The sequence below is a fragment of the Anthonomus grandis genome, chromosome 1, assembly GCF_022605725.1.
Source record: "Anthonomus grandis grandis chromosome 1, icAntGran1.3, whole genome shotgun sequence".
Classification (NCBI taxonomy): domain Eukaryota; kingdom Metazoa; phylum Arthropoda; class Insecta; order Coleoptera; family Curculionidae; genus Anthonomus; species Anthonomus grandis.
This window is the reverse complement of record NC_065546.1, coordinates 28,367,977-28,512,155: the sequence shown is the minus strand read 5'-3', so window position 1 is coordinate 28,512,155 and position 144,179 is coordinate 28,367,977. Positions and strand designations below refer to the sequence as shown.

The window sequence follows — 144,179 nt, the reverse complement described above, 5'->3', positions numbered from 1 at the left end:
TTTAGTGCCCAACCAAACAAACAAAATATGTAACTCTTATATAGATGAATTTTAGCACATTAACTTCTTTTGACGAGGTCTACAAGATGTTAAAATAAATTACCCAATTTTGAATACACCTTGTATATACAGTGATATTTTTCAAACTACTGCTATTTCTAGGTCGGTCCGTGTACTTGTGGGGCCACCCTCGTATATGTAAAAAAAAGATTACTATCATCAAATACAAATTACCTTTAGACTAATGAAAACTTAATAATTGGCAGAACACTTCTTAAAAGAAACTGATAAATTTATGAAGTCACGTTACACATGCCACCACAACACATGCTGTTTTTTTATCCCCCTTTTCTTTTGTGACCAGTTAGAACATGATTTTCTTTGGTTAAAAATAAATCATTTGTCATAAATCATTATCTAACTGAATCACAAATTAGTCTCCCTTTCCCCACCCTTTATTAGTAGCCTCTTGCATACACTCAAAAAATAACTTAGATAAACTTAGTGAGCATTGGGTAGTTGGTAATTTTATTTTGTCGGTTGGCGCGGACTTGTCACCTTACTACCTCCTCACTACCTCACTACTTCACCTTGACGCAATCGCAACCAGAATGCGGTAAGAACACCCACTTCTTATGCATCTCAGCCAGTCTTTTTATTCTAATCATTTATATTTTGCTTAAATGTGTCATGCTCATGCTTGTGCACGTCTTATGCATGATATCGTTTCTACGACCACCACATCTCATGATAATCACAAAACATTCCACGCTTCATAAAAACGCTTTCATTTTTTTTTTGTTTTAAATATGACGATGGGTGTTATGTTGAATAAAATGCAAAATTAAAAAGTTACGATTGTACGAGTCTTTTTAATTATGCACCATGATCAAAATTTCATACAAAGCTATTTTTTTTCTTGAATTGGCTTTTTTATTTTAATTCTTCAATCTGGGTTTTGCGTTTATAAAGAAGATCTTTTAAAGAATGGCATATTAAAAGGAATATGGTTTATTAAAGGATCTTCTTTGAATGATATCGATATACATAACTCAATAAATACTGAATGTTTTCTAGGCAGAAGTATAATCGTAAAGAAGGGAGATGGATCTCAAGTGAAAGAGAGCACGGATAGTTCCACAACGATAGAAGATGACGATATCAAAGGTAAGCGAGTTGTAGCGATTGCACATTTTTGTTTAGATTTAGCTTCTAAATCAATATAGTAACCCTTTTAGAAATTTACGATAAAATAATTTGCTGTATACAGGGTGTTTCAAATTCGACCCTCAACATGGAGATATCTATAAAAGATACGAAGATAATTAAATTGGGCAAAGTTGAGAATTTTTGAGCTTAACAATATATAATTTTAAAAAATTACAAATTCTCAATGGTTCCGAAAGTATTCGAAAAAATACGAAATTTTGAATAATTAATTTTTTTTTCTCAGTTTTATTGTCCGATATTAAAATAATTTGCACATTTGCGTTGCCACTTTTTTTATGCTATATGATGATGGTCTTTTTAGATTTTTAATACGGCGTTTCGTCTTTTCCCAACCATCATCAACTTTGTTTTTTCTTATAGGCGCTATATTCAGTTTTTGCTGGATATTTTCTATTTTTAAAAACCTGAATTTTTGAAAAAAACTAAATTTGTCGCAGTAGGCTGTGCTTAAACTGGCAGGACAATATTTAAACTGTCAATATATGCACGCTAGACAGAAATTTTAGCAATGCAATACCGTAGTAGTGCAGACACATTACTTCAGAGTTACACCCTTATTATTTGAAGTAATTTTCAATTTAATTTAAAAAATTACGTTAAATGAATGGAAGACAGAAAATAACGCAAAAAAAAAAATTTTGTATATTATTTCAGACATTTGAAGGACATTTTTTCAGACATTTCCAGAAAACAGTATTTTCTGTAAAATATAAAAAAAAAATTATTGAAATCCCTGGAAGACGTAAAAATTTCCTTCAAGCGTCTGAAATAATATAAAAAAATTAATTCAGTTTTCTAGAAAACTCACAGAATTAAGTTATGAGTCTGGAAGTCATAAAAAATTACTCCAAGCATTTGGAAAATAAAAAAACTGCCCGGAATAAAACAAAAAATTTACTTTGAAGTAAAAGGTACAAGCAAAAGGTAGAAGTAAAAGGTTTTGCTCTAATTCGTATTCATAATCTCTACCTCTTCCTTGCAAGCAAATGCTTCGGGAAAATAAAGTCAAAGGTACAGAGATTAGCGATTTCGACAAGACATGACTTGCAGAGTGCAGTCAACGCGTATGTGTAACTGATGGGGTTGATCTTATTTGTTTCATAATCAAAAGCAGTTCGCACGTCAAATTGATGTAAAGAAGATCCATCTAACTTATTTGTGCAGCTATTTTAAAGTGAATAAAATATTTAAAATGTCTGACATCGATAGTGAACAGGAAGTTACCGAAGATGCCCCTAACGAGATGATGTTTATCGCTGAAAAAGTCCAAGCATTTCCGGAGATTCTCGAGAAATCTCAAGTTCCAGCGATGAAAAAAAAAAAACTGCTGCATTAACTAATATCGTTAAGGAATACGTTACTTTATTTGGCAAGGAGATGGATATTAAAGCTTTTATGGAAAAAGTGAACAATATGAAAACGCGACTGAAAAATAAAACTGACAAAAATAAAACAGGAAACAAGCCCATTCGTCTTTTGTCCTGGGAGAAAGTTATGTTAAATGCTATGGATGCGGACATAAATCCTGTACTAAGTCGGGTACCAGGTGAGAAATAGATTCAGGTCTTTATTATTACCTTGTAGGTACTTATCATGCATGTATATTTTTATTAGGGGCTCTTGCAATTGGCGTGGCAAGTCAACCTTCTTTACTTACTTCAAAGATAATGAGTTACTTATTATATTGGGTATTACGTCACTTATACCAAAAATCAATTTAGAAATTTTTATCTCACACGCTCAACAATTAAAAAGAAGAAGAAAATAGACTTATTGTTGAGCGTGTGAGATAAAAATTTCTAAATTGATTTTTGCTATAAGTGACGTAATACCCAATATAATAAGTAACTCATTATGAATTCGTCACAACAATACAGATTTTATTCAAAGATAATGTCTATGGTGGAAAACGATGCTCATCAGATGATTATGCCTCAAGTAGTAGCTAACAAAAAGCGATCCTACACATCGGTTGAAGAGGTTGCTGCAAAAAAAATCCTCCGAAGCCTACCTTTGCTTCGGGCAAACAAGAGTCTGACGAGACGAGGCAGTTAACGACAACCCAGCTTCAATGATTAGTTTTAGTTGAACAACTGAAAGTTGCTCGTCTCCAACAACAATATTACTCTGCCAAGCTAAAAAATTTAAACGAGGCATCAAACGAAAAAGCCCCGCAAGAGTATGTTGTTGTTGGAGATAATATTTACCAAAACTTGTAAAAATAGACGTATATGTAATATGTATTATTTATAACAAAAAAAATAATTAAACGTTTTTTTCCAGTTCAAACGTGTAAGTTTATTTTTAGTTTAAGTAAATACATATTTGTACGTTTGAAGTAAACGACATATACATAGCATTACATGAAAGTTTTAATCCTAATTATACAGCTATATTGTTATTGGTAATAAGACGAGCTAATTCCTCTCGCCGCCTTTGTCCTTGTGCGCGAATAGCATCTACATTTTCATTCTCTATAAATGGCAAGTCCTGTTCTTCTTCTTCGTCATTTTCTTGAAAATCTTCATCTCTTAATTGCTTATTGTTCAAGCTATATTGTGCAACACAGCACACGCAATTATAACTTTTGGAATACTGGTCAGTTTTAATCTGCATCCATACTTCAGGATAGGAAATCGCCGCTTTACTTGCCCAAATGTATGCTCAATCACAACTCGCTCTGATGTAAGCAGCCTGTTAAAGACTCTCTGATATTCCTCGTGGGGGTCGGTGTAAGGAGTCATAAGACATGACATTATACCATGCCCACTGTCTCCTAGAAGAATAGTGTTTATTGTCTTTTTCATGATTTCACACACTGCCGAATTTTTCCATATACGAGCATCATGGACTGATCCAGGCCAACTTGCATCTATGCTAGTTATAACAGAATTCTGGTCGCATGTACAGGTTTACATTAATACTGGCAAAACCTTTTCGATTTACATATTCGTCTCCAAATTGGGCTGGTTTTCCATCAAGACGAATATGAGTGCAGTCGATAACTCCAATAGCTGTGGGAAAACGGAACCTGGTCAACCATTTCTCTTTGGCCTGCATAATTTGATTTTCTGTATTTGGGAACCTGATAAATTTGCCGGCTTTCTTGTACAATTCGCTCTAGCATGTCATGAAATATTCTGGACACTGTGGGTTGCGAACATCCCAATTCTTCAGCTATTCCGCTCTGAAATCCAGGGTTCGCACAATACCGCAGAAATATTTTCATTTTCTGCACAGGTGACTGGGCTGCTCCACGAGATTCGAAATCCATGCCAAGAAAGTAATTTGCCAACCACACCACATTTTTTTCCTCAAATCTAAACAACGTCTTGAAATCTGACTCACGAGGTGTACGTCTTGGTTTGTAGTATTTTCTTGTACGTAAATGCACCACATTAGCCATAACGAACACAATACTCCGACTAATCGACCAAAGATCACTTAAACAAGCCCTTACAAATAGATTTTATTAAATGAAATGCACAAATTTTAAGATGCAGGCTCTAAGATGCCGGGACAACTAATGATAAAATGAGAAAAGTTGCTGTAACCTAGATTCCTTTTTTTAGAAGCAAATCCTTTAGTTTTTAAGCAAATGCTTCTTTTTATAAATAAGAAAAAGTTAACACCTTTTACTTTGCAGAAGCGAGACCTTTTCCTTCACTTTTTTTTATGCATATGCTTTGAAGGAATTGCTTTATTTTTTGAAAGCAAAAGGTAAAACTTTTTTTTATAAATATGGACTAATAAGTCAACAGTCTCAGATTAAATTTGTGAATTGATTATAAAAATTGACTTTGTGTCCCTCCAATCTCTGAATGTTTATTATTGAGGAAAATGTTCCAAAAAGTATGGAAACACAATAGCGTTAAATTAAATAAAAATATTAATTGCAATATTATACATATATTGGAAATACTTGCTTAAAAAGACATGGAAAAATTACCTCAAAATCTTGGAATAAAACAAAATTTAATTACAAATGTCTTGAATAATATACAAATACTCAAAAGTTGTTAAAAGTTACTTCAAAAATTTCAAAAATTCTGAAATTAAAAATTGAAAGCCAAAGCCTATTTTAAAATATTAAAATTAAAAGAAAAGTGATTTAAAATACCTGGAAGACGTAGAAAATGATTCCAAAGTCCTGGAATAAAACTAGATTTATAATATAAAAATACCAAAATGAATCTGGAAAATTTTGAAAATTATTTTAGAAATTTCAAAAATTCTGAAATTAAAAACAAAAATTTATCCTAAAATATTCAAGCTAAAAGAAAAATTATTTGAAATAGTTGGAAGACATAATAATTGACCCAAAGTCATGGAATATCATAAACATATACTCAAAAAATTTAGAAAATGTTAAAACTTTCAAAAATTTTGAAATTAAAAAATTGATAACAAGAAATTATTTTAAAACATTAAAATTAAAAGATAAATTATTTAAAATACTTGAAAGACGTAGAAAATTACCCTAAGGTCTAGAAATAAAATTATATTTTATTTCAAATGCCTGGAATATTGTAAGGATGTTGGAAAAATCTGAAAAATACCAAAAAATTTTGTTTAAATTTCAAAATGTCTGGAATTAAAAATTGGAAACAAAAACTTCCTACAACAATAAAATTAAAAGAAAAATAATTTAAAATACTTGAAACACATGGAAAATGACCCTAAAGTCCAAGAATTAAACAAAATTTTGTTCCAAATGCCTGTAATAATATAAGAAATGAATTGAAGAAAATTTAAAAATTTATTTCAAAAATTTAAAAATTCTGACTTCAAAAATTGAAAAGAAAAACTTATTTTAAAACATTAAAATTAAAAGATACATTTTTCGAAATAATAATTTTCCCGAAATTGTCGGGGATTATTTTGGCTCCAAATACGTTTATTATTGCTGTTAAAAATGCCACAGTTTGTAAATGTATTTTCATCGGACCATATTACATTTTTAATCATATCTTTTCTTCATTCGTAAAATCGCTTAAATTATTAATAAAATTACTGTCAGTTTGTCCTAGCATACTAACAAAACATACAAATATTTAAAACATGTGATATTTATGACAGTTTATATATTGTCTCATCCGTTTATCACAGCCAACTGTGGCAAATTAATTTTTTTTGCAAAAATTCGGATTGTTACACAAAATAAATATAACTTGTGATCCATCGTTAAAAAGGTAATTTTTAAAAATGTAAAAATTCTATATAGGGCCCATAGGAAAAAACAGAGCTTAGGTTGACAAAAGACAAAACGTATTAAAAATCTGAAAACACTATAATGTAGCACGAAAAAAGTGGCAATACAAAAGTGCAAATTACTTTAAATGTTATATTAGAAATTAACTTAGAAAAAAATAAAATCGATTTTTTAAAATTTGGGATTTATTCGAATATATTCGGAACCATTCGGAATTTTTCAATTTGTTAAACGGCATATTGTTAAGCTCAAAAATTCTCAACTTTGCCGCAATTTAACCATCTTTGTATCTTTTATATTTTATAGATTCCGAGATCTTCATGTTAAAGGTCGAATTTGAAATACCCTGTATACAATGTATTTTCACCTGTGTATCCCAAGGTGTCTGCACTGAAAATCACATTAACAGTCTGTTCATATATCCTCATTTTTTTCTTCTGTCGAAATTCTTTCTTTTTTTAGTGCCTTGTATATCTAGAACTATCATTCACTCCACATACCACTGGTTTATTTAAAAATTGTCAAAGGGTTTAATTCAAATTTAAAATATTTAAATAAATAGAAAAAAACTATTTTAATTTGAATTAAACGGTGAAAGAATTGATGAATTGTGTCTAGTTATTGCACTATATGGTTGCTTTTCCTATATATATGCACATAGCAAAAGCTGGCAAAATCATAGGCAAATTAGCGACTTTATATCATATTATAAAATAATAGCAAGAATTAATACAGACTGTTTTATTTGGAATTTTGCAGCTTTTGCTAGTATCTCTTTTATCATCCAGCATATCATCCCTAATTTAATTTTACTTTCCAAACATCGTCTTTCGCACCGTGTTTTTTATACGTTTACCACATGCATGGATTTGGTCATGTTTTCAAAATTTTATACTGATATCGGTATTGCTAATAATTTACTATATGGAAAATATAATCAATTTTTATGCACATGGTAATGTAAATGATAGTGTTTAATTTAGTCGAAAATGTTTGATTTGGTCAATAAGTTGATTTCTTTGTGTTCTGGACGACGTCGTTCAGAAGACAAGAAGGGCGGAGTCGACCGTAGTTCAACAGTAATTGCGAAAGAACCCGAAGGTAATTTCCCAAATTATTCAATACTTGTTGTTTACCATTCATCGTTCCATCCATACCTTTCATTGTTTATACAGAGTGTTCTCAAATATCATGTCAATGTTAGGAGGAACACTGTGTATTTGCTACTATAATGTTTTTATTATTTATGAAAGAATCAAAATTAAAAGTTTTACGCATTGGGGCGCAACGTTATAAAAGAGCCTTATTATTATTATTTTAAGTTATGTCTTTTAGCATAACTCTTTAGGTAAATTAACATTCTAATAATTAATTAACGTAATTGGCGTGCTTTTGCGACGTAAACTCCCAGCGAATTTCATTTAACTACACATAATCGATCCCTACACGCTTCCGCAATTCTCATAAATAAAATAAATAAATTATTGTTGCGACCCGATGCGTGATTCAATTATTTTATGTGAGGCGTCATTTTTAGGGCCGATTGTTGCATAAGCTCGCTATTTTATATTTTTTTAAATTACCAAATCAGCGCGCCCATTCATTTGCGACACGAAAAATGTTTAACGAGTTTATTTTCTTATTGCCAGCTTTACTAATTGCTTAATTTTTATATGCAGCGCTAATTTTTTGTTTTTTTGTATTTTTTTATCTCTTAATGATTTTTATGGTGTTTAACTTTGGCCTTTAAAATTGCATATTAATCTCAGAATTAAAAGCTGTTCAAACTAACCTTTGCAATATAGTTTTGGAGTTGTTGTGTACAAAAAACAATTAATTTAAGGTTATTTTGAACACTTTATATAAAAATGTACCGTGCGGTTTTTTAATCGCTTTTCTGCTAGTTTTTCAAATATTGGTAAACTGTTATATACAGGGTGTCCCAAAAATCAACGATAAACCGAAAACGAGCTAAAGACCAGTTGCTCAGGGATTAAAAAAAAAATTAAAAATCTATTTCGAGTAGTTTTAAAATTTTGGGCATTCATAGAAAACCGAAAAAAATTGATAACCCCTGTTGACCTTTTTAGTACTGTGGTTACAAAGTTTTGAATTTCTTAATATTTTTTTAAAGTAACTCTGAATGATCCTTCGATAAATTACAAAACTAAATTCAAACACAACTGTTTAATTTTTTTAAAGAAATTATCAGATTTTTGCTTAACTTGCATTAAAAATTGTGTCTTTTGACCATCATTTCCCAACTTTAACTAACTATCCTGGAAAAGAGAATTACTTCACTGTTTGGCAAGTAATTTCAAAAGTTGGCGTATCTAATCTAGATTTCAAAATGCTAAGATACTTGCTAGATTATTGGCTCAATAGGGGTATTTTTTTAGTACGTAGTAAAACGTACTCTAAGCTAAGTTAATAATTGTACAGTCAAAATAAATTATATAAAATTTTATAGATAATTTTTATAAAATTAATAAATAATTTAATTTTACTTTAGTGGCAACTAATGTTCAAATTTTCTGCCTCCATTCCTGATACGACGTTTTCAATTGGTTTAGTGTACTCTTTTTCTTAATTTTAATTAAATTAAGAAATATTAAAAAATTGTTAAGAAATTTCCAAATTTGTAACCACAGTACTAAAAAGATCAACAGAAGGTGTCATTTTTTTCGTTTTTTTTTAAGTCCCTGAGCACCTGGTCTTTTACCCGTTTTCGGCTTATGTTGCTTTTTGGGACACCCTCTATAATAATGTTAACCTATACATCCTGTAGATATAAAATTACAAGTATTGAACTTTTATTTTATTTTCTCAGAAATGATATTAAATAGAGAAGGTAAATATATATGTATGTACGTAAAATTCAATGGTATTAGGATATTGTTTTGCATGTTAATTGCATTCGTTATGATGTTTATGTAATTAAAATGTAGGCTATAGTTTATTGTTTTACATAATATTCTTGCACTTGCGTAGTTTTTTGCTCTACAAAGTTATAATAATAATAATAATAGTTTTAATTATTCAATATTCAGCAATTATATACATAAAAGATTTAATATTCGCAGTGCGGTACCAAATAAATGTATACTTAAATTTAGTACAAAATAGTAGAAATAGACCAGTATACTGGTCAGTGGTAAGTAGCAAAAATTTATATTTAGTTGTAAACATTTAAACAGAATTATTATATCAAAAGGAAACAAAAAAGAAAAAGATTCGGCGCTAATAGATTAAATGTTTCTTTTTATAAATCCCAAGATTTTAATGACTTATTACGGCAGTGAGTAATAGGATCTACAAATAATATTTTGGAGTCGAATATATTAGCAAGATCACGCATATTATTCACTAATTTTATGAATAAAAAAGGGGATTTTATACACTTGTAACATACATTTTTTTTACTACCGAAGAAAACATAAAAACAAATTAAAAATAACAATTTTTTTCTTTTTAAATTATAAATTAAATGTCAAATTACATTTGAAATTGATTTGATTTCATTGCAGTCACAACATTTTGCTTGGCTTCAACATTTTGAAACGGAATGCTTTAATTTGCCGGGTTATAAGATTATTTAGACAAAATAGAGAAAGGCGGAGAGCTTGGGTTTTAAATTGAAAATTTCATAAATTTAACTTGAGTTTTAATACTTGTGAAGTAGTAGGAATAACTTTTATGATTATTTATACTGATCAATGTATTTCATAATATTGCCTACAGCAATATTTGTGGATAGATTTGAAGATCTTCTTAGTTCAACTATAGATGTAGTATGATTATATAATTATAACAGGTGCCCTAAATATTGATTTTTAAAACAACACATATACTCAGATAGACTAAAACTTATTTTAACTCATTTCAATCTTTCTCAACGAAGAACAGAAGCTTCAAGAATTAATATCATTACAGAAGTTTTCAGTCTTTAAGTGATTAAGTAATACGCAATGACAACTTATTGTCCATAAAGTCTTCTATAAAAGTTATGAGGAATATTACGAGGTATTTGTATTTTAAAACTAATCGATCCTAGCTATCATAAAATCAAAGAAAATGGTGAAAAACCATGAAACATAAATATCAAATTATCAAGGGTCCTATGGAAAAATTATTTTTTTTTATCCTTCTATCATGTACTACTTTTAAGTACCTTTAAGAAAGGTTATTAACGATTTGACTGTAAAATAAACGGAAAACCTATTTCTTTGCATTTTTCGATTTTGAAGCAAATCCGGGCTCAAAATAAGCATTTTTTGAAAATATGCTCGGATTTCAAAATTAATTTTTTCTGGTCAAAAACCATTCAAAAACTAATAAAAAAGCTCTACGACAAAATTTTCCACGATTTATACGAGTGCCATAATATAAAGGAAAAAATTAGGTCCCATGCATAAGAGTCTATATAGGGATAAGACAATCGGGTTTTTACGTGGATTTTTTAAATTTTTCTGTTTTATTTCGAAAGGCAATTATAATAAAATATGAAAAGAATTAACAGGAGGAGAATAAGGAATAATAGAAACCATCCACGAATTGAATCGAAGCTATAATAGAAGTCGAGATATTAGTAAAAATGTGAAAAAAAATAAAAGAAAACTCGTTTTTTCCCACTGTACCATTTTTTTTCTTAAAATGATAATCGACAAATTATAATGTAAGCCCCAAGTTGGCAATTTCCAGTAAAAAAAAACCCAAGAAATTTTTTTTTTGTCGAAAATCTAAAGGGTTAAAAAATGGTTTTTATTTTCTTCTAAATTTTTCAAAATCTATATTAATGCTACAATATTATGAAAGAAGATAAAAAGATAAGTTTCCTTTAAAGCCTATGTATTCGAACCGATGATTTTTTAATTTTTTTTTGAAAGGCAAATTTAAAAAATAATTTAACTAATTAAGATAAAAGGAATAGGGTAATACAAAATATTATCTATAAATACAGTGTGACCCATTTGTTTTCGGGTCACCCTGATAAAAAGTTTATTTTTAGTGCGATTTTGCTCGGGTTTTTTTTAAATGTTAGGTCCAGAAAAACTGCATCATTATAACAAAAAAAATTCTGCCATGCAAATTTCAAGGCCTACTAATGTCAGTTTTTAAGGGCCAAATTTTAAGAAACCATGCTAGGCATTTTTTTAGCAAAAAATTGTGCACACTACTGAATTCGGAATCCCCCAAAACGGCCTTATACCAAATTTTATCAAAAAATATTAAGTAATAACAATTTTATAACAAAAAATAAAAAGGGAAATTATGCATTTATTTACATTTAAAAATGTGTAGATAGCCATGAAAAAAACAAATTGAACAAAGATAGTACAAGCAAATAACAATTCCAAACTAAATACAAATAAAAACAAACAATAAACTAACAAAAATAAATACAAACAAAATAAAAACAACAAACAAAAAAATTAAAAATTCACTCATCACATTAAATCCACCATTGTTTTTTATGCATTTTATATTCCTTTTGCCTACATTTAAAATAACTTTACGGACTTGCTCTGAGTAGTTTCTGAACAAACCTGGATTATTCTTACTTGTAGATCTTCTAAATTTTGAGGTCTTGATTTGTACAATTTTTCTTTAAGCCCCAGAGAAAAAAATCACTCTCACGAGATGTGTTATCTCGGTGGCCACTCAACGAAAGGACTGTTTCGTCCTATCCAACAGTTTTCAAAATGTTGATTTAACCAGTCTCTTATTAAACGAGCATTATGGACAGGACAACGATCTAATTGAAGCTTCATTCTCAAGAAAATTAAAAAATTCAATTGTATTCAAATTACCATTAAAGAAAAAAGGGCCAATAATTTTGTCGCTTAGTATTCCACACCAAACGTTAATTTTTTGCGAATACTGTCTCCTTGCATTTATTATAAATTCTGGATTCTGCACGGACCAGTGGCGGCAATTTTGACTAGAGACTACGCCATTTGTGGTAAAAGTGGCTTCATCGCTAAAAAGGATTTCATCTAGAAAGTTTCTATTGTTTAAATATTCTCCCTGAAGCCAATAGCAAAACTCTAATCTTCTTGCCTGGTCACCATCCTCTAAGGTGTGCAAAAATTTTGGCTTAAATGCTTTTATGTTATTTTTTTGCAAACATCTTCTTATACTTTCTCTGGGGATGTTAAGGACCAAACTAGCCGTTCTGACACTACTTCGAGGAATGCCGTTAAAATATTCCAAAATGTAATTTTCATTTCTTCTGAGCCCACGCCGTCCATTATGTCTATTTTTAAGTAGATTTTTCGAAACAGATCCTGTTTCATTGAAAGTTTTATTAACACGTTGCACAGTACTTAGACTTACTGGTCTATCAGGATGCCTAATATTAAATTCTCTGGCAGCTTCTCTCATCGAACGCGTGTTACCACCAACAAGACGAACAATTTAAATTTTTTCTCTTAAATTTAAATTTTCCATGATTACTAATACTATCTAAACACGTTCTATTACCACTTTTGACAGTTAGATGATACAATAGAGTTCGATATTTCAATAATTTTTATCCTCTATTTCAGAAGTGTATAGAGCAATAAACTGGGGAATTCCGTTCTGTTTGGCTACATTTCGTGGTAGTTCATAGGCGCAGGTACTTATAATATTTATGAATTTAATTTTCACGGATTAAATGCCTTTATTTTGAAAGAGATTAAATACTAAATAAATACTTTTAATCCTTTTGTATAGGTACCTATCTTTTAACGCTTTGTAACATGCAAAAATGGGGTCAGGTAATATATACAGACTATAAATACTTTTAAATCATATTTTAAACGTTAGTAGTCATTGCTACGCTGTAGTGTAATCACAATATTATTATCCCAATATTTAAAAAATGGAGGTATTCAGTCCAACGAAAAGATGTACTAAAAATTCTCCACTATCGCTGAGTGAAAAAGTTATTATTTTAAATGTACATGATTGCATAAAACACGATTACCCTAGTTTTACTGTGCAAGAAATTGTTGAAAAATGTTCTCGAATGAGTGGAATTGGAAAGTCCACCATTTTCAAATTGTTGCGGGAAAGAAAAGTAGCAGGTCAAGTGGAATCTCCCAAGCAAAAGCCAGGACGACCTACAAAAGTCCTTGATGAAAATACTAAATGTATAATTCGAAGAAAAGTTCACTCTTTTTATTTTAAAAAGGAAATACCCACCCTAGACAAAATTTTAATGGAGCTTGGCCGAGATGACAGTATTCCGTTGATAAGTAGAAAACTTTTATGGAAAACTTTAAAAAATATGGATTTTGCCTGGGAAAAGCAGAACCGCAAAGCACTTTTACTGGAGAGCGACGAAATTGTTTGTTGGAGACGACAATACTTGAGAAGTATCAAGCAGTACCGCAGGGAGCAAAAGAAAGTTTTTTATCTTGATGAGACGTGGATTAACGAAGTTTATATAGTCCAAAAAATGTGGCAAGACAAAAATATAACCAGTGCTCGCCAAGCTTTCATAGAAGGCCTGTCTACGGGTATTAAAGTACCTTCGGGAAAAGGAAAAAGACTTATAATCACACATATTGGAAGCGAAGAGGGATTTTTAAAAGAAGGTCTGCTAACCTTTGAGTCGACTCGCACAGGAGATTACCATGAAGACATGAACTCAGACGTTTTCGAGGACTATTTTGGTGAAATGATAAAATTTTTTCCGGCTAATTCGGTGGTGGTTATGGATAACGCAAGCTATCATTCACGGCGAATAGAGAAGACGCCAACTTCAAGTTAGAGAAAGCAAGAAATTATCGATTGGCTGACTGCAAAAGGTATTGCGTTTGAAGCAAATTTGATAAAAAAAGAACTGCTGGCAATAGCAAACTTACACAAAATTCGTTTCATGAAATACGCCGTGGTAGATATAGCCGAAAAATATAATATAACTGTACTGCGCTTACCGCCATATCATTGCGAACTAAATGAAACTGATATGGGCGCAGGTAAAAGGATTTGTAGCAAGACAAAACACGACTTTTAAAATGAAAGATGTTAAGCTACTGTTTGATCAAGCCATTACGGAAGCGACACCAGAGAATTGGCGAAAAGCAGTCCAACATGTAATTAAGCAAGAGGACAAAATGTGGGATCTTGACAACCTCATCGATCAGACAGTCGATCCTTTAATTATAATGTCAAGAGGTGATGACAGTTCGTCAGATGACGAAGAAGACTACAATCTATTATAATTTAAAATTGTTATACACTGTTCAAAAAGTGCCAGATCCAAAAGTGACATTTTCAACTGTTTTACTCTACATATTATGTTCAATAAATTTGTGAAAAAAATATATTATCCATTTAAACAAAAGTAACTTTCTAAAATAAAATAGCATTTAAGTACATTAATTATAAGGTAAAAAACAAGTCCCAGTTACACGCCTTTGGCGAACCGTTTTCAATGTTTATCAGTGGGTAACAATGGGCAAAACTCATAAATTGACCCAAAACCGGGTGGCACTACCTGCAATCAACGAAAAGAAAGAATTTTACATTGAAACTAATACCCAACTCAGGTAGTGGCATAAAATATTGGTGGATCACCAGGTACCACTTTTGCATACCTAATGAGGTTTTATTGCTCTACACACATAGTTATAGAGACAATTTAGAGGTAAAGCGCATTTCTTTTTTTTATCATAAAATTGTTATTATTTAATATTTTTTGGTGAAATTTGGTATAAGGCCGTTTTTGGGGATGCCGAATCCAGTGGTGTGCACAATTTTTTGCTAAAAAAATGCCTAGCATGGTTTCTTAAAATTTGGCCCTTAAAAACTGACATTAGTAGGCCTTGGAATTTGCATGGCAGAATTTTTTTTGTTATAATGATGCAGTTTTTCTGGACGTAACATTTAAAAAAAAACCTGAGCAAAATCGCACCAGAAATAAACTTTTTATCAGGGTGACCCGAAAACAAATGGGTCACACTGTATATACATATCATCTAATAGCAAATTTCAATCGAATAGGAAATTTTGAGTCACGTGACCCTAGAACTTAATATTTTAAAATTTTGTAAAAAATCAACAAATGCACCCTAAATAAACCCCAAATTCCAAATTTGAACCCAATCGGATCAATAGCAAAAAAGTTATGAAAGTCACGTGACTTTAAAATTCTATATGTTAAATTTCTGTATTTTATTACTTGTATCCTAAATAAATCCCAAATACTAAATTTCAACCCAAGCGAATCAACAGCAAAAAAATTATGAAGGTCACGTGACTTTAAAATATAATTTGTTAAATATCTGTTAAAATGTAATAATTGTATCCTAAATAAAGCCCAAATAGCAAATTTCAACCCAATCGGACTCATAGCAAAAAAGTTACAATAGTCACGTGACCCAAAACTCAAATGTCACATATCTGTCAGAAATAGTAATTTCATCCTAAATAAAGCCCAAATACCAAATTTGAACCCAATCGGACTCATAGCAAAAAAGTACCAATAGTCACGTGACCTGGAAGTCAAATGTCAAATATCTGTCAAAAATTAATAATTGCATCCTAAATAAACCCCAAATACCAAGTTTTAAGCGAATCAGACCAATAGTTAAAAAGTTAAGGTAGTCACGTGACCTTAAAACATAGTCATGTTAAATATCTGTCAAAATGTATTAATCTTATCCTAAATAAACTCTAGGTACCAAATTTCAACCAAATCGCACCAAAACCAAAAGAGTTATGAGACTCGGCTAACCTAAAAAATGAATAAATTCGAAAAATTATTATTTATATCCCAAAACCAATGTTTAAGAATTGTTAACATTTATTAATAATAAACTAAATAGCATAAAACTCACCTAATATCTTAATTCATATTTTAAATTAAGTAGATCATTACGACTGACCCGCGTATATATTCGAATATTTTTAATAAAATAATAGAGCAAATTTCACTTTGACTCACCCCGGTATAAACACACTGACATTTCAAAAAAAAACGGAATTTTTCGAAGATGTCAAAAATGTCAAAATGTTTGCCGAATTTTCCTGGCCGCAATACACAATTTCCCCAAGTGATATGCACATATTCGGAAAGCCCATTCATTTTCTGATTCGGTGCTTCCTTTCCCTGATCGTTTCCGATTCATTTTCATTGATAATTTTACAAAAAACCCAACCAAGTCCCGGCCACCTGTCACGACTAAAAAATGTTCCCACACCAGGCGTCAAAGTATTGTTCCCACTAGCCATTTCTTTAGAGTTTAGGTTGACACCTCCAATTACCTGAAAAAATGCAAAAAAATTGACTTTCTTTATAAAATCGCATTTTTCGGGTACTTGTACTATCGCTGGAACCCTGAAATGTAGTAGTATGTGTTGTAAAACAAAATTTTGGATCTTTTAGATGTTGCTTGATCTTTTCACCATGTACAGGGACGCTGCAAATGAATTAAACGCGAAAATTCGAATTGCTCAGAACCTATTAAGTTGAAAGATTGTAATTTTACACAAATAATAGGGTTATTAAAGTATTTAATACCTGAGAATATAAATAGTCCAGGTGCCACCACCAAAAAGTTATTTAATAAGTGATTTTTGGGTCGGACCTTCATGGGTAAAGTTCATTATTGCTCGCCCTGTATGGTTTACAAAAATTTCGGTTATATGGCATATGAAAGATAAAGAATGAAGTTATTTTTTGAAAAAAAATTTTTTTTCCCAAAATAAGTATCGTTTGGCAGAAAATTCCAAAAAACTGAAAATGCCAGAACTCGTATAATACATTTTTTACAAAAAAAAGCTCCAAGTATGTGAAATCTCTCATAAAATTAAGTCTTTTCGCCGAAACACTTTTTTTATAATTTTTTTTAGCCTCTGGAGAAGTTTGAATTTTTTTTAGTCACTTTTGTTCACTTATAATAACTCACCCTGTATACCGATCTGGCCCAAAAAGTATACAGCTCTTAAGCTTCTAATAGCCCTTAGGTCCTAAAAATTTCAAGTCGTTTAAAAGCTTTTTATTTGAGTTCTCGCACCTGGAAGGAATTTGACCCGTTTTTTTATGAATTTTTGACTTTGAGATAGTACCGCTCCGTTTGGTGGTACCGGAAAAAAAAATTGTTTACGGATCCATCATTTTCAATGTATTAAGAGGCCCTATGCCAAATTTCATCGTTTCGCTAGCCATACAGCCAAAGATATGAATTTTTATTTCTCAAAAAACACGAAAATTAGGGTCGGACGTGGCGTGCATAATATAGTCGCAGACGCTCCTATATAATAAAACCTTAAGATTTAATATTTATTTAGGGATATTTAGGTTTTTTTGAAAAAGTACATTATTTTAATAATTGTTTAACTTTAAATCCAAATAATTATAACTGCTCTATATGACCACCACCACTATTAATACAATTTATATAATCTTGTTCAGTCTTTTGTATCGTATTTATTATTAATTGTCTATGATTTTGGTAAATATAATTTATAATAGAAATATTTGTTTCCTAGTAAATGTCAAACATTAACAATGCAATTCCCTACCAAGATCTTCAATATTTAATTTTTTTAAAGTTTGGAGCCCGATATTTGAAAACTAATTAAAAGTTATAAAATCATATATATTTGAAATCGGAAAATTTATTTTTTTTTAACTATGAAGTCATATATAGAGCATTCTAAAAGGAAAAACTAACGATGTGTCAAAATTTGACATTTCTAAAAGAGAAAAAAAAATTTAACATCGGATTCAAAAATTTAAAGTAAAACTCCAAAAGTTTTGTATAAAATTTTTTTCTTCTACTTTCACCTAACCTCTGTAGAAGGGAGCCAATATATGGAGAAAGACCTTGTACAAAATGAAATGATGAGTTCAATGGGCTTTCATTAATTCATTATAGTATTTTCCCAATGCTTTCCCATTTTTTTAAGCAGTGGGTTTAAAAATTGTTATGCATTTTCACCAAAATGAAGAAACACCTTTCGACGAATAATGTAAATGTCTGATGTACCTATAAAAATGAGTCCAATGGCTTTTCAAAAAATCTATCTATTGGTAAACTAACTATACTTTTCAAAACATCTTTTGGAAGGCCAATGATGGTCCATTGGATAAAGATAATTTATTATTATGAATTATTATCATTTGGCTTATACAAAATTATAATCCACAGGATGTCCATAATCAATCCATGGACATTTCAACCTAGCTTGGACCAATGTAGGACATTGGAGGATGTGTGCTATTCGGGCAGTTGGTACTTATTATTGCCAATTAATACATTGGTATCCGCACTCAGGACCTTCGTTGGTTGGACATGTATATTTTATACGTACGCAACAAACATTTTCTATGAAGTTCTGTAAAATTTATTCTAAAATAAATAATTACGACACTGCTGACTATTTAAGACAATATTTTTTTCGGCTTAAAATTATTTCTCGGATATCGCAGATACATTTATTATTCTTTGTCTTTGTTTCGAAAACGTGCTAAAAATAAAGATAGATTTTTATCGTCTTGGATTTCGTTACTCCGGATTTATATTGAAATTTACGTGTCTACCCTTTCTTTTTCTTTTTTTTTTTCGTTAAGATGGTCACCTTATATTGAAACGAAGAAAACATTTAAATTTATACCCAAATTTTAAATTTATACTGCCAGTAACAATGTTTTTTCAAAAATAAACACAAAAGTGGATATATGAATAAGTAAGTTCTAATTATAGCGTTTACTTACAAGCCTCATCGATCCGCGGTCGATTTAATTTTGGACCAGTGACAGACCTGAGTTAGTTTTAACTAAGACCCGCGTCCTGTTAACCAAACATTGTTAAACCGATCGGTAAAGCTGACCATATACGTGGAAAAAAATTATAAAAGCACTTAAAAGCACGAAGAAAAGTCCAAAAACTGAATTCGTGAACTTGAATCCATCCAATTATGCCATGTTTTCCGAATGAGAAACGATGGATATTTTTAGAACGGTTGTATAGTTGCCGGACTTGACTGGTCAGTAGTTAAAAATGATCATGTGTTGTTTAAAAAAATTGATTGTAATATAAAATTTTCCAGAACTTATAACGATATGAAAAAAGGAAAGACGGCTTTACCCGAAGAATTAAATTTCGAAATTAAAGAAGGCGAAAATGTGTATCTCTTTATATACTGTGCTACTCTTGTTGCTGTGTTTATTTGTTTTGGAAAAATCGTGTCAATTTTATACCGGGGAATAAAAAACGAAGGTGAGATATTCATTCTTTCAAATAAAATGTGCTCTTAAACATATAATCTTGTAGTGTACGACCGAAACTCCGAAAGTGTTAAATATAGTTCAGTAAATCGTAACTATATGTAAGTTAACGGATAACTGGCCGTTCCTTGATCTATTTGTTGTTCGCATGTTCCTAAGCCGAGCAGTTCGATACCATTTCTAATTAGTTCGTTAAGATCGCTCAATGATTTGATTATCGCGAAACGTGCGATTTAATTTTGTGCTGTCTTGAATGGATTCCTATTGTATAAAAGTCTTATAAGTGTTTTCATTTTCTCTTATCATTTTTCTGATGAAATAAAGAGATACACAAACGTGTTCAAAATTGGGTGTTTCGGGAGTACCATGTCCGCCTTGGCAGCGATCTTAGGCACCTCCAAGAGGCGAGAGGGTATGATGTTGTTAATTAAATTTCTAAACCGTTAATAATTATAATTCAGTCTAAAAAGTCAATATCCTTCCTTGTTCTAGAGTTTGCAAAGAACCAACCGTTCCAAGACTTCTCGATCTCCCTTGTTTTAGAACTTCCGGGATTTTGATTAGAAACAGACTTCAAAGAAGTTTTCTTTATACAAAAAGTTTGCCAACCCCTATAATAGAAATTGAATTTTCACAATGGCATAGGTCTGAATACTGTTGTTTGTCGGATGCTTTCACTTAATTAATTTTGGCTTCTTACTATTGAATATCAATATCTGAATTGATATTGTTCGCGAAAGAAGACAAGCCGTCGATTTATATATACTGATTTCCCTAGTACGTAAAATCAAGGGCACAACAGCTAACCTTCAACTTTGACAACGCGCTTTATCAATTTATATCTGATATGGTAGAAAAAAAACCTTTTAGCAAAATTGAATAAAAGGCGTATCTATATATAATTTTCTCTTTTCCTATTCGTTTATCAAAGCCAAAGGTGTCGTAATAATAAATTGAATTATAAAATAAGATTGTGTATTTGCCTGATGATTGACCAATTAACGATACAACGATTTTTCGATTTTTTTCGTGTGTTTTCTATAACATTAGAATGAAGAAATACTTGGATGAACCACTGTTTAACAAAAAAAAAACAAAACTTTTGTTGTATCTCTCTAATTTCATTTCATTTCATAATTCTATTTCATTATACAGTATTGTGATCTCATGGTTGCCATTTAAGTTGTGGTTTGGTCAATCTTCCTCCATATTTATTCCTGTCTGTGACATTCCTGATGTCTTCTTAAAACGGAGCACCGGTGAATTCTCTTAACTTTGTCGATTCATCGTCTTCGAAGTCGTTTCCTCTCCAGATTTCTATGCACAATCAGTTTTTCCAGAGTGTCGTTTTTTCTTTCTAGTGACGTGTCCAAAATATTTTACTTAAAATTTTTATTTTTTTATAGAGAAATTTCATTTTAAAATGATCTTTCTAATGAAGCACTTTTTTTTTCTAAAAATCGTTGGCTCTAAAATTGCTCAAGCACCAATTGCGGCATCGATAATAATTCATTTTTGTGTCACATAATAAAAGCATATTTCAAGTAAATTAAAAAAAAATAAAAATTGGCCCAACATATTTTCTGCTATACCGAGACGATCATTAATCACCTCCTGACCCGACGGACGCTTTGCCAAAAATGCGGTGACCGATAAATAATTGAATATTATGCGTCAGACCAATATTATTTTATTAATATTTTTATTTAACATGGAATAATCCCAAGCAATACATCATATATTATTATCGTCAAATATATGTTTATCCAACGATTTTTTAGTAAATTTTTGGTCTTGGTACATTTATCAACTGTATAAGGTCGAGATATATTTATTAAATCGAAGAATATACGTATATCATATACGATTCTGTTTACAAAAGGAAGAAAATTTCAGCATTTGAAAACATATCTACTTTTTAAACTTGGTTACTATACCTCAAATATTTGATGAAATTCTTCTGAAAAATCAGTGTTTTTCGTCTATATTATCCAAATCTAATATAATAACGCTATTTTTATACTACATATTTACATATGAAATTATATAAAATTTAAACAAGTAATGTTATTTAATTAAATATTGAATATATGTTTTCCGCATAAACATTATTTTTCATCAACAAGACCCTTAGCCCACCCAAAACATTTACCCAGCAAGAAATTATTTGAGAAATCACCGTTTTTCGACCATAATATCCAATCTAATAGCAATGTTTTTGTATTAACTATTTATTAATATACATATATATAATTATATCAATAATAAATAAGCAAGCAATCTGTGTTATTAAATTAGATATTAACAACGAAACCACGTTATCCATGCGTATTATTTGGGAAAAAAATTATTTTTAAAAACAATTTCTTAGTGGCAAGTAGTGTGGAGTGGGTAGAGGAGTAAGGGTTAATGAAAAACATTTTTTTGCAAAAAATAATTGCCTGAGAAAAAAATGCTTTTTCAGAAAACTATATGTGATACAAAAATCTATAGTTTTTGTATCTATACTTTTCTCATATAACTTTAAGGATTTCGAGTAAAGCTTAAAAAAAAACCCATTTTATTGCTCGACAGCAAGGCGTTTCGCTATGAAAATTGCAATAGGTGCGCCATTTTTTATCGCCAATAAATGGAAATTCAGTTTTTGATTTTGAAAGTTTTGGAAAAATTTATTTTTTTTTTGGTTCTAGACAACTTTTAATTATCTAGGTTCAAAAATACAGTTTTTAAATTAAAACTATTGGTATAGTTATCAACCGTATATGGTCAAGGTATATCTAGTAAATTGTAAAAGATACTTATATCATATACGATTCACTACACCTCAAATATGTGATAAAACGACGATATCACATATAAGCCACTTTGTAGGATACGATATACTTTTCATACTCGTATATATCTTATAGGGTAATAATGGAATATCACGCACAAAAAAAGGTTTAGAAAAAAAAAGAAAATGCATTAACGTACATAAAACAATAATTATTACAAATAGGATATACAAATAAAAAAATATTTTATTTTACATACATCATCTACATTATACATTTTCTAAAATAAAATTTATTTTTGAAAATGCAGTGGTGTACCTTTTTTTAATTAAATGATATTTACGATAAATTCCTTATGGACGTCATTGGTAAAAATTATTATTTTTTCTTTGTACGCTGAAAAATGCTCCCTGGTCCATAAAACATATCTGCAAATTAAAAAAATATATATCTACATTGGTACTAAAGTTATTTTAAAAAAATCTCACTCCATTAAACGCATTTTATAAACGTCTTAAATAGTATACAATATACCATACTTAAATATTTAACTTTTATGAAATAATAATTGTATATTATTAACATGTAATCAACATTCTTGTTAAAAACATAATATTAAATTCCTCAACCTATAGTCTGGCAAGTGGATCTGAAACAGCGGCAGGAATGTGGGCCAAAATATTCGACGTTGCCACGTTTAACCTCAAAACGTAATTGTGCGGGACTTACTTTCTAATAATATGCAATATAAGATTTTTTACAATCACAAGATATAGAGGGTAAAATGTTAAGAATTATAATCTAAATAGTTATTCCATTTTGGCTTTAATACGCAATTGTTTTACCATTAAATATGGTACTTAAGTACTTAAATGTTTGTCCAAAAAATGGATCATGTTTAGTAAATCTGGCAACATTACGTTCCACCTCTACATTCCTACTTCTACTCCTCTACTTCTTGTATAATAGGGGTCAGCCATTATGAACCTGAACGCTTTGGAATTGGTTTCCCTCGCCGCACGTGTTTTTGATATGAATTATTTCGACAGTTCATTGGACAGCGTCACCTGTTTACAATGCTTGCTGCCGTTTTAAAACATTGATTACTATTGAAGGGTTGACAGTGGCGTAGGTTTTATCGTTGATTTTTGGATTCCGTTTATTTTATATGTTATTTATTATTTTGTTTTATTTGTGGCTATTAATTAAAAAAACTGATATTAGTGTTGTGTATACCTATAAGTAGGTAGTGTAATTTTTGTAGGTTTGGAGTTTCACTGTTTTATTACTTACATGAAATACCTAATATTTAATTTTTTAGTTTGTTTTATTATTGTCTACATATATACGAATAATAACATTTATTATAATGAATAAATTCACTGAGGGTAAGGTCCTTCATAGACAAACGAGGGAAGTGATAGCAAACGTTTACAGGTTAGTTATAATAATTTATTTTAAAAAAAAGTGAAATACTTTGTGCCTCTTAAAAAAAACAGTAGTTTATATTATATTTTATTGCTTTTTGTATACCAACTATGCATTCAAAATGTTGTTATTAGGATTTGCGATGAAGAAGCTGCAAATAATTCGATGAAATTGCCTCTTAAGCGTAAGCTTGATCACGTTTCCCTTTATACCGGAGTCTCCGTATCATCTGTGAGAAAAATTCACAAGGAAGGTGAAGAAAGGCGACAAAATAACCCTGATGAAATGTTAGCCGGTCCAGGGAAAAAACGGCCACGGAAAACTGTCGTCGAAAAAGATGACAGTTTTCATTTTCAAATAGTTAGGCATTGTATCATCAGATTTTACCTGGAATATAAAGTGGTTCCGACAACTAGAAAGTTGTTAAGAAAATTAAAAGAAGATTCAAATTTTTCTTATTCCAGGGAAACGCTTCGGCTTTTATTAAAGTCAAATGGCTTTTTTTTGGCGTAAGTTTCAAAATAAGAGGAAAATCTTAATGGAGAGGCCCAATATTCTTTCCTGGAGATACAAATATCTTCACGAAATACGAAAATATCGTGAAGAAGGCCGAAACATTATTTACTTGGACGAAACTTGGGTGGATAACGATTTGACGTTCAAGAAATGTTGTCAGAGCGGTACGGTTACTGGTGTTTTAAAAAATATTAGTTCAACGGGTAAGCATACAATACAAAACAGTGTGTATAAGTTACAGTCATATATTTTTTCACGGGCAAGGACCCGTTAAATTTGAAAAATATATATATTTTAAATGATATTTTAGGTCGGCTAATAATTGTTCATGCAGGTTCCGACAAGGGTTTTGTGGACAATGCCTGTTTAATATTTAAAGCCGGATTGGCCACAGGTGATTACCATGGCCAAATGAATAGGGAAAATTTTACTAGATGGCTCACGGAAAAACTTCTCCCAAATATACCTGCCAATTCGGTAATAGTGTTAGACAATGCTCCTTATCATTCGGTGCAGGAGGATAAAACCCCAACAAAATCCTCTTTAAAAAGAGATATAATCGCCTGGTTAACTAAGAAAGGTAGCTATAACAACCTAATTAAGCCTTTTGAACTGATAAATTTTAAATTTTAAATATATAAATGTACCTACATAATATGTACATACACGGTGAGCTAATGAAAACTTTCCACCTCAGTTTCATCAGATATTTTCTTTTAAAAAAGATTTAAAAAGATATTTTCTTTAAAAAAAAAAGATTGGCAAAAAATATTTTTTTTAAGAAAATGTTTGCAAAAAATGGGGTGGAATAAGGTTTATCCTGTATATTATTATGTATTACATATACTATATGTTATAGGTATAAGTCACGATGCAAGTGCCATTCAAATATTTTCGATTTGGTTTTACGCCACAAACCACCTGGTGACCAAAAAAATTATATAGTAGATCGGATTATAAGGTCCCATGGGTATACTTCATTAAGAAGACCGCCTTATTTATGCGAGTTAAACCCAATTGAATTAGCTTGGGCAAGACTCAAATTTTTAATAAGAAGTCGGAATACTACTGGCAATTTTAACATTACAACCTTAAAGGAGGTTACTGAGGATGCTATATCCTCGATTTCCGAAAATGATTGGCAGAAATTTTGCCAGCCCGTCAGAACTGTGGAGGATAAATTCTGGGAAACTGACCAAATCATGGAAGAAATCGAGCCCCTTGTCATCACAATAGGAAATGAGGACAGTGACACTAATGGCAGTAGTAGTGAAGACGATAGTGAATACGAGGCTGATGGTAAAGAAAACGAGCTCGCTTATTTCACCAGTGAAAATAAAAATATGTTTAAGTGAAGTGTGCGAGACTGAAAAAAAAACATTAACATAAATAACAGTAAACGAAAAATTAGGTAATTTATTTACCTTATGTTTTTCTCAAATTACCTTACTTTTTCGGAAATACCAAAAAGAGTGAAAATTTTTCATAAAAAAACATAAAAATTCCCGTTCCTAGTTTAACCGAACTTTTATCATTGCCAAAACGCTTATGCTGTTCGTTTTTTATAATCTATACCAGGTGGCTCATTTTAGTCGACGTTTGACTTTTGTTTTGTATGACCTTCAAAATACACGTACTATTGCAGTGACGTGGCTCTCTGTGACCTTAGCAACTTTTTTTTAAACTTTGTTTTTAAATTCGGCTTAGCAACTGAGATATTTGCGTGCGACCCTGTATACAGGGTGTTCCACAATCAACGTCACAGGCTATAACTTTTTTATTTTTAAGTATATTTTTTTTTAAATATATTTTTAATAGCTATAGGATCACTACCCAAAATTACTTAAAAAAACTACCCCCGACAAATTCATTTTTGGGGGATGTATTTGTTGGGGGTAGTTTTTTTAAGTAATTTTGGGTATGGAGGTTTGGTTAATGGGATTAATTTTTTTTTTAATTTTTATAGTTAAAAATAAAAAAGTTATAGCCTGTGACGTTGATTGTGGGATACCCTGTATACCAAAAAAAAAAAGAACTTATTTCTAAAACCATAAAACATACAAATGAATAATTAATTAGGAAAATTTATTTTAATAAATTTTAAAATTATTTTCTTTAAATCGAATTTAAATAGTTTCACATAATACCATTTTATGAATGAAGTCGGCCATGTTGTCTCCACTACTGCATTCCCCTTACCTCAGGCCGAAGTGTTTCAGATCCGTCTGCCACACTGTATATAATGCGGACTTTTCATTTGATATTCATAGTTGAAGTTCAACAAAAAATGTACATTCGTATAAACCAAAAATAAACGTTTATTAACTTACGTGTGTTGCTTGGGATAAGACTTTATATAATAATTTAGAATCTTATAGTACCTAGGCAGCTAATTTACATTTTCAATTAATCAAAAAATTACTGGAAAAAGCATTCTCCTATAAGTTAATTTTGATTGTAAAAAAAGTCAATACCTTGTAACATCAGCTCCGGTTACTCAGTTTTCTTCAAAATTTTTTATCAGAATTTTTTCCAAATAAAAAATTCTAAACAATTAATTTCTCAAACTCGCAGAACTACTAGATCTAGTTCAGCTGGTAATCAACAGGTACCAAGAAGAAATAGCAAAAAGTAAATGGACGTTAACCCATTAGTGTATGAAGTTATTTTTTTCAAAGGGATTTTTTTATTTAAATGGGGTATTTAGACTTCAACTAAAAAAAATTTGTTTTCAAAATCAACTGTATTTAAAAAACTAACATTTTGGAGTATATCCGTTATAACGGATACTATGCATTATGACATTATTTGAAACAACACAAATAAATTTTGCTTTGAATTTAGAAAATCTTTACTATTTTCATTAATTTAGCTACCAATAAAGTATGTTAATCATTTTATTAACTTACTTTATTTGTAGCTGAATATTCTGTAAGAAATAGTTATCGAAGAATAATTTGTAGTCAGTAGCTAAACATCTGCTAACTTTATAAGTGAAAGGACAATGTCTTCTCCAGTGCCAAATGTTTTTGGAATTGGAGGAAACTTTGTTGGATTTTCCAACATTTACCGGGTGTTTACTAAACATGCGACAAAAATTTAGGGAATTAATTCTTGGATTATTCTAAGGATATTTTGTCCTTTTATGATTTTTGATAGGACTCTTTGTTTCGAAAATCTGGGGCGAAAAAGAATATCAAGCATCCAATTTTGAGGGTTTTAAAATTATTAACATAACGCAAATAAAAGTACAGCGTACTACACTGGACCTATCAAGTAATAAAAAAATCTAATAATTCCGTTTGTATCTTCTAAAAACATTCCGATTAACGTAGCCGAAAAAGAGTTTAGTTCTTGAGTTTATCAATCAGTGTCAAAATTTTAGAAAAATTTAGACGCGTATTTTCTGTGTTCGATACTTAAAGTCTTCTTAGTGAAGTCGTATATCATGAATTGCTATACGAACGCAGAGATGGCTGGCAAGCATTACATTTATGGACTTGCTGATGGAAATTCATTAGAAGCTAGTCGGTTGTACCTTGAACGATTTCCTGATCGTAGTGTGCCTAGTAGAAGAACCTTCTAAAGTAAACATCAACCACTTCGTGAAACGGGAGCATTGACGCGAAGTGAGGACCAGGAAGGTCAATGACTAAGAACGGTACCTACTGCCCAGAAGAAGAAAATGTGCTGGCCATGGTGAAAGAAAATGCAGGTACCTCTTCTCGAAAAATTGCAAATACTTGTAACCAACGGGACAATTTGGAAAATTTTTAGAGAATATTTATTGTACTAATATTACGCCTTCAGGCACTTCTTCCTGCAGATTTTCTTCCGCACTTTGCATTCTGTCAATGGAAGCCCGTTTTTCAAGAGATGCAATAAGGAATTTTCACAATAACCATGTTTTCAACATCAGTTTTCGTTAAACGTTTCGGTGGAAATTATGGATGACTTCCTAATTGGATCAGTATTGCTACCAAGAAGGCTTACCAGCGAGGTATACCGCAACTTTTTGGAACAAACGCTACCTCAGTTTCTGGAGTATGTACTATTGGCCTCAAGAAATGCAATATGATTTATGCACGATGGTGCACCAGTGCATTTTAGCATTTTAGCTTGACAGTTTTTAACAATAACACATGGAGATAACTGGATTGGGCGAGGTGGACCTCACATATGGCCTGCCGGATCCTCAGACTAAAACCCCCTGGATTATTTCCTATGAGGACACTTAAAGTCATTAGTTTATAGATTTGAGAAATCGGATAACTGCTGGATGTAACGGATTCAGAAATTATTCTGGTGTTTTTGAAAGAGCTTGGGAGTCGATGAGGAGAAGAGTGGGCGGTAGTCAAAGAAACATTACATGTAATTTTTGGTAATAAATAGTTGTTATTGTCAAAATTCTTTTTCGTCCCATATCTTCGAAACAAAGCGTCCTATCAAAAACCATAAAAGAACAAAATATGCTTAAAATACTCAATTTTTTAATGCTATATTGACTGTATAAGACTAAGTTAAAATTCTAATATTAATACTAATTAGTGTATCAAAAAGATGAATTTCTTTAGTGTCAGTACCGTGTTTATTTATACATTTTTATTGTTTTTATTATAATAGCCTGTATCTTAAACGTAAATAACATTTATTTTATTTTTATTTTCATTTTCATTTTTTAAATACCTTCAGTTTCAATAATTACAACTTAAAAGAAAGACTTTGTACTAAAACTCAATTATTTAACCACTACTACTATTAATTAAGTACTAAACATAATTATTATCCTTTTCTTTACAACAATTAATACAACACCATTCTCTCTTTCTTACTTTGATTTCTTGTTTTTGTTTTCTTCGTTGACTAACCAGGCGCCGGGACGCCGCCGCAGAGTCCCAAAGTAACGCCCACCACCGTCGGGTCGCCGTCGAGCAGCGTTGCCACCACCGCTCCGATGAATTTGGGGCAGGCGCTGTTGCAAAGTGTTCAAGGTCAGGGTCGAGTTCGCGTGGATTTTTGTTCAGTTTTTTTTTAATTCCTTATCACCACTAACAGTTTGAGTGTGCCGTAACTTTTTTCACGTTTTCATGTTTCATAATCTGTGGACTAAAAGGGCGTTTTCCTTTTCTCCCCTAACATTCAGGTCCTCTTTCAAAACGTCCACGTGTGGAGACTGAAGATTTTGTAACTGTTTGTAAGTGGGCGTGAGTGTTTTTTTTTAATTATTTTTAAACTAACACTACTTTGAACTTTTTTTTGGCTTTTTAACACTGTCTTTTGATATGGCGCGACCTGGTGTACGTCTTTATTCATAGCCCATTTGGAGTATATAAATGTTTACAATAAAATAAAATCTTAAACAAATAAGAAAAAATTATTTAAGGTTAAGAAAATATATACATATAAATAAATTATCATTAGACTATTTATTATATAGGTTAAACAAAGAGAGTGCAAGAAAACACTAAAAAATAAAAATGTTCAGACATAAAAATCATATCGCATTTCTTTTTAACTGCCTCAAAAATCTTTTAAAGTTAACGTTTAAAAAGTCAAGAATTTCGGTATAAAAATAAAAAATAAAAAATAAAAATGCTATGTAGAGAATAAAATTAGCTTTAATTCAAGCTATCACTCCTATACCCCCTATTCCCATTTCAAACATGTTGACATGGGGGCTCTGGGGGTGAGGGAATCACGTCAGAGAAACGAAATTTATGTCAATGAATGTTCCCTTCAATCTTAAGTTTTACATTTTTGGCTATTTTTGATTAAACAATTTATTGAAAGAAAGAAGATTTTCAGGGTGGACTGTTTTGTCTCGGACACCCTGTATAAAAGTAGAAATACTTGGAAAATCATATGGAAAATTATAAACCAAAGCTTACTGGGTGCCCTGGAAACAGTTATTGTGTCAATGTGTTTATAAAAATTAGATTCCAGGATCACTTCCAGATCCCATACTGATTAAACCTGAGACAAAGATGATCGCTTCAAAGTATAATCAAAAAAGATCTTATTTTGTTTCTTAATAAAGCATATTGAGAGTTCAAAATTCTTCATCTAATTTCTATAAATAAATTTTTTTACAAAAATAAATAAAAAAATTATTACAAATTCCTAATACCCACAACCAAACTTATATGGAATCACTCTATATTTAAATGATGAGACAGTTTTACTATAATTTAGATTAAAACTCTTTATTTCCGTTTTAATTTTCTCCCGGAGATTTCAAGATATCGAGAGTAAAAATAAAGAGTTTTGGTTAGTGGTAAGAAATTGGCACGCTAGCGGATAAGGCAAAGCCAAAGGCTATATTTGGTATGAACAAGCATCGTTACGACACTTTTTTTTGCATATTTCTACAATAATTTTCAATTTTGCGGTCAGTATAGTAAATTGTTTTACTTCAGTAAGTTTATTTGTCGTAAAGGCAAGTAGTGTGTGTGACCCAAGGAGCAGTTTCCGAAACCTAAAAAAGATATTTAGAATTAAGAACCCCTCTAAGAATAGGCCTAAGGATGACAACCGAACAACAGAACTGTTTTGTATGCCAAATTGCTAAGAGAAATCCTAATGTTTCGCATTTGGAGCTAAAACGTCAATTTTTCACAGCTACCGGTGTAAGTGTTTCGGTTGAAATCATATGAAAAAAGTTTTGCGCATGAGGTCTATATAGCACAAGATAGTTACAGGTTCCTGAGCTATCCAGGCAAAATAGAATGGACCGGTTAAATTGGTGTCTTCAGCATCAAAATAGAACTAGTGAAAATTGGAAAAATGTCCTTTTTTCAGATGAGATCAGATTTGACCTAAGGTCAGATGATCATCGAATTCAGGTTCTTAGAGTTCCAGAGAGACGAGCTAGACTCTCTCTCAATGTTTTAGGGAGGAATAACGATGGGAACAAGAATACCATTGATACGACTTCAGCAGACGTTGACTGGCCAGAGGTATGTGGATTTGGTTTTGGAACGAATAGCCAGGCTTTCGAGTAGCATCTCTCCTGGAGATTTTTATGCAAGATCATGCACCTCCCCATACCAGCAGAGTCGCCCGAGATCATCTTGATAGGGAAGGAATTAACATTTTAAATTGGCCTGCGTGTTCACCGGACTTTAATCCCATTGAAAATTTATGGGATCATGTCAAAAGACGAGTAAGAGCTAGTCTGGATAATCCTTGAAACACCCAACAACTTATTCAAGTTTTCTTGAAAGAATGGGAAAATTTACCTCAGGAAAATGTTGATAATTTAATTAGAAGCATACCAGTACGTATTGAAGCATGCGAGCTAAAGGAGGCAACACGGACCACTAACATTTATTACCTTTTTTCTTTTTGACATTTTCTATTATTTTGAATTTTTTTTTTCGTCAAACCCAAAAATATATTTTATTTGTTTTTTAAATTGGCTTTGGCTTGTTTATGTCCTATTTGTGGTTTTTTTTTGTCATTAAAAAAATAGTTTGTAAGCAACGAAAGTCATTTTTATTAATAGCTTTTTTAACAATTAAAATTATTATAAAATTTATATGATTCCGTATAAGTTTAGTTGGGTGTAATAGAAAAAATTACAAAAAAAGCGAATTTCTGTAAAAGTATTTTTTTCTGAAAATGTCTAATTTAATAAGAAATAATGCAATTTAAATAATCAGTATTACCACCTAGCATCAATGGCCGCACCAACTCGACGATGAGATATGCTACTTCTTTTTAGGGAACATTTGCCTATTCCTCTAAAACCGTCTGTATAAGTTATTCTGGTTTTATCAGGATTACTTTTTTAATAATAATAATAATAAATATTTTTTATTTGCATAGAAGAAACAAAAAAAATACAAGTTTACAAAATCTAGCAATAAATTTACGCAAATAAAAGGCCTACAAATTCAGAATTCTGCCATGGCAGATTCTGGTCTTTAACATTGTGGCCCCACACTTCATTAAAAAAAATGGGAATTTCAGTAACGCTCATTAACAGTAACGCTTAACTAATAACTGATTAAATACAGCTTTTTCTTTAATCATATGCCTAATAAACCTACATATAAGAGTTCTAAATTCTAAATTTGACAGTTTAACATCAAGCAAAACAATACACATTGCAAATACCCAAAAAACAGATTAAATTTTTTGTTAAATAACAAAAAATAGAAAAATTATTGCAGACAATAAATAAATAAATAAAATGATCCCAATACCAAAAATTGTAATAATTTACTCAAGAAAACAACCATTCAAAAAGTTAAAAAAGAAGAACTTAAATTATATACCCTGCTGATTCATTAGATGTACAATCATCCTATTACGAAAAGTATTACAAGAAATTGATAATTGGTCTGGATCCAAATTTAAAGAATTTATTTGATAAGCAAAATTGTAAGAAAATGTTCGTTTAAATAACTGTGTTTTATGTCTCGGAATGAGAATAGTATTTCTTCTTAAATTTAAATGGTGTACATCATTTCTAAAAGTTATTTTTTGATAGAGATAGGGCGGACTACGATATATTAAAATTTTATAAAAAAATGTTAAAGAATGAGCAATTCTTCGATTATGCATATTAAGCCATCCAAGTTCGTGAAGTTTATGGGAAATGCGGTTTCTCCTGCGAATGCCAAATATTAGTCGCATGCAAGAGTTTTGGAGCTTTTGCAGTCTACCCCTATCCTCATAATCAAGACATCAGCCATACACTATATCACAGTAATTACATTGTGAAAGGACCAATGAATCACATAAAAGCTTCTTAATATCTTTACTTAAATAGTGTCTATGCAAATAAATTAATTTCAAAGCAAGATATGCCTTTTTAAGAATATTAGACACGTGATGTTTAAAACGAATATTATTATCTACTATAAGGCCCAAACTCTTACATTTGTCAACAACTGGAATTCTTTCGTCCCCGAATTTAATGTTTATACCATTTAAAATATTATTTACATTAGATCGATTACCTATGAATATGATAGGTGACTTCGAAGGATTTAATTTTAATAAATGCTTCGAAGAAACATCACAAATAGCTTGTAAATCCTGATTAATTTTAAACTCAGCCATTTTAAAATCTCCTGGTAAAAATGAATAATATAACTGCGTGTCGTCTGCGTAAAAATGATGGGCACAATGCTTTAATTGAAGATAAAATCTAGACGTGTAAATGATAAAAAACAAGGGTCCTAAAATACTACCCTGAGGCACACCACTTTCAACTTCCAAAGGATCAGATATTTCGTTATCTATTTTAACACGTTGAATCCGATTTATTTAAATAAGAGGCAATTAAATTAATAGCAGCATCAGAAAAACCGATATAATGAAACAAAGACTTTAAAATTGAGTGGCTAACGAAATCAAAAGCTTTAGTATAATCCAACAACACCAGAGCAGAAATCTAACCATCATCCCTAGCCCGAATTACGTCATCAATAACGTCCGCCATAGCCGAAGTACAACTATAATTTGTTCTAAATCCAGATTGCCTAGGTGGTAAAATATCATTATTATTAAGAAAACTACGAATTTGAGAGTCTAGAATGCGTTCGAGAATTTTTGAAAACGTTGGTAAAATACTGATAGACCTAAATTGACTAAAATCTGTTGGATTATGCACTTTCGGCAATGGCAACACAAAGGCTTCTTTCCAGCATTTGGGAAAGTACTTTTTATTAATACACTCATTAACAATATGTAAAATGAAGGGTATAATAAAAGGACAGCATAGTTGAATTAACGTAATATTAAGATTATCCACCCCGAATGCTTTAGACTTAATACGTAATATAATTGCAGAAATAGTATTATAATCAGTGGGATGAAAAGAAAACTTATTTAAGGTTGGTAATGCATTCTGATCATAAAAATTAATTAACTCATCATAATTATAAATATTTGTCACTCTTGTACTATCTATAAAATATGAATTAAAATTGTTGGTATTTACAAAAGATTTAGGAATTTGCTTCTGCTTTGATGGCAATATTTTTCTTAGTTCACGCCACTTGTCGTTGTATGTACTTTAACAAGCTATAATCTTTCTTTCAATCCTATTACATAAGTGCTCTATATAGGATTAAGATCCGTTGAGCAAGAAGGCCACTCCAAAACTAAAACATATTTACCTTTTAAGAAACATTTTACAATTCTGCTAGTAGGTGGAGGTGCTGAGTTGGGTCTCCAGAGTCTGACTACAGGTTGCAAAATTAAATTATTTAACATACCCTTTAAGGTTTGTTGAATAGGAATTAAAAATATTTTTTGATCAATTTTGGATCAATCTTAGAATAGGTTTGGCAGCACGGATTCCAGCTTATGTCCCTCTATCTCTTAAATGCGAATTTGCCAGTTTTCGGGTTACATGTCTATGATCTGGGTTCATCCGAAAATAAGAACTTTATTGCGTTTTCATGCTCCAAGCCCCAATTTAAACTGTCAGTTTTATTTTGCCTTCAAACTTCTTCTTCAAAAATCTTAATTTGTTCTGATACTTTGGATAGAAAGCCTAATACCTGTACCTTGCAAAAGTTACATGTGAAGCTCTGGATGAGATGTTGTAGAACTTCTTTTTACTAATTAAGCTACAAAGCGATTCTGCTCTACTTTAGTGACTCTTCCACAACTTCTCCTTCATCCATTCTTTAGTGTTGCCAATGTAAAAAACCCTGAATAGGTTTTGAAATAACCTCGTGTGTAACCTCCACAGATTCTGCCATTTGCCTTTGCGCCATTTTATATTAATAATATATTATTAACAAATTCCATATACGAGTAAGTTTGATTGTGTGAATATTATGGTACCAGTAAAACCTCATTATTTCTGAATTCTTAATCCTGATTGCTGTATAAAACATACTGTAATTAAAAATAAATACCATTGGGAATACAATCCAATTAATTTTATTTAATTTAACATAGAAAATAACTTTCGTTATTAAATTGAAGTAGATATATGAAATCAAATATCACATACTCAGAAAAATGATATTTTTCGCGTAAAAAGTTTACAAAACTTCAACTAAATGCTTCGCTGTTATTGTCACAATTAACTTCAGCGAACTTTCAATTAAGTAAAAAAGTTTGCAGGTATCACGCTTTCCAGGCATATAGAAGTTTCCGGGAAAAATCTGATATATTATCCAACCCTTTTTAGGGCAACTATATATAAAAGAATTAGTGTTTCTAATTTAATATTAATTAGGCACACGTTAGGGGTGCTCGTAGGGGTAATTAAGTAATTAATCCTATTTACTCATCATAGTTAGATTTTGTAATTTCCTGTCCGTTTTTAGTTATTATGAACATTTAGTGAAAAATTAATTACTAGACTATATACTTAAATAAATAAATGTATAATCTTTGTATGTACCTAATGACCATCCACATAACAGCTAATTTTTAAACTTGCTAAATATTTACATGTTCTTAGTATGCTCGCCAAAATGCTTTTCTATCCAGATTTTAGCAGGTAGGATTTTGAAAAGCTAACAGGGGATTTAATCTAGTTCTCCCGAGGAAAACCTGCATTCAAGCTTTTAAAAACTTGTTAATATTTAATTTAAGCTTTATGATTGTGATTTAGTTTTAAGTAATTTTAAAGATCTGCCTAAATATCCCACTTCTGAATGATGAAACTCGCTCCGATCGATTCTCTACAATAAAAAGGACATTTTTGCAGAAACAGACACTATTGCATTAATTGTAATAGATGCCATGGCATGTTATTAATTAGTATTTTTTCAAATATTTTATGCATGACGCCTCGCATGTTTGTCGCTATTATTGTTTTTTTAATGCATGACAGGTGTGGACGCGGTTCATAAGGATATCGAGAAATGGATCGAGTCTACTATGAAAAGGGACGCGTTTCCTTTAAAGGACTCTGCAGGTGGGTAGATATTCCGATTCAAGACCTTTTTTTTCATAAATTAACTTATAAAAAATTTCCTTTTTTAATTAAAAATTAAGAAATCTATAAGCTATGTAAGTACGCATGATAATAATTTGATTATTTTGAAAATAATTGCATGCAACCTTAGAAGATACCGTAGCGTACAAACGGTTGGATTCCGAACCAGAAGGTAAATGTTTACATCTACTGTTAATTTTTTTTTGTTTTGTTGAGTAATAAAAAGGAACAATTAGTAAAACAGGTAATAAAGGTTTTCCTTTTCCCTCATTAGTCCATCAATTAATAATTAAATTGTCAGATTGTTGTTAATAAAAGTTATGCTTGTTTCAGACTTTAACAAGACATTACGGAAGAAAATGCCCTTTCTTAGAGGCAATAAAAAATCAAATAATTAAGTTCCGTAAGATGCTTGGCGTGTATGTATGTTTGCATATGAGTGTATACTAACATTTTAGACATGTTTTTTTGATTGTCTGGATCTTGATGTGTGTGTGTGTGTTTTTCTAATATGAAAATTACGCTATTTATGGCGATGGCAAATATAATGAACAATTTGGTATTTCAAAACAAAAGCCCTCTAAATATGAGATTTAATTTGGGATAAACGATGATATAACGCTTATTATTGAAGATAATTAAAATAATTTTGAGCTGCTAACTTTAAGCAACAATCTGACAATCTACATCATGTAGTCGCATGCCAAAAGCCGAAAAATCGAAATACAATACAAACTAACTTCTCGCTTTATATTGCATCTAGAAATACGGATTGTGTGCCCTGACAAGCCTTATTCTCAACTATCAGCAAATTCTCAAACGTCAGGTGAGATGAATAAATTGTATAACGTATCCACATAACACAGTCGTATAATAATATAGAATGGTTCATGTATTACTAAAAATAAACTATTGTATCATCTGTAAGCTAATAAACTTTGTGATCTACCTTAAAAGTGCTCCAAGTATTTTCATTTTTGAAATTTTGCGAAAATCTTCAAAAATTGAAAAAAAGGGAGATCATTTTTAAACCACACGGGGTGTTTCATCAAAAATAACGGTAAATAATTTTACAGTAGATTCCTTAAAGAAAAATTAAGGTAAATTTTGGGTCCGAAAGTCGAAGACAACCAAGATACAGGGTGATAAACTTGGTATAATAATAACTTTGAGTGTAATTTTGCGGAAGTTTAGCGACACATTTTTAACATAATTTTATTCTTCGTTTTTAACAAAATTTTGAATATGGTTTTTTAGATGTCCTAGAGGACGCCACCAGCAACATTATAATTTTTTTTTAATTTCGTACCTTTTTTAGATGTGTCATAATTTAATTTTGCATCTGAAATTTGAATTGTGCAAACAATTTTGCTTAGAAAAAGTATACTTCAAAAATCGGGTTTAACCCGTAATACAATCAACCCTTTTCGAGATATTTACATTTAAAGTTTTCAATGCACTTAAAAAAAATTACATTCATAAACTATTTAAATTGCTTTATTACACTTAAAATGAATAATAAAATACAAAAGAAAAGTAACATATAATAAATGTTCCACTTCACGTGTCTCAATAAATTTTAAAATTCTTTTACTGAATGCTTTTGCTTTAGGGCAATAGGAAAACTAAAACAGAGAGTGACAAAAAGACATAAGGGATCACGAAAAGGAGTGATTAACGAATTTTATTAAAACTTCTAGTTTTGGTGGAAAAATACACCATCTACACTAAGCATAAGCAACCTGTGTGATATATCATCATCAAGAAATGCATGCATGCCTCTCTATATGTAATGATCGATTCCCCAACCTGTATACAGCAAAACTTTAGATTTCCCTTTCAGTTAATTCAAATCGATATCTTTCAACTATTCATCTTGTCAGGCACCTCAAAGTATACTCAGAATCTACTCAATAAATATTTTATATTAAAATAATGCAAATAAAATTTTATCTTGAGTGCATTCAAAGTAAGAATCGTAACGACATTTTTGAAGTTAATCTTTTTTATTCGAAATTGTTTGAGCAATGCATATTTTAAATAAAAAATTAAATTATGCCAGACCCAAAAAGTAGCTATAATAGAAACCATATTCTAAATTTTGTTGAAAATGAAAGAATACATGCTAAATTCATGGCCAACTTAAAAAAAAAATTACATTCAGCTTATCACCCTGTGTCTTTGTTGCCTTTGAACTAGAAAAGCTTCATTTAACCCCATTTTTTCTTTTTGAAAGGAATCTGCTGTTAAATTATTTACCATTATATACGGGACGCCCTGTATATTTAGAAGTATCATATTTGTCTGTAGCTTCTGTCAAAATTAGTACGATATCTTCACTTTTCCTATAGCATTAGTTCCTCTATAGCTTCTTAGTGAACTTGTAGGCTCCTCAAGTCGACTGCGTGACACAGTGCAAGGTTTGATGTTTTTTTCAACTGAAACTTTTCTCCACTCTTAATAAAAACGCGTATGGCTTAAATATTTTTTGAGTACACTATATTTGCGTTGCCCAACTAAAATAGTAAAAATCAGCGCTCTGATTTTTTCAGACTTGCATGCAGATCTATTAGTTTTTTTTTTAAATAAAAGGAAATTTGTATTATTTCACGTATAAACCAGTGGTACTATTTATTTGTAGTGATTCCTTTTATAGTTGTTGTGTTTGTTGCTATGATGCCCGTTCTGCGTTTTAAAGATGAATAATTAAATTTCTTTTTTTTTCTCAGCTCGACGTCAAGAAATTATCAAAATTACCGAGCAGCTGATAGAGGCCATCAATACTGGTGATTTTGAAGGTTACACGTAAGTCATGAATAAAATTTGTAATATTGTGATTTTTTTGCAAACATTTTTATTTTTTAGAATGTGAAAAAAAACAACACGGAAAAGTTGAAAAAAAAACTGTTTTAATATCTAATGGTATCAACAGCAATTTCCAATGCCTATTGTATTGTACCTCATTATTGAGAAGCATATATTATTATAATATATGCCTTTCTGCTGAATGAATTCCCTGGCTCAGAGGCGAGCGTTATACTTTGTATAGATCTACTTTTCTTGACTTTAAAAACCCATTTAAAACTAATAGTTTCGTGGTCAAGTAGGATAGATCCCAAATCTTGTTCTCGTCTAAGGCAGCTAATGCCTCTTCCATAGCTTTTTCCCGTACTTTGCCATCTTCCCCTTTCAAAGCTCCAAAAGAAGATAAAACATCAGTCTTAACAAAGTTCAACTCATATTCTTGACACCTTATTGGCATTTTAACATTTCTTTGTGGTTTAAAATTAATAGCAGATTCTTGATCTGTCCTCTCATTTAACTGCTTTTCCTCTTCCACTTAGACTTTATCTTTAACCAAATCTTTAACTTCCTGTTCATCCACATCTGGAAACTGTGTTATCTCTTCATTTATTTACATCTAAGTTAATTCTTACTTTTTTCAACTTTTCTTATTTGCTCATTAAACAGAAAATTTCTAAAGATTATAATTTTTTTACTTTCTGGTTCAAACATCTGGTAGTTCTGGTCATAAACTACAAAAATTAGCTTTTGATTCTTATCCTCTAGCTTAGTCTTTTTTTGATCAAGTATATGCGCAAAGGCTTTACGTCCAAAAATCCTTAAATTATCAAAAGTAGGTTTTTGGCCACACCATAACTCATATAATAATTATAATAATAAGAAGCTTATTAGTTACCAAAAAAAATATATTATAATACAATTATACAAATCAAAGTATAGATAAATAGTCAGGAAACTAAAAGGCCTTTTGATCAGATTTCCAGGAATCTTCTACAAATGAGGACTCCAGTTATAAGAAATATGTTCATGTCTTTATTCCAAATACAAGTCTCAAACATGAATTCTCAAGTTTTTTAATCCTAAATATGTCAGAACCGTCTAGGCAAGGTCCGTAGTGATGTCCCAAAAATTGAGCGGCGAAAGTACTAAGGCATTGCAAAGCCTTGTTTTAATAATTGGATTTAGAAATTAGAATGTGAAAATAATTGTTTTTAATGCAAAGTAACCAGTTCTTAGTTTAAGTGTAACATGTTCCCTAAGCCTAGGCTCTCTATAATAAGTCCCAAATTTTAGCACGAAAATTAAAGTATCAAAGTCAAGTAAAAGGAGTTCATTCTGGGTCAGATAATATAGCGCGAGTCATTACTATTCGTACAAGTAAAGGTGAAGCCAAGTGTATGTACTACAGATCCAGAAAACTAAGAGCTTTTGCAGAATATATCATAATTCAACGTGGGAGAGAATGGACCAATAGTGAATGTAGCAACGTGGTTGACCCATAACAAGTAGCAACGCAGTCACGTACGACACACATTGTAGAGACAGTATATGTAGTAAAGTGTTTTGATAGAAGATGCATCATGTTTTTTATTCTGTAATTAAATATTAAGCTTAAAGTAAATATTGGAATATTTGGAAAGACTCTGATTTAATTGAGACCAACCGATACACAATTCACGCATACCAATACAGTCCATACCAAAACACTGTTCTATGGCATTGAATCATGGTTGTTAAAAGGAGGCATGAGAAATAGACTGGAGGCGTTTCATCTCTGGTGCTACAGGCGAATCCTGATGATTCCTTGGACAGAGAGAATTACGAAAGATGAAGTATACATATCATAAAAGTAAGGAAAACAGCATATTTAGGCCACTTACTCAGTTACGAAAAGTACGAGTTGCTCCAACCAATAATTGAGGGTAAGTTTGAAAGAAGAAGAAGTTTGAGAAAAAAGCGTCTGTCCTAGATGCGAAATATCAGAAACTGCACAGGCCTGAACTTCGAGCAATTCCTTAGAAAGGCACAACATTTGTCAATGTGATCATCAACCTTCATTGAAGAAGGCAAGAAAAGAAGAGAATGTAAACGTTGTCTGGTTTACCGTGGTGCGCATCAGTGTTTCTTCCAATAGCTTACTGTAAATCAAATGTGTAAAAAGGCAACAAAGTAAATATTGGAAGCATTAACAAGTTTGATTAAGTCAACTATAGTCAGTGGAAGTTTCCATAAAATGTACTTTGAAGGCCACGGGCAAAAACTATTGTGACTAGACTGTGACACATCTGTAAAACCAGAGGCGGGTGCATCCTTAATCGCAACATGAAGCAAGAAGGATGCTCAAGCTATCTGTGCCATAATTACTGCATCGGATCTTAGCCAAATTACATTAAGTGAGAGCTGTTAGTCAGCTCAAGAAATTTTAATTAATAAATAAGGCTCAATTTACCAACAGCAGAGTGAGACTAACAAAATGATTGTAGGCATCGCAAAGCCTTGTTTTTATAATTGGATTTAGAAATTAAAATGCGAAAATAATTGTTTTTAATGCAAAGTAACCAGTTCTTAGTTTAAGTGTAACATGTTTTTTGAACCTAGGCTATCTATAATAAGTCCCAAATTTTAGCACGAAAATTACCTTTACAAAACAGTTTTGCTGTTGATTTAGCAGAATTCATTTTTAAAAGAAGTTTTTACGTACAATCTATCTAAATCCGCATTAATACACTGATAGGCCACAACTACATCAGATTTTTTAAATGAAAAATAAAGTTCAGTGTCATTCGCATAACAATGGTGTTTGCAGTGTACATTCTTTTTGTCAGTTGCGAGGTGTAAATAGTATAAGATAGTGACCGCAAAATGCTACCCTGGAGCACTCCAGAGGTAACAGTAACAGCTTTAAAAAAATCCATAAGGATCAATACAGTGGCTTGATTATTATCAAGGACGCTAAATATATCATCTGTGACTTGCCCTTGCACAACCATAACCCTTTCTGAAACCGGGCTGATATTCAGGGATTAATATCTTATATTTTAACAATTCGAGGATCTGGTTCTTCATTATTTTGATTAACAAAACTTTAGAGAGAATAGATATAGAATACAATAGAATTACATTTGCTTCTTTCCATTAACTACGAAAATAATTATTTTTCATCCAAATATTTATGACATGAATTAAATTATTAGAAATAGCATGGCAGACTAGCAAAATAAGAGTTATATTTAAATTATCAGTTCCAAATGCCTTACTTTTTATAGTTTTAAAAATATCCATTATTATGACTTGTGTTAGGAGCTTGAATGCAAATTCATTTAATGAAAGTTTATGTTGAAAATGCTCTATAGATTGATGATCAGGATTATTGTTGTTTTTATTTATATTTGTAAAAAAATACCAAGTTTATTTACGTTTTGATGTGGAAAAGTTGAATATTTTGTTTTTCATAGATATTAAAAAATATTTTTATTTTCAACAGTATTCAAGTCATTTTGGTCACGGGTATTCCTAATTTATTACTAAACTTATTTAATGCTTTATTTATTTTAACTTTTCATTTGCCTAATATTACGGGTTATCCATAGACTATATGGTTTATTTTTACTAATTAATTAATAGCTAATAACCTCGAGCAATGATTGATTAAGAAAACTATTTTTGATGTCGATGCCTATAACTGTCATGTTGTTGTACATTAGATGCCAAGCGATTAATGCTATATCTGACTGAAATCGCTGTTCGTTAACTGCTTGTAAATTCTTATAAGTAATATCAAAAAATTATGGTTTAGGATTTTTAAAAATCACTCAGATAGATTAACATATGGTCAGATATTTCAACATCTCTAACGCCACACTCTCAATTAAGTCCATGTTTGAAAACAATAAATCAATTAATGACATTGAAATATTTGAGATTCTAGTAAGCTCAGTTATAAACTGCTGCAATCCATAAACATCACTGATTAAATAAAAGGGTGACTTTGAATTTAAATCTAAAAATGTTAAAATCCCCTAATAATAAGATTGAGTAAAAATAGAAATCACTCAATATGCTATCAAGGCGGGAGTCAATATTCTATCAATATAGAGTAGGATTTGGAGTTTGCTTTTTTTGTGTCCCATTTTTAATATAGATGGCTGTATTAACCGCTTCTGCCCTCCGATAGCAAGATGCCCTATGGTACTGCGGTTTGCATTTTAACCCCCTCATTCTTCAAATATTGCTTAAACTGAAAGTTAATGGAGAATAAACAATTAGTATTGTGTATGATTCTATGTAAGATTCTTTCACCAGGATCCATCTTGACATGATCCCATAGTTTAAATGGTTGCCTATATTGTTTCCCATAGCAACATGCCTCACAGAAAAGATCTCCTCATCAGTTAAAGAGACACCTGACATTAGCCCTTTCGAAACCATTTCAGACAAGGAAGATACATTTATATGTCCAAGATGTTCATGCCACATCCTTAAAATTTCAGAAGAAACAATGTTTACATGTTACACCACCTTTATTTTTTGGACAAAACACCTTTAAAAAATAAATTTATTTTTAAGCCAGGCACATACAATAAACCTCATTAATGGTTGAATTAAACCAATTCTCCTTAATAAGTTTCTTAATCTTTACTATGCCACGCCGCTTAACGGTTAATGGAGTTTCAGTTCCCAAAAGAACGGTAGAGTTAAAATCTTCAGAAAACATGTAAAGTTTGTTCTCTCTATAATACATATGTGTTGATGCCATACTGTCCACTATCCATGAGTCTGCGTCAAAATGATATTCCATGCAGTTTCATTTTTAGATACTCTACAACCATGGTCATTTTTACTACAGTTTTTATTATTTCTAGTATTAGGGTATTGCTTATATCTCTGTACTGTGTCTTATATATACAGTTTCGCGCAAACCAAGACAGGATTTCTGCCATTTCTTGATTTGACAATTTAAAGGCAGCAAGAGTATTTTCAGAATCCTCCCATATTGAACCTAATATCGCCTCATCATCAATTAATCTTGCTGTGAGGTTCTCTAGTATCTGTTGGCAAGATTCTTCATTTTACCAATGTGTTGAGCGACACTATACTTACAGTCCATTTTATATTGAGAAAAAGGCTCATGTACATTAATCTTGTTAGTCACATTCTGCTGTTGGTAAATTGAGCCTAATTTATTAATTAAAATTTCTTGAGCTCACTAAGAGCTCTCACTTAATGTAATTTGGCTAAGATCCGATGCAGCAATTATGGCACACATAGCTTGAGCATCCTTCTTGCTTCATGTTGCGATTACAGGTGCACCCGCCTCTGGTTTTACAGATGTTTCACTGTCTAGTCACATTAGTTTTTGCCCGTGGCCTTCAGAGTACATTTTATGGAAACTTCCACTGACTATAGTTGACTTAATCAAACTTATTAATGCTTTCAATATTTACTTTGTTACTTTTTTACACATTTGATTTACAGTAAGCTATTGGAAGAAACTGTGATGCGCACCACGGTAAACCAGACAACGTTTACATTCTCTTCTTCTTTTCTTGCCTTCTTCAATGAAGGTTGATGATCGCATTGACAAATTTCCAGTTTCTGATTTTTCGCATCTAGGACCGACGCTTTTTTCTCAAACTTCTACTTCTTCTTCTTTTAAACTTACCCTCAATTATTGGTTGGGGCAACTCGTACTTTTCATAACTGAGTAAGTGGCCTAAATATGCTGTTTTCCTTACTTTTATGATATGTATATTTCATCTTTCGTAATAATTCTCTCTGACCAAGGAATATTCAGGATTCTCCTATAGCACCAGAGATCGTCTCCAGTCTATTTCTCAGGCCCCCTTTTAACAACCATGATTCAATGCCATAGAATAGTGTTTTGGTATGGATTGTATTGGTATGCGTGAATTGTGTATCGGTTGGTCTCAATTAAATCAGAGTCGTTCCAAATATTCCAATATTCACATTAAGCTTAATATTTAATTACAGAATAAAAAACATGATGCATCTTCTATCAAAACACTTTACTACATATACTGTCTCTACAATGTGTGTCGTACGTGACTGCGTTGCCACTTGTTATGGGTCAACCACGTTGCTACATTCACTATTGGTCCATTCTCCCCCACGTTGAACTGGTATATTCCGCAAAAGCTCTGCTTAGTTTTCTGGATCTGTAGTACATACACTTGGCTTCACTTTTACTTGTACGAATAGTAATGACTCGCACTATATTATCTGACCCAGAATGAACTCCTTTTACTTGACCTAGTAAGCACTTGTGGGATGGAAGATCCTCTTTTAGAAGTACCAGACCATCCAAATTAATATTCGTTGAAGGCTGTCCCCATTTGTTTGAATCAGCTGAAACCGTGAGAAACTACCGATTTTTGACCTCAAAATATGGATCAAGAACTGCAATGATTCGCCTCCCAATTAAAAAGTGAGCTGCGGTTAATAGTTCAAATTCAGAAGGAGGATAAGGGATATAACGGACGAGACTTAGGAGTTCCTTCTATTTGAACTAATATAGTTTAAAAATTCTTCTTAAGTAAAAATGGTGTTTTGAATAACCCTTTTTAAATTATACTTAACCAGTTTAATATTGGATTCCCAAAGTCCATTAAATGCTGGTGGAAATGTTTGTGGAGGAATAAAGTGCTACTCCATGCGATAATCTTGGATAATTCTTTGTTTTTCCCTACAATATTTGACCCATTGTCTGAATATAAATGTGAAAGTTTACTACGTCTTGTAACAAACCTTCTAATTGTAGCAAGGAAGCCATATGTATTTGAATCTTTTAGAAGTTAGAGGTGCACAGCTTTAGTACTAAAACAAACATATGCCCCTGTATTGTTTTAGCACTTCGACCTTTACGATAATTTAAGTCCGCACCTGCAATATCAAATGTCACTCAAATACTTGCAAAATCTCCCATAATAATATGAATAACAATCTTTGCTAGCTTTGGTATTTCAAATTTATTTAAAAATATTGTTTCTTGTAGCTACTCTTCCTCATTACTTAAAAAGAATTATTCCATTTAACTAATTCCATAGGACCTAAACCACGTATTGCAATTCTATTGGTATTTACAGAGTTCCAAGCTTAACTTGGTAAACTTTCTTATTTCGGATACTTTATTGCGTACAAACACACACAAACACAGAGGCACCAAATCGATCAAGGGGTATATGTAGCCAATGTAAGATTATCTGGGCTTCACACCATAGAAAGTAACTTAGCTATAGATTTTAATGGTGCTACCTTTGTTCTTAAACATAGCAAATAAACATTTAGCTTTTCTTGATTGTCTAAGCTACGGAGATAAATAACAGCACTATATGCTTACTGCGAAGAATTACTGAATCCATGACGTATTTCAATACTCGAATTCGGTTGTACGTTTTTCCCGTTCGTTAGGTGTGAATTAAAAGAATAGAAAATGTCAATTAATTTATTTGCACACTTACACTACTAAATACGATCACTATATCTACTATTTAAATCTCGCGCCAATATTTTGAACTTTACTAAACTGACAACTGACAACTATCGACCAGCCGTAAGGTCCTTACATACTCGGCAGAACGTTATTTTGAAAGATTCTCGCTGACCTTCGAAATGTCGTGCACTATGCCACTTGTATCATTCCGGAATGACGGTGAATCAGCTGGTTTCTCGGTCTTTACAATATTATGGAATTTTTGATGTTTCCACATAATTTTGTGATTCTCAAGAACATTTTTAGATTATTCTAATTCAATTATTATAGTGTTAGATAAAAAAGAAACAAACTCACTACAGTATATTTTCAAAGTTATATTTTCAATTAAATCACTAAATTACTTAAAACTAAATAATATTAATTTACTTATCGAAGTACGGTAAATTTGATTTTGTGATTTGAACACAGACGGTGTTTAATACGAGTGTGTCGAGGTATCATTCCCTAGTGGGGTGATCTTCGTACAACCGCTTGCGGTCTGCATTTTTAAGGTATGCGCAGGTTCTTTTTTTCCTTTTTTTTCATTTTAAACAAAAGGAATTCTTATCTGAAATAAGTAAACCGAGCATCGAATATTAGAATTTATTGAAAATAAAACAAATTATATATCGGTTTCTAACACCGCCAATTCTGACACAGGCTTCGCTCTCGAAGCCCACTTTTGTGGATCTGCTTACGAAACATTGCCTTCAGTAAATGTGATAGCGTCCTCACCGATGATGTAAATAGAAAAGAAGAAAAGAAAATGTAAATACAATAGAACCCCATTTTTAACCTTTAGTCGTCATACACATACATAAACATTGCAAAGCTTCCATGCTTTCAACACTTACACATTGACAACAGTGCAAAGCTTCCATGATTTCAATACTTATACATTGACAACAGTACAAAGCCTCCATGCTTTCAACACCTATACATTACCAACAGTGCAAAGCTTCCATGCTTTCAACACTTATACATTGACAACAGTGCAAAGCGTCCAGGCTTTCAACACTTAAACATTAATTTAATTCATTCTAATAATACTACAAACTGTTATTCAAATCAACATTTACATTTTACATTTTCAACATTTACATACTTACAACATTTATATTTCTAACACGTGACATAAATGTTACATTTTACAGAGTATTTTACCAACCTTGTATCCATGTTGATCTGTTCATTATCTTTTTCTTCATCGTTGTCTAGAATATCCAGCAAATCAGTCATATTCATGGAGAGGGACCAATCAGTCGGTCATATCTTAACTGCTCCTTAGCAGCTTTAGTAATAGTGGTCTTTTCAACGCGCTTTAGCTCATAGCGGCCCTCAGCAGTAGAACCCATTACTTCAAATGGGCCTTGAAATTCATACTTTAGTTTTCCTTGATGCATTTTATCGTCTCTGTGCATTAATACAAATTCTCCCTTGGCAAACTCAATATTATTACGACGCTTTTGGTTAGCACTGATCAAAGCATTTTTAGATTGATTAAGTTGGTCGTTTATTCTTTTACGATCCAAGTCCATACTTCTGATGGGTTGAATGTCTTTATTTAGGTTTTTAAGCAAACTTTGAATCAAAGGGGTTGAGCCATCTATCCCAATCAAAGCTCTTAAGGGTGACGTTTGATTAGATTTTTGTAGAGTTGAGTTTAAAACAAGTTGTATCTTCCAAAGTCCTTCAGACCAATCTGATTTAACACTTGTTGCCACGTGTATGAGATTCATAAATGTGCGCATATAGCGTTCCACTTGTCCATTAGAACGATGCACATCTGGTGTTGTGTAATGATAACCTATTCCAAGACTATCTAAGTATTGAGGAAGGCTTAGATTTTTAAAGTTGGTATAATGATAATATGATAATCTGTTGCGGCGTTCCAAATAAAGAAATACAATTCTGAATCGCAAGTCTGGTCTCATCAGCTTTCAACGTTTTTAAGGGTTGTAGCAAGCAATATTTCGAAAAGGCATCTAATAAAACAAGAATATGTTTGTGTCCTTCGGAGGTCTTTTTTAATGGTCCAAGACACAGGCAAAACTTGCATTGATGCAGTAGGTTTGTCTACATTTTTTATTAATCCTTGGAGAGTCTCAGATCTGGGTTTATTTACAGCACAAATTAATCAGTGTTTAATGTACTTTCTAACAAATGAACGTAGTTTTGGGAACCAAAAATGTTTTCTAATGGATTCAATAGTTTTGTTCATTCCGATGTGGCATTGTTCATCATGGAAAATACGTAAGACGCTAAGTCTACTTTGCCTCGGAACAAATGGTTTCATACATGTTCCATCAGGAGTCGTAACAGCATAATGAAGCACACCATCTTTAAGTAAATATCTTGTTAGATCCAGTCGGCCCTCCTTCGAGTCTTCAATTCATTGTCGAATCTCAGCATCACCCCTTTGTTCTACATATATCCAGTTTTCTTTAGCAGTCAAGCGGCGCACTATTACCGGATTTTTGGCTATTTGGAACATCTGAAATACGAAAAATACGGGAAATTTTTTTGCGAACTACACGTGTCCCTAATAGGTCTGAAGTCGTTGATATTTCTGGATCATTGTATAAGTTACGTCCGATAATAACGTCATAATCAAGAATGTAGTCTGGTACTACGTGAAACAGCATTTAGAGCAGATTAGTGACAACATCCGATATCTGTACAATCGCATTAAATTCTTGGTTAACAGTAATGCTTCCAGCAAGTATTCCTTTTAATACCTTTTTGTAAGAACTTTGGTAAATGACGCTCAGCTATAAGAGATACATCAGCTCCTGAATCAATAATTCCAAGGTAATCTTGTTCATCAATCCTAAACTTTTGTAGCATTACGTCTTTGTCAGAATTACGATAATTTACTTTTTTGCGCTTTTTAATATTTTGTCGCGTAAAACAGTTATCTATTTTGTGGTCAGTTTTAGCACAAAATGAGCAGGTAAGCCCTTTCGTGTCTTACCTACTTCCAGCAGGTGTAGTAATTTGATTACTTGGAACAGATAAGGAACAATGTCGTTATACGTGTCCTATTTTCCACAACCCTTAATTCTGTTAGATGACCTTCCAAAATCTTTTTGAAAAGATTAACGAGAATTTTCACGAAAGCGTTTCCTTGATGGCTCCCCAGAGGCGGTTAAACTATTTGAGGTCAAAGGTTTCTCTGCTTGTGAAGGTTTAGTTATAGTGCTCAAAAAAGTCAACAATTCCGATATTTTTCGGAAGTTTAAATTAGTCGCTGTAGTTTGAACATCTCGCTCTTTTAGTCCGTGTTTAATTAATTCTACGAGGTCAGCTTCCTCCCAATTAGCTCTTAAATTCCTTAACATACCCGCCTTTTAGAAAACGTAAGCATCGTATGTATTACAGGAGTTTGAGTTAAGCTCTGCGGCTTCTAAAAGTAAACGACCCAAATTTCTTCTAGGAGGGAAGCTTCAACAAAATCGCGCTGAAACGCTTCCAAACTTTTTATTTCTGGTGACCACATTTCAAACCATGTTTTTGAGACTCCCATTAAAAATCGACCCACCCTAACCAAAGTCTGCTGGTGAGTCCATTCAAATTCGTTTTTAATTTCTGATATTTCAGACAACTATTTTCTTGCGTCAGTAGTTTCGGGCTTAAAAAGTGGTAAATCAATTTGTTCCGGTGCTGTTTTTGTAGATTTTATGGCCTTTACCAATTGAAATAGTAATTCCTCCATTCTCATAGGTTTTCTTAAGAGATAAAACAAAAAAACAATAAAATAAAATAAAAATAAAAATTAAAAATCTAATCTATCGCTACTAACGTTTAATTTTTTTTAGTCGAAAAAGTTTAAGAAAAAAACACAATAAGCACCAACAATGTTATCAAACAAAATAAATTCTTCAGGATTGAATTCCAGAAACAAGATCGTAATTTTTGATAACAAGGATAATCACATTATGTCTATTTTTGAGAAATATCTGTCGAATACAGATATTAAAGAATTCATTTTCCATAAACTGCTAGTTATCTTAAATATTTTAATATTAACAACATTAGGTGATATTTATAATTTTAAGCCTAATTCTTCTTGTTTGAGTTTACAACAAAACACGTCGTAGAAAATGCCAGAAAAATTTAAAAAAACAAAATACTGCGTTTTAGTACTTACGTTCTCTTCAGTCAACGGGAAAAAAGTGGGTAGAAAGTACAAATCCCACTTCTGATGAGTTTCTGAAAGAAACACACTACAGTATATTTTCTATTAAGGTAAATCACTAAATTACTTAAAACTAAATAATATTATATAAAACTAAATAATTTACTTATCGAAGTACGGTAAATTTAATAAACACAGACGGCATTTAATACGAGTGTGTCGAGGTTTCATTCCCTAGTGGGGTGATCTTCCTACAACCGCTTGCGGTCTGCATTTTTAAGGGTATACGCAGGGTATACGCTTTTTTTCCTTTTTTTTCATTTTAAACAAAAATAATTCTTATCTGAAATAAGTAAACCGAGCATCGAATATTAGAATTTATTGAAAATAAAAGAAATATATCGGTTTCTAACAATAGATAAAAGATTTGCAAAAATACAGCCTCAATTTTTCTTTACTTTTATTTGTTATGGCTTGATGTTTCGTTTCGGATTTGAGACTTGAAGAAGTCTCAAATTTTTATCAAAAAGTTTTTGAAGAGAAAGCTGTTAAGAAAATTACGACTAAATTAAAACTTTTTGAAATATATACCAAAATACGAACCTGGGATACAAATAAACACGCGAACAAGGCAACAGTTACATAGTTCAATTTTTCATCAATTTTTTTGCGTATTTATATCCTGTATATGGTTCGTATTTTGTTGCATTTTATCATTTGTATTTTCTTAGAGTTATATTCGTAAAGTAAGAGCTATCTGAAGAAGTCTCAAATCAGAAAGGAAACGTCATGCCATAACAAATAAAGTAAAGAGAAATTGAGGCTTTATTTTTGGCAACCTTTTATTTATAAAAAAAACCTATGCCCTCGGCCTGGAACCTTCACTTCAACTCCTAATTCAATTGAAGAACACACAACTTCTGAATTAAAATTTTAACCAAAATTAGTGAAAGACGTAAAAGTCTCAACGGATTAAATATTTTGGTTATACTCGATAATAAATTTGACTTGGTATCAGAGACCGAGGTATCCAGAATTTAATTTCCAATGTCTTTATTTGTTGATCATCTCCAAAATTTAAAACACTTAAGGATTCTGCGTAGTTTCTCCATAAGGCTAATACCTCAGGACAATTCGAAGTCCTTTTCCATAATAAAAACCACCTGGACTACAGAATACTAGAGATTTCACCATAACTATCGAATGCTTCTGCAATATTATCAAATCCCGTTATAAGGTCATCCACCTAATAATTTTTTAAGCTTTAAGAAGCTTATCCTGATTTTCAAAACCAAGTTGCTTAAAAAATCTGATTGCTAAGATACGAGAAGTGACCATTCCATAAGTTACAGTATTCAGCAGAAAAAAGGACAGTGGTTAATTTGCATCATCCCTTCACATAATCTTTTGTAAGCAACAATTTTTGAGATCAACGAGAATTTGACGATACATTTTTTTCTATGTCTACTGTAACTACAACTTTATGTTCTCGAAACCTTAATGAAATATGAAAAATATTATTTTGTATGGGAGGACTTTTGTACTGAATCCCTAAGAACAAATCGACCTTCGAAATTTTTGTAGTGGCCATTAACTCTAACAGACTAACAGTATTACTAGATTCCTCTACCTCCCACAATTTTTTCAGTAGTAATAAATAAAGAATTGACTACAGTTTGTTCCAGAACTTTTATTTATTTATTATTTATTTATTGTAAAAATAACATAACCAAATTGAGTATTTTGTAATAAAGGCAAGTTCTTTCCCAAAGAAATCTTTATCGATAATCTTTTTGCTTTTCGAATGGGGAACATGAAAAGTCGAAGGAAAATCATGAAAATTACTAAAAACATACTGAAACACGTTGTCTGTATTTTCTAACGTTAGCTACATACCTAAAATGACAACCCTTGACATTAGAAGTGCCCACGCATCAAATTAACAGTTCTACACAAATACACAAACGTTGGCACATTTATATTATTGTGAAACCTTTACAGATTGTTATTTTATTGTTTTGCAGGAAAATCTGCGATCCTCACTTAACAGCCTTCGAACCAGAAGCGATGGGAAATCTCGTGGAGGGAATGGATTTCCACAAATTTTATTTTGATAATGGTATTATTATTAACAAATGTTGCCTATATTCTTCTTTATAACATATAATATTATAGTGCTGGGCAAGAACTGCAAAGCAGTTAACACAACAATTCTAAATCCACACGTGCATTTGCTAGGTGAAGATGCCGCTTGCATCGCATACGTTAGGCTAACGCAGTATATTGATAAGTGAGTGTTTTGGTGTATATTTTTTTATTGTAATAAATAATAAAATATTTTTATTTAGACATGGTCAGGCTCACACACACCAATCGGAAGAGAGCAGGGTGTGGCACAAGAGAGACAACAAATGGCAAAATGTTCACTTCCACCGTAGCGGCGGAAACGGGGGCGCAGCTTTTGGTTTCAGTTCGCAGCATAAATAAGAAAAACAGCCAAAAAAAGACAAACTTAAGAACATAAACAAATGAAAAGCGAAGATTACTGTCAATACAGTTTCTTTGTAACTCAATCCTTTTAACTCTCTTTGTCTCAGTTTCCGTTTTGGCGGATCTCGGAGCTTGAAATATATATTGTCATCGAGTAGTTATAAGTACAGGGGGTGAAAGTCCGAATTATTAAAGGGGTTGGAATTAAATTTTAAGACTGGTAGAAATTTATCATTTATCGAAGGTATTGTAATAAGGCTTTAATGGTAATATATATTTTGAGTTCTCGGAGAGAAGCAGAATAAGCCGTGATGCGTGAATAGATTTTTTTGTATTCCTTTACTATACACGGCGTCCCACGATAAATTGCTTTTCGAGATATTGATCAGCGTACCTCGTCGAGGACGCCTTGTATAATACTCTGGATATCGGAATACTATCGTATCTCCAAATAAAGTTGTATTTTTAGCTAGCAATATTTTTACCTTCGGGCATTTTAAAATAAAATGTTCGAATGTGTCTTATAAAATTCGTTCTTGAACAGTTTTGATAACTTCCTCTTTCCTAATTAATGGCAAAGCGGATGCTACCAAGACTTTATTTGTATTTATCGCTGTTGTTGACACTACTGTTCATCACACCAACATAATTGTAAGTACTTATAGTAGAATATAATATATTAGCCAAACATTTTACTTAATAAACGGATTTAAAAAAAAATATTTAAATAGCTTAAAATGAATTTTTTAATGTCGTTATTTTTGCTTATAATTAATATGAAGGAAGAAAATATTTTTTTTGTTTAGTTGAATCATTTCTATATTCACTATAGACATGATTATTTGGGAATTAACGACCTACTTTCTTTAACAGAACCCATGCATTTAAATAATGCGATAAGTATATTTTGAATAGTTATATTTATTTGATAAAAAAACTGGTAGTTTTAGTCCAAGAAAGGCTCGTTAATTTCTCTAATGTAACAAATTCTGACATTTTATTTATATACGGGGAGTTCAGCAATTACAAATATCAAAAAGTAGGTTTTGAAATATTGGCAACATTACAAAGTTATATAGTAGTCGATGTTAAAAAATGTTAATTGTTACCTACTTTTGGAAAAATTTGCTGAAAAATTACCCTGTACTTATATTAAAAAAAATTATTAAAATGGTTTGTACTTATTTTAATTTATATAAATCGAATAAGTTGATCTCCTTCGATATTCTCTTAACTGAAATTAAATGAGATTGCAGGTTGTAGAGCATTCTCTAACAGCAAAAAGTACGGTATTTACCAGGACGGCAAAATACATACTTACACGATATTGATAACTATTTATTAATCAAGCAATTATAAAAATGTAAAAACAGTTATAAAAATGTAGTTGTATAAATTTAAATATCTCAAAAAGTAGTAGTCTTACTTAGGTATGTACCGACATTTGAGTAAGTAACAATTTCAAATTACAACCACTTGAGAGAAATAAATGAGAAATAACTGCATAATGGCTATTTCTTTAGTGTACCATTTTAATTCTATCAAGTTGAATCAAATTATAATAAATACATGATTAATTGCATATATAATTTAAAAAAAAAGTTAAATAGCTGCATATCTGCTTATATTGAGAGTAGGTATCATTTCAAAATAGTGCTTTTAGTTTTTTAATTGTTCAGGCTGTCTCTATTCTACACCTTAGTTCTCTATCTGAATTTAGTTTCGGTGATATAACATCTGAGGTATGAACTTAAACTCTGAGTTACACTGTCTGTATCTTTTGTATCAATCTGCCTTGCGCAACGGGAAAAAGAATTTAAAAAAGAATCGGCAACATTATGCTACATAAAAAACTGTTTTTTTTTCACGTAAACTTTGCAATATCTTTTATATATATTGTCCTATTTAATAAGTCAAATTCTTTTACATTTCATGTAAATAAAGACGATTGCAGGCTGATATATAACCAAAAAATTCTTTGAAAATAAAAGATGGGTTTCTCAAAGAAGGAAAATTTCTTAAGTGCACTATATTAATATTTTGGATATGAATAGATACCGGATGATCAGAAATTAAACTCAAAAGTCATATTTAGACTTTAAAATATTCTTTGAAATATTCACAATTTTGTATGAATATATTCGAAAAATACCGCACCTTAAATAAACAGATTCAGATTTCTGTACATAGCAGATTCTGCTCCTTAAGAAAAGAACTTATTAGATAACAATGAGGCCATCAATGTATAAACTAACTCTCAAGTGTGACAATACTAAAATTTAAATTTACGAATAATTACGGATATTTACGGATTATCAAACGGCACTGTAAATATATGTTTTTTAAACATAACCAACTGAAATATGTAAAGAGTTTAAGTCGATAACACAAAAATTAATTTGTCGAGCAATATTGTAAGTAAATGATCGTTTGATAAAGGTATGATGGCCTAATGTTTTTTATAATAACCCCACAATGAATGCCTCAGTCTGTGGTTAGACATATTTAGCCACTTTAGTTCATTTAATGTATGTGATACATAATCTCGTCTGCAAATACCAAAAATAAATCAAATACATAAATTCTGTCATAGTCCAAGCACCAACCATAGACAATAATACAATGAGGTAAAAGAGACACTGCTTTAAGTGTTTCGTTAATTTTAATTTTGAGTTCTTTTAACTCATGGAGTAAAAATGAAAAGTAAAAAGACTTGTTTACCATCCACGCATAGATGGTACTTATAATGTCGCAGTATTAAGTAAAATCAGTATGTATATTGTTAATAAACAAGAGCCCAGAATACTGCCTTGTGGAACGCCGACATTTTACCATAAATTTCAAACCTCTGAAATCACTCAGATTTTAAAAGAATCACTGCTACCTCACTGAACCATACATAACGCAAAATATGATGATCGACACAATCAAAGGCCTTACTATAATCTAATATCAAATCTTATAGTCCTATAGTCTTAATATCAAGGCCTTCAATTTACCCTTATCACGTTCAGCAATAATTTAATCAATTACGTCAATCATAGCTTAAGCACAACTGTAACCCACCCTAAAACCAGATTGCTTAGAAGACACAATTAAATTCTTCTCTAAAAAGTGACGTATTTGATGTTCCAGAATTCGTTCTAGTACTTTGAAAAGGGTAGGTAAAATTATGCACGAATATAACATTTTATCAAAGGACTTAAAATAGATTTGCTGATGAAATTCAGATCCACAAAAACCCTTATAAAACAGTGTTAACGATAAAAAGTTTCAAACAATTTAGCGACGTTAGGGTCAAAAGTTTTTTTCGCGAAGATAAATACATAATGCACATGCAATAAAATACATCTGTTCTCTGATGGCCTCAGTTATGTCAATCACGACCAATCCAACGATATGTCTAAACATTTTTTGTCCTATATGCAGCTGTTCTAAATATTTTTTTTAGTTAAAAATGTACCTAATTCTTTATATTATATATAATTCATTTATTATAATGCGATTAAAATTAAAAACAGATGTTTTACTAAGTGCGATTTAATTAATTCGTAAAAATGGAACAAGAATATTACGCTCGTACACTATAGAAATAGTAGTTATTTTTTATTTATTTCATGCAAATCCGTTGCCAATTCTGGTATATACCTGACGACTTTTTTTTTTGCAAATTTAACGCGCAAAATTTTTTAATAACAAGTTTTTGCAGTAGGACTAATACTATTGAGTTATTATATTTATTACTATATTTATATTTATACTAACAGTTAAATTATTTATAACTTTTCTTTGCCTGTTCTGATTAAAAAATAGCTATCAAAATCGTGTTCAGCATCTTAAAAAAGATAAAATAAGATGACATTAAGATTAAGCGATTTTCAATAATGTTATTCTAAAGTATAAAACCATAGAGAAATAGTTCGAGACCTATCTCGAACCGGTGTTAGGAAACTCGAATCGGTGTTAGAACACCGATGGTTTCGTTCCAAAATACAGGATGTCGAAATTTTTCAAAAGAATCGAATTTTTTCCTATACGATTTTAGCGATTTTAATTAAATTTTTTGGTTTTAAATAATAGGTGGTGAGGCCACTTTTTAAGGAATTGCAGGTGATTTCAACTCTTCTGCAACTTGCGGCACATGTGTGTTAATTTAAAAAAAAAAAAAGGTACGCCACTGCTTTTTTGGGAAAAAAAATCTTTAAAACATTTGAATTTTTACGCTACAACGATCTAAGTTTTTTTTGACACAGCGAGAAGGTCAAGATCATTACGATGAATAAATAGTGTTTCTATAAGTGTTTCTATGCATTTTCACACATTTTCTGCACCTGTTCTCTGGTGGGCATAGAGACTTCTTATATGACAAAAAAGTCTAGAGGTGTCAAATCAGGTGATCTTGCTGGCCAAGGAACTGTGTCCATCTTGTAGGTTTGGTCTAGGAAAGCCTTTAGTTTACTTTTTTTGTAAAGTAAAGTAAAACGTAATAACGTAAAACGCTCTCTAATATCACACCGATAACGTGTGAGTAAGTGAAATCTTGACCTTTTTTTTATTTGTTGACGAAACAGTTACCTATTTGTAAAGAAAAAATGCAAGTTCGATGCTAAATTAATCTCTTATCTTTAAATATCTTACGAATTATTGGTTAAGCACTTTCGGACCTTAAATAAGATTTCAAGAACTGTAAATCTACCATTAAATGTGGTTCATTTTATTTAGGTAGATTAAAAGTGCTCCAACCAAAATGGCAATGACTACTAAACTATTGGGGTCTGAAACTATTTCTCTATGATTCCTGTGTATACTCTAGCATTTTCGACAAGTTGAACTTATATAGTTATCTCCCCAAATAAACCATTCTAGTTTCTCAAGAGGATAAAGAAGAGAACTGATTTAACCTTTGAAATCTCGAATATACGTGACTGCCCCACACGATCCCTCGAACGTGAATTAAGTAATTTTGCTCTTATAGAGCAGTTTATTGTATGGACATGACAAAGGGACTGGTGAGGGCCTCCGCGTATCACGTTTAAATATTAAATATGTCGATGTAGAATTTTTCAGTGTATAGCGATAATTTACATGAATTTACTTAGTATTATCACACACTATGCTTAAAATAAATAAGGGTGAATTTCGAGTTTCCTTGCTAAGCTTAGACTTATTGATTTATGATGGTACCAAACTGAAATCGGATTATTGTAGATAACACACGCTTTTTTTGACTATTCCGAATTAAAATAATCTATTTTGGAATAACTCGTACTATACGTAAATATCTAGTATAAGCTTATCATTTGGAAATACCATTTTCAACTTTGACTGTTATAATAAATTAAGGCATAAAAAGTGTTTTAAGCTCTCTAATATTACAACTCACTATAGGTTTTGAGACAGTATGCGCTCTCTTGATTTTTATTTACTTGCTGTTCGAGATAAACATTTTGGAACTTCCTTATGGAAAGCTGCCTATTTTTTTTTAACTCAACCATGTAAAAAGCCAGACTTAAATAAATTTACTTGCTAATTAATATATTGATATATAGTGTAATTACTACTTAAAACATATTCTTCTCTACTATACAGAGGGCCGTGGTTCTCATAAAACTCCATCGGGGATATTTGTCTAGTTACAATTTCCCATAAAAATGAACTAGCCTGATGCCTTGTCCAATGTTATTTTACATTTTGTTGCGATGAATGCCTCAAAGGCATATAGTGCTTAATAATTGTATTTTTTAAAATATTATACACTCTAAATCACTTTTTAGATTTTTGTTATGTATAAATTAGATTGTTTTTGCTATTATCGTGAAACACCACACAATATGTGTACCCACTTATTATATAATTAAAAGTCGATATAAAAGAAACTATTGTATTGTAGTGTGATTATATTATATTATAGATAATATGATTGCCACTGTTTTTGTATTATATAGAAATTTTTTTTAGTTTCTTTTTTGTTAACTTTATTGATGTTAAACCTTTCAACTTTTATATAAGATTAAAGATTTTGCTTATCTCGACGATGTAATCTGTTTTCCCCTTACAATCAAGTGTTTCAGTAAAAACTACTTTTATGGAAATTTAATATATATAAAAAGTATAAAAGCGAGTTTTCTTTCGTAAACATACCTTTACTATAAATTGGGAAAGTTATATTCTTCTCGATATTCCTCGTATTTTAGCTAGCTACTCTAGCTTACAAATAAAGATGCTGGACTCTACCTGAGCATTTTCAAAAGCAAAAACAATGAAAATGTAGCATCTACATCCAATGAGTCTAGGGAGAGTACTTTATATAGCAATTTTAGCAGTCTAAGTGTCCAGAGGACCCTTAGAAAAAATGGAAATCGACAATGCAGCAAATGCAAACCAAATGCTTAAACACCCCGTAAATAGACTAAAAAACTTATCCTGCCATGCTCCAGCCGCAATGTTGCCATCTAAAGGTATAGTCAGAGGTATTCTCCTGGAAGTAACAGACGAAGAAATAATCTAAGCTGAAACGACAGCGAGATTCCCTCATATTAAAGCGTTTTTCCCGTTCGTTAGGTGTGAATTAAAACAATTCAAAATAGTCAACTAATTTATTTACACACTTAAGTACGATAACAGGATTATTTACGACTCACTCACTACTAGAAATATTTATTTTTACTGTATTTATCGCAACTATTTAAATTTCGCGCATTGGCGCGAATCGGAAATTGATTCCGAACTTGAATTCACAAAGTGACGACAACTGACAACTATCAGGGATGCGGTTCCTTATATACTCGGCAGAACGTTTTTCCGGAATTCACCAACCTTTGAGACGTAGTGCGGTATACTAGTTGTATCATTACGGACGGAGAATCAGGTGGCTTCTCGGTGTTTACAATATCGTTACACCGCACCCTCCCTAAGCTCATTTCCTCCCCAATTGATTTTAAAGATGGTAGAGATCGCTATCGGCCAAAGGAGCCCCTCTTGCAACTGGACCTCTTGTAGAAATAACAATCAACGGTTTTCTCCAGAGAACATCGTTGAAGAATATAATAATACCAGAATAGCATGCCTGTAGACCTGAAGACCACTTGTATCATGTTACGATTCATCCTCCAATGCAGGTTATCGAGTCGGCATGCGAGTTTGGGAATTGCTAGGCTTCTTAGATCCTCGGAAGCAACTCCTTTCTTTAGAGAACACAAAGCGTCCTTATAGATTAGCTTCTGGTATAGCGCCTCTTATGTAAGTGTGTCTCTTTATGTAACCTGGTAGAAGATACCAGTCTCTTCAACGGTTATTTTGAGTGCTTGCCCAATTTTGGGGATAAACCAATGCAGCTCTTGAATTTTTCCAAACTTTCTATCGAAAACCTCAGCTATTCCTCAAGACATTTGTAAATTCTTTTGCACACAATGTGCCAGGGCATACTTATCTGTCGCAGTAACCAAGTCTTGCTGCACTTCACAGGTCAAGCCGTACCGACTCTTTTGGCCATTAGAATGATGGGCCATGGATTTATCGAATGTCAAATCCGACTCTGCTTGGATTTGATGCAGGTCAACGCCTTCGTGATTTTCAAAATAAGGAGCCAGTAGATTAAAGTCAATGACTCGAGCTTTACCCCTCGGCGGCTTTTGTATTCTGTAAAGACCATCATTCGCGATCAGACTTCCAAAACTTTGTATGGCCCATCCCAAGGTGTTTGACGTTTCGGTGACAGACCCTTTCATCTCTTACGGTCATAAAGCTAAACCAAGTCATCGTTGTTGTACCTCTCGTCTTTGGGATTGACATCATATGCGTTCTTTATTAGATCGGGTGACGTCTTGAAAAGAAATGTTCACTTAATTATATATGAGATCCGTTTTCCTACACAGCCCAGTAACGTAGTCCTAGGAAACCTATCCCAGTCTCTTATTGGTGGCTAGAGACTGCTATGCCCAAATAACGATTAATGGTCGTATTCATTCGTTCGAAATCCGACATTTAGGCATAACAATTTGCCTTCTTTCCTCTTTGCGGTCGTGGTCAATTATTTTCCACCGCAAGAGTTGGTTTTCCAAAGTTAGAGAGTTCCATTGTGACTTGACATTAGGAGGATACTTGACAACTTTTTTCCAAATTGGCTGTTTCCTTTCCCTTGTTCAGGCTAGAACTATCTGGACATCGGAATCTTTCTCTTGGTCTCTTATAAGATCCCCATTTGGCCAAGTATTATCGACGATGGTGGTTCTCAACAATTGAACTTGTTTCTCCTCTGCTCGCTGACAATATTTGCAGTCCTTTGGATAGGGTCTTCTTGATAGAGCATCTGCATTTCTATGGATTCTCCCTTTTTGATGTTCAGTGTCAAAGTCAAACTTCCATAGCCCCTCTATCCATCTTGTTTTAAAAGCAGCAAATGTTTACTATTTGCTGATGACCTAAAATTTTGGTAACTTTTTGCAGGATGACTTGGATTGCCTTTTCACTTGGTTCAACATAAATACAAGATAGCAAGTATACAACAAATAACCATACTATTAAATATGTCTCTTCTATAAAAGACTTGGGTGTCGCTTTTTATCAGAGGTTGTCTTTTGTCTAACATATTAATAATAATGCCATGAGGGCTTTCAAGTTGCTAGGTTTGTTATTAGAAATTGTAATCATCTCTTAGTTGAAGCAACCAGATTCGTTTATTGTTTCCTAGTTAGATCAATCTTAGATACATACTAGTCTCAGGTATGGTCCCTTATCATCAAATTCATATTAACACTCTTAAAAGGGTTCAGCATACATGCTTGAGACATTGTCCCTTTCTTTTAAGTTGTATAACATTTAATGTTCTATATCAGGGGCTTAGACATCATGCACCAGGGCTTAGAATTCAAGCCTTTTGGTTAAGTATCAAACAAACAAAAAACCACTAACCAAAAGTCTAATTTTGATCGAAAATTACCCTAGAAATGCCCATTATTTTCATTATAAACGACATTTCAAGATGGTTTTAGATCTAAATTTGAGTTCATTATTTGGATTTGTTTCAATGTTTTGTTCGGGTTGTTACCGTATAATGAGAATATCAAGTTGTCATGGGTAATTTGGTTAGTGTTAAAGTAAACCTTTAGATTATATAGAGGTTTATGGCTGATCTTTGCAATTTATCTTAAGTTAATTTTATAGGCAAGCATTAAAGAGGAAAATGTTTACTTACGTTTTTAAGGTCAATAGTTAAGCTTAGTTTTATCACTTTATTTTTCTCGTTATATAAGAGAAAACCCCTCACAACATTTGTCAAAAATGAGTTCCATTGAAAAACAATCAATGAGTTTTCTAAATAAGTATCTAATATTTATATTGAGAGATATCAAAAGATCTCTTGCTTTGTGTTAAGTTGATAGCTTGGTAATTGTGTTGTTATATTATGATTTTATATATTTTCTTATTGTTAGTGTTCTCTTATATTGAATTTCATTTGTATTATATGATTACTACTATTAACCATATACAATGTTTATAATCTTGTAAGTTTGCAACATTTAATGTCGTTTTCGCGTATATTCAATAAATAAGTAAATCTAAATAAAATCCATATTTCAGAAGATCATCTGTGTGCAAGAGCTTTGATCTCACTCCAAGTTAATTGTATTGTTTGAAAGACAAATTGTTGCATTTTTTATATTTTTTTAATAATTTCAAAGAAAAAATGCGTGGAGCAAGAGGCCTGTGACAATCAACAATCACTTCTAAGCGACAAAACTCAATTAGATCGACTAAAAACTGTGTCTTAAGCCGAATTTACACGTATCAAGTAGCTTGAGCAAGTTACTAAAGCAAGTAACTAAAAAAATATGTATTTCTATTTAGTTGTGTCTACACACATTTTAGTAATTTGGTTTAGTTCTCGTTTTTTAATATGGCGGCAACAGATATTCGTGCCTCTGTGAAGAAATATGTTTTGGATATATGTGGTGAAATATCAGATATAATTTTATTAGTGACAAAATTAACAAAAATCATGAAAAGCGTTGTTGGGTACGAAATTGGCTGGGTCGGAGAGAAACTCATGGTGCTTCTTCTACTTTGCTGAGAGAACTTGCTAATGAAGATCTTTTGGAATATAGAAATTGTATGAGGATGACGAAAGAACGATTTGACAATTTGCTAAATAAAATTTCCTCAAAAATTACTAAAAGTGATACCATAATGAGGGCTGCTATTCCACCCAGAATAAAATTAGAGATCACATTGGCTTATTTAGCGACAGGAAACAGTTACAGAACTTTGCAGAGATTATTTCGTGTGTCAAGGCCTGCAATTTCCAACTTTATACCTGAGGTATGCGATGCCATTTATGAAGCTCTTCAGGAATATATAAAGGTAAGTGGACTTAAAAAAAGGAAACAATCATTCTTTAAAATTTTTAAATATGGTTATATTTTTACGTACATACAATATATGAGCAACTTAACTTATATGTTGGTGAACGCTTGGCCTATGATATCTGCTTGAGAATTATTTTCGGCGGCATTATATTCATAATGGATTGAGCCATCACTCGTGGTGTTGTCATATTCATTCGGAGATTGTAGAGGTGGAGAGGTGTAAGATGGAACAGTAGTGTAGGTGGCAGCCACACTCTGACCAGAAATTACACATTCATTTACATTTGTGGCAGGCTCCTGTGTTATTATATTGTAATATTTTTATTCTGTATATTTTAGGTATATTATATATATTATATAATATAAATTACACATTCTATATATATGTATATAATATAAATTACACATTCATTTACATTTGTGGCAGGCTCCTGTGTTATTATATTGTATTATTTTTATTCTGTATATTATCCTGCGTCTGAAGAAGAATGGAAAGTAATTGAAAATGGATTTCAACAAAGATGGAATTTTCCAAATTGTTACGGTGCAATTGACGGAAAACATTTTGCCATCCATGCACCAGCACACTGTGGAAGTGATTTTTTTTAATTATAAAGGCACTAAGAGCATTATGTTGCTAGCTGTAGTAGACGATAATTATTGTTTCCGTTATATAAATGTTGGATGCTCTGGAAGGCAGTCAGACGGGGGAGTGTTCCAACAATCTTCTTTGTCTCAAGCGCTAGAGAATGGTTTATTACCAGCGGGCGGATTCATCGTAGGTGATGCATTCCCGCTGAAGGAATATTTGATGAAACCTTTTTCAAAAGTGGTACTTTCAAAAGAGCAAAAAGTGTTTAATTACCGCCTCTCACGTGCAAGAAGAATCGTTGAGAATGGTTTTGGGATTATGGTTAGTAGGTTTCGCATTTTTGAAAAGCCCATAGCATGTTTACCAGAAACGGTTGACAAAATTATCAAAACTTGTTGCGCATTACACAACTATTTGAGGATTACTTCAAGCAATAATTACACTCCGAGTGGATCTTTAGATGAAGAAGACCTAGACAGAGGTCAAATGCGATTTGGTTCTTGGAGAGATCTTAATGTCAGATTTTCCTCAATGGGGAAAGTACACAGCAATCACTCTGCAAAATCTGCAAGGAATATGAGGGATCAACTGTGTCAGTATTTTATGGGTGAAGGTGCTGTACCATGGCAGGAGAGAATGATTTTTTGAATTATTTAAATATATATTTAATGTGAATATACTTACGTTACCAAAATTATCTTGGGTAGGTCTCTTATTTTCTTCCAAAACACGTAGAAACGCATCAATTTCCTTGAACCACTTTATACTTGGGACATAAATATCTGCAAATCCTGCTCCTGACTTCATAGAATCTTTTATCTTTCTTTTATCTTGTGAATAAGTTATTTTATTAGTTATATAGTTATATAGTTCATCACGGGCTTCTTTATTTTTATAATTCGCAGACCTTGTGTCCCATAAACATGGTCTATCATGATACTCGTGTACGAATTTTAATGTTGTCTCTTCAGTCCAACGAGACGTTATCGTGTTCCAAAAAAAATCACAAAAAACAATCCCAGTACACGTGTAGTGTGTCTACACGTGTTTATTTGGAATTTAGTTGCTGAAAAAAAGAGTCGGGGAGCTTACTACCCCTACCTAGCTTACCTAGCTGCCTAGCTTACCTAGCTCTCTTGATGTCTTACGGATTCTACTCCCTTATAACTGGTCCTACACGGGTCACATTAACATCAAGGACCTGTATTGACCACATTTTCCTTAAAAAAAAATTTTTGGAAAACAAAAATAAACATCTTTCTTTTATTTTGGAAACTGACGTCACCGATCACTATCCTGTGTTGCTTAATTTTGCTAGAGACGAGGTTCGGGCAGGTAATGTTTCCAATAATATAAAAATTAAAACTATAAAAATATTAAACAATGAGAAGGCAAAAGATTTACTTATAAAACAAAATTGGGAAAACACTATCTTAAATATTAATGATGTCGAAATTGCAACCAAAATTTTTTATAATGTTGTCGAACATATTATACAAAGCTGTGAAGAGACAAAAATATTAAAACAAAAAATAATTAAAAAAATAAAACCTTGGATAACTGCTGCTATTATATGTTCAATAAAAAATAGGGACAAAATGAAAAGAAAATTAAATAAAAATTATAGTTTGGAAAAAGAACAACAATATAAAACATACAGAAACTCATTGGGTAAAATAATAAATAAATGTAAAAATGACTATTACAAAACAAAAATTGAGGAATCTAAGAATAATATGAGCAAAATGTATAAGGTTATAAATGAGGTTACAAATCAAATTACTACTAAAGGAAATGACATAATAAAAATAAAAAATAATAACAAAGAATTTTCAAATAACAAAGACATGGCAAACTTTTGTAATCAGTATTTTATAAACGTAGGAGTAAATATGCAAAACCAAATAAAAAAACCAAAAAAACAATTCAAAATTAATCATAACAGTGTATCTTCAATGTTTCTAAAACCAACTAATAGGAATGAAATAATTAAACATATTTTTTCGTTAAAAACAATTCCGCGCCTGGGATAGATACTATTAGCTCAAAATTTATAAAAAAATTTCATATTTACCTTATTGAACCATTGGTTCACATTATCAACCTAATATTTAAAACAGGAACAGTACCTACTCAATTTAAAGTATCAATAATCACTCCAATATATAAATCAGGTGATAAATGTGAAATAGGTAACTATCGTCCTATAAGTGTGATCAATAATTTTTCCAAGCTCTTCGAGAAATGTTTGAAAGATAGACTTATTGACTATTTACAAAAAAATAATATATTAACACAAAATCAGTTTGGTTTCATTGGGGGGCTCAGCGCATCCGATGCTGTCTGCGAATTAACAAAGCGAGTGAATCAGGCTTTTGATGGTGATAGAAAGTGTTTGGCAGTGTTTCTGGACCTAGCAAGGGCCTTTGACACTGTACCGCATGAGCTTTTGCTAGATACTTTAAGATCTTATGGTATTAGAGGTCCAGTGTCAAGGGTCTTTGAAAGTTACTTGGGGGACAGAAAACAGTCTTTAAAAATAAATAATGAGATTAGTGAACCATCTTATATAAAAATTGGAATTCCACAAGGAACAGTTATTGGACCTATACTCTTTATAACTTATATTAACGCTCTTACCAATCTTAAAATTCATGACGGGTCACTGATATCATATGCAGATGACACGGTTGCGGTGTTTCACGGAATTTCTTGGGGAGACACAAAAAAAACTGCAGAACTTGGTCTAGCAACAGTCAAGAACTGGCTGGATTCTTTTAAATTAAGTCTCAATAGTCAAAAAACAAACTATATTGCATTTTCTATAACAGCTGCTAATCGCCCCAGATTTCAACAAATTAAACTTGAATTAATTGATATCAAGGAAGTTTCATTTACTAAATATCTGGGTATCATTGTGGATAAACATTTAAAATGGGACCAACACATTCTAAAATTAACACAAAACATCCGTAAACTTATTTATCAATTTCATATTTTGAGAAATATCTTAAATGAAAAACTACTAATTTTAATTTATAAATCCTTGGTTGAGTCCTTGTTAAGGTATGGGGTGATTGTCTGGGGAGGTCTATACAAGAATTGTTTAAAACAACTTAATGTAGTACAAAACTTTATTTTAAAAGTTATATACAAAAAACAAAAAAGATTTCCTACACAACAATTATATTCTGAAAAAATTTTTAATATACGCTCAATTTACATATTGTCAACATGCATTTATACACATAAATCAGAAAAAATCAAGAATTATGTTAGTCATTCCTACACAACCCGAAATAATATAAACAGACACCTAAAAATATCAAACATAAAAAAAACTATAGGGCAACGATTTTTAGGATACTTGTCCCCGAAATTTTATAACATCTTACCAAACAGCTTAAAAAATATAAATAATATTAAAAACTTTAGTAAGGTCTGTAGAAAATTTATTTATTCAAATATAGATAAATTTAATTTTTTTAAATAGTTTTGGGAAGGGAAATTTTATTGGAGAATTTTTGTTTAGTTGTAGATTATGGTTAGTTATATTTTATATTATTACTAAAATTTTGTGATTTCTCAGCATACACAAACAGATGTTACAACATCTAGGTGTATGTTAAAAACAATGACTGTTAACTATTATTATTGAATATAATTAAGTTAAAAAAAAAAAATAAAAAAATTGTTATAATATAACCAAAATGATTAATAAATTTGAATTTGAATTACTTGCGCAAGTAAATAGAGAGGTGTTCTATTTACATTACTAAATTGTTAACTAAATGGCCCACTTGCGCAAGTACTAAATCCAGTGGTTTACATGGTGCAAGTAGCTAAATTTAGCTGCTTGATTTAATAACCTGCTTTAGCTACTTTACACGTGTAAAGCCCGCATATAGCTAGCGACCCAATCGAGACCAAGTTCCCCAATCTGGCAACTCAGCGGTATTAGATGCTGTATGCACACATGAATAAGTTAAAAGAGATTGGCAGTACTGCACATATGTCACGTCATATATCAACGTCAAATTTTGTTTGGTGAAATATTTTAGAAATAATGCAGAATTGAAATTGTAAACACGATTTAAATGTTGAATTGTTGAAATCCTATAATAATCAAAAACGAAAAGTTCAAATGAGTAATATTCTAAATAAAGCTTGATATAAAGTTTAAAGGTAAGTTAAATTAATATGGTGTATTTTCCACAGTTTAGGATCATTTTCAACATTTTCCAAATCTCTAAACCCTTAATACTTACTATTAAAATTTTATGGCAATATTCAGATAAATATTATGGCAGACAGTGATGATGAGGGCTTGGATAATAACTCTACAGGAGTTAACCTAACTGGGTTCCTATTTGGAAATATTGATGAGGAAGGCAATTTAGAAAGTGATGTTTTGGATTCAGAATCACAAAAGTACCTCAGCTCATTAGGAAGGTAAATTTATATTGGAAAAAGGTCTAGTTTAGCAAATTTTCTGAAAAATCACAGTCAAAATTAAGCCCCATAAGTACATTGCGATATTCACAAACTTTTCAAATATATATTACACTTACTTATATAGGTAGAAAAGTTTATAAAGAACTGGCTGCTCAATATGCGTCCAAACCCATTTTTCAACACAAAATCGATAGAAAATCCGGTGGCAGAGAGAAAAGACGACCGCAATATATTTTCTCTCGCTTCTTATTAAAGAAACCTCAAACACAAAGCAGCCGCCATACTTCGTTTATTTGTACCTGCCGGAGATTTAAAGCCTATGACGTAGCCTGAAGGCCTACTCAGTGTCGTCTCATACGGGAAGTGAGTTAATCGTGTTATAAGGCATTTAAAATCTGTTGTGCATTTTTTTTTAAAGTATAATAGTGAAATAGACTATAGTTTTTTTAGTTAGACTATCCGATTTTTATTGTAAAAGGTAAGTAAAATTGGTTTAAATTATTCAATTATCTAATAATTAAAAAAAAAAAAATAAAAATTAATTACTGTTAAAAATTATATTATTTAAAATATACTTTGATTTTAAGTGACAAAATAGGTAATAGGTATTTAACTTGTAGGTATATATGTACAGCCTAGAGTGTGCATGTGTATATTAATTTTTTTACTTTCTAATTTTTTTTTAGATGTTACCTAAGAAAGTAGGCAAAAAGGGACAAATAATTCACAGCCAGGGGAGAGAGATTATTTCAGTTAATTCCAAATTTACTACCTAATTCCGTCCTAGTATTAGACAATGCAGCTTATCACAATGTGCCTGTAGTCAAGAATGTTACATCTGGATGTAAAAAGCAGGAAATAGTTGACTGGCTCAAGGAACGTAATTTTACATTTGATGCAAAACTCACCAAGACAGAGTTATATGAAATAGTGTCTGAAAATAAAAAAAAGTATCCTGTAAAAACCAAGTTGGACGACCTAATGGAAAAGCATGGACATATTGTGTTACACTTGCCTCCATATACCACCCAGAGCTTAATCTGATAGAAAAAATTTGGATCCTAGATGCCAAGTTGTTAAATAAATGCAAAGGAAACTCAAAGCTATTGATCATATCTGGTTGTTTTTTAAACAATGAAACCCATGTAACTAGTAACTACCTCAACGAATAGGTGCTTATTTGATGCTGCTATAGTATCAAATATACATGTGATGTGCGTTTGTGCCCTTGTTTATTGAGGCACTAAAGACAGGTAAAAGCAAGGACCCCATCTTTAATGATATAAAAACTATAGACGGTTGATACTGGTTTCAGTGCTCATGTTAGTGAAATACCAGGTGAAATAAAAAAGGTAAATTGAGTTGATGTGCTAGTATGTAGTATTGTCTGTGCTAGTATTTAAGTCTTGAGGCTAGGAAAACTAGCTTAAGAATAAAATAATAAGGCATTTTTGTTTTGAACCGATGTCTTGAGGCATTGTAATTGGAAGGTGTTTGTTTAGTAGGTAAATAAATATTAAGATTTATTAATATTAACAAACAAAGTTTAGTTTTATTTGACAAATTAACCTGTAGGTTATCTTCCGAGTAGTGACGAGTGGTGTTCTCATTTAAATATACTCAGCACAATGTAGTCTGCTGCTAGACCACAACAAAAAGTTAAGGTCTACCCTAGATTGAGTGTATTAACCAAAGAAAGATTAATACACCCAATTCACATTGCATTCTTTAAAATGTATAGTAAATACAGGCTCATATGATGAAGAGATCGAATGGTCTTCATCGGATGAATCTGATTTAGGTTGTAATACACTATCTGATAGTGAATAAAAATATATAATATGTAAAATAATGAAATAAAACTTTAAGCTTATACCAATTTGTTTCTTTACACAAGTCGTTTAAAATACCTAATCCTTAAAAAAAAAATGCGAATAAAGAATAATTTTCAGCTACCTATTTGAAGTCCTGTTTTAAAAATAATTAGCGAACTGCATCCTCCTGTAAGTAAAACTATTTTTTATTAGATTTTTTATGGGCACATCACAATGCTAAAAAATATAATTTTAATTTATCTACATTTTTTTAAGTGTGCCGCCTCCACTGTCTTCAGACCTCAACATAGTCATCTGATCCGATCGATAGAATAACGAGATGCGCGGATTTTGCCGCCTGTTGATGTCACCGGTTCTTTATAAACTTTTCTAACTATACATGACCATTTTCTTTTGGTGTCTTTATTTACTTTCTTTAGTTCAAATGCCATGTTGGCCTTCCTCTCACTTCGAATTGCAAATAAAAGTAAAATAGTATTGATTATTGCTTAAGAGCAGAATTTTTGTTATATTTTTGTTTAAAGCGTATAATTATTTCTTTAATAGTAGTTGTTGTATAGGGCTTAAATTTATGTTTTATAGAGTGCTTTATTAAAGGAGCATGTCATGTCTATTGAATATGCCAGTCAGTTGACTATCATCAAGTAAAATTATATTATTAAAATTTCTACAACAAATATCCTCGAAGAAATTGAAAAGTTTTTTGTTAAAGTTTGTAAAATAAGTCTCTAAAAGTAATAAATTTGCTTACAATTTCCAATGAGCAATGGTTTGTTAAATTAAACATTTCTTTAGTTCCCCTAGTAACAACATTTACCTTATGTGACATTTTGGATTTTCAAAAAGTTGCTGATCTAGTCCTTTGCCTTATATTGTACTCTAATAATTTCTTTTTAAAACTTTTCTCTCTAAAGATTAGCCTTTGGGTCCATACTAAAAGATGTTATTGGAGAGGAAAAGATTACAGATGAATCAGGTAGCGATTATGATGGATCTTCCAATCAACAGATCAAACAAGAGCCTAACTCTGAAGATTTTTTTTCTGATAATTGTGAGTACTACCTAATAATTTATTAAACAAAATTAAGAATAAACCAGTTCACTAAATTATTATTATAAACCTACAATTGATTTCTTTTAGTTGATATAAAGTCACCTTCAGCCAAAGACTATTCTGATATAAATGAAATTGCTGAAGATGAGGTATGTTAATGATTCATATTTTAAGGCAATGGCTACTCAATTTTTTGTAGGAAGAACCATTGAATAATGAGAACTATGATAGCAAGGATGAAATTAGGACAGATAAAAATCTTATGCCTCCACCACCAAATCCAACCATTTCAACAAATATGCAGACTGATCATCAAATTGTGGAAAGAAGAAAACTTGATACTCCACTGGCAGCCATGTTGCCCTCTAAATATGCTGATGTAGATGTTACCGAACTTTTTCCTGACTTTAGACATGGACAGGTTAACAGACAGTTTCATATTTTGTAGATAGTGACTAGCATGGGTTCATTCACAGGTTTTAAGATTTTCACGGCTATTTGGACCAGGAAAACCAAGCAGTTTACCCAACATTTGGAAGAATGTTAGGAAAAAGAGGAGGAAGAGGAAGCACAAGGAAAATCAACATGACTCAGATTCTTCTGATGATGATAATCCTAAGAATAGGGGTTGGTTCTTTGATTATGCCAATGAGTTTCCCTCAGAACAAACCAATAGTGATGATGAAGTACTAAACAAGGTTTGAATTAGTTTTTCCTTCAATTAAATTGATATTTTAGGAAAAGTTTTTAAAACCAGTTGAATTGGCAAGTGACACTGATAAAGATGATGCAGAAAAAAAAGATGAATCTGGGCCAAAAGCTGCCGATTGGAGATTCGGTCCTGCCCAGATTTGGTATGACATGCTGAATGTTCCAGAAAGCGGAGATGGCTTCAATTATGGTTTTAAAATTGGGGATGAGAAGGAAGTAGGGATTCAACTTATTTTTTTTTTTAATAAGTGTTTTCATTGTTTTTAAATTTCCAACAGATACAAAAAAATTTGCCAAAGGAGCCACAAGAAGCTGAACCTTTTCCTGATGATGCCTTTTTAATGGTGACACAATTGCATTGGGAGGACGACGTAGTTTGGGATGGAAATGACATTAAACAGAAGGTAAATAAAAAAAAATTCAGAAGTTAATGTTCTTAGGTTAGAATTGTGGCATATTCATGTTTGAAGTAAATACATATGTACGAGGGCGGGGTAAAAAGTTTCAGGTCTAATATTTGACTTGTATTCTATAGTTCTGTATCGTTCTAACTTATAGACTAGTATATACTATTACTAGTATAGAAATTTTCAAGTCGATGGCTTTGTTAGTATACTTGAGAGACGATTGAACAAGAAGCCTCGGTTGCTTACGTGAAAATGGAAAAATCAGAGAAGCGCGCAAAAATCAGAGAAGTATGACCCTTCTATAAAATATTTCTTTCATATAATACTTCTATTTAAAAGGCCTAACACCATTTCAAATTAAAGAAGCGCTGGATTACACATTGAAAGACTCTTCGGCGTAATATTCAATGGTTAACCACGTTCACGACGCCCTATTGAGGTCACGACTCCTGAAATAATTGAAAAAATTCATAAAATGGTGATGGAAGACCGCAGCTTGAAAGTAAGTGAGATAGCTGAGGCTACTAGGATGTCAACTGAACGTGTACGCAATATTTTACATGAATATTTGAGTATGGCAAAGCTCTGTGCTAGGTGGGTGCCGCGTTTGCTAACGGTCGATCAAAAAGTGAACCGCAAAACTGCTTCAATAGAAAATTTGGCGCTGTACAAGCGAAACTCTAGCGAATTTTTGCGCTGATTTATAACTGTTAAAGAAACTTGGATTCACCACTACACTCCTAAAAGTAAACAACAGTCGAAACAATGGATTGGACCAAGTGAACCATCCCCAAAGAAGGCAAAAATAATTTTTTCGGCGAATAAGGTTATGGCAGCCGTTTTTTGAGATGCAAAAGAAATTATCTTCATTGATTATCTAGAGAAGGGGAAAACCATCAATGGTATACTACGCACAGTTATTGGAACGTTTAAAGGACGAAGTGACTAATAAGCGACCTTACTTGGCGAAGAAAAAAATCTTGTTTCATCATGACGACGCACCTGCTCATTTGTCGATCGTTGCGATTGCTAAAATCAACGGATTAAAGTTTGAAGTGTTCCCCCAACCACAACATTAGCCCCCAGCGACTATCATCTGAGGTGCTTTGTCTGATAACTATGAATTTCATTATTTTTTTTCAGGAAATTCTGCAAAAATGGAGGCAGAAGACCATGCTCTATTTTATAAATATATAAAAGAAGTTGATATTTAAAACTTTGTTCTATAGTGATGATTTCTATATTCTATAGTCAATTTAAAGATTTTTAACATATGTATTTTTGGTTCATGTTTCCTACAATTTAAAATGTTTGGCATACCTCTAGAGTTTGGCAATACTTGCAACTTATTTATATCAGTTTTGTTTCTGAACTAAGCAGTGATCAACTGTAGTCAAAACGTGGCTGTATTAGGCTGTTAAAAATTAATTTCTTTGTAAAGATTGTTTGCATCTTAAACGAGACAAAAACCTAATTTTTTGCCCACCTTACATACTCAACATAATCATTTAAATTTAACTGACTATTTAATATAAATTCAAAGTATTTTATTTTGTCAACAAATTCAATATTTGGATTATTCATTTTAAAAGTGGCGTTTTCGTTACCTGTTTTAGATCTTTCAATTATCATGCCTTTTGATTTTAACAAATTAACTTTCAATTTTATGACATACCGCCATGAATGGACTAACTTTAATTCCTCATTAAGAGTCATAGAAAGGTCCTCATGTAACTTAGAGCTAAAAAAGATAACAGCTTCATGAGTAAATTGATGTATTTGTGAACACGTCAAGCTTCATTTTTTGTCACTAATATGCAAGTCAAACAACAGTGGTCCAAAGACAATTCCCTGTGGAACCCCACTAACCACATTATATTTATATATTCAAAAACAGAGCATATGTCATAATTTATGCTGACTCTCACTCTGTCCATGACTATCGTAAATGTTTGTGTATCGTGTCGCTGCATTTTCTTAAATGCAACCACTTTCAGAGTTGCTTCTTCCGGAATATCGTCAGTTTCTTCCTGAAGGCAGCCAATCAGCTCTTTATTTGACATTTTCATCCTGATACAAACTACTTTAAATTTCGGGTTTATCTACTCAAAAATCCACATAAAAATACCCAAAAAGTAGGTAAAAGTTGTATTTAAAGAGAATGTATTTATAGGTACTTCAAAAATTGAATAGTAAGTCTAATGCCGCAGGGTGGGTACCTAGTAGCGGCAATCGAACTGCACAAGCATTCAGTCAACCGGGGAAAGTCAATACTAATATTCGATTGCCGCCCGCACCTAATCCTACTATAGCTGGATTAAAAGCGAAAGCAGCTATGTAAGAAAAAAATTTGGTGCAAGTCAAATCCCTTATTCATAAGATTTTTTAGTATGGCTGCGAAACCGAGAGAGCAAGAGCAAGACGACACTTGGTACTCGATATTCCCGGTAGAAAATGAGGATTTGGTGTATGGGAAATGGGAAGACGACGTTATTTGGGACGCCGAAAATATGACAAACGTACCGAAACCTTCCATACTTACCCTGGATCCGAACGATGAAAACATCATATTGGGCATTCCCGACGACATAGATCCTTCCAAACAAGTCGCGGGGCAAGCGACCCCGGTGAAGGTGAAAATACCGCATCCGCACGTGAAAAAATCGAAGATTTTACTCGGCAAGGCAGGAGTTATTAATGTGCTTCAGGAGGACACTCCTCCTCCGCCTCCCAAATCGCCCGATCGAGATCCATTTAATATATCGAACGACATGTAAGTTCTCCAATGTCTTTGTTTATGACTAATTTATATAAAACGTAATTGTTGCAGCTATTATCAACCGCGCACTTCAGAATCCACCCTCAGGCTGAAAGTAGGCGGGGCGAATTTGATTCAGCACTCCACCCCGGTGGTCGAATTGCGAGCCCCATTTATACAGACCCATATGGGTCCTTTGAGACTAAGGAATTTCCATAGGCCACCCATTAAAAAGTTTTCACAAGGAGCATTGGCCGACCACGGACCACATCCAGCTATGCCATTGGTATGTCTGATGAAATGATGATATATCTTATCTGTAATTGATTAAATTTCAGGTTAAACACATACGGAAAAAAGCAAAACAACGCGAACAGGAAAGAATGGCCTCCGGCGGCGGTGATGTTTTCTTCATGAGAACCGCAGAAGATCTTACGGGCAGAGACGGTGATCTGGTTTTAGTCGAATTTTGTGAGGAACATCCTCCTCTGATGAATCAAGTAAGATAATAATAATATTAATAATAATTAATTTACATTTTTTGCATAATATACATGTAAATACAAATACACGAATTAATAATAATGTAGAAAAAAATTACGAAGTTTATCCTAGGCTGCTCTTACACTTATTACACCAATTAATTCTACCAGCTAGAATATATACAAAAAGGAAATAAAAAAATACAAAAACAGAACTTTAAAGGCAAGAAAAAAAGATAAACAAAAAGAAGAAAACTCTATAAGGGATGTAAAGCTACAATTTTTAAAATTATGCGCAAACGAATTATATAAAACATGTTTAAAATAATGCTGTATAACCCAACTAGCAATTTTAGTTACGGCTACAACATTGTTTGACTATATTACTTTATTCAAGTAATAAATCGGTAACTGGTACCAAAAAAATATCTTATAAGTTTAAATAACTGCCAAGTAAAAAGTAGTAGTAAGAAATACTTAATAAGATACTTATAAGAATAACTTAATACTTGACTATATAGTAATTATTACTTTGCGGTAACTCTGATGGTAGCTGATACCTAATTACCTTTACAACGTCGTTACTATAAAGTAGAACATATTGGTCGGTGGGACGATTAAATGGGAACTTTTAAGTAAGCGCGATTACAAAGTTAAATTTCAAGTTCTTGCGTCTACATAGGAACATCAAAATATTACCACGCAGTAATACACTTTGAAGTAATATTATCAGTAACAAGACCGAAATAGTTACCCTTATTTCTTCTTTAAAGTAATATTTACCACCTTGGCTATTAAAGCAAATTACCTTTAAGTAATTATTTCTACTATGCAGTAAAATATACTTTATAGTAGCATTTTTTTGAAATAATTTACTTATTCCTAAGTCATTTTTACTTTGAAGTAACAAAAGAAACTTCTTGGTAACGCTAACAACAATTCGCCATATTTTTTTAAATTATTTGACTCCATTTTGTGAAAAGGTATTGCACGATTTTATGAATGTGTTAAAATCGGAATAATTTTATATTTTATGCAATTTTTATTAAATTATAGACTTCTTATATTCATAGGAGTAAAGAGGAGTGAAAAAATATATACCTTCTTTAAAAAATTAAATTGAAATATTTAGACTTGGTATATTTTTTTGTTAAAAGCCATTATTTTAATGAGGCGTTCTTTATTTTCGTCCTATATTGCCTATGTTTAACAGTAAAATTTGCTTCGTTTACATTTTTCCACTCCGGTAAGCGATAATATCAGCTATATTAAATACAATATGAAGTAGATTAACCCCGATACAACGCCATCACTTAGAATAAAGACGGACATATAAAATTATTTGTGTTGACAAAGAAAGAAAATCAAAATGTTTGCATAATATTGTCTCAGTAACTTCTTAGTAACTAGCACTGCACAATTACTACTTTATGATATCCCGAAAACCACTATGGGACGTTCAAAAGAAATTCCCGGGACGATAGAATTACGTATTTGCTACAGCAAAATCATTCCCAATTTTGGTAAAAAAGTGGTAACAGAACGGTGCCTAAACGGTTCCCGCGACTAGTAACCACAACTTTAAAGTATTCTTTATAATCGCGATTACGTAACTGTTGCCAAAAATGCTAGTTGGGAATGTTGAGACATTGTGAAATTAAGTCAAGGGTTGAAATATTGGCACTCAACCAAGCTTCAATAACAGCAATAATGTCGAAATCGTTCTCTTGATCTACAAATTCCTGAAGTTTTGTGAAAACATTGTAAGTTCAAATGAGTAGTTCTTAGAGAATTAGTCTTATTCCTATTAGTTATAGAAAAATCATCCATAAAAGAAAAACTGGGAATAGTAGATACCACACACTAAAAAAAATAACTCATGAAACCAATTTGGACAAGGTATAAAGTACAATAATTTTTTTCGGAAAAAATGGATCCCTATATTGATTTTTATCATCGTAGATAGTTTGTGAACCACCCATTTTCTTTGTTATGGCATTTACTTTTCGGATGAATCAATGAATGAATTCGGATGAATTAAAAAATAATAATTTTTGGAAAAACGCAATAAACTCAAAAAATTAGTTTTGCAACAATAAAATTTGCAATAATTGTTAATTATTTACTTAAATTTCAATAAAATAATAAAAATGATTGCAGCATCTAATTTTTTAATTCTACCGGAAAAAAATAAAAACGAAACTATATTTAAATGTTTATTACATATCGTGTACCTTGCGCAATGAAATTGTTAATTAACGAATGTTATACTCTTATACCTAGTTTGGTCTATATATGGTAGAATTATTTTGTATTTTTCCTGTAGATCACGAATCTATAGTCTGTATGAACGTACGAGGTATATTTAATTTGTTTTTACTAAATTAAGTTGCAAAATTACTTTTTTTTTGCAAACAAATTGTTTCAAATGCATTTTATGCAAAAAACCCAAGATTACTTTTTTAGATCTTATAACCAACTTTCTAACAAAGTATATTTATGTTTTTTTTCGTGAAATGCAACAATTCACCTTAACCCAGACATTACGGAATTAATTTTTGGAAAGAGAACATTAAAATTTTTATCAAAAATGGTTGATAATAGTTCCTACTAATCAAATTAAATCATTTTTATTTTATCCAATTTTTTTAAACCAGAATTTTTTTCAAAAAACTTGGGTCCTTTTAAAAGGTCGCTAGTAATATGGGGTACTAATAATACAACTAAAACTTTTTAAATCATTTATGAAGACAAAATATTCTATAGCATGTACTTAGGTTATACAGTATGGTACTCCTTAAAGCAATCCTTGGGATGCAGCCCGATGTCACATTTATCGTATCGCATCTAAACTGCACTTTCTTGCGACAATTGCCACATTTTGTTTGCTTCTCTTGATATATAATTAGATGGTCAATGCCATCATATCTAGAGGAGGCATGGGCATTATTTGATAATCTTGGGCGTCCCCTTTTTAAAGGTCTCTTATATCCAGGAAATTAGTGGCAATTGCTCTTCGGAATGTAAGTTGATTCATTTTCCCCCCTTGGAGTCGGTGAATTTGCCATGCATTCTGTACAAACTCACACTCAAACTCAAAAATGCTTTATTGTCAATATAAACATAGAAGTTGTAGACAAAGCCAATAGACTGTACAAGGTGGCCAAATAAGAATGCGAGGTACTGTATCTGGGAAACTATTCATCGTAGAAGCTTGCGATAAAAAAATTTATTACTAATGATGTGTATGTATTTAATTTGAAATAATACACAACCTTAATTTATGAGAGTATATTTTCGACTGGCCGGGAGATACAATAAATGCCGTAAATGCCGTCGGTTTCGAGCCGGCAAAAAAAAGGTAACAAATAATAATACAGCTATGCGGTGTAATGTAAATAAACAACGGATATGGAACACCCTCCCCCAATAACAAAAAGAAAAAAAAATCAACCAGTCAAACATCAAACCTAACTGTCTTCTAAACTAAGACACTTGCAAACGATCCGGCATTTTAATTTTGCTACGTCTACGCAACACACGTGTACCCGAATCACTTTCTAAATCAGATTTATCACTATCTGATAAAACCACCACTTCATCTTCACTAGAGCTAAAACTATTATTATCAATCGAGGTAGATCTTGGAATTATGGTTGTATTTGTCTTATTATGTTCAGGCTGAAATGTTACATAATTTTTTTTTAACTGGCTGAGATGCCTCTTCCATTTTATTCCATTATCTACCTCTATTACGTAAGTTCTTCGACCAAGAATATCTTGAACAACCCCTTGACACCACCTACTTTTGTCTGCATTTGGACGATAATCTTGAGCCCACACTTTTTCTCCAATACAAAATGATATGTCTCGAACCTTTTTAAAATTTTTCTCCATTTTATGCTGTTTATTTTTAATTACATTTTCGGTGGAAGGAAGCAATAAGTCAAATCTAGTGCGTAAAGAGCGACCAAAAATAATTTTGGATGGACATTCTTGAGTGGTTGTTTGAGGCGTATTGCGATATTGAAAAAGAAACGTATCTAAAATAAGTTGCAGATCAGTTTTATGATCTTTGTAACCTTTAATAAGCGCTCTTTTTAAAATTTTAACACCGGACTCCGCCAATCCATTAGTCTCTGGATGAAAAGGAGCACCCGTCTTGTGGATAATACCCAAACTCTCTAGAAAAGAACTAAATTCAACAGACATAAAAGTTTGTGCATTATCTGTAGCTATTTCTTTGGGCAATCCAAACTGAGAAAATAACTTTCTTAGAATTTGTATTGTTTTAGAAGAAGACATATTTTGCACAATAAAACATTCCAACCATTTGGATGTGGCGTCTTCAACAACTAAAAATGTTTTATTAAACAAAGGGCCAAAAAAATCTACATGCAAACGAGTCCATGCATTTTTAGGGCAATCCCACATTATCAAAGAAGGTTTAGGTGACTTATCCGCATACATTGAACAAATTTTACATCGCCGAGCAATATTTTCTATAGCCTCGTCGATTTTTGGCCACCATACGTATGAGCGAGCCAAAGCCTTCATTTTGACAATGCCAATGTGGGTTAAGTGTAGCTCTTCCAAAATACTCGTTTGAAAACTTGAAGGTACAATTAAACGATACCCCCACATTAAACAACCGTGTTCAATAGATACTTCGTTTTTTCTTATAAAAAACGGCTTAAGGTCTACAGAAGGACAAGTTTTAGGCCAGCCATTTTTAACATAAAAAAAAACTTTGCTAAGGATTGGATCTTTACCAGTTTGCTCTTTAATTTTCAAAAAATTTACTGGAAAATCGGAATTTTGAATATAATTTAAATATGACACTTTATCATTGTCACTTGATGAAAACACAATGGAACTACTATTATAATAATAGTGAATATTTTCAACACTAGTTCCTAGTCGAGATAAAAAATCCGAGTAATTCTTTTTTGTGTTGACGTATTTAATTTCAAAGTTAAATGATGATAAAATATACGCCCACCTTTGTAGGCGATTAGCTGCAAAAACCGGTAGCCCCTTTTTATCTCCAAAAATGGCTAAAAGGGGCTTGTGATCGGTATACAAGGTAAATTTTGTCCCATACAAAAATTGAAAAAATTTTTTTACTCCAAAAATGATGGCTAGAGCCTCTTTCTCAATTTGTGAAAAACCTAATTCGCTTTTACTTAATAATCTGGAAGCAAAAGCGATTGGCCTCTCAGAACCGTCTGGATAAAAATGACTAATAATCGCTCCAAGCCCTACACTGCTAGCATCCACCAAGAGTTTAATGGGTATTTTGGGATCAAAATGAGCCAGAACCGATGGAGAAATTAACATTTCCTTGATTTTAGAAAAACTATTTTGACATTCTGTACTCCATTCCCAAGGAACGTTTTTTTTTAACAAATTATATAAGGGGAAGAGTATTGTTGATGCGTTTGGTAAAAATTTAACATAATAATTTACCCCCCCTAAAAATGATTTCAGTTCTGTAATATTTGAAGGATTTTTAGTTTTAATGACGGCTTCTACTCTTTCTTGGGTCTTATGTAGCCCAAATTTATCGATTCGATGGCCCATGTACGTCAAGGAGTCTTGCATAAAGCTGCATTTGTTTTTTTTTACTTTAAGGCCGCATTCACTTAATTTTGTAAAAACCCGTTCTAACCTCTCTAAATGTTCAAGGTCATTTTTTCCCGTTATTAAAATATCATCAAGAAACGCTATAACGCCCGGTATACCGTTAAATAGTTGTTCCATAATAACTTGAAATATGGAGGGTGCACAATGAATGCCAAAGGGTAGCCTCTGATAAGAAAATAAACCTCTATGTGTAGAGATTGTCACCAACTCTGTAGAATTTTCATCCAGAAGAATTTGCTGGTATGCCTCTGACAAATCGATTTTTGAAAATTTTAAACCCCCTTCCAGCCGACTAAATAAATATTCTATTCGCGGAAGCGGAAACTGTTGAAATTCCAGTTGTGGATTCAAGGTTACCTTAAAATCTCCACAAATTCTTAGACCACCATTTTTCTTCAATATGGGAACAATAGGGGTGGCCCATTTAGAAAATTCTGTCGGAATTAATACCTTATTTTTAATTAAACGATCTAATTCTTCGTCAATTTTTGGCTTAAGCGCGATTGGAACAGGACGTGGTTTAAAAAATCGCGGAATAGCATTTTCCTTTAACTTAAGGGTTACTTTAAACTTGTTGAAAGTGCCCAGAGTACCATCAAAAATTTGACCAAAATGTTTTAATAAATATTGAAGCTTGGTCTCCGAATTTACGTATAACAACCTATTACTATTGTTACTATCTATTTTACATAAACCAATGTTCAACATTTTTAAGCCGTTACGCCCTATTAATGGAGGTCCTCCATTTTTAATGACATATGTTTTTAAAATGTAATTGTTGTCGTCATAGATAATATTTAGGTTAAGATAACCTAAGGGGTTAAATGATACACCCACATAATCTTTAAGAGACAGATCATTACGAATCAAATTATATTTTGTAAAATAATGTTTATACAAATTTTCAGAAATAGCCGCATGAGCAAATCCAGAATCAATTTCAAAATCAAATTGTAAACCGTCAATTAATAGCTTAATAATTATAGGCCTTTCGTTACCTTTAGAATTATAACGCAACTTATTATAATATGATGAAGAATTACTCTTAATGTTAAAGCACATCTCGTCATTCTCATCAGATGAGTCTTGCAAAAGGTTTTCTTGCAAAAAATTATGACCTGATAGCTTCTTGCACATAGGTGCCAAATGGCCTTTGATTCCACATTTGTGACAGAAACAGCTACGATAAGCACAGTTAGAAAAAACGTGATTTGCACGCCCACACACCGAACATTTTGGTAGAGCCGGTTTTTCTTGATGGTCTCTTTTAACAGTATATTTAGATTTTGACTTACCCCGATTTTGACGAGAAGTACCTGGATTTTGATTATAATATATTTCCTCTAGTTCTGTTTTAATCGGGGCCTGAGACTCCTTGGATACGCGCTTTTCATGATCAGCGACCGCAGACTCCTTTGCCAAAGCAATTTTTTCCATAAACTGAAACGTACAGTCCCTACTGATGGCATTTTCTTCAAACAAACGATCGGAAAAACGCACGTCATTAATACCGATCGCAAAAATATCTCTCATTAGCGTACTGAGAGTTATTGTAGCCTCAAATCCGCAATTACTCACTAAATTTTTTACACGAGCTGCCCAATCACACACTTTTTCACCGGGCTCTCTTTGAGCAGAGTAAAATTTACTTCTCTCCGAAAAATAGGACCGCACTGGAGCAAAATGCTTTAATAACAATTTATCCAAATCCTGGAATTTCACTTCCGGTGGCGTTTTCGGTACACACAAATTTCTTAACAACACGTAACAATCTTCATTTAATGTATTTAGAAGAGTCGCACGCATTTTATCGTCCTCCGTTATACCATTTGCCACGAAAAACTGTTTTAGCCGCTCGGAAAATATCGCGTAATCCGACTTTTCCGGATCAAACGTACTTAAATTTCCGAGAAAAGATGACATTTTCACCGACTACTTTTAGCAATTTAGGTCCGTAAGATCGACTGCGCCAATGATGTGTATGTATTTAATTTGAAATAATACACAACCTTAATTTATGAGAGTATATTTTCGACTGGCCGGGAGATACAATAAATGCCGTAAATGCCGTCGGTTTCGAGCCGGCAAAAAAAAGGTAACAAATAATAATACAGCTATGCGGTGTAATGTAAATAAACAACGGATATGGAACAACTAAAATGGCCAAGAGAATGACCTGGAAAATATTTTCAAGTTTCTAAAATGGCCGCTAGGGGGCGCAACTGCAATCTTGAATCTAGAAAACTGATGTTTCTGTAAATTTTGCTGGATTAACCTAACAAAAAAATAGCTGATTATTAAAGTAGAGACTAATCCGAACCTTTTGTATTTGAATAGTTTTGCTGTATCTCTAAAAATAAAGTGGTGGGGGGTGTTCAAAAGTTGGCTTAAAACACACCCTGTATACTAAAAACGCCTTAGTCGATTTTATCAAACTTGGGCTAGTTGAAAAGAGCTATTATTAAGCTACGAATATTATTATATTTCATGTTTTTTTAGTTTTACATCTCGCCGCTAGAGGGCTTTTTCGGCTTTCTGACACAAATGACTAATTTTCTCAAAAAACTTAAATGCGTTGATATGATTTTTTTTTCATAGAAAAATAGCTAAATGATGTCTAAATAATCTTGCGAAAACAGCAACTCGATATCTTGTTCCTAACCTAAAATATAGGCCAAAGAATATTTTATACCCTTAAATTTTAATTTTTTTATACTAATTATTTTGGAATTTTTTAAAATTCACTACTTTGGAAAACAAAATTTACCATTTTTGAAAATATTACCTAATATCACTAAAAGGTTATATATTCACTATGGATATAATACGAAAAAAATAATTATTAGAAAGCAGGCCATGGAATGCAACAAAACAAATGTCTTCTCAAATTATAAACATTCCTCAAATTGTCAATAGTAAGTTGTCAAAAGTTTTACGTTAGTTGAGCACTTTTTGTTTTCGCAAAATGCGTTTTACGAACGATGAAGCTGTTGATATGCTTGCGGTTTATTTTGAATGTCTTCAAAATGCTGCAGTAGCAAAAAGAGTTTATGCTGCTCGATATCCAAATCGAAGTCCTTGCGATATTAGATTTTTTCCCCGATTAGTGGCGAACTTACGAGCCAATGGTAGTTTTCGGCCTAGGTTTCAACGGCCAAGAATTAGAAGAAATGTGGACAATATTAACAACGTACTGGGATATATTGAAGGAAATCCTCATGTTAGCACAAGAGCATTATCCCTTGAATTAGGCATATCAAGAACAACGATTCAAAATATTTTGAAGGACAACCGATGAAGCCACATTTAATAGTGACGGTAGAGTATGCATAACATGCATTATTGGTCTGCAGAAAATCCGCATTGGTTGCGTGAAGTTCAGCACCAAGGGCGCTGGAGTTTAAATGTGTGGTGTGGTATACTTGGAGGCAACATTATTGGACCATATTTTTTTGAGCAATCTCTAAATGGCAATGTTTTTTTCGACTTTTTGGTAAATCAATTACCGTTGTTGCTGGAAGATGTGCCACTGGAAGTCCGGCAAAATTTGTTTTTGCAGTTAGATGGTTGTCCAGCACATTTTGCTAGGAATGTGCGAGAGCATATTAATAACATTTTTCAACAGCGGTGGATTGGAAGAGGAAGCCTGTTTCCATGGCCTCCGCGATCCCCAGACTTAACCTGTCTTGATTTCTAATTATGGGGGCGGTTAAAGGACATTGTATTTCAGACTCAGCCTACGACTAGAGAAGATATGAAAAACCGCATTCGTAATGCAATACATACCATACCGAGAGCCGAAATTGAAGCTGCAGTTCTATCTACCGATGGGAGGCTTCAGCAATGCATAGAGCGTGATGGTCAGCATTTCGAGCATTTACGGGGGCATTAAAACCCTTTCTATTTAAAATCGGTCCTTTATAGGGCCACAACTTACATTATAAAAGAAATTCGAAATAAATTATTTTGTAGTTTTTATAAATATTAAGGGATTTCCATATAAAATTTTCTTTGAAGATATTAAGATGCGGTTTTCCCAAGCATATTTAGGCGTCATTAAGCTATTTTTTTGTATAAAAAAATTTATACCATTGCATTTAAGTTTTTTGAGAAAATTAGTCATTTGTGTCAGAAAGCCGAAAAAAGCCCTCTAGCGGCGAGATGTAAAACTAAAAAAACATGAAATATAATAATATTCCTAGCTTAATAATAGCTCTTTTCAACTAGCTTAAGTTTGATAAAATCGGCTAAGGCGTTTTTAGTATACAGGGTGTGTTTTAAGCCAACTTTTGAACACCCCCCACCACTTTATTTTTAGAGATACAGCAAAACTATTCAAATAAAAAAGGTTCGGATTAGTCTCTGCTTTAATAATCAGCAATTTTTTTTGTTAGGTTAATTCAGCAAAATTTACAGAAACATCAGTTTTCTAGATTCAAGCAGTTGCGCCCCCTAGCGGCCATTTTAGAAGCTTGAAAATATTTTCCAGGTCATTCTCTTGGCCATTTTAGTAATAACTTTTTTTATCGCAAGCTTCTAAGATGAATAGTTTCCCAGATACAGTACCTCGCATTCTTATTTGGCCACCCTGTACATTAAAGGAATAAAAACGAGAAACTAATTTAAAATAAAATAAAATTATATATCATAATATATAATCATTAAAAAATTCACCTAAACTATAGTACGCTTTACTAGCAAGAAATATTTTCGTCCTTGTACGTAGGCTTACGTAGCCATATCAATACAGTGAGAAAAGAGAGGAAAGTACCATTTCTTTCCTCGGATTGAGATTCTATATAGTCCGATGTTTTGATCAGACCGATCAACTCCGCCCATGTTTGCATTACTAGCTATAGATACAACATTATTGTCATTCCACTTACATACAAATATTTTGGAAGCATTAGACATACCATAGGAGCTTTCAAACTTTGATGATGGTATAGGACATAAACCAAGCCTATTTTCTCTAATAGTACCTGTAGCTTTTACACCTCTCTGAGTGAGTATGTCTAATAATGGAAGGCTCGTAAAAAAATTATCAAAGTAAAAATGAAAATTTAAGTTTACTTTTGATGTATATAGAGTATCAGCAAATCGTAAAATTACACCAGGGCCTAATCCCAAGACTTTATAGGATTGAGCAGGCTGCTGAATAAATGAGCCCTGATATGGTTCAAACCATGCTACATAACCTAGTCTGGTTGAATAGGTTTTCCGCGTATAAACTGCTTGGTTGGTGTCATCCAACCAAGCAGTTATATGTAAACCAAGTAGTTATATGGGCGTCATCCAATCCATATCCATAGCCTCATCAATACAGTAATTTTCTTCATTCGGAGAAAATAACATAAAACGCTGATTTAAAGCATTGAAGAGAGGCTTCATTTTAGAAAATGTATCATTTTTATTGAGATCATTATTATTACAGCAATGAATGTTTTTCATTATATTTGTAAATCTATCACGAGACATTGCGGAAGCAATTAATTCATTATGAGAGTCGTTAGTAGTCTCCCAATACATAAATCGTTTTGATACTCTAACGTAGCCACTATCATCAAAATACCAATGAAGCACTGTATTTTATCAACGCTTATATCTGCAGGACGGTTATTTTGGCTGCAATAATTATTAGTATAGAGATGCAAGAGATGTAAAACATCATTATCCAAAAATAGTTTAAATAGATTGAAAGGAGAAATATTATTTGGAGGTTCGACTGGGTTTAAAAAATTAGGAAAATTGTTAAGAGCAGCATTGTTTGTCCATGAAAAAGATTTGGCTGGTGTTATAATCTTCCTTTGGGCTTTCGTAACATTTGAAACAAATTGCCACAAAGTACTGGGAGAGGAACATCCTCGTCGTCTGAATCGGAGTTTTCACAACTTTTGTTTGAATTCATGATTTTGGACAGGTGCTCGAAGTTGACTTCCGGGTAAATTATTTATATCTACCAAGTCCTCTTCATCTGAATCTTCATCGGTATGGTACTTGTTTGCAGTTTCGGGTGGAAAAATCACTAATTCTACAGGCGTATCATCTTCGTCAATATAGGCATTCTCAGTCTCGATTAGAAGCTCATGTAAAGTGAGTGGTTTTTTATAGCTGAAATGAAAATATAAACATAAGTAAATATACATACATATTATACAATCTTTGGTTACCAATATCATTTTTTAATAATTGGGTAACAATTTAAAAAAAATGCAAATTTATAAAAAATATCTATAATTTCACAAAGACATAAAGTATTACCCTCCAAAAAACAAATAATTATCATTCTTTTATTATATATACTGCATACCTATTAGATGCTCAAATTACTAGCGTCCTTTAAAACAGCCACCTGTTTCTAGAATATTCCTACAAGTTCCGGAAATACAATTCAACAGGTATATCAGTCACTCCATCTTTCGGGCGGTAGCTGTAACATGAAATACAGCATTCTGTATAACGTACTTTTAAAAGGACGCTAGTAATATTTGGGTTAAAAGTGAGAAATAAGAAATGCAGAAGAAACGTTTGTTACTTACTGCATGCAAATTTAAATTTTTGTGCATAATTTAAATAAATGTTAAATTTTATTTATGTTGATTACTGAAAAAAAAGGTTTATTTGAAATGGATTGCTATACAAGACATTATAATTAAAATATCGTTATTCAAACAGTACAGAACGTTCATTTGTCTTTGAAAAATATTTATTGAAAACTTTACAATTATCTTCTATTTATGAATTTCAAAAATTGGGACTTATTATTAGGACTTTTTTTAATATCCTGAAACGGGTGTACTCACGTACTTGCAGTATATCCACCCTCTAACCTTTGACGTCGCAGGGTATCCATCAACCCCCTTACTATTTCTTTGTACAGTTATAGGAAAAAAAGTTAACAAAATGCCTCGGGCGCCACTCTAAGTAATTAAAGGAGCTTAGAGTCCCCTCTAGCCTCTCGGGTAAGCCTTTAGACAGTGGAGAAACCAGGTAGAGATTAAAAGTAAACTGTCCAGTTATAATGAGATCTTATTGCTCTTAATCTTTATTATTACAAATACTAATAAGTAACGGGTTTGGTTGCTTAAAACTAAATGAACAAAAGTGTCCTTAAAATCTAACAATACCCATTACCAATTTCTATGATTAAGCACAGGCAGTTATTTGGGAAAATGTACCGGAAAATTCGGCACTCTATTAATGACGCAAAATAGTATGATTTAAGGGACGGGGTTAAGATGTTTTGTACAAGCAGTTACGGATGACATTCGTTAAGCAAGGCCGGAAACTCAACACCAATCAAGCGAAGCAATCTCAATCAATCGGTCAACATTTACCTCTGCTCTGTTGCTGTACGGATAGTAGTTATGTCATCACGGACTCGGGTATTACTTGTCTCTCACCACTTTGAGAAGCCAAGTAATAATTAATAAACGCGGCTACTGCCTGCCCTACAGAACACGAAGAAAGATAGTGTCCAAGCAGTAGTTTTCATTAATCAAACAATTAAACGGAACGGTACGGCCGCAGACAGAGCAGAAAATAAAAAGTCAATAATAAAAATTATCAATTAAATACAAAATAAATCCGCAGTGAGTGTTTCTCTGGTTGCAAACAACAGTGTAACTTTTCGCGAACGGAACTAATGAAACGTTGGTTTAATCACCCGTTTACTACCTGCCCTACAAAACACGAAGAAAGATAGTGTCCAAACCACAGTTTTAAAAGTTCATAAAGCGGAACGGAATCAATATGAATATTCTAATAATTAATCACAGACAAAAACTCACAGCGGACAATTAAAATACCACCGTCTTCCAAGCTTGTAAAAATGGAAACTAAAATACCGTAACGCGGATAATTTTACGATTATTTTATCAATATATCCCGCTTACTACCTGCCCTACAAAACACGAAGAAAGATAGTGTACAGGTAGTAATTTAACAAAAACGCGCTGCTGCCTGCCCTACAAAACAGGAATTTGGATGCCGACGACTCACGAACATCCTCGGAACCAATCGTGGGATAAAAATGCAATTGGAAAAACTTAATAAAAATAGAGTTTTTCCTCATGAAAACGGTACAGATTTATAGGCCATGACCTTATATGATAAAAAAACTTAGTTTCAGCTCTCAAAACCGGGTATTTCTAGGTGACAACAGCGGGGCAAAAGCTGGCCACATGTGTACAAGAAAACCGGCTTTTCAGGAAAACCGCGGGAAACTGAATCATGATTTATATTATATTTTGCCACACTGGGCATGCCCCTTCATTTAACAGGGCTTCCCAAGGTAGGTAAACCTTGAAACTTGCAAAATAGAACATGTAAACATTGCAACAGCATGAAAGGAAAATTTCATGAAAATAACCGGAAAACTGGAAGCATAGTGATGAAAACCCTCTCAGTTTTAGACATTTGTGGTTCTTTATTATCCTAAGAATAACCAGGGCTGAAAACAATAAGGCCAGAGACTACAACATAGTCAACGGAGAACTAGTCATAACCTATAAGAAATCAAACCTTTCCATGATACTATCAGACTAGAAACCTCTTTAAGTTGGTTTCTTTATGTATGTTTACAATTATAAACCCCTCATCTCACAGGTAAAGCTTAAAATGTATCTTTTTGTTATGTAAATTATAAATTTAGAGGTTAAAATGTTAACGGAGCAAACTTATCTAAGTTGTCTTATAAAAGACTGCCTGGGCTTACCCTTATTACTATAAAATAAAGACAAAATCTTGTAACTTCGTTACAATCCATGTTAAAAAAAAAGTCCTTTATTTATTTTTTTCTATTTGCATACTATAATTTCCGACTCATTCATTTCCTACTAGATACATAGGTCTGAGTTTCAGAAATTAAATAAAAACTTAAAAGTTATATAATCAATATTAACAGTAATGTACGTTTGTCAAAACTTAAATAAAATGTAAAAAATTATCCAAATTCCACAACGTATAAATTTTCTAAAAATTTTATAAAATAGAATTTATACATTCTTAATGTCAATTACAAAGTATTAATGTCAATAAATATGTAATAAAATCACCAAGGAATTAACATATTTTTTAACTGAAAACAACTACATTTCTATGTTTTATACGCTCAAATATGAATATCGAGTACTTTTTAGTTGCTATATAATTTCCGATTATTACTATGAACTTGCATTTAATGAAAAATACACTAGTATACTTAGATATACGTAGTTTCTTAGTAGATTGAAATATCTACAGAAAATTGTTTTTTTTTTTCATAAAATGCATTTTGAACAATTTATAATTTTTTTAAAAATACAAATGAAAAGTATGTATGATAGAAAGTACTTTTGAATAGCTTATTCAAAAATATATAGATTATACGAATTTCAATGCGCAAGGTACACGATATGTAATAAACAATGAAATATAGTTTCTTTTATATTTTTTTCCAGTAGAATTTATTGGTGGAATCACTTTTCTTATTTTATTAAAATTTACATATGATTTTAAATATTATTGTTACGAAGCTATTTTTTTGGGTTTATTGCATGCTTAGCTGTGATACAAACCCCCATGAGATCTTATTTAAAGATCTGAAGAGATTATGCAGTTATGGTCAAAAAAATAAGAGTAAAGTAGTTGTTCATGCATAATTTAAAAAAACTCATTATTGTTGTATGTTATTTACTTAACAATTATTTTGTTTAAAGGCGGGAAGAGTATTAAACAAACATAAAACAATAAAATTTAGAATATTAATCATTTTATCAGTGTAACAAAATAAAAATATTTTATTCTAATAATATAAGTGGACAAAAAAAAATAGGATGCTAAAAAATATTTTTTTTTAAGCAACTAAACATTTTGTAATCCTTAGTATTTCATAGCATGACCTTTGTTCTTCAAAACAGCATTTCTTCTAGGCATAGAGTCAATTAACTTTCGGCATTCTACGGTGACAGAATACCAAGCTTTTTTAATTTTCATCATAAAACATTTTTGTTTGAAATTTTCTTGCCCGCAACTCTATTTTTTGGCATTCTCCAAAGGTTCTCAATCGGGTTTAAATCAGGCGATAGAGATAGTCAATTTAAAAGTGTAACATTTTTACTGCTAAACCACTTCTTTACGATATTTGCAGTGTGTTTAGGGTCGTTGTCTTACTGGTAAACCCATCTGAGAGGCATATTATTCTGCATAAGGTAGCATGACAATCTCTACAATGTTTAAGTAGATTTCTTTACATGAAAAATTGAACCCACACCATTATAAGAAAAACAGGCTCATATTTATTGAGGCTGTTTTTTTTGAGCGGCGAAAGTTTGATATTTTCCTCACCATGCTTCACAGTACCTGTCTATGCATGGTATGTCTAGGATGGTATTCTTGATTTTTATTCCGATCCAAATAAATCTATTTTTGTTTCATCCGAAAAAAAGAATGTTCTCCAGTTAGTACGGTCCAAATTTTGTCTAGAAAATGCAATTCTTAACATTTTTTTACTGAGAAAAGGTACTCTTTTATGAAGATTCATTGCCTCCAGGCGTCTCCTTAAGGTTCTTGTACTAATATTCAATTTTAAATTTCTTTTTATTGCAACAGATGTCAAAAATGATACCTCACATGCCATTTTATTAAGATATTCCGATGTTTTTCTTGGACGTTTCTGGCGGTTTATTTATTACATGTTGCTCCTTTAAAACTTTGAAGATTAAACAAGATGACCTTTTAAAAACATTACAAATAAACGCGTAACTTTTATTTTCATTTTGTAACTGAATTATTAAGCGCGTTTCTTTGGGAGTAGAATGTTTTGCGCGACCCATTATTGAAATTGTATGCCGTTTACTTTTTTTAATTTAATCTTTCTAATTAAGTTTAAAAACAGATCCGATCACAACAAGAGCTTAAAGACAACTTTTAATAATATTTACATTTAAAGATAACAAGAATATCGAACGTAAATGGTGTTACTCTTATTTTTTTGACCAAAAGAATTTATTTACAGAAAGAATTTGTGAGATAAGAAAGTGCTAGACATTTCAATTAATATAAAAATAAGATCTTGGGTTCTTGGAAATATAGTGTGAAATGCAGGAAATAGATAATAAAATCGAATGAGTGAATATAAAGTAAGAAAAATTGGATTTAATCGGCGCGAAGCGATACGCACAAGTCTCTTACCTGATAAGGCTTCTAAATCGGACTTGGGTACTGGAATGGCGATTACTCAATTCATCACCCACACACGATTAATCAAGTATTTGGGTTGCAATCCAGAAATTAGTGGTTCCGCAATCTCAACGCGGATGGTACCGTCACTTATCACACCGGAGTCCGTTCTCGTTCTCTTTGCCCACTCAAATTGAGGTTGCCAAGTTTATCACTTATGGGCATGCTCGATGCGAAAAAAGACGATCTGTGCGTATATTTACAAGAAATTATACAGAGCGATACTGTATATTAGATGCGATAAAAAAGTAAGATTATTTTGCATTATTATTTTGAACATAGATATGTGCTGAAATTAATATTTATTATAAGGTTGACATGCATTTATTTTAAATGTTCTACCCATTCAATAGTCTCCAATCATTTACCAAGAAAAAATAAAATAAAATAGAGATTTTTAAACATAGTGTTACCATACCATTTACCATTATACATCTTGTCTAAAAAATTGAACTATTTTAGTAATTATTCTAATACTCTTATTTTTTTGGCCGCCCATTGAATTGTATTGTAATAAAGCTCGACTAACCCATAAGTTAGCACAAAGGAGGATAAAATGGAATGCTTAGCTCAGCCCGCAGCCATAAAAGCAGTACATCGAGAACTCGTGCGCGCGATAATGCCAACTAGGCTCTTTGTCAACATTTTTCTGTTCAGGTACTTTTTTCTAACTTTCTTGTTGCAGCATAAGTACAATTGCATAATTGTACTTATGCTGCAACGGCAATTGGATAATACTGAGGAAAGTACAAGGAAGTAGGAAGGAAATATCAGGAAAATAATAAACAAATGAAACGTCATTGGTAACAATTTTATGCTTGGAAAACGTTCGAAGCATAAAATTGTTACCAACAAAAATTAAGTATGTCAATAAACAGCGTATAAAAATAAAAAATTATATAAAAATATTAAAGAAAGAAAATAAAATAAGAAGTTACATGGGAGCAAACCAAGCTATTTTTTATAGCAAGTTTTTTTTAATTTATCTGACAAGTAGATTCCATAACAAAGAAAATAAGTGGTTAACGAACCTTCTGAGATTAAAATAAAAATCAGTGTAGGCATCGATTTTACAAAAATTCTAATTTTTTGAATATTTTAATATAAAAAAAATTGTGGTTATTTGGGATACTAAAACAAAAAATTGTAATAATTTTCACAAAAATCGAAAAATTTTCTAAAAATTAAATATTTAAAACTGAAAACTCGATTTTCCTTGTTTTTATTGGAAATTTCGAGATTTTGTCGATTCGATGTCGATTTTATTAAAATTAACCGCCAGCACTTGTTTTTTAAAATTTATTCCAAAATCGATCTGTATTAATTTACGATAGTATTGTAAATCGGCAAATTGTTCTTAATTAAATTATCTCGCTTTTTAGGTTGGCATGTGTTCAAAGATTAAAAATTACTATAAAAGAAAAGCGGCCAAAGATAGCGGACCACCCACTTATAAATACGGGGAAACTGCTTACGCGCACACCTCACCATTTCTGGGCATTCTGCATCCTGGACAATCCATCCAGGCCATTGAGAACAATATGTACCGGGCGCCTATTTATAACCATAACGTCCTCTCGACTGGTAAACTGCTAAAAGTAAGACTCTCTCAAAAGAAAAAAACTAAGAATGTCTTATTACAGATTTTCTTGTGATACGTACCAGACAACAATATTACATCAGAGAAATCGACGCTCTCTTTACCGCAGGCCAAGAGTGTCCTCTCTACGAGGTCCCAGGACCAAACTCCAAAAGGGCCAATAACTTCGTTAGGGATTTCCTACAAGTATTTATTTACAGACTTTTCTGGAAAAGTCGCGACACCCCGCGTAGGATCAAAATGGACGACATTAAGAAGGCGTTTCCCTCGCACTCGGAGAGCAGCATTAGAAAACGGTTAAAGTTGTGCGCGGACTTCAAAAGAACCGGACTAGACTCGAATTGGTGGGTGATCAAGCCGGAGTTTCGGCTGCCCAGCGAAGAAGAAATCAGGGCGATGGTATCCCCCGAGCAATGCTGCGCCTATTTTAGTATGGTCGCCGCGGAACAACGGTAAGTTGTTGTTTTAATAATAAATAGGATTTTCAATTCAAACACAACTGCTTCATCACATTTTTAAGAAATTATCAGATTTTTGCTCAGCTTATGATGAAAATAGTGTCTTTTGACCATCATTTCCCAACTTTAACTAACTATCCTGGAAAAGAAAATTACTTCACTGTTTGGCAAGTGATTTCAAATGTTAGCGTATCTAATTTAGATTTCAAAATGGTAAGATACTTTCTAGATTATTGGTTCAATAAGGGTGTATTTTCTTTTTAGTACATAGTCAAACGTACGCTGCTACTCTAAGCTAAGTTAAGAATTGTACAATCAAAATAAATGAATAAAAAAAATTGAAAATAATTGAAATAAATCTTTATTAGAGTCACAAAAAATGCTTAAATTGTATGCCCTCATTAAATTTTTTCCTATCGCTAATCTATTATGGTGCATGCTGTAATTAATTATATTCCGTGGTTTAATTTAAACTTAGCATGTCATTGGGCCTCAAAAGCCATAACTATTTAAAATTAAACTTGATGAGACGCCATAAATTAATTACTTTTACATACAAAAAATTAATAAAACAATAAAACAATTTCAAGAAAATAATAGATATGTCAATTTGTTGCCGCCTTCTATAAAATATTAAGTTTTAGGTTTTAAAAAATCCGCATTTTAAATATTCCTATTTTTTATAAAAATGAGAAGGTTTAGGCATAGTAAAGATCTTTTCGAATTCGAAAAAGAATTTATTGTCACATTTATTGGTGATATAAAATACAGGGTGTTCTATTTAAATTAAGCAACTTACTGCCTTGTACAAATTTAAACCTAATTTTTGAATGTCCTGTCTAAAATGGTAACTTTTCAAAACTTTTTAATCTTTTAAAAAATTATTGACTTTTCAACATTATTAGTCTGAAAATTATTAGTCTGCAATTATCTCTGTGATAGGTGTCTCAAGATAGGACCAAATATCTATATGACGAAATTTTGTTGTTTTTTTGTTGCATATTCTTTACTATTTGTGTCTACAGGGTGTTTTAAATTCGACCCTCAAGATCTTGGAATCTATATGAGATGGTATACACGTTCGGCGGTTGAAAAATTTCGAATATGATTTTTGCGTAATGTGTAAGAAGGAGACGGAGTAGAGCGAGAACAAACTTGGCTCCACCCTGGGCGACTATCGCGTCGTCGTTGCGCTTACCAGTCCGGTTAAAGTTCGGTTGCAATTCCTCGCATACCTATGTACGATCATGTTTACAATTTATTTCAACCTTTGGTGCGAAGACGGATACAGTAATAAAATAAAAATGGTTTTCACTGTTGATCAAAAGATTAATATCATTAAATGGTATTGTCATGCGGATAGTGCAGAAGAAGTTGTCGGCCGTTTTATATTTGCATATCCTGATCAGCAAGTCCCTACTGCTAAAACAATTTATAATATCTGGCATAAGTTTGAGCGACGGGATGTGTAAATCGGTGTGCAAAATATTCTAGTGGCGATCAGGAACCTCGTCGAACACCTGACACTAGAATTGAAAAGGAGGTCAAGGTGTGTGCTTCTGTGGAAGTAAGTGAACCTTGTTCTAGCTCCCAAATTTCTGAAGAACTTGATATTCCAAGTCGTACAGTGCGTGATATTTTGAAAAGAAATTAGTACAAAGCCTATAAAATTAAAAACACTCAAGAAATTCTTCCAGAAGATCAAATAAAACGCTTGGAGTTTTGTGAAACCTTAAGAGAAAAAATTGATCAAAATGACGACTTCACAAGTAATATTTTATTTACAGACGAGTCATCTTTTTCTCTTCTAGGTCGACATAATTCTTCAGTCGTGAGATATTGGTCTCGGGAAAATCTACATTTAAGTGTACCATTACGAACTCAATACCCGCAAAAGGTAAATGTTTGGGCTGGTATTTTAGCCAATCACATTGTAGGGCCTTTTTTATTGATGGTACCTTAAACTCTGAGAGATATTTACTTTTATTGCAACAAAATATTATACCCGCTGTACGAAATTCGGATGTTAATTTTGAGGAAATTTGGTTTCAACAAGACGGATGTCCCGCTCACAACGCTAGACAAGTGCAAGACTATTTAACAAACACTTTTCCCGAACGTCTTATTTCCACAAGAGGTACCATACCATGGCCTCCGCGATCTCCAGATCTGAAGCTTTGCGACTACTTCTTATGGGGCTATTTGACGGAAATTCTTTACCAACACCGACATGAAAGAGCCGTTAATTTGGACGAATTGCGACTTAGAATTATTAATATTTCTAAGTCCATTACACCTGAAATGTTAGCCAATGTACGTAGAGAATTTTACGACAGGTTGGGATACCGTGAAGCTCAACAAGTTCTATTAAATAATTCATTTAATTAGAATTATTATTTTGTTTAAGGGTTATTTTTCATTTTATTTTAGAATATTGTATTTAGTAAACCTTTGGTGAAGGTTTTTAAGATTAACATGACTGCGAGCAAGCCGAAATTAAATTCACATTGCGAGCAGTACGGAGAATCGGCGTCGCTATCGGTGGGAGGTTACCGATGCAGTCGTTCTCTGTCTACTCTCTATCTATTAGGTCTAATACATTAAAACTCAATCTGTAAGATTCCATTCGCCAAACGTGTATATCTTATACGAAGATGGTTAAATTGGGACAAAATTGAGAATTTTTAAGCTTAACAATATGCCGTTTAAAAAAATTAAAAATTCCGAATGGTTCCGAACATATTCGAACAAATACGAAATTATTAAGAATCGATTTTAATTGTTTCTGAGCCTATTTCTTATCCGATTTTAAAATAAATTTTTTTCGTGCTATATGATGGTGTCTTTAGATTTTTAATACGAAATTTCGTCTTTTGCCAACCATCATCAACTCTGTTTTTTCTTATGGGCGCCATGATGAATTTTTATATTTTTAAAATCTGTGTAAAATTACCTTTTTAACGATATATCACAAGTAATATTACAAAACATACAAATTTGCCGCAGTAGACTATGATAAACTGTCAAGACAATATTTAAATTATTAGAAATATAATATTTTAAAAAATATTTGTATGTTTTGTTTTGTTAGTATTGTAGTACAAAGTGACACGATTGTTACAATTGAAGAAAAGCGAGATATGATTAAAATTTATTATAAATATGCTAGAAATGCCATTAGAACGTCAGAAATGTATTGATGTAATTAATCTTGGTATGTTTGGTTCTTGTAATAAGTCTAAAAGTAGATATGAAGATAGAGTGGATCAAGAAAGTAAAGAAAACTTACTTAAAGAGGTGTAGATTAGCGATTTTTGTACTTATTGCGCTACATGCAAAAAATACTTTATAGATAATTATGAACCCAGAGAAATTACATGGCAAATTTCCCAAAATATTATCGCCTTTCATACAAGTGTTTGGAGACAACTTAAAAAAAGTGGATTTAAGATACTTAAAATTCATTTAGCTCAAAAACTGCATCCTGGTGATGCTGAAAGATGTGTGTTTCTTTATAACTGGCTAGCGCAAAAAAATACTTATTGCCCCAATATTCTTGGAAATGTGATATGGACTGATGAAAGTACATTTACAAACTGTGGCATTTTTAATAGGAGTAATAAGCGCATTTGGAGCCAAAATAATTCTCGACAATTTCGGGCAATTCGGCACGGGATTTAGCCTAACTGTTTGGGCAGGTATTTATAAAAATCGAATTTTGGGTCTTTATTATATTAATGGAACTCTTAACAGAGGTTCTTATTACCAGTTTTTAAGATTGGATTTTGACGGCTATTTGGATAACACGATTTCTTTAGAAAATTACTGTACAGTTTAGTTTTATCAAGATGGTGCTTTCCCACACAATACACAACCAGTTTCAAATTATCTTAAAGAAAGGTTTGGTGACAGGTGGGTTGGAAATAATGGTCCCTGTAACATGGCCGGCAAGATCTCCTGATTTGAATGTTTCAGATGCATTTTTATGGGGAATACAAAAAAATTCAACTTTATTGAAATTCCCTTTTAACACTAAAAAGGGAATTTCAAAATATTGAGGAGATGCGGTTAACTATTATTAGGGAGTAGACGGGAAATAAATCGCGCGGCCCTCAATTTTCGTAAAAGAGTGTCTTGGTTGTGTCTTGGTACACAGGGACAACAATTTGAGCACTTAATATAATTTTATTTTAAGATATATGTTTTTTGTTGTTAAATTTAATGTTTATTTATTTATTTCCGTGTGTTAAATTCAATATGAAATAAAATCGTTAATAAAGTTTCCCTAGTCTTTGTTTAAGTAAATAGATTAATTTAGTCTCTTTCGAAATATTTACAGGTGTTTTGAACATAATAAGGGTATAACATTTATTAACAGTTTAAATATTGTCTTGTCACTTTACGCACAGCCTACTGTGGCAAATTTAGTTTTCTGTAAAAATTCAGGTTTTTTAAAATAAACAATATTACTTATGATACTTTATTAAAAAGGGCAGATTTTAAAAATGCAAAAAACAAATATGCGCCCATAAGAAAAAGCAAAGTTGATGATGGTTGGCAAAAAGGTCGTATTAAAAATCTAATAACACCATCAAGTAGCATGAAAACAGTGACAATTGAAAAAGTGTACATTATTTTAAAATCGGATAAAAAATAAGGTCAGGAAAAAATAAATACGTTTTTAAAAAATTTAGTATTTTTTCGAATATCTTCGCATTCGGAATTTTTAATTTTTTTTTAAACGGCGTATTGTTAAACTGAAAATTTTTTAACTTTGCCTTAATTTAACCATCTTCGAATCTCTTATAGATTCCGAGACCCCCATGTTGACGGTCGAATTTGAAACACCTTGTACAGTAAGTATATTATATGGGTGTTTTTGTAAGACTTTAATTGAATAAATAAAAAAAAATTATTATGAAAACATACAAAATTTCCAGATTAAAAGATGCAGGTTACGGTGAAAAATTCATCCTGACCCCCGCGGAAGACGACGACGAAGAAATGCAACTAAAAATGGACGACGAAGTGAAAGTGGCTCCGTGGAATACGACGAGAGCGTACATCCAAGCGATGAAAGGCAAATGCCTGTTGCAGTTGACGGGACCGGCCGATCCCACGGGATGCGGCGAGGGATTCAGTTATGTACGAGTGCCCAACAAACCGACCCAAACTAAAGAGGAGCAGGAGTCGCAACCGAAAAGAACCGTCACCGGTACCGATGCGGATTTAAGACGGCTTTCGCTTAATAACGCGAAGGCTCTGCTAAGAAAATTCGGTGTACCCGAGGAGGAAATCAAGAAACTTTCCAGATGGGAGGTCATCGATGTCGTGAGGACCCTCTCGACCGAAAAAGCGAAGGCCGGAGAAGAGGGAATGGATAAATTTTCTAGGGGAAATCGGTTTTCAATTGCGGAACATCAAGAACGATACAAGGAGGAGTGTCAGCGGATTTTCGATTTACAGAATAGAGTTTTGGCTAGTTCTGAGGTGCTCAGCACGGATGAAGGTCGGTTATATTATTGTACGTATGCGTTAGTGTAAATTGTTGGGGTATTTTTTTGTAGGAGAAAGTTCTGAAGATGAAAGTGACGAAGACATAGAAGAAATGGGTAAAAATATCGAAAACATGTTGGCAAACAAGAAAACTAGTACACAACTGTCATTGGAGAGAGAAGAACAGGAGAGGCAAGAATTGAGGAAGATGATTATGGAAGGAGATAAAGAGAGAAAAGAGAAGAAAAAGGAAGAAGAGGAGAGTCAGGAGCAAGGAAATTATCCACAAGGTCTGCCTGTCTGTGTAGACATTAACATAATTATATAAATTATTCATATTTTTAGGGCGCGTCTTAAAAATTATAAGAACCTTTAAAAATCCGGAAGGGCGTGAGTATACTCGTTTGGAACACGTGAGAAAACCGGCCGTGATCGACGCGTACGTTAAAATACGAACAACAAAGGATGACAGTTTCATAAGGCAATTCGCCACCTTGGACGAGGCCCAGAAAGAAGAAATGAAGAGGGAGAAGAGAAGAATACAAGAGCAACTACGAAGGATTAAAAGGAATCAGGAAAAAGAACGGTAAATTAAATGAAATTATATAATTGTATAAATTAGACTTGACATAAATAATCAACAATAAGGTTAGAGACATTACTTAATAATTCACGTCTGCTCATTTCATTTACAACATACAGTTGTGGCCAAAAAAATAAGAGTGCATATCAAATTTCAAATCAAACTGAATTAGCTTCCCTATATGTTGCAAATTTGCTAAAATTTTGCAAATAAAATACTACACATTTTCTTCAAGCATTTAATCTGTTTATTTGTTAAAATTTATAAATAAACCAAGAATACCTTATCTTTTAAAAGCAAGTTTTTTTCATTATTGTTAATAAATCTTGTGGACCAAAAAATAAGAGTATTTCTATATTGTAACTATTTGGTGTCTGTTCATTCAGATAAAAGATTTGTTTGTGATATTTTCCATAAATACAAGTCAGTTTCAACAAGATCGTTGCATCGCATTGGTAAATATGGGTCGCGCAAAGCATTGCAGCTTCGAAGAAAGGCGTCTAATTTTGCTATTGAGGAGTCAAAATAAATCCTATGCATTTATTGCAAATGTGATTAAAAGGTCGCCTTGTGAAATCTCCAGAGTTTTAAAAACACAAAATAAAACGGAAAATGTTCCTGAAAATCGAGGCCGTCCAAGAAAAAGCACACGGAAGACTGATAAGCCTATTGTACGCGAAGTCAGTAAACAACCTTTTTCCACATCTACCTCTATAAAACGAAACTTAAACCTAAGTATTAGGACGATAACAAGACATTCGCAAGAGCAAAAATTATATGGTCGAGTGGCTAGAAAAGTCCCATTTCTAAGCAAAAAGAATATAAAGCAAAGACTGGCATTAAGAATAATTTTAATGAAAATTTTCAAAGAAATTGCTGCAACATTCTTTTTAGTCTTGAGACGATGATCAACTTATTGGAATCAGATGGAAGAATATTCGTTAAAAGGAGGAAGAATGAAGAATATAATCCTAGAAACACAATAGGCACAGTTAGACATGGAGGTGGAAATATCAAACTGTGGGGCTATTTTTCCTACAAGAGTAGATCCCATATTTTGGATTAAAGAGACCATGACAAAAGAAATTTATTTAGATATCTTGGATAGAGTCATGGCTACCATATGCCGAAGAAAACATGCCTGTAAAGTGGGTGTATCAACAAGATAACGACCCTAAACATATGGCACGAATTGTTAAACAGTGGTTTACTCAAAATAGGGTTTCGGTTCTGAAATGGCCACCACAATCGCCTGATCTTAACCCTATTGAAAATCTTTGGAAAGAGCTGAAAAACCGAGTAGCTTGTAAAAAAACAACAAATAAACAAGATTTATGGAAGGAAGTTCAGGAAGCTTGGTATTCCATCCTAGTTGAAACATGCTAAAAGTTGATCGATTCGATGCCACGAAGATGCGCAGCCATCCTCAAGAATAAAGGTTATTCTACCAAGTACTGACTCGCTTATCTAGTGCTGTTATTTGTGTGTTATGTTAGTGCATATGTTGTACAAATATGAAATCGTTATTGTTTTTTTCTCTATGTAGCAGAATATATTATTAGAAATATTTAAATAAAACCACTAAGGCACTCTTATTTTTTTGGCCACCACTCTACATACATTTGTTTTGCAATTAATTCTTTATATTGTCAAGTGAACTTATTTGAATGGAAATAATATGAAATTTATTCGATGTTGATGTGCTTAAAACATCGAATACCCAAAATATGCCGCCTAGCTGCAAAGCATATATATTAATCTCAAATCGATCACTCATTTTTCATAAAATATACAGTGCTTTCATTTGAAAACGATCCACCCTTAATAACTTTCTTAAAAAAAAACAAAAAAAAAAAAAAAACACGTCAAATTAGATATACAGGGGGACGTTTAATTATGCATTTACTGAAGTTCTGTCAATCACCTCCTCAGAAATATTCAACCGAACACAACTACCACTGAGCGTTCATCCGGTAATCATGAGCAAGCGTTAATAAAAGTTAACGGAATTAATTAAGTTACCCCGACCGATGTTACGCTTTTTAAAAAGAACATCGGATTTGGAGAACTTTATGAACAAACATTTTTATAGTAATAAGTTAAATGAATACTGTCGTATATGTGATAGAATTTAGTGGACTAAAGATGTTGGTGCAATAAAAAAAATGTTTTACCTTTAAATTGTTCTCTCAGCTTGAAGAAGAATATAATTTTTATAAATGTTGCCGAACTTGTCACGCAAGCTTGACAACTCAAAAACAAATACCTTCTTTAGCAATTGTTAACGGATTTGTTTATCCTCCTGTTTCACCTGATCTTCCAGCCCTAAGTTGTATTGCTTTATGGAAATAAGGAAAATTCATTATTTTGCAGGTAGTCAAAAAATAGTAGGACAAATAATTAATGTTTCTGTTAATGTAAATAATATGGTTACATCTTTGCCTAGAAATGTTGATTATGCTGTGACAGTAATGATAAAGCGGCATATTATTCATAAGGGAGCATATTTGTCTGGATGTGTTCAAAACCTGTTTTACGCCCATGGTTACTGTATCTTCAAAATACACCATTGTATCGAAAATATAATATAAAAATTGATTCCAAATTTCAACAACTTCATGAACCTTTTGATTTTGCAGATGAAAATGAAATATCTTACATTCACCATAATTCCGAAACAATGTTTTGAGGTGAGGATATGGTACTACATTTAGCCCCTGGCCAACACAACAAACCCTTTGCATTATCTTTTGACACTGATGCAGAAGAATTGTCATTTCCTGCTATATACTATGGACACGAGAGAAATTTTAAAATTAAAGTTACTCCATATATGATGGCAACGAGTGAGCTTCTTCGTAGAGATAGACGTGGTGTAACACCTAATCATATTTTATACATGGCAGCAAAAATAATGAGATTAAGAATTATCGAGAGCTTTAGGTTACGTTCCGTAACAATAATAGTGAAGTAAAAAATATAACAAGAGAAAATTTAGCAGATCCGCAATTTGTTAAAGATACTATGACAAAAAACGAATGTTTTTTTTTAAAGTTTACCAAATTCTATGCAATATTGGCACTCGAAAAAAAGTGATTTGTTTGCTGTGATGCGTCAACTTGGGAACCCAACAGTATTCTTAACACTTAGTGTTTTAGTGTTTAAAAGTAAAAGAGTAATGAATGTGCTTTGTGTATTGACTAACTTAGAAATTAAGGATTAAGAGATAAGGCTTTGTACACAACAATATTTTGTTAGTTACAAATAAAGCTACGTTTTGACTTTGACTTTGATACAAGGATGTCCATGTTGAGAATGCTGTATCCAAAAATGCATTAAATTGTCGGCCTTACCGCAAAAAGAAAACTCAGCTACAGGCAAATGTTTTACCCACAACGGGATCTTTGCTAATGAACGATGCAGCTACTGATTTACTTGATAACTGTTCTAAAGCAAGTTCCAGTACCGAATGGAATACCGAACGCAAATTCGATCTAATAGTATTAGTTTAGTTACGATAACACCAACCAATGTAAATATATTTGAAAAGAGAACATTATTTTTGATAAATTATATGGAAAAAATTTTTATTCTGATAAACTAAATGAATACTGTCGTATGTGCGACAGAATCTGGTGGACTAAAGATATTCGCGTAATTCATAAAAAATCTATTCCTTTCGTTTATGATGCAGGTTATCCAAAAATTTATGAACAAAGTTGGGGCGAGTGTATCTTTTATAAATGTTGTCGAAATTGCTATTCAAGTTTGTATCAAAAGAACAAAATTCCACAATTAGCTACTGTTAACGGATTTTTTTGTCCTCTTGTGCTAGCAGATCTTTCAGCATTAAGGCCCGTTTAATTTCACCTCGTCTGCCTTTTAGGTCCGTTATTTTTCTGGTAGTCAAAGATTAGTAGGTCAAATAATCAATGTCCGATTAATGTAAATAATATGGTTACATATTTGCCGCGAAATATTAATGATAATTATGCAGTTACTGTAATACCTATTAAAACGCCATATTCTTCATTATTCAAAAGGGGGCGTATCTAGCAGGATGCGTTTCATGTTTTTCATATTTAATAAATAGGCAGTTGTATGAAAAGTATAATGAAAAAATAGATGCGAACTTTTTGGGTAAAAAAATATTCCTCTTTTGTTAGAAAAATATTTCCCAATTCCATACAATATTGACAATCAAATAAAAAAAAATTGTTTGCTATGATGCGTCAACTAGAAAAACCAACGGTATTTCTTACACTTAGTGCCTGAGAAATACACTGGAAAGAACTATTAAAGTGTGGTTATAAATTTAGAGAAAATTTAGAAGATGAAAATAATATCTTTGATGGTATAACCAATAGTGTAAGAGCAGACTTAGTCAATAATGATCCTGTTATTTATTGTCTATATTTAAAAAAAAAATTAAAATTTTATGGCTGCTTTAAAATTAAAGAAAAATTACCTATTTCAGAAATATTATTTAAAAGATTATTTTGTCAGAATTGAATTTCAACATCGAGGTAGTCCTCACGCTCATATATTATTATGGCTAGAAAATGCACCATCTTTTAGGGAGACTAACTTTTTAAACGGTAAAGATGTGCCAGAAACTATAGAGTTTATTGATATCATTGCCTTGGCAGAAGGAATATTAGTATCCAGTTCTAGAACTTTGCAAACGCATACACACATAAGCTATAAGAAAAATACTAAAAAATGCCGTTTTGTTGTGCCATTTTGGCCAATGGACAAAACCAGAATATTGTTACCCGTTTTGCCAGTTAATTAAGATGGACTAACAAGACAGTAAATTGTTTTTTCTCGATTTTTCGCCAAATTGATAAAATAATAGTAATAATAATAATTCACAATATTAAAAAATATACACATATTAAATATACAGGGTATTGATACGACCGTTATCCTTTATCGTAAAAGCCAAAATCAGCAAAGATGCTAACCTGATAATTGTGAGTTGTATTTGGTATTTTCAATACGCCTAAGATACTTGCGTAAGATGCGAGATCTGTGAATTTTTTTTTAATGAATGTCTCTGAAATGTTATTTATTCATCTTAACGACATAGTAAATTGTAGAACAGGCGCCCAAAACCTTAGTGCCCAATATAATCAGTTACTGGACATCTATGAACATGACATTAAACCGCCAATGTAGGGACATAATTCTTATTACACAAAAAAACAAAAACTACTATCTAAAGAATCTCGCTAGTAACATCCCGGCAGTTATTGGTATCACTGGTGCGTAGCTTGATGGATTTCAATAGCAGTCGCCGATGAGTGTATTTACGAGCTGTTTTGTTTTGTCGCTTGAATTGTGGTGTTTTTAAAAAAAAATAAAATATTATAACGTAGATTTAAAGCGGGACATTTTAAAATGTTTGCTCATTTTATCGCTGGACATAGGCGGATCTTTTAAACAGAAATAGGTATGGAGTTCTTAACACTATCTTTTACTGTACATGTTCCAGATTAAAATACATGCTTTCTCTTCCTTTTTTTGTAAATTATAATCTTTAAAATTTGATGTAAACATAAGAAAATAAGACTGCCTGTTTTATAGTGTCTTTTATTTATTGTTTTAATTAATTTATTTATTTGATTATTTAATTGTCAACTGTAACGTTTCCAGCCCTGAAACTACGTTGGCAATTCTTCTGAAATAAAATCAGTTTTATTTGAAGTCTTAAACCTGCGACTCTTTGTTTCCGTTACTATTATTTTGTATAAAAACTTGTAAACTATAAGTAATATATTAATGTTTAATGATTTTATACTAAATTTAGCATGACGATAGCCCAGCAACATACACCAAACCAACCAACCACGCCCAGAGCAACGTCTGAAACGCTTCCGAATCCGCACGAATCCCCTACAACTCCGAGTCCCTCGACTCCTACGAAGAATATGAGCCAGAGTCCCCCGAAATCGCGTAGAAAAACGAAATTGAAGCCCGATTTAAAGTTGAAATGTGGTGCGTGCGGACAAGTTGGTCATATGAGGACGAACAAAGCGTGTCCTTTGTATCAAAACATAGGTAAGTTAAAAAATTATTATCGTAATTTTTAATCCTATATAACATCCCAATTTAATTTTTGAAATCGATAATGTTGTTTAGGTGGAGGTGGCACTCCTACAGTCGCCCTAACAGAAGAACAAGAAGAGGACATCGAAAAACAACTAAACACTGATGACGAAGACTTGGTTAATGTTGATGGAACCAAAGTTAAACTGTCCAGTAAATTAATTAAACACGCGGAAGAAATGAAACGAAGAAGTCTTTTGTTGAAGGTACCGAAAGACGCTTTGGGTAAAAAACGACGGAGAGGTAAAAATTAAATGTCAACCCCCACCCACGACAATGTTTACAGAAAAAAAATCGTTTGTATTTCAGTTCTTCCCGATAGTCATTGTGATTATCTGAAACGGCCCAGTAAGTCTGCGAACAGGCGCAGAACCGACCCGGTAGTTGTGTTATCGAGTATTTTGGAAGTTATTTTAAACGAAATGCGGGATTTACCAGATGTCCAGCCGTTTCTATTTCCTGTTAATCCCAAATTGGTTATGGACTACTATAACATCATTCAACGTCCAATGGACTTGCAAACTATTAGGGAAAATCTTAGGTGAGTACTCTCCATAATCGTATAATGAATCATTTAAAACTTTTTAAGTCGAATAAATTATCTATTCCGTCTACAAGATGCTGGTATAAGATTTTAGGAAAAAAATCAAACAAAAGCTACAGTACCAAAGTTTAATTTTCTGGTGACATATGAACAACAAGATATACAGGGTGTTTCATAATTCACTACATATATTTTAAGGGCGTATTCCTGAGGTCAAAATAAGACTTTTTTTTCCTATAAACATGGGTCCTAAAATGCACCCCCTTCAAGCTACAGCCATCGCAAGAAGTGTAAAAAAAATCGATTTTTTTTAAACTGTGCCTCCAGTTTTGCATCAAATTTAACGAAATTTGGAATACCCCCGTTATTTTAGGTGGTCTATTTACTCTTTATCTTAGAAAAGGCGTAAACCTAATTTTAAGGGGTAAACTGAGGGGGTGCACACTTTTGACGGCCAAAATTTTATGTGTACATACATTTTTTTTAAATTAAGCTTCACCAAAAAATAGACCATACAAAAATTTCAATTTTTGGTCTCTTGCATTTTTTTCATATGACTATTAGTTTTTGAGAAAATCGCCGGTGAATAAAAGGATAGCAATATCGTAAATTAAATATCAAAGAAAAAATTTAGGAAGTGGGCTGTGTTTCGCAATTGTTGACATTTTTATTTTTGAGGTTTTAGTAGTAGGCTGTGAGTATTTGTTTTAGACATTTTTTAATTTGCTTGACATTTGGTGTCAAATAAATTTACTGTCATTGTTTAATTCCAGTAGTTTACTTCCCGTTTTAGATTTAAAGTTGTAGCATTTTTTTGTTCCCTTAGCATCATCTTAAAAAAATATTACATACTTTCTTTTTATTTAGTTTACTTTAATTTGGAAAGAATATTGTTTATTAATTATTCTAATTTATTTATGTTAATCTCGGCAACATCGCTTTCGGAGGTATCCGTAATTTAAACAAAGTATGTACTGTGTGTTGCCTAAAAGCTCAAGGGACTTTTAAATAATTAAATGGACTCTTGAAGTACTTTTAATTTATTTCGACATCATTAAACCTGTTTTTTATATTGTGTTACATATTTTATTATTAACAACACAGTTTACGTTTGTATTTAAGTATTTTATTATCATGCATATAAATGCATAAACAAAATCCAGTCTAACTTGACCTTGCTTTAAACAATCAGCGCATATCGATCTTCGGGTTAAGGTTCAGAGTTGCCATATTGTGCTGGAACGAAAAGCGGCTGATCTTATTATTTTCAATATTCAAAATAAATTAAAATCATTATCATTATTGATTGAGAATCATATCATTATTGAAGGATTTTGATAGGTCCTGGTTTATGTTCTTCAGTCGTACATAATTATTTATGTAGATTTCCTAGCAGCTCTATTCCTTTTCCTGGTAAAAGGTACGTTGGCAACAACGGCAATGGTTCGGTGGTGGGAGGTCACCAAGCACCAAGGTGAACCTTGATGCCCATCCGTCTTTCTTTTTGGCGTGCGACCGAAGATCTGACAAGTCGTTCTAATTTTGCCTAGAAAAAAAGGGCGAATCAAGTAAAGTTTTCCATTTCGGGATGTGTAATATTTTAAACTTACTTATTTTTCGCACTGCATCTACCGATGTAGTTTTCCTTTCGCTGACGGGCGTGGTTTATCTGATTTTGTGATTTTTGAGTTTTCCCATGAAATCACGTAAGTAGCACGTGGTTCCTTTGTAAGTGTCTTTAAATCAGGTATTCCTTCCTTTATTTAGAGATTCCTTCGTCCTGCGTTGCTGCCCAATCAACTTTAACGAAGGTTGATAATTCTACGCCACAAAATATCTTTGATTGATATTTTGATATATTTGGGGGTCCTTCTTACTTATTGCTTAGTCCTTAGTCCTTATGTCATTTTGTCTACTTTTACCTGCCCCAACCACGTGATTGCTGCCATACTGCCTGACGCCAATTTCGACGCCGAGCCCTGCCTTCAATCTTTGCTGATTGCTGCCGTACTGCTTGACGCCATTTTCAATGCCGAGCCCTGCCTTCAATCTTTGCTGATAGCTGTCATACAGTTGACGGTGTCATACATCACGCTCAAGGCCGAGTCAACGCCTTGACGCCATTTTCAACGCCGAGCTCTGCCTTCAACTCTTGCTGCTTCCAGACTGCTGACCTTCATCCTCATCCACCTAAGGCATGCCTTCAGGCCTGTCAATCGCTGGATAATGCTTCCCTAGCATTCCTACGCAGTAACGCTGAGCAGGAAGTGTTTAAGCTGCGTGGCGGAGTTGGTAAAATTTCATCATACTTATATGAACTTGCTTTAATGATTTATTTATTCTATTTTGATTGATTGTGGTATTTATTTTTGTTGGTACACATATTTTGATTTATAAGTAGCCCTGTGCGTACTGTCTATTTAATCCTTTTTTCCTCCGCAGAGAATTCATGAATTTTCCCCAGGTTTAACGTCATATAATTAATGTCATATTCCCATTTTAATTTAATATAAACCCATAGAGCTACACGTTCTCTTTGTGATATTTGAGTGTTACTATCACTATTTTCAGTATCTTTTTATCCATTTTTTTATCACTATCACACCACCATTTGTAAATAGTTGTAAGTATTTTATTGACCGCACGGAATGCAATGTTTCCGTTGACATCTAGGGTACAAAATAAATTTTGTTAAAAAATTAAAATAAACCGTTTCACTTGAAGTTGATACCAGTCCAGACTATTGCTTTAAAAAAAAAAACATTATTAAGTTTCTTGATTTACTTAATTATAAACAACATCTTTAATTATAAAATTTAAATAAACTTTAATTAAATTAAGTGGCGTCCAAAGATGAAATCAGTAAGTATAAAAAGGGAGGGATGATCTGCCCACCACGCTCACCAGACTAAAAGCTGCCGTGCATTTATGAGGCAAAAAAAAAATATCCATAGGATAGAAAAATTGCCACAAAGTGTAGTTCCATGTGTTATTTCTAAACGCTAACATTGCTAAAATGGAAAATGAACGTTATTCATTCGAACATCTTGCAGAAATCCATCTTGTTTATGGTCTTGCTGATGGTAACGCGTATGAAGCTCAAAGATTGTATCAGTTAAGGTTTCCTAATCGCCGACTCCCGAATGTACGAACATTTTTAGAGTCCCATCGGCATCTTAGGGAATACGGTAGTTTTCGGACCCCCAGGAACAATGCAGGCAGACCGCAACAAGCACGAAACCCAGTGACAGAGGAGCAAATTTTGAATGCGATCGACGACGATCCTGGCATAAGCACCTGACAAATAGCTCGGAATTTGGATGTTTCTCATGCAACTGTCTGGCGGGTTTTGCACTAAAATAGCTTGTATCCATACCATATTCAAAGAGTTCAAGCTTTGCTACCTCAAGATTTCCCAAGGCGCTTACTGTTTGCAAGGTGGTTACTTCAGAGATGCGCGAGAGATAATAATTTTTTATCAAGTATTCTATTCACAGACGAAGCTCATTTTTCGCGGGAAGGGGTGGTGAATTTTCACAATGCGCAAGTTTGGGCAGCAGAGAATCCGCACGAAATTAGGCAATCTCACCACCAGGAGCACTTTAGCCTTAATGTATGGGCAGGTTTAGTGGGAGATGAGTTAATTGGTCCTTTCTTTTTTCCTAGAATTTTAGTTGGCGACATTTATTTAGACTTTCTACAGCACCATTTAAATGGTTTACTAGACAATGTACCTTTAAATGTGCGAGCGAACATGTGGTTTATGCATGACGGTGCCCCCTCTTATTTCCGTATAACAGTGCGTGAGCAGGCCCAATACCATGGCCTCCACGCTCCCCGGACTGCAATCCTCTGGATTTTTTTTCTGGGGATATGTAAAAAGCCTCGTCTGTAATCCTGGTCAAGTGCCTTCGCTCGAGGTCCTAAGGCAAAGAATTATTGATGCCTTTGAAACAATAAGAAATACTCCCGGAATTTTAGAGCGAGTAAGACAATCTATGAGAAGACGAATGGAGGCTTGTATTGCAGCGGGGGGTGCGCATTTTGAGCACTTTTTATAAAAAAAAATATTTGTTTCTCAGAAGTTTATTGTTTATTTAAAAAATAATTAATTATTATGTTGATAAATGTTAAATAATTTTTTAACCAATTTTTGTATTTTTATAAACCGTCATTTTTTAATGTAAATAATTGTTCATCAATTTATTGAAAAAACCTCAATAACAAAGTTCAAACAATAGCAAAACCAGTCTACCTATTTATTGTTAAATGTCGTGCCGCTTAAAAAATGTCCTAAAACAAATAGTCACAGCCTACTACTTAATATTATCTGTTGAAATTTTAATTATTACGTTATTGGTAGCCTTTTATTAATCGGCCTTTTATTAATAATTTTATTTCTCAAAAACTATTCGTATTATCAAAAAAATGCAAGAGACATAAAATTTAGATTTTTGTATGGCCCATATTCTGGTGTAGCTTAATTTTTCAAAAAATGTCTGCGTACATAAAATTTTGGCCGTCAAAAGTGTGCACCCCCTCAGTTTACCCCTTAAAATTAGTTTTACGCCTTTTCTAAGATAAAAAGTAAATAGACCGCCTAAAATAACGGGGGTATTCCAAATTTCGTTAAATTTGATGCAAAACTGTAGGCACAGTTTTAAAAAATCCATTTTTTTTACACTTCTTGCGATGGCTGTGGCTTGAAGGGGGTGCATTTTAGGGCCCATGTTTATAGGAAAAAAAAGTCTTATTTTGACCTCTGGAATACGCCCTTAAAATATATGTAGTGAATTTTGAAACACCCTGTATGATACCATACCTATACTTTTTAAAATTGAAAATGCAAAAGTACACACATTTCACTTACCACAACAACTAAACAAACAGTGGATTTAGGTGTATACAGGGTGTCAATTTGAAAACTTTCTACCCTTATTATCTCGAAACGGGTTGAGTTTTTATAAAATCGCTAGGACATGTCAATTTTATTATCCAGTTAAAACAATTTTTATGTAGAAATCACTTTGCCTCTTTCAACACCCTGCCCCCCAGAACCTTCTTCTCGAAAATCTTAAATGGCAATAGGGGTTGAGTGATAGTTCATTTGAAAGAACTATTTATTCTCTACATTTTGGCACCTTATTTTTAAAATCTGAGTGCGTTGCCAAGTTATTCTTGTAAGTATTTTAATTGAGGTAAAGCTAAGATTTGTATTAAAACATGTTTTTTTAGCTTAGTAAATTGTTTTAATTGATCAAAATATCATTTTACTAACGTATTCACTTACTGTTTAACATGACCATAAAGAGAATAGTTTAGTAGGTGCATTTATCACTGAAAGTGGTTATCAAATTGGATTTTTAAACATCAATTTATCTCAATGCTATTATTTTTGACTTTTTTTAATTATTTTTAATTTTTGACACGTCCATGAGCGAATTGGTCTAATTATACAAGAAATATATCATCTTATTCCCATCAGAAATAGGTATGTACATCTTAACACATTATGGGGCTCCACCACATTTTAGACTAGAAGTTCATGAATATCTAAATAGTAGTGAATTTCAATGAACCCATTTCTTGACCTCCTCGATACCGCCTTGCGATTTTTTTTTGTCGGGCGATTTGAAAGAGTTGGTGTGTGATGATGAGGCAATAAATACTCCGGAAGAACTTTTAGACTCTTATTAAATATGTAGAAAATTAAACTTTGATGCTGTGGTTTTTGTTTGATCCTTTTTCTTTAAAACTAGTATTGATTTAAAACACTCTTAACAGACAAAAGAAATACCAAAGTAGAGAAGAATTCTTAGCGGATGTGAACCAGATCGTCGAAAATTCGACTTTATATAACGGGCCGAAGAGCAGCCTGACTATAGCGGCAACCAGGATGTTAAATAAGTGCGTCGAGAGGTTGAAGGAAAAGGAAGACAGACTGATGCGTTTGGAGAAAGCCATCAACCCGTTGCTGGACAACGATCAAGTGGCATTCACTTATCTACTGGAGAATATTTTGAATACTAAACTGAAGGCGATGAGCGAATCGTGGCCTTTCCATAAGCCGGTCAACAAGAAAAACGTTAAAGATTATTACACGATAGTTAAACGACCCATGGACCTCGAGACTATTTCTAAGAGGATATTGTGTAAGTTATAAAAATCATTAATGCGGCAATTTACACTTTTCTGGGGTCCCTTTCAATTTTTAGCCCATCGTTATCGAAATCGGCACGATTTTCTCGTTGATGTCGAACAAATATTGGAAAATTGTATTTTATATAATGGAAAGGATTCTCCGTTCACCGAAAAAGCTGAAATGTTGGTAAAGGCTTGTAAGGCCGCATTAGACGAGGTGCGTTACTTTACTAGTATTTATCTATAGATGCTGTTTCTATACTCTATAAATATCCTTTTTTTGGAATGGAACGACCTATTTATGATTCAAAAAAAGTGGAAGATTTTAAGTTTAAAACATAAACAGGCATTTAATTTTATTTGTGTTGGATTATTGCACCAATGATTTTGTTTTATTAGTTTGACGATCATTTAACTGCGTTGGAAAACAAATTGGCAAGCGAACAAGAAAAGGCCGCGCAGGATGACGAAAATTGGATGGTACCAGATGATGAAGGATATACAGTGGCGGAGCATGATAGAACTGTAAGTTTATTCAAATACGTGGTATGTAAAAGCCCAAGTCAAATTCAAAACGTTTTTATTTGTCCTTAAAATACATAATTATAGTTACAAAATAATAATAATAATAATAATAGGAAAAATATGACAAATAAGGACCACCTCGCGATTAAAAACACGAGTCACAAGACTCGTTTGAATACAAGCTTGTGTGAAGCAGCTCTGATGTCTATAATACTTTTACAAGTAATATAAATTAAACGATAAAATAAAATTAAGCATAATTCTGAAAGATATAAGTGTAAGTCAACAATAAAATGTATACATTCTAAAGGCAAGAGGCGCAAAGTCAAGCAGGAGATATGGCTAAAAGTGTGCAAAAAAGGAGAAAACAACGGCTAAAATCGAGTAAAAACAAAGAAATGAAATGTAAATTTTAATTGTTTGAGAAAAATTAACGTGTGCATAAAGCAGGCACACATTAACAACAACAAAAAATAAAAAAATTTTTTACATAATAATTTAAATTAAATAGCTTTTTAAATTATTAAAACATATGCAATACAAATACATCAACATGCTCAAGATAAAGAAATTGGAATTATCGCTTTTGCTACTGATTAGGTGAATATTAAAATCATATTTCTTTCTAGCAAAGCAAAGTAAAATTAAAAAATACCTTTAGATATGCTGGATCTCCTCTTTTTATTACTCTGTATGTAAACAAAAAGTTATATTTGCGTTTATTAAGCATTAATAAAATCGAATTATTATTCAAATATGGGATAATGTGATTTCTGAAAGTTATATCCTATGAAAAACTCATGCATGTATTTTGTAATTTTTGAATAGATTTAGAGAAATGTAATGTAAGAGAATTGTGATTAAAAATTCTCGATAATCGAAAATTGATGGAATTGCATAGATAATATTTAATTTTCGCTGGCAAATATTTTTTTAAATATTTTATTTTTCTTAAATGCCTATATGCGACACCAAGTTTTTGTTTAATCTAAGTTTGAAATGAGTTGGTATTATCCAAAAATATTCCTAAATTTTTCGCTTCAGTAACCACTGGCAAAGAGGTGTTATTTATTTTAATATTAATAGTGTCAGATAATTCTCTTACTTGATTTTTATTGTTACCAAAAATAATAATTGATGATTTGCTTGCATTACGTCTTAAGTTCCTTAAGATTTCTAAATATTATGAACTGATAAAGTTTATTATAAATTATATCTAAAGTCTAAAATAGGTATTCCATCGTTTAGTGTTTGATGATCATTGGTCGGATGAATGGTATTTATTGAATCTTGTTGGTGTTTATTGACTTCCGGAGGTCTAAATTATTGTTTTAACGTTGGTTATTAAATTTTTGTTGTTGAATTTTATCAAAGAATGGTAGCCTTAATTGAATATTTGATATTTAATATCTGGTGATTTTATTTGAATAAACAAAATTGGTCTTAAAATATTTCGATATTGAAGGTTTATAATGCTTTCAGTCTCTAAGGCATTAGGAAATGGTGCGTCCGCGTTTTATGTTGATTGCTCTTTTAATATACAGATCGTGTTATCGTGAGCTACGTATTACCCAAAATAATGCCAACACCTATGGCTTAGTTGCGGCTTGCAGGCGGCGGAATTTTTCGTTTTTATTTTCTGAACCGGGAGTCAGCAGAACTGACTTTGCTGTGTTACTGCACGTTGCATTAATAATTTTTGAGCGTTATTTTCGTGTTTTTTTCACTATGGCTGTTTATACCCCTTCCGAAAGAGTTTAACTAATTAAATGGTTTTATGGAGGCAATTTGGCAGTACAATGTAGAGATTTGTTTTCAGTGACATTTGAGAATAGACCGATTCCTTGTGCAAAAACGGTTTTAAATGTGGTTACAAATTTTGAGACATCTTTTTGTCTTCAAGATTGTAAAAAATGCCATACAAAACGTCAAGAACGACCTGTTGAAGTGGTCCAGGATATAGAACGGCGGGAAGAAATGGTTTGCAGTATCCTAGAACTTGATTCGACACGGTCCACTAGAAGTGTTGGAGAGGAACTGGGAATGAGCAATAAAACTGTTGCTCGTATCTGGAAAAAATATGGGTACAAATGTTTCAAGTATTCAAAAACTCAGGAAATAAATATTTCCTGAAGACCAGTGGCGAAGAATGGAATTTTGTGAAACCATGATGGAAAAGGCAAATGAAAACGAATATTTTTTAAAAAATATTTTGTTTTCTGATGAATCTTCTTTTCCATTACATGGCAAACACAATCCTTCCATTGTTCGTTATTGGTCTCAGGAAAACAACCACAGAAGTTGTTATTTATTGATGGCACTTTAAACGCCCAAAAGTACCTTGAGTTGCTACAAAACCAAGTTGTTCCTGCCATTCAAATCCTACCTGATCTAGACCTGGGATCGGTTTATTTTCAGCAAGATGGCTGTCCTGCTCATAACGCGGCTAGGGTAAAAGAATTTTTAACAAATACTTTTCCTAACCGCCTTATTAGTGGGACTGGCGATATTAAATGGCCTCCTAGATCTCCAGATTTATCTCCAAATGACTTTTATCTGTGGGGTTACCTTAAGCAGACCATTTACAAGCATAAATTTAGTAGGCCAACAAATTTAGAGGAGTTGCGAAATAAAATTGTCGAAGGTGCCAATTCAATTTTACCTGAAACTCTTTTGGACGTGCGAAATAGCTTTTACGATAGGTTAAGTTTTTGTTTAGCAAAAGAAGGCGGTTTATTTGAGCGTTTTATTTAAAAAATGATATGTTAAGTTTGTTTATTAGAGTTTTATTTCTGATTTATTATTATATTATCATTAGTTGATATTTATTTTTTATTAGAATAACGCTTTAATTTTCATTATGCAAAACACAGCATATTAAACATTTTAAGATTACAATTCTATGCGGGTTTTACACATTGTCATGTCTGTAAAACCCGCATTAGAATAAATATTTTAAAAATGCCTGGATTTTCGCGGAATATTTTGGGACATTTTGTCGCCCAACGACGTAGCTCCCACGAGAGTAAGATGTTTACTAATCCCGTCCTCGGGCCGACCGGGGCGATGCTCTGTCGCAGGCACTCGTACACGCGCGACGTTGCAAAGTTTCGCCTCTATGCGGTTTCCTATAAGTAACGAACGAAAACACGATCTGTATAATTTAGTAATCGTATTTACCAAGTTTGTATCATAATCGTACAAGGTTGCTATTAGTTTCTGTCATGATAAATAACCATACTAAAGGTCAGTGAAGATTTTAAATTTTCGTCCGAATATGCAGGGGCTAAAGTACTTTCAGGCTCAAACGATTGCCAGCAATTCTTTGTCGTTTAATGTTCTTAAAGCATAGGTTTGTTATGGGGTAAATTAACTTGAAAAAGAACTGCATCTATTGCTACATTGCTTGTGTCGGTTGTCACAATAAAAGGCTTTAAAGTTTTAAACTTTAGTTGACAACTACAGACCAATTAGCGTTCCTAATTCTCTCGCAAAAATTTTTGAAAACATTTTATACCAATATATTTTGAGCTCTTTCATGAATAAATTCTCTCAGCAACAACATGGATTTCTACCAGATGCCTCAACTGTCACCAACCTTAGCACTTTGACAGAGGCAGCTGCTAATGCAGTAGATAGCCAAGAGCAGCTAGATGTTGTCTTGACAGATTGTGCAAAGGCTTTTGATCGGGTTGACCATGGGCTGTTGGTGAATAAGTTGGGTAAATTTGGTTTCTCGCTGAAAGCATGTAGGTTTATGGTATCTTATCTTACCGGAAGGCCTCAGCAAGTTAAAGTTGGTAAAAAATTGTCAAAAATATATATAGAACATCTGGGGTGCCTCAGGGCAGTAACCTTGGGCCTCTCTTATTTCTAATTTTTCTGAACGATTTGCCAAACTGCATAAAGATGTCTCGTGTTTGCTGATGATTTTAAATTATTTATGCACATAACATCTCTTATTGATTGTCTTGAGCTGCAAATTGATTTGAACTTGGTGGCCCAGTGGTTCAGAGAAAATAAAATGTCATTAAACATAGATAAATGTCAAATTCTAACCTTCACAAGAAAAATCCAATTTATAAATTTTGATTACAAAATTGATAACTTATCGTTAACTAGGAAAAGTAAATTTAGGGATCTTGGAGTCTGTTTTCAAACAAATCTCAAATTTAAGCAACACTATGAAACTATTGTAAACAAAGCATATAAGCTTCTTGGTTTTGTAATAAGAAATACAAAACATTTTAAAGAAATAAAATCAATAATAATTCTGTACAACTCACTGGTCAGACCGATCTTGGAGTATGCCTCAGTTATCTGGGCACCTAAAGCAACGGTGCATACTAATATGATTAAAAGGGTCCAAAAAAGATTTTTAAGATACCTGTACTTAATTAGAACACATAATGCATATCCTTATATGATCTTCTATAATAGTATGCTAATTGAATTTAAAATGGTACGATTGAGTGTTAGGCGTAATATGAATGATGTCTTATTTATTTACTACATAACTAACAACTTAAAATATAAGAACTGTTCTTTAATTAATCATCTATCATTTGCTTTTCCTAAAATCAATTTGAGAATAAGAAATAACAATCTTTTCCAGTGTTCACCCTAAAGTTGTTCGCCATTTAATAGAATGATGCAAGAATGTAATAATTATATACAAAAATATGATATAGATCTCTTTAATATTAGTATTCGCCAAATTAAGACTGATTTTGTATCCTTATCTGATTAATCATTTACTTGTTAATCTGTTCTTTTTGTTTTTGATTTTTAATTGTAAGTAGGTGTATTTTATTAAATGTTATTAGTTTTAGTGTAGGTTTAGTTTCATCATTATTATTGGTTTTCCTTTTTCTTTCTGCAAGCCAGTAAGCACTCCCACATATAATTACATTTCAAATGTGTTTGTAAGAGTATAAATACATAAATAAATAAAGAAATAAAATACAAACTAATATAAATATTCTGTTTGATCAGTTTATGGTACATTTTATTTCTTATATTCACAGCAAATACGATAGAAAATATTTATCGTCTAAGATTAACAGTTTTCAAGTAAAATTGGATTCGTTCAAAATTTCATTCGTATTTGTGCAAATATGTCAGTATCTATGGATCCTATGAAAATTTATATATGAAGATAAATTGTAGAGTGTAACATTGGCAACAAATATGATAAAAAGTAACTACTTTCATATAGGATTAATAATTTTAAGGTAAATTTTCTATTTGTTAAAATATCTAGGTTTCTATTGGTTTTATGAGAATTTTTACAGGGAGTAAAATTGTAGAGCGGAAAATTTGTAGCAAATATGATCAAAGTAATTTTAATAAATTTTTTTCTTTCAATGCCAATTGCCATAACATTTCGTTTTTTTTAATCCTGTTCAGAGTCAACTTAGTTCTCCGGAGCACGGAATGTCCCCTGGCAAAAGTCAACAACAAGAAGAATATGATTTTGTCGACGTCGAGGGTGACGTTCAGCTTGACGAAACGCTGCTCATTCCGAAAATACCGAAGAAACGAATTAAAACGGAAGCAGACACTTTGGAACAAGACCTTCAGTTTTCCAGTGAAGACGAATTGGATGAAGTAAGTGTTTAGTTAATTTGGTCTTATTGCATTTTTAATGTTCGTTCGTAGGTTCCTCTGACTGAATTTGAGAGCGACCAAAACGACCAAAAGGGCATTTTAATATCGGCGGAGATACCGATAGACGGGGCCGACGACGACAGTCAGCAAGCGGCCGAGGCGATGGTGCAATTGGGCTCTATGGGCTTTTATCAACAAGGAGATTTAACTGAGGCCGAAACACTGATGTTTAAAGGTATCATTTATAGATTAATATTTATACGCAAAATTGACAAATGACACTAGACTAGATGAATAGATCACCACTAATGTTACAATATGTATTGCAGTTCTTACTTTGATAATGTATGTAACTCATAAATTGCAAGATTGGGTATTTTCTCAATCAATGGAAAATTTATTTGGAAATCCGCTGCCGAAAGCATCTAATCCCAGTGGCTTTAATGATCTTTGCATTATCAGTATCCTTACGGCTTTGTCAAAGATTTTTTTAAAATAATTCTGTATGAATATTGCATGAACAATAACATTATTCCTAATACTCAATGATATATTTAGATCACAAGATGAAAAAATTTATACGATTTTGGTGTTATTGGATTTTTTGAAAGCATTTTCCTCTTCACTCCTACCGTCCTAAGTATGACTTGATCATTTTAATTCCCTTGCCTATTTTTCTATAGTAGGTCTAATTTAAGCCAATTAAACTCAAATCCAATGCAATCTTATCCAATCTAATTCAATTTAACGCAACCTTATACAAACCCACCTCAGCCCCAACCAATCTCTACACTATTCAGGACAATTTTTGCATTCGCCTATGGCTCATTGAACTAAATTTAAAGTTGATTGTCGAAACAAAAATCTTTTAATTTATTAATTAAATACGTTTATTTATGTGACTTTACATTTTGTAAACAATAACTTATAATAATTAAAGTATTTGATAAATATGCTCCTATAAAAACTAGCGTTGTTGGAAAAAAGAAAGATTTTCCGTGGTTTACAGATAATATTAAACTTTGAAATAAGACGTTAAAGTATTTTAAAAGAACTAAATTCCCAGCTAAATGGAATTACTATAAGCAACTTAGAAATTATACCACAACAGCAATTAGAGTGAAAAAAGGCTTTTTACAAGAAATTTAAAAATCTTTTCAATTCACATTTGATAAACAGTACCAAAGCGACGAATATCGTTAATTGTGATGGATTAATTTTTATGATCAGAATGAATTACCAATCTTAAATAAATTTTCTATTTATCGGGTTAATTATAATACTGTTTCTACAAGTTTATTAAGTCTATATCTGTGATGGATTTTAGGAATATAAGGATTTAAGACTAATCAGTATGCCTCAGTATTTAATTATTAAATTTTATCCCTCAGGAATTAAGACTAATTAGCCTGCAATGTGTTTGAAATACATATTTATAACCAGATTTTGTTGAAGCTTATAATTCAATTCCCGATTGCCAATCGGGATTTAGAAAGAATTTTAGCACGTCAACATGCTTAGTTAAAATAAATATTAAATTACGTAAAAGTGAATGAAGAGCAAAATAATTGAGCGAGAAATATTGTTGTCTAAGCTAAGATATTTTGGAATCTCTGAATATTGTATTAACTTCTTTACAGAATATCTATATAATCGTGAAAGTTATACAATCGTACTATATAATCGTGTGTTATGACAGTCCAACAGTTCGAAAAACAATGATCAGAGTGGTAATCAAATCAAGGCGTACCTCAAGCTTACTTTGTGCCGTGTTTTATCTTTGTTCGATTACGGTGATGTGGTATATACTGGCTCTTATAACAGCATATCTTAATGACAAAAATTGATTAAACATGACAAATAGACGAAAGCATCATACATTTAACATTATTTATCGGATTATAAAGAAAGGCCAGCCGGAAAACTTGCGAAATGAATTTTTGGATTTTGAGGATAAACACATGACGCGAAATAATGATATTTTTGTTGTCCGACGCCATAGAACCGCATAATTTCAGCGTTCTTTTAAATTACAAGTCACAATATACAAGTCAGTTTTCAACTAATAAAATAAAAATATAATTTTTTTTTGTTTTTTTTTTAAAGATTTTTATCCTATTTTGTACCTGATGTTAATTAACATATTCTTTGTTCAACTAGCAAGTGTGATTTAATTTTTTTTAGAAAATATGTTTGAGGATAGTTGATTAATGCTGGATGGAATACTATTCCATCCAGTGGAATGGTATGGAATGGTGATGTTCCGCTGAGGGGGTTAAAATGTGGAATAGTATTCCATCCGGTATTAATCAACTATCCTTAAACATATTTTCTAAAAAAAATTAAATCACACTTGCTAGTTGAACAAAGAATATGTTAATTAACATCAGGTACAAAATAGGATAAAAATCTTAAAAAAAAAACAAAAAAAAATCATATTTTTATTTTATTAGTTGAAAACTGACTTGTAGACATTTGCATTTTGCTTTTTTTGGGGTCTTAAATATTGAGCGATACGCTCCTTAGTTCTTTTATCCGCTGCCGCTCTTATTTTTCTTGATTATTATTATTAGTCTCCTTTTCCGTTTTGTCAAAATATTAATTATACTTTATTATAGATCGTATAGTTGCACTTCGGCAATAACAGATGTTATGGATAACGTAATTCGGGCTCGGGATAATGGTTAGATATCTGCATTGCTATTGTTGGACTACACTAAAGCTTTTGATTTCGTTAGCCACTCAATTTTAAAGTCAGTATTCCACTTAGTGGCTTTTCTTATGCTGCTATTGATTTGATTGCGTCTTATATAAGTAATCGCTTTCAGCGTGTTAAAATAGATAACGAAATATCTGATCCCTCGGAAGTTGAAAGTCTCAGGGTGGGATTCTTGATTTTTTTTCATGTTTTCGTCTATATTTCATCTTGTATTAAAGCATTGTGTCACCAATTTTTAGGCTAATAATACGCAATTGTATTGTTTTTTTCAATGTAAGTTTAAATTAGCCGATAATAAGTTTGATTATGTGCAAGAGTTTGGACCTTGTAGTGGATAACGACCATCGATTAAAACACCACGTCTTCAAAATTGTTAATAAGGCATATCTTGCTTTGAAATTAATAGATTTGCACAGGCACGATGTAAGTGTGGAGATTAAAAAGCTTCTATGTAATTCGTTGCTGCTTTCATAGACTATGACGTGGTTTATACCTGGTGTCTTAATTATGATAGGGAGAGACTGCAAAGGCTCCATAATTCTTAGCCGCCCTATTTTTCTCAGAAGATATCATTTAGAAGCGATGTACATCATTTAAATTTAAGAGGAAATACGATTTATATTCGGAGATAAAACACAGTTATTTAAATGATAATTTTCTTGCAAATTTGCATATCATATAAACAGTCTAAAGTACTAAATTCCAGATGACTTATAAATGAGTTTTAAGTAAAATAGAGGTATTTAAGTAAAGAGTTCACCTTGTTTAAAGTTCTATAATGCCACTTTAGGTCTTCCGTCAACCAAGTTATTCTGGCGACGCTCTTGTTTTCTTTTGATAATTTAGTTGTTTATCGAAATATACAGGGTGAGTTTTTTAAAGTGTTACAATGCGATATGTCAAAAACGGCTGCAAATTTTTTTTTGACATTTTGGTGACATTTCAAGTATACCGGGGGGGCACTTTTTGTCATTTGTCCCTTCACCCCCCTTAGAGGGGGGAGGGTCACTTCCTTATTTTAAATGGAATGACGTGTTTTTTATTCTTAAATACGAATCTACATAAAATAATGAAGTCTGTTTACAAAAAATTTTTAAAATTGCTCTGCTGGTTACGGAATTATGATCAAAAATGTTTTGATTAAATTTAAAAATAATTCGAATATTCTACTACAATAAAAACAAATTATTTCCTACTTTTTAACTATTTATCGTCTATGTATTATGCCTAAGGAGCTGTTCGAAGTGACCGCCTTCGACTTCCAAACACTTTCTTATCCTTTCTTGACATGGGTTTCGTACCCGCTGTAACATTGCTGGTGTCACTAATGAACAAGCAAAACGAATCCTGTTCTTCATGTCCTCTGGAGTTGTAGGTGCACTAGCCATTACTTTGTCTTTTATAAATCCCCATAAAAAAAAGTCAAGGGGGGTCAAATCTGGCGAACGAGCAGGCCAGTTGACAGGACCACCTCGACCAATCCACCTGTTTTCAAAAATCTCATTTAAATAAGTACGGGCCTGTATGGCATAATGGGGTGGAGCTCCGTCCTGCTGAAACCATACGTTAGGATTTAAATTTTGGTTTAGTAGACGAGGTAACTGATTTCTTAAAAAATCTGTGTAGACCTGTCCATTAAAATGACCTTGGAAAAAATGCGGACCAATAACTCTATCCTCGAAAATACCACACCATACGTTGAACAGACCAGGGATGTTGATTTGGTACAGTTCTCATCCAGTGAGGATTATTTGCTGCCCAGTAATGCATGTTGTGCCTGTTTACCTTTTAGAAAAACAAACAACCAAAACTTGAATATGTTCTAATTTAAATAAGTTAAATCTTACGTTTCTCAAAAAATGGTTATTTTCACGCATTTTTGTTGAAATCCAAGTGCAAAAATTAATGCGATTCTCAAAATCATGTCCGTAAAGCTCTTGATGAAGTGTAATGTGGTAAGGATGAAACTTGTTCCGCTGCAGAATTGTTATAATTGATGATTGACTAATTCCAGCATCTAAAGCAAGCCGCCTGGTACTGATTTGAGGATCAATAGCTACTGCTCCTAATACAGCAACTGCCTTATTTTCATCTGTTTGCGTTTTAATCCGATTTCGTCGTTTACTTTTTAGACTACCAGTCATACGACTTCTGGTCTCCAGTCTCTTAAAGGCCGTATGATATTTTGGAATATCCGGAAACCTCTCGGCCCATACTACTGCAGCCTCCCTATAATTTTTTCTGCACTCCCCCAAAATTAACAACATATCTACTTCTACACTGAAATTCGCTTCCATTTTTTTCTTTTTAAACACAATTTACTTGTTAATAACACGTCAAAATTTTTATGTGACACTGCTTGTTATGTTGCCATGGAAATCCTACTGTTACTAGGATTTTCATTTCCATCCATACTAGTAAAATAAACAGTAGGATTTCCATGGCAACCGGCTGTTATTATGGTAAAATATTCGAATTATTTTTAAATTTAATCAAAACATTTTTGGTCATAATTCCGTAACCAGCAGAGCAATTTTAAAAATTTTTTGAAAACAGACTTCATATTTTATGTAGATTCGTATTTAAGAATAAAAAACACGTCATTCCATTTAAAATAAAGAAGTGGCCCTCCCCTCCTCTTAGGGGGGTGAAGGGACAAATGTTAAAAATATCACAAAAAGAGCCCCCCGGTATACTTGAAATGTCACCAAAATGTCAAAAAAAAATTTGCAGCCGTTTTTGACATATCGCATTGTAACACTTTAAAAAACTCACCCTGTATTTTTGTTGTTTTATACTATCTAAGATTGATGAATTTCTGGGTCAAACTGATAAGTAAACATTGTTAAAGAGAGCATATTTTTAGCAGCAGATTCTTCCGTGCAAAGTTTTTTTGGGTAGTGGCTGATGAGTTTAGCTTCACTAGCATTTTCAAATACAAAAATCTTATCCATTCTTCTCAGAAAGAGCAATATACAAAATTAACGAAAACAGAAAATACACAGTCATCTTTGTATCAGGTATCCCTTACAAAAATAAAACTGCACTAATTGGATAAGATTACACACACAAAGATAAACTAGCTGGTTTGTCTTTCGTGCCAATTGACCTGCATTCTTAATACTTTTAAAGTGTTTAAAGTAAATGTCTGCAAATAACTTTTCTGTTGTTGTTTTTGCAGAGGAAAGTATGGATGTGGACCCAAATTATGACCCTTCGGACTTTTTAATGTCCGGTCTCGCATCGGTTCGTAAAGTTGACGATCCGATTCAAGGGCACGACATTAAGATCCATGACGATCTCGCCGTTAGTGAAAGTGACGACGAAGATCATCATCACCATCATCAATCCCAGATGCAATCCGAAGTCGATAATATGATTCCAGAGGATGAAGATGGGGTTTGGTTTTGATTTCTTACACTTTATGCAGGATAATTGTAAAATGCATGTACATAATGTAGTTAGGGTTGTGATTTTAAGATTTAAATGTGTAATTTATCATAAGATACATATTGTTAAAGCTTCTCTTCTATAACATAAAACATAAAATTAGCATAAATAAAAGAGTTTTTTTTTTAAACATATCACAGCGTTTAATATAAACTATTCTATATTTCAAATATATACAACATTCGTATACACATAAAATTAATATAAAGAGCACACTTTTACTCTAGTTAAAAAGGTTTTTTGTATATGTATATTTTTTTTAATGCCTAGAATAACTAAATCAAAGTAGATATTTGTTCTCAGACAATATTAGAGTAAAAGATAAAAAGGATTGAGTATGAAAAGGAAATTTAAAAAAAGGGGAAATATCCGGATTTATGATTTTTTAACACCATAAATGAATAAATAAATAAAAAATTAACAAAAAAAACAGTGTACAGGGTTATTTACTTATACGACACCAAATATTGAGGCTAAACTACAAGTTTAAAAAAAATAGGAATACCAGAGGCGTTCCAGAATCTTTTAAAATTATTTTCATTAGCATACAGTGTTTCAAACTGCAAAAACATATTAAAGTTATGTGTTCTTTAACGGAACACCTTGAATATTATTTGATTTTTGGATTCTACATCATAAATAAAGAAAGGTTTTAAGGTTTGTGAAAATAATTAAGTAGGATTTAATTTTAACAAAATAATTGATATTGAGTTTTAAGTGACATGATTAACACAGGGTCAATTGGGGTAATTGTGGACGATATTTAATGTTTTGACTTGCTAAACGATTTTCGTTGACATCACGCATTATTAGTTGTATACGTAAATTAGCAGTCACATAGCTTATAGTATCTTCTTTGATAATTACTAATGGTTTTCTGTAATTACAAGTCACATTAAGATAAAAAAAAAATATATTTAACATGCTTGTCCGTTTACATTTGCCCCTACTCTTTAGGGGTAATTGTAAACAAGCATCTCTTGACACATTTACTCTACCAGAAAAAAACCTGGGGCAAATGTAAATGAACTATATAAAGTCGCTGTGTAGCAAAATATTTTTTGATATAAGTCGTGTTTACATTTACCCCAAAATAATGTGACCTTAAAGGTTTTGCTTGCAATATAAATGAAAAATCGAGATAAAAGTAAATATTTTCCAACAGTTCTGTTTATTTTAACTAAAACTAAACTATTTTTGAGAACGCTAATAAAAGAAATTTATTCTAAGTATGTACTTATAATAATATTATAGGTATAAAAATTAGTTTTGCTCATAAACAGGAACTATTGCTGGAAAGTTGTATAGTATTCTCTCTCTCTCTTTATTTGAATGTCAGGATCGGGAAGCACACCAATGATTTGATTCAAGGTTATATAACTGACATCAGTTTCAACAATGTTGAAAAGCATTTTTGATGCATCCCAGGATTTAAGACCAGTCACTTTGATTTCCGTTAATTTTTCATCCACAGCTTCACTTAAACCCACATATTTAAAAATAGTAGTCTTTCTCTTTCCGCCTTTGAACTGCACAAGAATAAATTTCCCTGTGGACAAGTCTGAACTCTCGACTGTTTTAAGCTCTATATCTTGTTTTTCCGGTTCTGCCCAATCTATTTCATCATCAGTATCACCTAGACTTATTTCTCCATCAGAACTTTCCGACTCTGCAACTGTTTCACTTCTCATTTTTTTCAATTTCGGCTCTAACTTTTTGTTGTCCGTTTCCAGATTAGCCTTTTTTCCTTTATTTTTCTTCTTCTCTTCTGCTTCTCATATCTTTGTTGCTTTAATCTTGGTATGACTTGTTTTTTTCTCTTCAACAGTATCTTCACGGCGGCTGAGTGGCAAGAAAATGTTGGTAATTTCTGTCGATTTACTGATAGACGATGACGTCGATGGTTGTGGACTATGGGTAGGTGCCACTAATAATTTTTGGTAGTCACTTGACGATGTAGAATGCTGCTGTCGGCTTTCAGCTGATGATACTGAATGATGTTGACTACAACATGATGAAGTTGAAGGCATTTGATCGTCGGCCGTGGGTAGAAGTGGGTTTCGTTCAGAAATTGCAACAACAGTTGATTTAGAGGATACTGGTTGGATAATAATAGCATCGGATGTTATAGATTTTGGAGCTTTGAGAGCAGCTTCGTATTTGGCCAAGTCTTCTGGTGTAAATTCATTTTGTGTGAATTTGTTTCGACCAATTGGGTATACGCCAGTATTTTTAAATCCAGATATAATATTGCTAGAAACCATAGACTCTTGCCAAGTAATTCGGTAAATTTTTCCTTAGTTAGCCGTCCACACCCTCGTCCCATTTGTTCCTTACCAAACTTCGTGGAGGTCGCATATAGAGTTCCTAGATAGGCGCTATTGGAAGTCCAACGAGCGCTATTGGAAGTCTAAGTTCTGCTTTGTCACATGGTAGACCCATCGCAGTACGTGCCAATAAACATTTCACTATTTCATTTTCGATATCTGAGGATAAAACTTGGGAACGTCCACCCTTTGTCACATTTAATGGAGTCTTTCTTCCTCCTATCTTTTGGTAAATAACTGATCTGGGAACACCATAGAACGTTTCTGCTTGACGATACGTTTTATTTTTATTTTGGACATCTGCAACGGCATTCGTAACATCTTCAGTTGTGTAAGAAGGTGCTTCTTTTTTCCTTACATAAGTGCGGGGCATCTTTACACTGCAACAAGACAAAGAAATTACTCATTTTACATAAATTATCGGCGAGACACTAATTTAATTATGTTTACAATTCCCCCAAAAGTGTGTTTACATTTCCCCCAAGAACAAATTTATTAGGGGGAAATGTAAACACTGAATTATTTTAGTGATTGTAAAATTTGTCGTTTTAACAGACATTTAGGCGTAAAATAGACACAATAGTATAACAAACAATGTCCAAATGAAATATCTAACTTACCTCGATGATTTGCATTCGAAAACTTCAGTGCCGAAATTCAACATAAAACCACCAAACACATCAAATTGCATCAGCCAACTAATGCAAGAAGAGCACAAACAGGAGTAAAATTTTAAGGGAAACCGAATTCGCTCGACGTCGGCACGACTCGAATAGTGAGCTTCGCGCCAAATTTGAAATCTAAATGTTGTTGTGTTTCTTATTTTAGATGTGTCTACAATTACCCCAGTTTACATTTACCCCAATTGACCCTACATGTTTTGGTATTGTTTGGTTTGGTTGAAATTTGGTATAAGAGTTTTATTTATGATACAATTAATGAGTTTTGACATGTTGAGTTTTGCGGTCATATGACACTTTTTACCTTTTTTGATATTTGATTAAAATATTGTACTCAGATTTCATGCAATTTATAATAGCTGATTGAGTTTCGATATATGCCACCCTTGAAGGTAATTTCTGTTGTTCTTTCTGGTTTTTTGATACACTTAGAACAATGAAATAGCACATTATGATTCTTTGAAGTATGATACTTCAAGAAATCTTTGTCATTTTCCTTTGCATTAAATTTTGAACTTCTTGAATAAATTAAACCGTTCGACAAATCAGACCTAACTACACCTGATAATTCGTATTTTTTCTTTAAAAATTTCTTCAAAATGCTTCATTGAAAAGATCTAAATATTCTAAACTAGTTTCCACAGACCAGAAGTATAAAAGCAAACAGACTATGCTTGTTTTATAAAAATAATTTTTCTATATAAATATTAATTAATGTAGAAATTTGAAAATTCCAAATAAAAGTAAAAGTTCAGCATATCATATTACATAATATCGTCAATATACTCGTAATCATACAAGTCAAAAGACAAAATAATGAAACAAAAAAAACTAAATACAAAATATGATTATTGTGCTGATTATGAATGAAGTAGAATTCATTACTTATAAAATACTATTCCACATTCTTTATTAAGTAAATTAAAATACTGAATAAAATAGTAATCAGTACCTCTTTTGCTTTTTAAAAGTCTGTTATTATTCGAGGATGAACCTATATTATTTTTGATATACTGAAATAACAATAAAAAACATCCATGTAATCCATTCAAAAAAAAAACATGACTTTGATATGTCTCTGCAGTTTAAACACTTTGTATGTCAGGAAAATAACTTTAAAATATAATTCTGGAACGCTTCTTATATTTCCAGTTTGTTTTACCCTGTAGCCAAAATATTCCGTGTCGTATGTCGTGAATAACCCTGTAGATAGTGATAGTCCGATATGTTTGGAAATCAATTAAGCTGTGTTCATATTTTGCCTGCGTCCCGTATGTATTGGGCTGGATCACAATTGGACTGTAATGATGAATCTATATTTCTTAAATTAACATTTTGACTATACTTCAATAACTTTGGCCTCAAATTTATTTCCGTCCCTTCCAATTCACGTTTCAAAACATTCCATCATTTATCCCAATAGGCACCAAAATCGCCATAAACAAAATCAAATTTCTTAATACGTGCTTCCAATCGGCCGGTACTGCGACAGGCAAAAGGACCTTTGTAATTTGGTGCATCTCGTGGGAGGCGCACACAAAAATGTACGTGGTAACGATCAAATTGACGACGGGGAATCCCGGGATGAGTACTAAAACCCCGTGAGTATCCGCTGCCAACCATATGTGGTACTGACTCAAAAACAATTCCAAGTGAATCTCGCCGAACCACGCGAAAAACGTCGAATAGCGAGTGCGAAGCATTCCGGACATGTTCCTGAGAACTATGTAGCTCACTATGGGTATAAAAGCGATGTAGCTGTGGATTTCACTACAATCTAGCTCATACCTACAAAGAAATGTGACAGCGGTATACGTTCCGATGCCCAAAAACGAGGCCAGAGCAGTACTGAGAGCCACCCGCTTAGAAAACAAATTCGAATGATTATTATCGTCAAAAATGTTATACTTTTGGCCCAAAATCAATAAGACAGAAAAACACATGCCGTACACACTGGTGTATCTGTCCAGCTTCCATCTGAACCACCACTCGTGAATATCGTCGTCGGTGGTGACGAATAACGCTTTCCACGGACGAGTGACGAAAATTTTCTCGAAAAACACCTCGGACAGGAACATCACGGTTATTATAGTGAACAAACAAATAAATTTGACCAGTAAGTAGAATAATTTCATGGGATTGTTTTCGCAAGTCTGGGCGGTAATGTGGGGCGGAAACGCTAGGAAATAGTAAATCATCATGTACCAAAATGACAATAAAGGACCGAAATAATAAAATTGATATGGACGATTCATGCATAAGCATAAAGTGACGGTCATGAAATTCAACTTGAAAAGGTTTCTGAAAAAGTTCACTATGCTGATATCGCCTCGATGCCACACGTAAGTAAACTGCTCATAACCCAACAAAAATAAATAGGCAGAAATCAAGACTTTAACGTGCATTTTAATAACTAAGATGCGACTCGCCCCGGTTACATGATATACCAATATAACCAGCTGCATCCAACCCCTAGACTCATTCAGCTGATCTCTATGTAAAACTTTAGTTAATTTACTATCTTCGGTAAAAAACAAACCCAATACCATCACATAACCAATGGGAAGCCAGAAACTGAATTCCGAATAATATTTGTTTTCCTTCATGAAAAAATTAGTGCGATCGCATGTAAAAAAATACGTCATTATAATGGCTAATTTAGTTAATGTGATGAACAAAGAATAGTAGTTGGGGTTGCTGATTTGGACTAATTCTGTTTCGTTTTCAGGTAATCGTTGGTACTCGTGAAAGGGACGCCCTCGTAATTTAACAATGAAGCGACATAAGCCTATGCAACTTGCTGTAATAACGCTAAAAATTAAAAAAGAAAAAATACATGGAAGAATTATTCTTCTAAATAATCTGCCCTCACCAAATTCCTAAAACAGCAAACACCACAATTTGCAATGTGGTATAAGACTCCATGGAGCTGCAGCAAGTTCCATCGTTAAAATTCATATTATCGTTGCAGTACATGTTCAGTAAAATTTGAGTGCAATGCTTAAGAGGTCGGTCAGCTAAGTGAATTCCATCTGGACTGTCCAACACCATGCCTTGACCGATCAATCTTATACTCCACCAAAGGTTGGCTTTTGAATGAGACAAAATCTATACCAATACAATAAGAATTTTAAAAAATATATAATGAAAATTAAATTATTAATTCAAACAAATTATCCATATTCCACAAAGATATTGATTGTTTAAGTTATAAGATTTAACAAAATCAAAGCACAAAATCCACAGTATTATGGGAAATTTAAGAAAACTTGAAATGAAATACTTCTTGCTTACTTTCTGATTTGACTAATCACATCAAATATATAGTACATGAGCCCGTGTACAAACATGTACACATGTGATACAAGTTGGAAGTAACTCAAACTTGTTGACGCCATACCATTGGATGATGAATCGACCGTCAGCTGGCCAGGTTTCGTTGCGTAGGATTGCTAAGGTATTACAAAAACGTAAAAAAAAAATATGAGAACCATTATGGTATAAAATTAACATATAAAGTCGTCAGCTGGCCAGAGAGCGTTGCTTTATCCGTCAACTGACCAATCAAACCCATTAAAAATTACGAAAATTTAAAATCATTTGATACAAATTGAAACTTTTGTGGATATTAGTATTCATACTACTATATCGATTTTTATTTTTAACTGCGGGTTTTCTTACTATAATTTTATGTATACAGGGTGGTCCAAAAATAAGTTACGACCATCAACTTCAATTTTTGAAATGGAAATACCTATTTTTTATTCTGTATTCTTAAAGAACAGAAAATTCTAGACATATTTCATGTACAATGTCCTATACCTATCTTCATTTGTTTTTAAGTTATTGACAGTTGAAGATCGGCATATTTGCACTTTTGACATGTTATAAAATCCAAACGGTTAGACAAGACAGTTAGACAGACGGTTAGACAAATGCGGTTTGCACTTTTAATCGAAGCTTTTTTAAAACCATCTGTTGACACTAGCTAGTAAGTGTCAAAACATTCAAAATATTAATGTATTTAATCAAAAGTATTGTATAAACGTTGAACAAAAAGAAACTATTCTAATATAGACCGAATTAAATGTTCAAATTGAGCCCCATTAACTTCTTGACAGTAAGCGAGTCTTGATTCGAATTCTCTCAGAACGTTGCGTATCATTTCTTGAGGTATTCGTTGAATCTCATTTCTTATATTTCTCAATTCTTCTAAATTGTTGGGTTTATTACTCTATGCTTTAAATAACCCCACAAAAAGAAGTCCAAAGGAGTCAAGTCGGGGGACCTAGCAGGCCACTCTAATTGACCCCTTCGCCCAATCCATCGACCCGGAAATACCTCACTTAAATATTGGCGCACGGCTCTGCTGAAGTGTGGCGGCGCGCCATCTTGCTGGAACCAAATTGAAGCTTCTGGAATATTGGGATTATTTGTATTTGGAAACATCAAACATAAAGCGGGAATCAGTTCGTTCCTTAAGAATTCCAAATAACGTTGACCGGTTAAGGTACCTTTGAAGAATGCACCTATGACTCTGTCATTGATAATGCCGGTTTTCTCAATGGACAAAACAACATTTAACTTCTTTTCCTCGGAAATTGAGGGACGACCCGATCTGGGTCGATCTCTGACGTGACCTAATTCCCTAAATTTTCTTTCTAGTTTGCTAACGGTAGACTGAGATATTGTCTTATCAGGATACTTGGTATTAAACATTTCACAAATCTGGTGTTGGGTCCTAATGCGATCACCACATCCTATCATAATTAGTATTTCTATTCTCTCAGTTTCACTTAACTTATTCATCTTTTCAGGCAATATTAAATTTTACAATAAACAAGGATAAGACTGCTTGATACCTGTCACTTCAAAAAATGATGACAACATCATTGCAACAATGGATGAAAAAACACAAAAAACAAGGTTACCTTAGTAAGGGTGTTACATAGTTGCATGAATTATTGTATGTTCAGAAATTCAACAGTTTGGATTTTATAACATGTCAAAAGTGCAAATATGCCGATCTTCAACTGTCAATAACTCAAAAACAAATGAAGATAGGTATAGGACATTGTACATGAAATATGTCTAGAATTTTCTGTTCTTTAAGAATACAGAATAAAAAATAGGTATTTCCATTTCAAAAATTGAAGTTGATGGTCGTAACTTATTTTTGGACCACCCTGTATACATAAAATTATAGTAAGAAAACCCGCAGTTAAAAATAAAAATCGACGTGTCCGAGCGTTTTTTTTTGAACATACCCCTGAATTTTAAATGAATTTATTCCGGACTTTTGGCTCTCACTGATGTATATCTGATATTTAAAAAGACACAGATCGCATGAATCATAATCTCAGTGTAAAAAACTTTTTCAGCACTAAATTTCAATTTTAAAACAATATTTATGAATGAAAACATTTATTATCTATTTAAAATAAAAAAGGCATCGTAAATTATGACGTCGTAATTTTCTGGTTCGGTATGTTCAGTTTCCTTGTTAAAAATTTTCAACATCGCTGAATTTTCAGTTTTGCATAAAACACCTCCTACATGACAGAAAGCCAATGAAATCGGTGTCAATGGGTACGACAGAATTTTTTCAATATCTAATTTCTTTTCCAAACCTAATCTAAGTAATTGTCCAAATAAATCTCGCTCCATGAGAACTTCCACTAACTTGCCGGCAATGGCAACTTTTTTTTCGGAACTGCAATACTGAAATTCAAAATAGAATTTTTCTTTAAAGTTTGCTCAAACCTGTTTTCATCATCGGAACATTCTTTGACAAAGTTTTCTCTTTGTTCATTGCCAATATTTTCAACATTCAGCAATAATTGGGCAATCCGATCTTCCACTGCTCTACCGTCTGAAATGTTAAATAACAATTTTTTATCCAAATCTGGAGCAAAAGGATTTATATTCTGCTTAATGTTTTCAATAATATCTTGTACAGACTGCAGATGTTTTTTCATTAAGCTAGGTTTTAAATCGGACGTGACATCTTGAGATTTTTTTAGCCCCATCTCTTGCAGTATAACATTAATTATGGCGCAGCGTAGGCTGTGACTCAAAGCCCAACATTGACGTGTAGGGTAAGAATTTGTAATAAAAGATATACCTGTCAGCTTATTCGCCGCATCAGCATTCGATGTTTGTTCCATCGTCAAATCAATTGGAATTCGTGAGAAATCTTTTTCTGTTCTTTTAACGCCGAATGATCCTTGTTTCCTGTTCTAAGTTTCTGTATTAATCCTGGATGAGTTTCGTTAACTTTCAGCAACTTGTCAAGTTAAAAAAGCACTGTGATCCTGTTTACGATATTTTGGTGGTAAAGCGGTGAAACTGCGATAACACGGAAGAACACAAATTGGAAGTCGTTAATTTCATTGGGTAAATTAACATCTTTCAGTGACAAATTATTAGTTTGCCTCACACTTAAAATACTTTTACATTTATTAAGTGATTCGTTATTAAAAGTTTTTAATTTGCCTCTCTTTTTTTCACAAATAACACAGACTTTTTCGACCGTTGACATTCTCAAGTGAAAGATACACGCACTCTGTAAGTAAAATTTACTAAATATGCGACATAAGCGAATAAGCGTCGCGTGATGCCACTTTACGGCGCAGGCGCAGTCGAGCCGCATGCTCCGAAAATCCAAGAGCGGGAGAGAGAGCGAGCAATATACAATAAAGGGCAGGCGGAGAGAAAGCAAAATATCCAAGGATCCTTCCTTTTCTTTCCTTTTATTTTCAATTCGGACTGTTTTTTTCACATTACAGGATGAGAACCATTTGATACAGTGTGAGACTTATGTGGGTGTTAATATTTATATTAATATACCTGAAAAACATCGTCAGCTGCTTGTATTATAATGTAAACATCGTCAGTTGATGTACGCAAGCAAGAGCGCGATGGTCGAGCGCTTAGCACCTTCTCCGCATCAGCTGACGACTTTCGCAACAACATACACGCAGCTGACGATGTTTTTTTTGTGAATAGTAGTATGCATACTAATATCCACAAAAGTTTCAATTTGTATCAAACGATTCTAAATTTTCGTGATTTTTAATGGGTTTGATTGATCAGCTGACGGATAAAGCAACGCTCTCGGGCCAACTGACGACTTTAAATGTTAATTTTATAACATAAACTTACGCTCATATGAGTTTCAACCAGTATCAAATGGTTCTCATATTTTTTTTTTACGTTTTTGTAATACCTTAGCAATCCTACGCAACGCAACCTGGCCAGCTGACGGTCGATTCATCATTCAATGGTATGTCGTCAACAAGTTTAAGACGTTACTTGTACCACATGTGTACATGTCTTGTACATGGGCTCCCGCACTAATACAAATAGTAGTAACTTAAACTATACAGGTTTGCGAATATGAGACTACACATAGGCATTATAAATAACAACACCACTTTTCACTTAATTTCTGGTTGATAAGCGACTCGTCTGATTTGCTATTTTCGGCACGGCACAATCAGCAGCCCTCATTTTGCTACTGCTACTGCATCACTTTTAATTATGTGTCTGCATACTGAACTGTTGAGTCTTAAAGCACTACTTTAATTTTTTTTTAATATTTATCATTATGGCTGATTATACCCCTTCCGAAAAAGCTCAATTTATTAAATGGTTTTATGGAGGCAATTCAGCACTACAATGCAAGGATTTATTATCAGTAAATAGACCTATTTCTTGTGCTAAAACTATTTTAAATGTTGTGTCAAATCTTTTTGCCTTTAAGAACATAAAAATTGTCACATCAAAGCTCAAGAATCACCAAACACACGTATTGAAAGGGTGCAGGAGATAGAATGGTCGGAATAAATGGTTTGTAGTGCTTTAGTTTTGAATTCAACATGATCAAGTAGAAGTGTTGGAGAGGAACTAGGTATGCACCATAAAACTGTGATGAGTATTTGGAAAAAATTTTAAGTATTTCAAAACTCAAGAAGCTTTTCTTGAAGACCAGTGGCAAAGAATGGCATTTTGTGAAACTATGATGGAAGAGGCAAATAAAAATGAACATTTCTTAAGAAATATTTTGTTTTATGTTATGTTGGTTACTGGTATCAGGAAAATGAGCACAGAAGTTTTCAGTTTGGTACTCAGTACCCTCAAAAGATGAATGTTTGATATATACCAGATATATACGTTATAAAATATTCTTTTTTTTAGGTCACATATTGAAGATTAGAATCTGCACTGCACATATCTGAATTTGTCTGCCTTTTATTAGTATATTAGGTTTTTTATTTCTAAATAAACAAAAAATTATTATTATTACTTATAGATCTCATACCTTAAAGCAAACCATGTCACTATTTAATTACATTTTATTAAATTTACTGCAGATTTTGTATTTTTGTTTTGTCTAATGTTATAACTGGAAATTAAATAATTACCTCAATTGCAGCATTGTTGTATAAATCTAACAAGTTGTTTTCAATAATCAGTTTATCTGAGCCAAGTTTCTCTTCATTCACTGCTGGTTGAATGGTCCAAAATGTCCTGGATTTCTTCTCAAACAAACTGTCGATTGGCTGAATCAGTCTGGATATGTTTCTTTTGTACTGTTCCACAGCATCTTTGGAACCATTTGAACTAATTATAGGCCATACTGCTGAGCCTACTACTATTACTGAAGGTGGATCTTGAGAGGTGTCCCAGTTTCTTTTAAAAAATGAAAAAGTAAGCCATCATTGTTTTTTGAAGATTACCCCCAAATTACTTAAAATAATCGGTCATCTCTTTGGAAACAAAAGGAGCCCATAGGTATTCCACTTTTATGTTTAAATTTTCATTGTAATAAGATAAGTTGGTAATCTCCGACTGTGTATTAAAAATCTGGTTGTCTGACATATGGGTCACCAGGCCAATATACAACTGTCTTATTCTACTGTCACCAACAAACGCAAAATGAGTTTCAGATCCGTAATATGCCATGTATCTTAAACATCTCTTGGTATCTCTATAAAAAAAAGGATAATTATTTTTTATAAAATTATTTAATGTGATGACTGTATCACATTTTTGTGTATGGATGAAGCATACAACCATAAGGTTGCCATTCATTATCGCCCTTATAGCGTCCATCTGATAGTAGCCATCTACATGAATTTGAGCCTAAAAGTATGTAAAAAGTATTGTGTAGGCCTAAAAACTTGAACTTACCGTATTTAACATGCAACAATGCATGATAGCAAGTAAAACACAAAACTAAAAAAAACGCAACTTTTTTAGCGTTTTTTGAGTTAATTTCCTCAATAATTTTTTCGATTCCGGTGTTTTCGGTATTCATTTTAAATGGTGGAAGTACTCACACTTCATCTCAATCTCGCGGGGGTAGCCTCTTCAATTTATGTACTTAATACTAAAATGTATATATGACAGCTTAATTTTAATACCACAAACGTAAAACCGCATAAATTTATATTAATTATCATATAAAAAATTAAATAACATTTCAAAATTAATTTTTGTTTATTTTTTCTTAACCTCACACAAACTTGTATAGGATTTTTTTTGACATTTGACAGATGTGTGTGAAGCTTGCGTCCGATCGATATCCAGCAACCAAAATCGAGAACGCAGCATATGCCGGTTGCCAGCGACCAATTTATAGTCCACGCTCCCTGTTATTTAATCAATATCTCCTAAAATTCCCAAGGGATTTTAATAATTTTTTGTCCAGATATTAACAATGAATACCTAAATCGAATTATGGTGGTCCCAAACCTTTACAAACTAAGGTTTCATTGAGATAATCAGTGGCGGCTCGTGACATTCGACTATGAAGGGGCGCGCAAATCCAAATAAATAAATAAAAAAATATAACTGGACGTACCTAAGTACGTATCTGAGACATGATGGTTTGCAGTCATCATGGTACAATCACAAAAAGTTTGCACATAAATGTCTTAAATTGGCAATCAAAAATAAAGAACATTGTTACAAAACAATCGCATTTACACATCACGGAACCTCGCACGAAAATATTTTTGCCACCTCTCTGTGGTTTTAAAAACAATAACAAGTAACTTTAAAACGTGAAGAAAAATTATACTTATTAATAAATGTTCAATAGGTACTTAGACTACTTCTTAAACTTTCCATTACTTTTTCATCAAAATTGTTTATTTCCATCACTAAATTTCTATTGATGGACATCATGGCTAAAGCATTAAGTCTTTTATTAAGCATAGTACTTCGCAGGAAGGTTTTTATTCGCTTTACTCGTTGTCATTGGGGTCGTCACAATGATATTTAATAATTTTATTGTTTCGGCAAATATTTCGCCAAGATTATTTTCTAAAATAAATGAAAGCAAGTTCATAGCTCCAATATTTTGTGAGAAATCTGGTCTTGAGTAAATGACTTCTAGTTCAGTTCTTAATCTAATTTTACATAACATTGGATAAAAGGTAACTACATTATCTAAAATATCCACTGGAAAGGTCTTGTTATGTTTTGGATACGCTTCTTCATCGAACAAGTTAGCTGCTTGAAGATGACCTCGATAGGAAAATCTGTCCTTCGCTTGGGTAACAACTGTATCACATACCTCTTTTGCAATAATACTTCTCAAGTTATCGTCAATTCTTCTTCTTTTGACACTTTTAAAGTTTAATTCTACATTAGCCTTAATATTATTGGTGTCGTTTCTTATTTTGGCAAGCAATGCTTGATTCAAATATCGACAGATCCTTTTGCAATGACACACTATCCTTACTTTTTGACTGGAGCTGATTATAAAGTATGTCCACGTGCGGCATAATTTTGTGAAAAAGGGCAAGCCAGAATAAGAATTCTGGATCCTCTAATGCTCTTCTTAAACCGGAAGCTTCATTTGACGTCACACTTTTCTCACATTTCTGCTCAATTTCTTGAAAAACCTCAATTAATTTTTCGCGATGTTCATAAACAGTATTCACGGTGCGAATATTATAATTCCATCTGGTTGTTGCCACTCTAGGCAATTTTCTATGTACTATTTCTTGTAGTACATCACATCGGTGGGAGGAATTTGAGAAAAAAGCTGGTATTGCAGACAGATTATTTAAGAAAACGTGTACTTTCGGATTTTTGAGATACCGATTTTTGCATAATAAGGTTCAGCTGGTGAGCATAACAGTGAACGAAATGCGCGTTTGGATATTTTAATTTAATCTGAGCTTGAACATCGTTAATTGAACCACTCACAGGTTTGAGCTATTAATTTTTGAGGTGTCTTTAAAATTAGCGGATCAATTTCATTTTCGATACACGTTTTTAATCCTGTTGCAGTTTTATCCTTAACCTTTATAAAGCCCCAGAAATGTTCATGAATGGATCTATCAAAAAAATATCTTAATATTATTACCATTTGGCAGTTATTTGATACATCCGTGTAGTCTCATCGTATTGTATAGATACAATTTCCGATTTTTCAATATGGTTGGAAATTTCTTATCTACAAACATAAAGCATACACTCCAAAATATCGTTCTGAATCATTTTAGATGTTCCTTTAAAGACTGTTGAATTCTGCAAGTGTTCCTTAAGTGTGACATCTAATTTTGCGGTAAAATTATTAATTCCTTGAACAAACCCTTATTTGAAAAATCCTTGATTTCATTGTGGCCTCGAAGTGCCAATTCAAAGGCCCCACAAAATTTTAGCAGCTAATAATTTTCATTAAAATGTGCCTATTTTTTCTTATTTCATCATTATGCTTAATTAAATTGTCTCTATATGTAGAACTCAACTGTGTTAAAATATTAGTCTTATCCAGTAGAGCAAACGAAGCGCAAGAATTTATATGTCCTCGTGAAATGTCATGCTTTTTGATGTTGTAAATCTCTTGGTTGGGCAAGAAACCCCCTTTCTTGCCCAACTTGGATCGACACTACTAGAGCCAGCGACAAAAAATGACACACACGGAAAACAGTATAATAAGTTTGTTTCTTGACAACCATATATCCAATTATTTCTCAGATAAATGTCCCTGGAAAAACGGCGAGTAAAACTTCTTTGTTGTGTTTTCCTTTCACTCACTTGAGTAATATTTAAATCCGGCAAAGGTCTGCCTAAAGTCTTAATCTTTACTTTTTCTTCGAGTGAAAGATTTGAAAAATTACAGTTAATTAAAAAGCTTACACGATTCATTATTAAATTTCAATGATAATTATTGTATTGTTCACTCTCGAAATACTCACACACACACAAATCACCAATCACGGAACCGATTAAAAACAAAATTTTGCCGAATAAACAACAAAAAACGTCTTCCTGCCGCCTGCAGTCCGATTTACAAAACATTAAAACAAAAGCCGAATCCACGATAAAACTGGGACGCTAAATTTTTGCGCGCCTCGCGATCGGTAACGAGCGTGATAAAACTGGGCTGGGATTCTAAAATCACGACTCGATCTCGATACGATCACGACTTAGAATTCGATCGCGACTCTTCTCTACGCGGCTAAACTCGTTTTATTCGATTTGATTTAGGTTTCTTGGTATATATTTGGTATTTTCCCTAATATTTGACAGATGGAAACGTCAATTGTCTTTTCTATTGATTATTGATAAACACTAAGAATTTTCATTTATTTTGTTAATTTTTTTCGTCTTTTTTTTATTTAAATAGGTATATGCCTATATTATTTCTTTAAAATAAAAAAAAATTCGTTTTAAACCACCACTATCACACACCATGGAAAATCACAAAAACTTGTGTTAATCCCCTTTTGGTTTTAATACGGCAACATGGGTGCAATCAATAGGACCTATAACACCAGGGAAATTGGATCTCTCTATAAATGTTAATTTATTAATTTCTCCAATCTCTTATATTTGAGAAATTAATGAATCGGTCAGCAAAGTGATAATTTCAGTAATTTTATGGATCCAACGACTTGCAGTAGTTTCGCTAATTCCAAATTTAAAATCTTGTCGAATGCTTCTTTGGTAACAATATGTGGCATAAAATCTTGATATATGTACTAAAACTGCCCATTCAATGGTAACTCTATTTCCTCTGCCTCTATTATTAACAGAAGGTTGTGGAAAATAGGGTCGAATTAAATCTATTAGTTGTTATGTTTAAGAAAGCTTGCTTCTTGATATACTAATGAAAACCTGGTATCATAGATAATATAATATATATAATAACTAAAAATGCCTGGTATGACTATTGGTAAACAATAAATGAAACAAATACGTTTAAAAAAGGATGCTGTTACATTACGCACGTATTAAAAAAGGAAGAAGCTATATCGTATGGTGTATACGATATTCCCAAGCGTGTCGTCGACAAATCGTTAAAAACTAGGCAATCCGCAAGACACTCACGACTGAACATTTTATTTAGAATCAGTGGAAAACAGGCAAATAACACAATGGACATTCGACACACTCCCGAAACTTCTCCGGAAGCGACTCCGCGAGCGCCCGAACAGGGTGACCTCGACACATAACACACCGCTCGGAAATACTCGATTATGTTGAGACGAGAGAGACAACAAATCGGAAATCACTTACCAGAATACGTACCGAAAAAACCTTTCGAGACACTGAATTATCGGGGTTGCCAGCGCTATTATTTTACAGGTAATATATTATTTTTTTAGGTGATCGAATAGTGTATACCATTCGATAAATCCTTAAAAAAAATAATTAAAAAACAAAACTAATTTCAATAGCTGTCTTATTATTCTTCTTAGTATATGTTTCCTATTTAAATTGCAGTTTTCAATTGGCGCTAAGACCGATGCTTCTAAGTCTTGGCTCTTGACAACCCGCTTTCTGTAATATCCATCGAGTGATTCCCCGAAACCAAAACTTGCGAATCTTGGGTTGGATGGGATTGGGTTAGGTATGGTTGGGTTGAGTTGTATTGGGCTGGGTTGGGTTGGTTGGGGCTGAGCTGGGTTGGTAGTGATTTTTTTTTATATAAAAAGGCGCTGGGTGCAAAAAGGACCTGTTGGGTGAATAATTATTTTTCATAAGAAAAACTGATTGCGCAAAAAAGAAACGAACAGGGGTAAAATTTTAATATTTTTTATTTTCTTTTTTCAAATGATTGAAAAATGATTGAGTCTCCGACAACGAATTTATAATAAATACGACATACATTAACTTTTGTAACTGTTTAATTTTTTAAATTCGTACAAAAAAATGGCGTTCGATAGGATAGTAAACTGTTACGCCAGGGGTAATTATTTAATATAGTCACTTTTTTTTAAACGATTTAAAAAAAAACAAAATTGAAAAAATTGAAATTTTTGGTCTCCGACAATGAAATTATGATGAATACGACATTCACTATCCTGTGTACCTGTCTTTTTTTTTTATCTTGAAAATGGGTAGTCGGTAAGATAGTAAACTGTTACCGTAATTTGTATACATTCCAGCCCTGACAAAACTCAACAATATGAATGAAAACTTGGCTTAATCTAAATAAGGCTGTAATATATGATATTCTCTAAGAACCTGTTTCTTTTCCTACATATAAATATTATTAACTAAAAACTCATTTCACTTTTTTACGACACCGATTCAGAAATAATGTAAGTCACAAATTACTTGATAGCAATAAGTGTGTGTATAAGTAAATTAAAAACTGTATAGTCTATTACAGTCCTTTTGGTTATTCAGTTTATTATACAGGGTGCCTCCGATTAAGTCGGCACTATTGGTATCTTTGTTAATATTTAAGATACAGGGTCGGTTAAATAAGCAAACTAGTAGGATTTTTTCTGTTGATTAAAATGGTGAAAACAGAAAAAAAATTGAACATCGCGTTTTCGATAAAATGTGAAAAATGTACTTTTGTTAAATGGAATCCCCTGCATATTTTCACATAAATCAAAAGATAATAATTTTCTTAATAAAAAAGTTTATTTACACTAATAGACTAAACCTAAAAATAACAAAGTTATAGCGATATTAATAATTTTGTCAAATTTAGGCAAGTTGGCCTTGAACTTTTTGAGAGCAAAACAAATAAATCATTATTTGAATAATAAAATCACAGTAGCCATAGAGATTTTATTAAATAAAGAAATACTGACAGTTACATGTTAGCAAAGTTTGTGATTTTCGTAAAATCTAAATTAGTAAAATGCCTTTTACGCATATTGAAAAATGTGATATGTTAGAATGTTACCTTGTATGTCGAAAAAAT

The 144,179-nt window shown here is 32.4% G+C and overlaps 3 protein-coding genes, 1 long non-coding RNA gene and 1 pseudogene across 18 annotated transcripts in view; 3 read left to right on the top strand and 2 right to left on the bottom strand.

Annotated features, from left to right (window-relative positions):
* The window catches only part of LOC126736627 (calcium/calmodulin-dependent protein kinase type II alpha chain), a 166,409-nt gene extending 111,984 nt beyond the window's left edge, over positions 1–54,425 (top strand). Inside the window, exons 10-19 of one of the 14 annotated variants that reach the window (XM_050441184.1) lie at positions 1,078–1,167; positions 7,487–7,543; positions 29,257–29,376; positions 36,195–36,278; positions 36,430–36,471; positions 37,063–37,125; positions 39,029–39,104; positions 52,759–52,853; positions 52,910–53,024; positions 53,083–54,425. In XM_050441184.1, coding sequence (XP_050297141.1) covers positions 1,078–1,167; positions 7,487–7,543; positions 29,257–29,376; positions 36,195–36,278; positions 36,430–36,471; positions 37,063–37,125; positions 39,029–39,104; positions 52,759–52,853; positions 52,910–53,024; positions 53,083–53,221 — 881 coding nt within the window. In that variant the 3' untranslated portion in view covers positions 53,222–54,425. Of the gene's footprint in view, positions 1–1,077; positions 1,168–7,486; positions 7,544–9,272; positions 9,294–29,256; positions 29,377–29,528; positions 29,580–36,194; positions 36,279–36,429; positions 36,472–37,062; positions 37,126–39,028; positions 39,105–52,758; positions 52,854–52,909; positions 53,025–53,082 lie in introns of all 14 variants that reach the window. The other 13 variants (XM_050441081.1, XM_050441098.1, XM_050441089.1 and 10 more) reach the window with 13 other exon arrangements.
* Positions 54,426–62,295: 7,870 nt separating this feature from the next.
* On the top strand, positions 62,296–64,655 carry LOC126744505 (uncharacterized; annotated as a pseudogene).
* A 3,544-nt stretch (positions 64,656–68,199) lies between these two features.
* LOC126736596 (transcription initiation factor TFIID subunit 1) lies at positions 68,200–126,119 on the top strand. Of its 2 annotated transcripts, XM_050441030.1 has the most exons (26): positions 68,200–68,365; positions 68,475–68,632; positions 71,385–71,521; positions 71,612–71,673; positions 71,724–71,945; positions 72,001–72,210; positions 72,263–72,451; positions 72,514–72,639; positions 74,816–74,979; positions 75,032–75,415; positions 75,473–75,686; positions 75,739–75,900; positions 94,131–94,332; positions 94,392–94,800; positions 99,747–100,315; positions 100,374–100,592; positions 100,648–100,888; positions 106,698–106,948; positions 107,030–107,239; positions 107,306–107,537; positions 113,325–113,692; positions 113,756–113,898; positions 114,081–114,206; positions 119,616–119,816; positions 119,868–120,051; positions 125,717–126,119. In XM_050441030.1, exons 2-26 carry the CDS (start codon positions 68,484–68,486, stop codon positions 125,944–125,946), a joined length of 5,604 nt encoding a protein of 1,867 aa, XP_050296987.1. In that variant the 5' UTR covers positions 68,200–68,365; positions 68,475–68,483; the 3' UTR covers positions 125,947–126,119. The 2 variants fall into 2 exon arrangements, with proteins under 2 accessions (XP_050296987.1, XP_050296996.1); XM_050441039.1 differs by lacking the exon at positions 68,475–68,632 and having other exon boundaries at positions 68,228–68,365.
* LOC126736729 (uncharacterized) lies at positions 86,524–92,844 on the bottom strand. Its single transcript, XR_007660746.1, has 3 exons — positions 92,701–92,844; positions 87,839–87,958; positions 86,524–87,639 (listed from the first exon to the last, which is right to left on the bottom strand). It is a non-coding gene; the product is annotated as an uncharacterized LOC126736729 (long non-coding RNA).
* Positions 126,120–126,302: 183 nt separating the features above from the next.
* LOC126736622 (N-acetylneuraminate 9-O-acetyltransferase) lies at positions 126,303–138,540 on the bottom strand. The gene is made up of 6 exons (XM_050441068.1): positions 138,188–138,540; positions 138,043–138,139; positions 137,745–137,984; positions 137,419–137,686; positions 131,865–132,100; positions 126,303–131,803 (listed from the first exon to the last, which is right to left on the bottom strand). The coding sequence occupies exons 1-6, from the start codon at positions 138,312–138,314 to the stop codon at positions 130,387–130,389; spliced, it is 2,385 nt and encodes a 794-aa protein (XP_050297025.1). The 5' UTR covers positions 138,315–138,540; the 3' UTR covers positions 126,303–130,386.
* Between the last annotated feature and the right edge of the window lie 5,639 nt (positions 138,541–144,179).

Bases quoted from the DNA above. Each gene is read 5' to 3' on its own strand.
- LOC126736622 (XM_050441068.1), bottom strand. From the start codon at position 138,314: ATGAATACCGAAAACACCGGAATCGAAAAAATTATTGAGGAAATTAAC. The intron at 132,101-137,418 runs GTAATTATTTAA...GTATTGGTATAG, and splicing joins ACAACAATGCTGCAATTGAG to ATTTTGTCTCATTCAAAAGC. The intron at 131,804-131,864 runs GTGAGGGCAGAT...TTTAATTTTTAG, and splicing joins TTTGCTGTTTTAGGAATTTG to CGTTATTACAGCAAGTTGCA.
- LOC126736596 (XM_050441030.1), top strand. From the start codon at position 68,484: ATGGCAGACAGTGATGATGAGGGCTTGGATAATAACTCTACAGGAGTT. The intron at 94,333-94,391 runs GTAAACTGCTAA...GTCTTATTACAG, and splicing joins CCATAACGTCCTCTCGACTG to ATTTTCTTGTGATACGTACC. The intron at 107,240-107,305 runs GTAAAAATTAAA...TTTGTATTTCAG, and splicing joins GGGTAAAAAACGACGGAGAG to TTCTTCCCGATAGTCATTGT.